Raw genomic sequence first — 121,896 nt, forward strand, 5'->3', positions numbered from 1 at the left:
CTGCTTGGCAGTCGGAGGTGAACAATCCCAGTGAGGGTAGAGGGACCATGGCCAGGCTCGCAGTGGGACCAATGGATTGTATTTGTGGGTACAGGAGGTACAAATCTGGCTGGGCCTGTACAAATGGGTGGAGTGTGCACAACACACACACTCCATACATTTGTGACTCAAAATGACAGTGGAAGAAAGCATTCCAATTTTCACATTACAAGTGGGATCCCAACGGAAAGAAGCCACCATCCACATTTCCATCTCAGGACTCTAGCGCAGAGAGAGATAATTTTAATTAATAATCTTTATTGTCACAAAGTAGGCTTACATTAACGCTGCAATAACGTTACTGTGAAAAGCCCCTTGTCACCACACTTCGGCGCCTGTTGGGGTACACTGAGGGAGAATTCAGAATGTCCAATTCACCTAACAGCACGTCTTTTGAGACTTGTGAGTGGAAACCGGAGCACCCGGAGGAAACCCACGCAGACACAGGGTGAACGAGCAGATTCTGCACAGACAGTGACCTAAGCTGGGAATCGAACCTGGGACCCTGGAGCTGTGAAGCAACAGTGCTAACCACTGTTCTACTGTGCTGACCACACCGCCAAGGTAAATGGGGCAATGGGAGCCAAAGTGATTTTTGGGACTTTACAACCAGCATACTCCAGGCATGAGGGAGTTAGAATTGGCCGTCATGTTACACGTATTATTCTACACTTGCACCCCTGATTTAATGATGTGCATCCCAGGGACATCACAAAGTTATACATGCGGCCACTACAGTCAAGGAAAAAATAGAATTAGAGTTCATGGAAATTAGTCAAAGCAGATCAAATATTCTTCCTCATTCATGTACAATTTCAAAACAATAATACAATCAAGATTAATTAGAAAGAATTCCAGTAATATTTTAATTTCAAAGTGTAGCCACCTGGGTTGGCCACTTCCCGACTTAAAATGGAGAACCGCAAAGACTAAAGGGAAATTCAGCCAACGCAGGCAAAAACGAGCAAGTGCAGAAATCCTGTGTATTGGAACCTGCAAAAACCAGACAGCACTGAAACCAGCAGCCATCCGCATCGTCATGAGTGATTCCCAGGCACAATTGATACACTTCAGGTGAATAAAGCCAAGCCAGACTCCTCGGCGCCAGCAGGATCCAAGACAAAGGAAGGCCGACGAACATTTAGGGACCACCCAGCGATCAGGGAACAACTCCAGTATTGGTGAAATCGATCCAAGTGGTCGGAACGCAGTCCAATCACTTGGAACCAGGTACAGGGTCCACCCCGAAGGGCGGGAAGCCCCTGGGGACTATAAAGTAAAGCCCCCAAGTTCAAATCGGTCTTCTTGGCAGGGTCACTCAACAACGCGAATCAACCCCTGAGAGTGAACTGCCCAAGCTGCCGTATCAACCAAGTAAGTCTCCAGTCAACGCACGCTACGAGATAGGCGCTCCTAGCTACAAGTCCATACCAGCTTTTGAATCCTGCAGACTCAGGACCTGAACGAAAGGCCATTTGTTCCCCTGACCTGGTGGGCCAATTCCGAAGCTAAGTATAGGCCTTTTATTGATAGAAATAGCCTACAAAGTAGAGTTATATGCATAAGTAGTGACTTACTGTATATAATAAATGTGTTTTGATTTGAATCTTACTAATTGGTGTGTTGAGTTATTGATCAGTACTTGAACTTGAACCTCATGGCAGTATCATAAAGGTACCTGGCGACTCTAGAGCAAAGGTTATAGAAACAGAGCAAATTAAGTAAAGATACAATGGGCAACATTTAAGAGCCAACCAAAAGTTAGCAACAAAGGAAAAAAAATGTTAACTAAACGAGAGACAGCTTGGCTTGGACCAAACTTTTTCTACATCCCAACACCCAACTTTGCACTGTTTAGTCGCCTCCAATGGGATTTCAACATTTATCTCATTAGGAGTAGAATGTCACCTCGTGGTCTCTGGTAAATAAAAGTTCTGAGTTTTTTTGTAGAACTCTTCAGCCATCCTGTCAGTAACCAGGTGGGAGCTTATGCTTTATCTGTGCTATGTTGTATAGCTCTCACATCACCATTTTTGCCAAACCTCAGGGTTACTGAGTTACGGGGTTACGGGGATAGGGTGGAGGCATGGGCTTAAGTGGGGTGCTCTTTCCAAGGGCCGGTGCAGATTCGCTGGGCCGAATGGTCTCCTTCTGCCTGTAAATTCTATGATTCTATGATTATACTTACAGTGAGGGAAAAGGCTTGTCAACGTTGTCATGATCTGTAGACAGGCTGAAGTCAATGATGGACAACAGAACATTTAGTTTAAATAATTTATTGTAAAACAACTGCGTGATAAGATAACTAGGATGAATAAAATAATAAATTACTAACGCTAATCAACTATTGTGAAACTACTGCAAAATACATCTATCCTCCAGCACGACCTACTCCCAACTCCCAGACCACAGGGTTATGTGATGGGTTTACACTGCCACCTAGTGGTCAGAGGTCATGCATAACTTTTTGTACAAATTTGCCTTATGTATATCATCACAAACGTGTTTATGAGGCTTATTTTCAGCCCCTGGCCACACCAGACTTCAAATGTTATTAATCCTGTGGTGCAGCATGGCTGCACGAGCAAGGCATCGATAGTGGAATAGAGCAGGACACATGTTTTTGATGTTTGGACTCGCGCCTCGATAGTTGTTTCTTCTTCAATTAGGGTGTAATAACCTGCATGGGATATACGGTGCGGGGGTGACTGTTTTCCCCATGCTCCTTGAGGAATATGAGCTCCCCCAGTAGGAGCGGGGTAGCTTACCCATATTTGTAAAAGGTCGGCCAATCTGGAACCGACCGACAAGAGAGAGAGTATCTGGTGAGGTTCTGCTGGTACTCATGTATATAATTGTCATAAAATAGCTGTTGTTTACTTTTATTTACTTTGGACTCCCCGAGCCTTAATAAATAGGGAATGTTACTCCAATGGCTGGGTAAGGTCCATATAGATCATTGAGAGAGCCGCACTGTCTGTGCAACATACTGAGTACTCAACCTGCCTACAATCTGGTACTGTGTATGGCAATAATTAATAGCTGATCTGGCACCACAGGAGTGTGAGTGAACTATCCCCTCACATCAACCTCAAAATTTCAGGAGACAAAGCATCAGTTATTATCTGCAAAGCACTATTGTCAAAGACTGCTTGTTAATGGTAGTAGCACTGAAAAATAAATATATTAATTAAGTCATTTTCTTTTGTGGTTTTAGATATAGAAAGGGGGCTGGATTCTCCGATTTTGATTCTCCGATATCTGGAGGAAGTGTCTCGTCCTACGACAGGACAAATCGGCGAGGCCCTAGCACCGACCCTCCGACCGGTGAGGGGCTAGCAGCCACGCCACGTAAAACACACGACCTTCATGAAACAAACAGCCGGAGAATTGCCGGGTCCGTGGCCATCTGCAGGGTCGCGCCGTACAACATGGTGCCGGCCGGGCGCGGACCCGACCTGTCAGACAGTGCCTCCCTCGACTCCCCCTCGCTACCCCCGGCCCACCCCCCACCAGTCCCCCCAGCCCTCGCCAAAGCCTGTCTGGCCAGCGGCATGGTGCCCTCCCCAATTGTGGCGGCGCTGGACACAGTCCCCAGCCGCCAAGCCGGGTTCACAAAAACTGAGGCCCGGCCCATCGGGGGCCGAGCATCGGGGGAGGGCCTTCAGGTAACATCCTGAGGCTGTCCCAACGGCGTGCGGCATACTCCTTGATGATGCCGTTTTGGAGGGGGAAGAGCATCCAAATACAGGCACCACCCCCGATTTGGTCGTAAACAGGAATTCTACGCCCGATCGCTGATTACGATATCGGCGTCGTACAATGGAGAATCCCACCCAGGATCTTTGTAGAAGTTCAACAGTACTCAGTTTACACTGGATACAGTTTAGATCCTGTCACAAACTCATTTTTACCAGCTCTGAAGAGTAATGTTTACTCCTGTGGAAAAGTTGTTTTGCCGCACTTTTTGCTTCCCAGAGTTATACAAAACCTCAGGAGTTCCCCATGTTTTCAATTTGCGTCTTTTCTGGATATTCATTGAATATTTTACTTCTCATTTAGCAGGTTATAATCCAGTGAAAGCCAACATTTTTCCTAACAATCTGCCCAAACTTTTAAATAGATTCTTCTTAATTGTAACTGAAAAAACTTTCATTGAACATTGTTTTGATTTGGAGATTATATTAATAGGAAGCATGTCTGTTGGAAAATATTGGAAATTACACAAATATTTTGAAATGCTAAGTAGAGGTTGTTCAAAGCATCGAGTTTATCTTTAACGAGTCAATCTCCCGTATCGCTGCACATGGCAAGACAGGGCAGGTGCAGTATTCAGGTCAAGCAGCACTGAAGGGCATGAGGGAATTAGGTGAAGGTTGGGCAAGGGGGAGGGAAGGAGAAAGGAAAGGAATAGAAGTGCAGAAGGATATAGGAAAGAAGGGGAGAAACTGAAAGAGGAGAGAGGAAAAAGGAGATGGGATGAAAAGTGGGAGGGCACGGATGGGTAAATGCTGGGAAAGTATGATAGCTGGGAGTGGAGGTTGGCAAACAATTGCGAGACTGGGAGGAAAAGCCATAAACAATCCAAAAGGGAGAGGCCAAGAAACTGGTGTGCTGAGGTTGTGCTGGCAAGCAATGTCAACAGTAAGAACAGGCCAACCCTGGTAAACTCTGTGAGCAGGAAGAGGGGAGAGGGCAACAACCTTCAGGGGAGGTCTACTCTCTCAGGGGCAAACTTTCTCAGCAAATTGGGGATGTCAGCAGTGAGGGTGCAGCCGTGATGACAGACTCAATTAATCATTTATAAATGAAGGTAATATTGTGCCGATTAAGTAATGTTGCAGTATGCACACTTGTTTATCCAATTTATTATTTTCATTGTTTAATGGTTATTTGTTCTTTCCTGGTTGGTAGAGCACAATGGCTCAATGGCTGAAATCCTCTGCCTTCATTCGCCGCTGGGATTTTCCGTGGCCGCTGAGAGCAAATGGGGTTTTGGCTGTAAAGCCAAATTTTCCGTTCTCGCTGACAATGGGTCCGGAGAATCTTACCCACTATGTGGAAAAATACCTGAGTCCATAATATTCCTGACGTCAAACTCTGCCTGGTCTGGCGTTGCACATATTTTCTCTTCTTCAAACTGTAAGTGCGCTTGCTAAGAGAGGTACGGTTGAAGACTTCTCTTTAAAGTTTTCTCCAATTACTCATAATTTACATCTGTTTCAAGTCCAACTGCAACAATTGAATTTGATTTGGAACTAAAATTCCGATCTGCTGCTTCCCGGCTCCGAGGACCCAGGTTCGATCCTGGCCCTGTGTCACTGTCCATGTGGAGTTTAAAAAAAATATTTTTATTGCCATTTTCAAAGTTATGTATATTTCCGTTTCTCTTTGTCCCTCTCAGGCTCTCAGACTTCCCCCCCCCCCCCCCCCCCCACTCCCCCCCGCCCACTCCCCCCTGGGTTGTGAGTCCCTGACATTCCTCCTTGTCTTCTTTTCCTTTCCCTTTCTACTCCTTCCTGTTTCCCTCTCTATTGGCTGTTGTTGGCCTCGAACAGGTTTTGGAAATTGCCCCCATGCAGTTAGGAAGCCTTCCTCTGACCCTCAGATGGCGTATTTGATCTTCTCCAATGGAGATATTCCGAAAGGTCAGCTAGCCAGTCTGCAGCTGTGGGTGGTCCTGCCGATCGCCAGCCGAGCAGGATTCTCCAGTGTGCAATTAGGGAAGCGAAAGCACGGGCGTTGGCCCCCTTCCCATGTGTAGCTCTGGCTGCTCTGATACCTCGAAGATTGCCACTATTGGGCATGGCTTCACCCTCACCCCCACTACGTTGGGGATTGTCCCGGAGAAGGCTGTCCAGACCCCAGCAAGTTTGGGACATGCCCAGAACATGTGGGAGTGGGTTGGCCGGGCCCCTCTGGCATAGTTCAGCACTGAAACCAGCAACCAACGGACACCTAGGGACGGCCCAGTGATCAGGGAATGGCTCCGGTATTGGAGAAATCAATCCAAGTGATCGGAACGCAGTCCAATCACTTGGAACCAGATACGGGGTCCGCCCCGAACGGCGGGAAGCCCCTGGGGACGATAAAGTAGAATCCCCAAGTTCAAATCGTCCTTCTTGGCAGGGTCACTCAGCAGCGCGAACCAACCCTTGACAGTGAACTGCCTAGCTGCCGCAACAACCAAGTAAGTCTACAGTCAACGCACGCTACGAGATCGGCGCTCCGAGCTACCAGTCCATACCAGCTTTTGAATCCTGCAGACTCAGAATTGAACGAAAGGCCATTTGTTCCCCTGACCTGGTAGGCCAGTCCCAAAGCTAAGTATAGGCCTTTTAGTGTTAGAGATAGTCTAGTAAGTAGAGTTTAATGCATGAGTAGCGATTGACTGTGTATAATAAATGCGTTTGGATCTGAATCTTACTAATTGGTGTGTCGAGTTATTGATCAGTACTTGAGCTTGAACCTCGTGGCGACTCTAGAGCAAAGGTTATGGAAACAGAGCAAATTAAGTAAAGACACAACGAGCAACATTTAAGAGCCAACCAAAAGTTAGCAACATTTACTGGCGACTCTGACGGGACCCGACTTAGACGTGGCCTAACCACTCCGGGAGAACCCAAAATTTGAATTGAGAATCCAATTGGGAACAGAAAAACCACAAGTGTTCAAGGAGTTCTGATCAATCCTCATAATTCGGAAGCGTGTTAATGCATGCGTAACTAACAGGGCTATAAGGTAAAACTGATAGATTTTTTTGTTGCGAAAAACTGTCGGGAGTTTGTAATCCGGAAATTAGCGAACACTGTACCCCTGTTTACAGCATCGCCTTAGTACCCCTCGAAGGCAATCGAATGCCTTATGAACCCCCAGAAATTTGTGGTCGCAGCGGCCACAGAGTAGGACAGTGTCCCGTTTGAGAAGAAGAGATCAGGAAATATCTCAAAGGGAAAGGATGGCCCCTTTGGAGTGAATTCTGTGATAATGAGGAAACAGGTCCCGGGAGTATAGGACATACTTGGGGGGAGAACCTGTCAGAGATCCATAAGAAAAGCTTAGGGAAAGCTCGCAAGCCGATGGCAATCGTGTCCTGTTTGGCACAATTGCGAGGCACAGAGGAGGTCGTTCGGATGCTCCGCAAAGAGATAGAAGAGAGACATCGAATGAGCAAGGTCGATGTTAGTGAGATCGAGAGAGAGAACATAGATTTTAGAAGGAAGTTGGCAGCAAAGGACGGAGAGATGGACGATGCCAAGTGGGCACACCAGTCTTGTCTAGCGCATCTGAGCAGCTTCCAAACCCAATATGAGAAGGCCTATCGTGACACGCAAAGTGCAGTCCTGGTAAGAGAAGAGACAGAGAAACAGGTAAAGGCATTGCAAAGGCAGTGCAGCGATCTAAAAGCAGCGTTAAGAGCACTCCATGCTGCCACCACGGAGCACAGACAAAGCTCAGTGGATCATGCGAAATGCAGGAAGCAGATTGCGGAACTGCAGTCTTTGCTTTCAGTACAAAATGGGTTTCAGAGCACCTTTGGATCCCAATTAGATGAGGAAGACGGCCCTGATTGGCTAGAATTAAATGAAACCGCGCAGCGGTATGTTCAGGGAACATGTGCGCAAGGAAAGCCCCAAAAGAGAAAAGCACCCCAACCCCCCACAGAGCAGATAGATCAGGCACCCATGAATCCAGTAACCACCCACCGCACAGTCACATAGGAAGGAGACGCAGAATTTCTTTACACTACCCCCTTAACCGTGACCCAATTACGGGACACGTGCAAAAAGATCACACCGTTCCTCCCCACCTCAGACCCCCACTACTTCTTTGCTAGAGTAAAGCAGCAGGCGACCATGTACGGCCTGGATGAGCGTGAACAAGTGAAGCTCACAGTTTTAAGCTTAGACCCTTCGGTTGTAGCAGCCCTTCCCGACCCACAGAATGTAGGAGGAGGCACCCTTGCAGAGATGCACACGGCAATCCTAGACGCGATCGGTTATAACAGAGGTGATCCAGTAGAAGGCCTGAATAAGTGCAGGCAGAAGAAAGCAGAACACCCCACAGCGTTTGCTGGACGCCTGTGGATCCATTTTACTGCCGTTTTTGGAAACTTAGACCGCGCCCATTTGTCCCCAGACAACATGGCCAAATGGACCCGTACCCTTATCCCCCATGCCACAGAGGCAGGACAAAAAGCCTGTACCAATTATGATCCCTCGGAAGAAGCGCACAACAAAAAATGGGTTTTTTAAAGATTGTCCTGCACCTGGGAGCAATCTGTCCACAACAAACCCGCAATTAGGAAACCCGAAGAACAGCAGGCAGAGGCAGATATCCAAGCAGTTAAAGCACACCAGAACCCTGCATGGGTGAACGAAGGCAGGAACAGCCCCCCACAGAAACCACAGGAGTGTTACAACTGTGGACAGTTAGGACACTTTGCACGAGAATGCAATGCCCCACGGAAGCCACAGAGAGCCCAGCAGGCAGGCACTCTGAAGAAGAATAGGACAGAGCCCATACATAGTGTGAGGACCCATTCAGACCAGACAGACCTGAACGGAACAGACTGACGGTGTTCGAGCTCCCCCAGTTGGGTCTGCGACACCCTTTGGGAGAGGTCCGGCCGAACAGTCGTTGCAGCGAAAATACGGGGACAGCCCATCGAATTTCTCTGGGGCACAGAAGGGTCCCTCACCACAATTAATTCCTCCACCATATTCCAGAAAGACACGTGGCCCACTACAGCCACAATCACCCTCAGCGGCTTCACAGGCCACTCACAGCAGGGACACATCACAGCCCCTGCACCCATTCAAATTGGCAACATTACGACAAAACACCCCATAGTTTTGGTCGATCTGGACCACACAGCAGGACACATTTTGGGCATTGATTTCATGAACTCCCAAAATCTATCATTTCACCCAGTAAATCAATGTGTCTGGAAAATGACAAAGTCAGCAAGAGCCCCCGCAACGCTCACAGTAGGTGAGTATGCAAACAAGATTAGCGCCGTCGGCAAATTTTGGTTGGACCCGACCACGATTAGCGCAGACAAACAGGTTAGGGCAGTTCTTCAGAAGAACAGGACCGCATTTACAAGTCATAAACACGACTGTGGCAGGATGGCTGGTTCGGTTCAAATAATAGGACCTGACCTTAGACCCCAGAAGCAATACGGATTTCCCCAAGAGGCAGAGGGAGAAATCTCAAAGGTTATTGACAGCTTATTAGAACAAGGCATACTTAGATCGGTAGCCTCTACTAATAATGCCCCGATTTGGCCAGTGAGAAAGCCCGATGGATCATGGCGACTGATCATCGATTACCGGGAACTCAACAAAGTCACCCCCGCAGCAGCACCCACGGTAGCCACAAGTCCCGAGACCATGCTCAAACAGGGACTCAACTCACGATATTTTACGGTTTTGGACATCAGTAACGGATTCTGGTCCAGTCCATTGGCAAAAGCATGCCAATACAAATTTGCCTTCACTTTTAAAGGTCAGCAGTACACGTGGACATGCCTGCCGCAAGGATTCCACAACTCCCCCTCCATTTTCCACCAGCTGGCAAATGGTTTATCGACATTTTCTCGCCCCGAATGTCTGGTCCAGTATGTGGACGACCTATTACTGCAGACAGACACCAAGGCAGAGCACATCGAGCTTCTGTCCGAACTCCTGGAACTCCTACAGCGAATTGGATGCAAAGTAAACCCCAAAGAAGCCCAAATTTTGGAAAACAAAGTGGTATATTTGGGAACGATTATCACGCATGGTAAACGCGAGATTGAGCATAAAAGAATAGACTCGATTGTCAAATTGCCCCTTGCCCAGAATGTTTCAGCCCTCCGGTCGTTGTTAGGACTGGTTGGCTACTGCCGAAACCATATTGACGGTTTCGCCACCAAGGCAGCACCTCTCTCGGAACTCCTAAAGAAAGGAGCCCCTTGGGAATGGCTTCCGCAGCACACGGATGCTGTAGATGTTTTAAAGCGCGCACTCATTGCAGCCCCCACATTACAGGTTCCAGACCTCTTTCCCCCTATGCTATAGAGATAGCTAGCACAGACCGCACCCTTTCAGCCGTGCTCCTCCAGGAACGGCACGAACAGTTAAGACCCGTGGCTTACGCCTCCAGAGTTTTAGACCCTGTGAAGCAGGTATTTTTGGCCTGTGAAAGGCACCTGCTCGCAGTTTTCTGGGCAGTTCAGTCCTTTTCGTACATCACTGGACTAAACCCCATCACAACCCTCACGGAACACACCCCCACCCAACCTTTACTAGATGGACGACTTAAGGACGATACAGTAAGCCAGATTAGAGCAGCCAGATGGATCCTTCTTTTGCAGGGACGGGACATCACTGTTAAAAGGACCAAAACCCACACTTTCCTAGCCGACAACCTTCAGTACCCAGGCACCCCCCACGAATGTGAAATCATCTCACCGCACCACAACACAGGCCCCTTTATCACAAAAACACGCCCCAGAAAGATAGGTAGTTCACCCCAGAGCCCCCAGCACACAGACACGTGCGCACCTTTGAAGATATATGTGGATGGTTCTTCCACTGTATTAGACGGGAAGCGCATTACAGGATTCGGCATCTATGTTGAGGATAGAAGAAATCTCATTAAAACTACCAGGACACTTAGGCACGCAGGCGGCAGAACTAGCAGCCATCGCGTACATTATAGATCACCCAGATTCCTCCCCCAGCCCAGCAGACATATACTCGGACAGCCTCTATGTCTGTAACAGCCTCACAGAATTCCTACCCCTGTGGAAAACAAGAGGATTTGTTTCCGCGGACGGAAAACCCCTCCCTTCAGCCCCATTGCTCCGGCATATTTTGGACAAAGCACAGGACAGGATTTTTGGCATCATTAAAGTCCGAAGTCACCACCGTTCCTCCCCATCTGGAAATGTAAAAGCCGACGCACTGGCTAAAGCAGATTCCAGACATGGACATTTTTGGACACCCCCCGAAAGCGCCCCAGTGAATGCAGTTCAGGTCTCACAGACTAATATCGAGGAATTAGTGCAGGCCCAGAAGCAAGATAGGAATCTCAGGGAGATTTTAAAAGGAAGCTTTCCAGCCCCATATGATACATTTAAAAATGCACTGCCCACACATGACGGTGTGATCCTAAAAGACACCCTTTATGTGGTTCCTGGACAGGAATCAGCTTATTTGTTTGTTCCATGACAGTCATGGGCATCAGGGAATTGACCCCACTACAGCCCACCTCAGGCAGCTCTGTTGGTGGCCGAATTTAAAGGAAGACGTCACGCACTATGTGGAAAATTGCCTTATCTGTGCCCAAAACAATCCGGACAGAAATGCAAAGAAAGCTCAGCTTAGCCACACCTGCCCCGTTAATGGCCCCTGGACTAACCACCAGATTGATTTTATAGGACCATTGCCCCCTTGCAGGAATGGTTACAAGTATGTCTTAGTCGTTATAGACACGTTTACAAAATGGGTAGAAGCATTCCCAACTAGAACAAACACGGCAAAGACTACCGCAAAGATTTTAACCCACCACATCTTTACGAGATGGGAACTCCCACGCAGCATTGAATCCAACCAAGGTTCCCATTTTACAGGACGTGTCATGAAGAACGACCTCACGATATTTGGCATTACCCCAAAATTCGACATCGCATACCACCCCCAGTCAAGTGGTATCGTGGAGCACGTGAATCGGACTCTAAAGCCAACCCTCAGGAAAATAGTCCAACAAAACAGCATCACTTGGGATTCAGTCCTCCCTTTTGCATTAATGTTTTTACGTAACACTGTTTCGACATTCTCAGGATACACCCCACAAACTCTCATGACCGGACGCCCCATGAATGGCACAGAATTTTTATTAGAACTTGACTTGACCAGCCCTGAAGTGACGGCCCTCACACACGAGAACACAGTCAAACAATTAGTGGAAAATGTAAAAACGGCTCAGCTAGCAGCCACAGTAAAATTAGGCACCAGGAAGAAACAGAGCAAGGCCTGTTTCAACAAGACAGTGCATGTGACTGAGTTTGAGGTAGGACAGCAGGTCATGCTCTCCATTTACAACCCCAGCACATTCCTGTCACTGAAGTATTCGGGTCCGTACTCCATTGCGGACAAAGTAAGCCCCTCCGTGAATAAAATTAAGTACCCCAACGGGAAGACCGCGTGGTTCCATATTAACCAGCTCAAGGCATATGGCTCGCAGTCTAACCACTCACACCATGTCATGCTCGACGCAGCAGACCACGCCCCGTCCACAGCCAACGTATCCCTACCCTCCCCCAACACGTCTACCCCACCCACGGACTCACCCTCGACTCCACCCCCGACCTCTAGACTCCGCCTCGGGACGCCCACAGACAGCAGCAGCAGAGACAGCGACTGTGACACAGACAATAACCACAGCACGCCTCCCTACTATCCCCATGCAACAGGACCCAAACACAGCGAATCTGAACACGATTCGAGTGATCCCTTCCTGATCACATTCCTCAACAAACCTCAGCAAAGACCACCGCGCTAAGATGACGACCCCGACTCCGTCCCCACAGAATTAGATACAACTTTTTGGCACCGTGACAATTCGTACAGGCTCGTCCGAAACGACGAGATGGACCCTAAGTCACACCATGCAGCTTTATCACCCCTCATCCATTCCAGAGTATGACATCCGAGAGAAGAGGATGACTTTGAGTCTGACTCCCAAAACGAGAACCCCTTTGCGACCCTGGTCGCAACTGGTAACTGAGGTGTCCAGATGTTTTAAAAAGGAATCGCTTGGGAGAAACGGTGTCCTTTCTGATGGAACCTGCACGATATTCATTGCATGTTTGTTTGTTTGTGTTTGCCTAATGTTCTTTGTTTCAGTTTAAACCGCTTCCACGGCCACCGCCATATTTGTCGGCAGAAACCTGTGAAAACTTGCCAGCACGCTTATCGGCAGAAACCGCTGAGAGCTTGCCAGACCACCGTTCTGGTTTGACGGTAGATCCTTTACAGCAACCCCCCACGATGACTACATTTTTGCCCGTTCTTGCTGGTTGCTCGGGAATTCCATCCAAATCTTACCCACCGCGGCCCATACGCACCCCATTTTTGGCTCATTATGTTCAAAATTCTTTTGTTTGGTTTTGGCAACCTATGGTTACTTCCCTCTGCTATTTACATCCTCAAACACTGGGATGGTAAATCACACAGGCTGCGAGACGGCTCGCAGCAAGGCAGTATTTTCTTAGATGTCTAGTCCAAATTTTCGGTTTTAAAAAAAATGAGGGAGTCACACATGGTGACACATTATAAAGGGAAATTGGCGTTAAAAGACAGACATGCTAACATTCAAGATATTACACAAGATAGTAACAGATATTACGCTTGTGTCCATAGAACTCCGGAACCTCAGGAATTCCAGAGGAAGAAAAAGAAGACAGAAAGACGGAAAGATGAAGACAACCTTCATGTTCACCTGGATCCTAGCGGGATCCCTTCAGTTGCACGCGGATGCTACCCTCCTGACCCCTACCACACAGGCCGTGAATGATTCCCACCCCTACCATACACTACACCCTGAAATAGTTAACCCGAGACAGTTACCGACACCCCGACCTGGTGTGACAAGTTTCTAACCTGGTACTCACTGTCGTACATTGTAGAATCACTCTTAGTACTGGCGTTACTCTGCAGTGTCGTGCAGACACTTCGACTCAGAAAATGGCGAAGGAGAGCCTACCGCTCTCGCACCCCGGTATACACGTTTAGGTCCCCTATTTTCGGACTTCATCAAACCCCCCAACCCCTCGAGTGAATTAAAGTGCATCCACTTTTCTTTATGGGTGTTTTGTTCAATAAAGAAATGTAAACCTCTGTGCTTGACTGCCAAGCCAGACAAACTTGTGTTGCTGCTATTTGTACATTTAAAGTGTTGTAGATTATTTTTGATTGTTTGAGTGAGGATAGATTATTGAGGATAGTTAGAGGTACCGTTTTTTTATGTTGTAATGCATGTCCCTGTTGTGACATAGCGCCACTTAGAATTGTTAGTTAAAAATTTTCATACATAGTTATGGTCAGTGTAGAGGCCATGGAAGAGTGCTCGCTGGGTCAGGGAGTGAAGACAACGCAGTTATGTGATCCTTCACGCTTCGTGTTAGGGATCACAAGGAGGGAGTGTAGCCACCTGGGTTGGCCACTTCCCGACTTAAAATGGAGATCCGCAAAGACTACAGAGAAATTCAGCCAACACAGGCAAAAACTAGCAAGTGCAAAGTCTCCTGTGTATTAGACTTTGCAAAAACCCAGACAGCACTGAAACCAGCAGCCATCTGCATATTAATGAGCGATCCCCGGGAACAATTGAAACATTTAAGGTGAATAAGGCTAAGCCAGACTCCTCGGCGCCAGCAGAAGCCAAGACAAAGGAAGGCCAACGAACACCTAGGGACCGCCCAGCGATCAGGGAATGGCTCCAGTATTGGAGAAATCGATCCAAGTGATCGGAACGCAGTCCAATCACTTGGAACCAGATACGGGGTCCGCCCCGAACGGCGTGAAGCCCCTGGGGACTATAAAGTAGAGTTCCCAAGTTCAAATCGTCCTTCTTGACAGGGTCACTCAGCAGTGCAAACCAACCCTTGACAGTGAACTGCCCAAGCTGCCGCATCAACCAAGTACGTTTACAGTCAACACACGCTACGAGATAGGCGCCCCTAGCTACCAGTCCATACCAGCTTTTGAATCCTGCAGACTCAGAATTGAACGAAAGGCCATTTGTTCCCCTGACCTGGTGGGCCAGTCCCAAAGCTAAGTATAGGCCTTTTAGTGTTAGAGATAGTCTAGTAAGTAGAGTTTTATGGATGAGTAGCGATTGACTGTGTATAATAAATGTGTTTTGATTTGAATCTTACTAATTGGTGTGTCGAGTTATTGATCAGTACTTGAACTTGAACCTCGTGGCGGTACCATAAAGATACCTGGCGACTCTAGAGCAAAGGTTATAGAAACAGAGCAAATTAAGTAAAGACACAACGAGCAACATTTCAGAGCCAACCAAAAGTTAGCAACATTTACTGGCGACTCTGACGGGACCCGACTTAGACGTGGCCTAACCACTCCGGGAGAACCCAAAATTTGAATTGAGAATCCAATTGGGAACAGAAAAACCACAAGTGTTCAAGGAGTTCTGATCAATCCTCATAATTCGGAAGCGTGTTAATGCATGCGTAACTAACAGGGCTATAAGGTAAAACTGATAGATTTTTTTGTTGCGAAAAACTGTCGGGAGTTTGTATTCCGGAAATTAGCGAACACCGTACCCGTGTTTACAGCATCGCCTTAGTACCCCTCGTTCCAAATTTTAAAAGAGAGCATTCATACAGGAAAAATGGCAATGAAGGCAATTGAACGCCTTATGAACCCCCAGAAATTTGTGGTCGCAGCGGCCACAGAGTAGGACAGTGTCCTGTTTGAGAAGAAGAGATCACCCCCACAACCCAATGATGTGCAGGGTAGATGGATTGGACACACTAAATTATCCTTTAATTGGAAAAAAATGTTTAAAGAAAATAATTTTTTTTTTTTTAAATTCTTATTTTCCATGCTGAGCAGTTTGGTAGCTCCAACAATAATGCAGTTCCAATTCTTGCTGTAACAAAGCCAAGGATTTGAGCAGGACAGCAAACCCTGGAGCCTTCATCCCAATTTTTGATCCTAACAACAATCATTCAATGAGAGTGGGTGACAGGAAAATATTGATATCATTCAAATATCAGGGAAGTACAAGAAATTTGAATTTTTTTGTGGTAATGTTCTAGTTGTATATTTTAAACTGTGGGATTATGTGAAATAACTAAGGCAGGGGCGGAGTGGCTGGATAAATGGAACTAATGCATTTGATATGTTGATTAGCAACACTGCAAACAGATGTTTACCTAAGGCAAGTTAGTCACAATGGGGAAATGGTTTGAATATGTTGCTAAGGATTCAAATGAAGAGATACAAGATGTGCAGAAGAGGTGTCATAGAAAAGTTCATAAAGTAAGTTTATTTTGCTTCTAAATTCTAAAAACCAAAATCGAGAGTTTATGGTCATTCAATCTGATGGACTGCAGTTTGAAATAAGTTAAGTCAGGTAAGGGAAAGATCAACAGGGAAAAACATATTTAAGAAGACATTGAAACACGTGTAGAGAGCTGTTTTGTAGATCTCAGCCAACAGCAAGAATAGTTCTTTAACTCCCAACAAGCGATGTCTGTGAAGAAAGCCTGATTGAGAAGAAAGCTGCTGGTTTACCTCTGAAACAACTCCAAAGAGACATAACTGCATTGTGTCGTAACAGGTACTGGATTTCCAAAGGTAGTTAAGTAAAGATCATTTGGAATTCTTTAAAGTAGGTTTGTGCCTTGCGCTAACTGGAGGATGCAAATGGATCAAATTGACCCATTTGTATCTTATCAGAGCCTGGGCACCGGATGCTCCAAGCCCTCTGGGCCAGGGTTCACGTGGGCGAGAATTAGAGCACACATTTTCCAGCATGGCCCTGACACGCTGGATCTTGCGGTGGGCCAAGGGATAACTGTTTTAGGGAGCTGCCTCAAAGTCCATTGGAAGGCCAGCCTCCGCCACAATGCAGATCTTGCTTCCCCACCCCCACCAGACATCCGCACCTCCCCCTACCAGAGACCATCATTACAGAGACCCCCACGAGAAACCCCCTATAAGAGAGACCCCCACCAGAGATCCCCATTACAGAGACCCCTACCAGAGACATCTCCAAAAGAGAGACCCCCCATAAGGAAAACGCATGCCTCAAAGTCCCCCTATAAGAGAAGCAGCTGCTTGGAAGCCCCCATTACAGAGACCCCTGCAGATCCGGGTGCAATGGATGAATCAGGCTCGAGCTCCAAATCGGGCTCTGCGCTGGGCTGATCGCGTGTCAGCCAACTTGCTCTGGCAAGAACCAGATTTGAATATTTAAATGAGTCTTCCCAGCAGGAAATCCCTCTAAATGCGGTCTCAGTGGGTAGAAACTCCCCGAGGTCAAACAAAGTGGCACTGGATAGCGGGGTGTTTGTCAGCGCTGCAGCCACCAAGAAACACCTCGCTAAACGTGTCATTCACCGGTCTTTAACTTTGGTCAGCTGAATCGCAGCCTTAATCTTTAACATTTGTAGGACCACGATCATGAGAACCAGAGACTAATTAATTATTTTACCTCAATCACCATTGAAACTTTCAACTGAAACAACTTTAGGGTTGCATAATCTATCTTCGCTGCTATTATTAACTGACCAAAATGCCTCAGCTATCTCCAGCCAAGTCCAATCCAATCTCTTGATGAGCGGGTACGTGTGGCATTTTGTATTCATTCACACAGGGATATTAGTGCTGACTGCAATAATTCACCTTCTTTGCTGTGATGGTCAGGAAGTTGCACCTGCTGTGATGGGGCAGGTGGGCTGGTTGGTCCTTCCCTAGCCTCTTTCCTATGCTGCTCTGTTGGCGTTCTTTTTCCATTTGTTCTCACATTAACTAGGTTCTGTTTATTGAATAAGGCACAAGCAGTCACCATTGACCAGAATCTGAACTGGACTAGCCACATAAATACTGCTACAAGAACAGGCCAGAGGCTAGGAACCCTGTGGAGGGTAACTCGCCACCTGACTCCCCAAAGCCTGTCCACCATCTACAAGGCAAAAGTCAAGAGGGTGATGGAATACTCTCCACTTACCTGGATTAGTGCAGCTCCAACAACACTCAAAAAGCTCAACCCTAACCATCCAGGACAATACAACCTGTTTGATTGGCACCCCTTCCACAAACATTCTCTCCTCTACCACCGATGCACAGTAGCAGCAGTGTGTACCATCTACAAGATGCATTGCACAAACTCACCCTAGCTCCTTAGGCAGCACCTTCCAATCCCAGGATGCCACCGTCGAGAAGAACAAGGACAGCAGATGCATGGGAACACCACCACCTGCAGGGTCCTCTCCAAGTTATTCACCATCCTGACTTCGAAATATACCACCGTTCTTTCACCGTTGCTGGATCAAAATCCTGGAATTTCCTCCCTCACAGCATGTATGTATCTGAACCACACAGACTGCAGCAGTTCAAGAAGGCAGCTCACCACCATCTTCTCATGGGCAGTTAGGGTGGACAATATATGCTGGCCTAGCCAGCGACACCCAGATTCCATGAATAAATAATTTTAAAAGATTGAGTTATACATGACTTCAGCTATTCAAACGTGGAAATTATTGGCTACATTGTCCGCCATTGAATGTAATCTAGTGGTAGTCACACGGTGACACACCCAGATATTGTGGTCACATTGTGACTGAATGCCTTGACCCAATCGTACGGCACAGAAGCTGTCAGCCACTTTGCAGTCATCTCTGATTTGAGGCTTGCTGCCTGTGCTAAGAGCTGCCTAGTTGACAAAGAGAGTAACTGGCCAGCGGTCTAAGATGTCCAACCGACATCAAACAGTGCAAGTGGATAGCAAAGAACAGGGTGAAGTATAATCAGGGCCAGGTACTGAATAAAACTCCTACTCTCAATCCCAACAATGTGCCATAACTCTGTGCTCGGAAAAGCAGCTCCTTCTGCCCTAAGTGAATTCATATGCCAGCCATTTTAATGTAACAGCGACAGAAATAGAACACTTTGCTTCTACAATTTCAGATATAATAGGGCTGGAACCTTTAAAAATGTCAGCAAAAGTAAACTTTTATCCCATCATTCTGGCTGTATTATTTTTGGCTGTTCTGACATTTTAGCAACCAATGATTTGTTGTTTGTCTTGCCGTTTACGTGACATGGATTTTTGAATTTGTTAAACACAGAGAATACACCCCCAAGATAACCATGAAATAATCAACCTACAGACATGTTCAGTGTGTAATTTTCAGTACCTTCTCCTCCCCTTTCTATTTTAAGCTTGTGCTGTGGAAGGTTCTCAGGCACGGACAAAACCTATTATACATGTGATGCACAATCAATTACTCGTGAGACAAGGAGCGTCATACTAATCGGCTTTGATCAGCTAGAACTGTACCCAGCAGCTTCGGTACAAAAAGTGAAGGCTGCTGGGACGGCATTGGTTCTTATACCCCGCCTCTCAAGGGCGGAGCTACGTACGTTGGCCAATGGTAGACTCCTAGGTCTAGCCAATGGGCATCCACCTCTGAGGTACTGCAATACCTGGTATTACCACATTCACCCCCTGTTAAAAAGAGCCCAGCGGGGTGTTGGCCAGCGTTACTGTCGCCTTTTGCATGGTAGGACCAGGTATTGAGGTACCGTGATGTCGAGAGTAACAGAGATAGTTTTTAGTGTTTTAAGGTGCAGCAATCAGACGATCGGGTGGCCTGGTCGTCCTTCTGGAGCGTCTGGGCTTTGGCGATGATCCTGGTGGGGGCCCCGGCGGTTGTGGCTCCGGGAACATAGTGTCTTCCTCCCTGGCAGCTTCGTCACCCCTAGGCGGCGCTGTTGGGGCGAAAAGTGGGCAGAGGGAGGGGCGCCTGTAGGGGGCGTCCGTGCTTGTTCGGCGCCGGGTAGGGGCGGCGGCAGTACTGACCCTCCGGTCAGGTGCTGCGGGGAGGGTGGGGGTGGGGGCAATGGTGCGGGTGCGCGTGGGGCTCCTGCGGGCGCCAGGTCCCGAAGGGAGACCGTGTCTTGGCGGCCGTTGGGAAACGCCACGTAGGCGTACTGGGGATTGGCATGCAGCAGGTGGATCCGCTCGACCAATGGGTCCGACTTGTGCGCCCTCACATATTTTCGCATCAGGACGGGTCCGGGTGTCGCTAGCCAGGTTGGGAGCGAGGTCCTGGAGGAGGACTTCCTGGGGAAAACGAGGAGACGTTCGTGAGGTGTCTGGTTTGTGGTAGTACATAGCAGCGACCGAATGGAGTGAAGGGCCACTGGGAGAAATTCTTGACAGCGGGAGACTGAGAGATTCCTGGACCGAAGGGCCAGCAGGATGGTCTTCCAGACCGTTCCGCTCTCCCTCTCTACCTGCCCGTTTCCCTGGGGCTTGTAACTGGTCGTCCTGCTGGAGGCGATGCCTTTGCTGAGCAGGAATTGACGCAGTTCGTCGCTCATAAAGGAGGACCCACTATCACTGTGAATGTATGCGGGGAAACCGATCAGTGTAAAAATACCCTGGAGGGCCTTGGTGACGGTGGTCGTGGTCATGTCCGGGCAGGGGATGGCGAATGGGAACCAGGAGTGTTCGTCAATCACGTTCAGGAAATATGTGTTGCGGTCAGTGGAGGGGAGGGGGCCCTTGAAATCCATGCTGAGGCGTTCAAAGGGGCGGGAAGCCTTTATCAGATGCGCTCTCTGGCTGGTAAAAATGTGGTTTGCACTCCGCGCAGATTCGGCAGTCCCTGGTGACTGTCCTGACCTCCTCGATGGAGTAGGGCAGGTTGCGGGTCTTAACGAAATGAAAGAAAATGAGTGACCCCCGGGTGGCAGAGGTCCTCGTGGAGGGCTCGGAGGCGGTCTACTTGTGCGGTGGCACAAGTGCCGCGGGACAGGCCATCAGGAGGCTCGTTCAGCTTCCCGGGACGGTACATGATTTCGTAATTGTAGGTGGAGAGTTCTATCCTCCACCACAAGATCTTGTCGTTCTTAATCTTGCCCCGCTGTGCATTATCGAACATGAAGGCTACCGACCGTTGGTCCATGAGGAGAGTGAATCTCCTGCCGGTCAGGTAATGCCTCCAGTGTCGCACAGCTTCTACTATGGCCTGGGCCTCCTTTTCGACCGAGGAGTGGCGAATTTCGGAAGCATGGAGAGTGCGAGAGAAGAAAGCCACGGGCCTGCCCGCTTGGTTGAGGGTGGCCGCCAGAGCTACGTCGGACACATCGCTCTCGACCTGGAAGGGGAGGGAGTCGCCGATGGCGCGCATCGTGGCTTTTGCGATGTCTGCTTTGATGCGGCAGAAGGCCTGGCGGCCCTCCGTCGACAGGGGGAAGGTTGTGGACTGGATCAGGGGTCGAGCCTTGTCTGCGTAATTAGGGACCCATTGTGCATAACAGCTAAAGAAGCCGAGGCAGCGCTTTAGGGCCTTGGGGCAGTGAGGGAGGGGAACTCCATGCGTGCATTCAGGGTCGGGGCCTATGACTTCATTTCGCACTACGTAGCCTAGGATGGCTAGACGGTCGGTGCTAAACACGCATTTCTCCTTATTGTAGGTCAGGTTAAGGAGATTTGCGGTCTGGAGAAATTTTCGGAGGTTGGTGTCGTGGTCCTGCTGGTCATGACCGCAGATGGTGACGTTATCAAGATATGGGAACGTTGCGCGTAAGCCGTACTGGTCAACCATTCGGTCCATCTCACGCTGGAAGACCGAGACCCCGTTCGTGACACCGAAGGGAACCCTTAAAAAGTGATAGAGCCGCCCATCTGCTTCGAAGGCAGTGTACTGGCGGTCACCATGACGGAGGGGCAGCTGGTGGTAGGCAGACTTGATATCCACCGTGGAGAAGACCTTGTACTGCGCAATCCTGTTTACCAGGTCAACTATACGGGGGAGAGGGTACGCGTCCAGCTGCGTAAACCGATTGATGGTCTGGCTATAGTCGATGACCATCCTATGTTTCTCCCTGGTCTTTACCACCACTACTTGAGCCCTCCAGGGGCTGTTGCTCGCTTTGATGACCCCTTCCTTCAGCAGCCTTTGGACCTCTGACCTGGTGAAGATCCGGTCCTGGGCACTGTACCGTCTACTCCTGGTGGCGACGGGTTTGCAATCCGGGGTGAGGTTCGCAAACAGGGAAGGCGGGTCGACCTTAAGGGTCGCGAGGCCGCAGACAGTAAGGGGGGTATAGGCCCGCCAAATTTAAAGGTCAGGCTTTGTAGGTGGCACTGGGAATCCAGCCCAAGAAGGGTGGCTGCGCAGAGGTGCGGTAGAACGTACAGGTGGAAATTGCGGAATTCCCTGCCTTGGACAGTGAGGTTCGCTAGGCAGAACCCCTTTTTCTCCACTGCGTATGACCCGGAGGCCAGGGAGATCCATTGGTTTACGGGATGGGTGACAAGAGAACAGCGCCTTACCGTATCGGGGTGGACGAAGCATTCCGTGCTCCCGGAGTCGATCAGGCACGACGTCACATGGCCGTTGATGGCGATCGTTGTGGTGGCTTTCGCTAGCGTCCGGGGCCGACTCTGGTCCAGGGTCACGGAGGCCAGCTGCAGCAAGTGGAAGGTCTGGTCAGGCAGTGTGGAGTCGGCAGTGCTGGGGGCCTGAGGCCGGTCCCGCGGAACGGAGGCCAGCTGTAGCAAGGGGGGGTTCTGGTCAGGCAGCGTGGAGTCGGCAGTGCTGGGGGCTTCAGGCCCCATCCAAGATGGTGTCAGCCACGGGTCGCACATGGATTCCGGGGATGCAGAAGATGGCATCGGCGAGGGACAAAATGCCGGTGCCCACACATCCAGCGTGGTGGCCGGGGGGCAAAATGGCCACGCCCGTGGGTCGCACGTTGCCTGGGGATAGGAGGGCGGCGGTGGACCTTGGACGGCCGGGACCTGGAACAAAGGCTGCTGATAGTCGCTGGCGACCACTGCCACGGCGCGGGCCTGGCAGACCGCGACATAGTGGCCTTTCTTGCCTCACCCTTTGCAGGTGGCAGTGCGGGCCGGGCAGCGCGCGCGGGGATGATTCGCTTGGTCACAGAAGAAGCAGCGTTGGCCGGCGGTGAAAATGGGCCATCTAGCAGCGCAGGCCTGCGGGGTTAACGGGAAAGTCTGGGGGCTGCCGCAACGGGGTGCCACGCAGCCCAGGGGGGCGCCATGCGCCCGGGTGCAAAAGCCAGTGCGTTTTTGTACGCAACGTCCATAGACCCTGTGCCTCAGTGAGGCCCAGCGTGTCCAATTCAAGGAGCCTTCTGCGGATGTCGGGGGAAGACATATCTGCCACGAAAGCGTTCCGAATTAAAAGTTCCGTGTGCTCGTTCCCCGTGACTGGTGGGCAGCCGCAGTTCCGGCCCAGCACTATTAGTGCCCGATAGAAGTCTTCCAGTGTTTCTTCAGGGCTCTGCCTTCTAGTTGCCAACAGGTGACGGGCGTAGACCTGGTTCAGAGGACGGATGTAATGTCCTTCTAGCAGCTCGATTGCTGCAGCATAATTCTCCGCCTCCTCGATCAGAGGGTAGATTGCAGGGCTGACTCGGGAGCGTAGAAGGTGCATTGTCTGCCTTTCCGTGGGGGTGTCGGCGGCCGTGTCGACGAAGTTCTTAAAACACGCCAGCCAGTGCTTGAAGATAGCAGCGGAGTTGTCTGCGTGCGGACTGAGCTGAAGGCACTCCGGCTTGATGCGGAGGTCCATCCTTTCAGAAGTAATAGCTGATTAAATTGATGCACAATCAATTACTCGTGAGACAAGGAGAGTCAGACTAATCGGCTTTAATCAGCTAGAACTGTACCCAGCAGCTTCGATACAGAAAGTGAAGGCTGCTGGGACGGCATTGGTTCTTATACCCCGCCTCACAGGGCGGAGCTACGTACGTTGGCCAATGGTAGACTCCTAGGTCTAGCCAATGGGCATCCACCTCTCAGGTACTGCAATACCTGGTATTACCACAACTTGTTTGTAGAAAATCGCCACGGCAGTTCAATCCCGAGCATTTGTTGGTGATCCAAATGAGATCAGAAGCTTTGCACATGGGGTGTGATGGGCAGAGATCTGTTTGGCTCCAAATTATTTTCTTTATACTTTTGGTTGCCGGTTTTAGAAGGCTCATAGAATCTCATAGAATCCCAACAGTGCAGAAAGAGGTCATTCGGCCTATCGAGTCTGCACCAACCCTCTGAAAGAGCACCCTACCCTGTTCCCACCTATGCCTGTAACCCCACCTAACGTTTTGGACAGCAAGGGCTATTGATCATGGCCAATCCAGCTAACCTGCACATCTTTGGACTGTGGTAGGAAACCAGAGCACCCGGAGGAAACACACGCAGACACTGGGAGAAAATGCAAACTCCACATAGGCAGACAACCAAGTCGGAATTGACCCCGGGCCCCTGGCACTGTTAGGCAGCAGTACTAACCACTGTGCTGCCATGCCACCCATTTTGAGTTCACCCATGCTGTCAGAAGATTGATATTATGCAATGTATCCAAGAGATAGTGTTCCATTCATTGGAATTCATTGAGATTGCAATTCAGGAACTCCAATGCATGCAACATCAGCCAAAAACTCTGCTTCTTGATTGACTGTGGACGGTTCATTTTCTACATACCTCACAACATCTCACAGGGTATTTTACAGGTCCACACTGGAGGCAAGGAAACCTCACTCTCCCACAACACATATTGAAAACTCGATCACCCAATTTATTAATTGTTGAATCGAATGGGTACAAAATTGAGAGAGGCATGATCATGAAATTCTAATAAAAGTTGCTCGCAAGGAAGTTTCTCTTTGTAACATGAAGATGGAAACTCAGGTCTCTGACCCCAGCATCTGTCTTGACTGAAATGCCGTGCCTGTACTTTGGGTTCATTCACTGGCAAAACAATATTGTTTCTAACAATTACTGAACTCATTTGATTTAGGTGAGGTGCAACTTGGGTAGGGAACAAGCCAAAGCATCCACCACGGTTGGATACCTTAAATTAAGCAATTTAGCCAGATTTTGAATAAATCAACTTTTGCACTTTTATTAAATTCCAGAAATGGTAATAAAATGAATGTGGCAGAATCTTCTCTTTATTGCTACATATAATTCCAACTGATCCCACAAACATTAAGCTATGTTTCTGGCATGTGAAAAGTAGCCAAGAGCTTAACAGAGTCCAAATACATATTTTAAACCTTACATATAAACCCCAAAATAGCACACAGGATTGTATGCTAAACTTTAATATCACTGTTCAAGCAAAGATTATTTTAGTTCTTTTCAATGTCATTTACTTACATGTGTTCATTCACTTCACTTGCTGTTTTACTGCCTTTGACATCGTTTCCAACACCTTTGCTTTCAAAACCTTTCACACAAGATTTTTTGTAAAATGTTGCTCATATTTGGAGCTTTTTTGAAAGAAATGGGGTAGATTTTGGCTTTTTGTGGTGGTGCAAAATATCCAATAGCGAATCGGCATTCGATGGAAATAAATATATGGAGCAATGTAAATCCTGCTGCCCAATTGTCATCACTCATTGAACATTATTGCCCAAAATTGAATGTGCCCGCAGTGAATCCAGGAATTCAGATGTCATACCGTGGTCCCACACTAGGAGAGGTATCTTAGTTCATTCAGAGCAACGGCAATATTGTCAGCACTTTCTACTTGGAGACAATGGATCTGATTTACACAAATACCACCTTTACTTGAAATTCTTTGAAATACAAGTAGTGTTTTCAGCGCATGTTGGAAATAGAATTCAATTATCTATGACACATGCTGTATCGTGTAAGTGATTAGATGTCTGCTTTCTGTCTCCAGCTCATGAAGCCTCTATGGTTACAGAGAACACAAAGTGAAGACCAGTATTAGGAGGTCTAGGCACCAAAGTAATAACTGAATACGCCATTTAGGACTGTCGCCAGATTTTAAAAATAATTTGCTGCACTTCTACAGTAATGATCTTAATATGAAACAGCAACCATTGGAATGTGGTACATGTTTGCCATCTGCAGGTAAAACAGGTTAGAACAGAAATGGCTTATTACAGATGATTGCATTTTTAATTATTGTTGCCAAATGTAAATACTTTTACTTTTAAAAATAATCAGTTAATTGTAATTTTGCATTAAAATACAATTTTGTATTTCATAAAAGTTGTTTCTACCTGAAAATATTGACACTAATTGAATAAAAATCATAAATTAAACTTCCTTTATATTCATGCCCATTAACAGGATTGCAGCTGTGACGTGAACATGGTTACTGATGTGTTTAATCATTTTACCTGACAACTTCTATTTCCACTGTTAATCAAACTGAATTGGAAATGTAGCTGGTGTGAAACTTCTCATATGCTCCCAAGTGTGTGTAAATTCAACTCCAATATTTTGATGCACATTTCTGATAAACTAATAACATTCTTAATGACCACTGGCGGCACGGTGGTGCAGTTGTTAGCACTGCTCCCTCCCAACGTCGAGGTCCCAAGTTCGATCCCGGCCCTGGGTCACTGTCCGTGTGGAGTTTGCACATTCTCCCCGTGTTTGCGTGGGTCTCATCCCACAATCCAAAAGATGTGCAGGGTAGGTGGATTGGCCATGCTGAATTGCCCCATAATGGGGGAAAAAATTATTGGATACTCTAAGTTTAAAAAAAATACATTCCTAAAAAACAGTTTATTTACATAACAGGGTATTTATTTGAGTTGAAATTGGTATGAGGCTTTCTGGTTCCAAATCTGGTACCATAATGTTCAATCCCGCAGCAAAAGCATCCATGTCAGAATTACGCTCAACGTCCTGTTGTATGAGGGCCTGACTTCACTCGGCATCACTGAGGTAGAAGAAAATAAACCTGGAAGCATTTAATTATGTTAATAGAGGCCCTATGCCTGAATCAGGAGCCTTTTGTAAAAATGTTGTTTTCGATCGAAGAAAGACAAATTGGAATCTTTTCTTAATGCAAGAGACAAGGGTATACAGGGAACAAAGTGATTTTGGTCCACAGAAACACTATAATCGTCTACAAAATTAGCACACATGTCAGAATGTTATCATAAGCAATGGGATGCTGGTCTTTATCTCAACCAGGTTGGAACCCGATGGGGAGGAAGTTATGCTTTAGTTTTCTGGAGACATGGTCAGGCCCCATCTGAAGAGCCACATGTAGTGATCTTTATATGGATATTTACATAAGGGGTTAATGGGAAATCGGAAGATCACTAGAGGGCAGCAATGGCGGGTATAAAAGCCAGACGCAAGCAGCTCTCTCCCTCCCTTGGTGATTAGACTGTGACGAGAGCAGGAGCAGTGATCTAGCTTAGGGCAACTAGTGTGGTCAGACATAGCTACTGTATATAAGCTTTAAAACCTTTCTATTTGTATTGATCTTAAAGTAAGAACTCACGTAGTTGTTAATTCTGTTACTCAATAAACCTTTCAATACCTCTGGATGACTTTGAGCCTTCTTCATCCAGGCACAGAAAGCCTCTTCAACAACTGGATTGAGTAACGCATGTTACGCACAGTAGTGCTACCAAACACACTACAGTAAGGTAACAAAAGATGATACCAGTCTGGCTTTAAACAAACAATACTAGCTAGATTTAGGTTAGAGAAAGAAAAAAACAGAAACTAAAGTACCGAATGCTCGACTGTGGAAGACTTCGCAGCATTTGGATCCTCGACAACCAACCGACTCGATGGAACACGTTCAAGCTCCACGCCAGCTGAAAACTATCGGTAATTTAAATCGTAACTGGACAATGTTTAAACAACAGTTCCAAATATACATGGCAGCTACTGACTTAAACACAGCCTCCGACAAGAGAAAGATTGCGCTGCTACTAGCAATGGTAGGTCAGCAAGCTGTAGACATTTATAACTCTTTCAATTACATTGAAAATGAAGACAAAACTAAATTTAAAGTGATACTTGCAAAATTTGAAGAACACTGTAAAATGCAGTCCAATGAAATCCTGGAGAGATTTAACTTACGCAACAGGTTCCAGAGAAACGGCGAGACAATCTCTAATTTTGCTACAGATCTCAGATTAATAGCACAAGGCTGTAATTATGCTGACTTAACAGACTCTATCATCAGAGATCAATTAATCTATGGACTCTCCGATGAACACTTAAGGGAATCACTAATTCAACAAAATGATTTAACTCTAAAAACCACCATAGCAAAGTGCACAGCGCAAGAACAAAACAAACAGCAGTACCTTGAGTTCCTTCAGAAAACAAACGGGGAGAAATTCCTCCATGAGGTGGAAGAAGTTAAAATGGTGTCCACTCCTCACAGGCATCTTCTTCCCGGTGCCGGCTCCAGTTCAAATATGTCCGCGCATGCGCACAGTCAAGAGAGACGCGACCCGGCAAAATACCGAACTCAGCCAGAGGAGTGATTCATGCATGCGCAATTGCTACCTACGCATGACGTCACGAACGTCATGAGATGCTACCGCTGTGGCAATGCCCACTTAAAAGGGAAATGTCCTGCACAAGGGGAAATATGCTTAAAGTGTTCCAAACTGAATCATTTCGCCTCCCAGTGTAAGTCAACAGCAAAATATCACTCCCCAACACAGAAACATGCAAACTTCAAGGTTCGCACAGTGGACACAATGGAAAACCGAACACCCAAAGAAAATCTTTCCGGCCACAAAGAATCCCACTCCCAGGAGAACACATACTTCGTCGGATTAATAGATTCGGCAGAGGAACTTCAAGCGCCGACCACGAATCCTCAACACATTAATGCCATTGACTCTTGCAGTGAATGGAATGCCACGGTGCAAGTGAACAACTTCCCAATTACGTTCAAGCTTGACACGGGAGCGTCCGCAAACTTGATGATAAGCAAAGATCTCGCATCCATCCCAGGGAGACATGAGATGATACCTGCTGCTTGCAAGTTAAAAGACTACAATGGGAACCAGATCACCTCAAGAGGATCATGTCATCTACGAGTAGTCAATAAGAGGGTCATGAAAGGACTACAGTTCGAGATCGTGGACGACAAAAAGACATCGCTGTTAGGTGCTGAAGCCTGCAAGGACTTGTGGCTGGTCCAGAGAATCTTCATAAACACGAATTACACATCACGACTAGACGATGACATCCAGCTGCTGCTCAGCGAGTATCCTGACGTCTTTCGTGGCATGGGTACGCTACCTTACATATACAAAATCCTGCTCAAGGAAGATGCAGAACCTGTCATTCATCCACCTAGGTGGGTACCATCTCCCTTGCGGGAAAGGCTAAAATCGGAGCTCCTACGCCTACAATCTCAAGGCAAAATATCAAAGGTCACACAGCCAACTGACTGGGTCAGCTCGTTGGTGTGTGTCAAGAAGCCATCAGGTGACCTCAGAAACTGTTTAGATCCCAAAGATCTGAACAAAAACATTTTCAGGGAACACTACCCCATCCCCAAGCGAGAGGAGATAACGTGTGAAATGGCAAACGCTGGCATCGTCACCAAACTTGATGCTTCTCAAGGCTTCTGGCAGATGCAGCTCGATGCTTCCAGCCGACTGTTATGTACGTTCAACACGCCGTTTGGACGATACTGCTATAACCGCATGCCTTTCGGGATCATCTCCGCCTCCGAAATCTTTCACAGAGTCATGGAGCAGATGACGGAGGGCATTGAAGGTGTCACAGTACATGTCGATGACATTATCATCTGGTCAATGACAGAAGAAGACCACATTGCTCGACTAAGACAAGTCTTCAAAAGAATTCACCAATTTGGGTTGAAACTCAACCAATCCATGTGCACCTTCGCACACTCATCTCTGACCTTCCTGGGTGACACTATATCAGCGCAAGGGTTGAGGCCGGATAATGAAAAGATCCCGGCAATCCAGAAACCTGCCTCCCATCCATTGACTCCATCTACACCTCCCGTTGCCTGGGGAAAGCGGGCAGTATAATCAAAGATCCCTCCCACCCGGCTTACTCACTCTTCCAACTTCTTCCACCGGGCAGGAGATGCAGAAGTCTGAGAACACGCACGAACAGACTCAAAAACAGCTTCTTCCCCACTGTCACCAGACTCCTAAATGACCCTCTTATGGACTGACTTCATTAACACTACACCCTGTATGCTTCATCCGATGCCAGTGCTTATGTAGTTACATTGTATATGTTGTGTTGCCCTATTATGTATTTTCTTTTATTCCCTTTTCTTCTCATGTACTTAATGATCTGTTGAGCTGCTCGCAGAAAAATACTTTTCACTGTACCTTGATACACGTGACAATAAACAAATCAAATCCATCCAAAATGCAGCAGCCAAGAGACAAGAAAGCTGTGCTCAGATTTCTTGGATTCATTAACTTCCTAGGCAAGTTTATACCAAACTTATCGTCAAGGACGCCAGCATTACGAAACGTGATAAGGAAGGACACAGAGCATGACTGGACTCCACACCACCAAGAAGAGTGGGTGGATCTAAAGCACCAATTGATGACAGCTCCAACTCTGACGTTCTTCGACCGAACAAAACCCACAAAGATCTCCACCACCGCCAGTCAAGATAGAATTGGTGCGGTACTCCGCCAACAGGATGACCAATCAGACTGGGTCCCAATTGCAGACGTGTCTAGAGTGATGACTGCCGCAGAGTGCAGGTATGCACAGATAGAGAAGGACTGCCTGGGGCTGATCACAGGTATAACAACATTTCACCACTATGTGTACTGCCTTCCCACGTTCCTCGTTGTGACTGATCATAGACCGCTGGTCAACATAATTGAAAGAAATCTCAATGATATGATGCCTCTCCTACAACGCATGATGATGAAGCTGAGGAGTATGACTTCACACTGGTCTACACTCCTGGAAACGATCTCATCATAGCCGACACACTATCCCGATCCATTGACACTGACAGCTCACCTCCTGTGTCCATTGACGATGTAGAAGCTCAAGTACAGTTGTGCAGAGAGACTCTCCCGGCATCTGACGAGAAGCTGCAGTAAATTTGTCTGACGACACAAAAAGATGCGACCTTGCCCCAGGTCATGCATAAACTTCAGCATGGCTGACTAAAAGGACGGTGCCCGCAGTTCCAAAACATCAAAACTGAACTGTCAGTAGTGGATGGATTAATATTGAGAAATGACAGAATCGTCATTCCACTAACGCTCAGGTCAGATATGCTCCGCAGGATTCACGAGGGACATCTCGGAATTGAAAAATGCAAAAGACGATCAAGGCAATCTGTGGCCTAGGATCAATGATGACATTACAAACATGATACTCACATGTGACACTTGTCAAAAGCATCAACCGGCGCAATGTAAGAAGCCACTCCAGCAGCATGAGATGGCTACGTCACCGTGGACAAAAGTTGGCATAGATTTGATTCATTCCATGGGTCGAAACTATGTTCTTATCGTAGACTATTACTCCAACTTTCCGGAAGTAATGAAACTCCCGGATCTCACTTCTGCATCAGTTATCAAAGCCTGCAAGGAAACATTCTCGAGGCATGGTGTTCCACAAACAGTCATGTCCAATAACTGCCCTTGCTTTGCGAGCTGGGAGTGGACGGAATTCTCCAATAAATACAACTTTAATCACGTGACATTGAGTCCACACTTAAAACCTCAGTGCCTCCATGCCCACTCAGGAGATCAACTCGAATCAGACCAAACCCAACCGTCTGAACCTGTGAACTTTGGACTGATGCACTCATTGATTTCTGTAATACATTTGCACACAACATCAACTATGTTTGTTCCATTTTATTAATACATTGAAACTATGTAACAAAAAGAAAAGGGGGGATGTAGTGATCTTTATATGGGTATGTACATAAGGGGTTAATGGGAAATCGGAAGATCACTAGAGGGCAGCACTGGCGGGTATAAAAGCCAGATGCAAGCAGCATTCTCCTTCTCTTGGTGATTAGACTGTGACGAGAGTAGGAGCATTGATTTAGCTCAGGGTGACTAGTGTGGTGAGACATAGCTACTGTATATAAACTTTGTAACCTTTCTACTGGTATTGATCTTAAAGTAAGATCTCACGCAGTTGTTAATTCTGTTACTCAATAAACCTTTCAATACCTCTGGACGACTTTCATCAAGGTACAGAAAGCCTCTTCAACAACTGGATTGAGTAACACATGTTACGCACAGTGGTGCTACCAAATATACTTCAGTAAGGTAACAAAAGACCACATTCAATTTTGGGCACCATGCATGAGAAATGATGCATTGGCCTTGAAGTGGGTACAACACAGATTTATCAAGTCTTAAAGGGTTCAATTATGAGGAAACTTGCAATACCACTGCTGCATTTGCTTGTGTTTAAAGATTTATGGAGTGATGTAATTAAATGTTAAACATATTCAGTAAGCTACATATTGGACCAAATCTTTCCGGTCTCTAGGTGGTCAGAGACGAGACTTACGACTGAAGTTGCACATCGGGATTCTCCTGACGCGAGAACCTACATTGGAATTGCCCAGGTTTCAACTCTGATGAGTAATTCTCCTGCTCCATAGGGCCTTCTGCGAATGTCTCCAACTCTGACCTAGAGTCAGAGACTTTAGACTGTTCCATGCTGCTAACCTGGATAGTAACCCAGGAAATGTTAGACAAAACTAAACCTAGTCTAACATCTGATTAACTAAACAAATGATCCTCCATTCATCCTCTTCAACCCAATTAACCTCCTGACATGATCTGACTACCCATGACCACCTGACTACCTCCCCCAGACCAGAGTAAACTACCACTGAATTATCCACCATTTCACCCTCCTACCCACTTCACCCTCCTAACCCACATCACCCACCTTACCCAACTTACCTACCTTACGCGCCTCAACCATTCACCCACACATTCACTCACTCACCCACTCATCCATTCACTAACATTCTTGAACTTGCCAGGTGGAAGCTTGTGGTGTAAAAAGGGGGCATTGTGCTAATATCATAACTGTAAGAACTGCAAGGGTTAATGAAGTGTCTAGAGTATCCACGAGAGGGAGCTACAGTTGTAAGAATATAAGGCAGCTGATGTAGCACCAACTGGATTGTGACTGCGCGCGGCATACGTCTCGACAATGTTGATTTGGAACGGGCGGAGCATAGCGAACTGACATCAAACCAGCGCCTGCCCCGATTTTGGCATTGGGAGCCATTCTCTGCTACAGAGAATCTACTCTTTCTTGTCCTTGTGTTCCTCTGCAAAATCATGTGGGGGCGGTGCATAGGTCAGGGATTGTCTTTCAATGGGGCAAAATGAGGGCTGCAACATCTTGTACCAAAAGGATAAACCTGCAAGGTGAAAAGGGGGAGACAGAATCTAAATGTTCTTGGTGGGAAACTTTCATACAGTGACTGGGAAACTACTTAGGGAGACAGCTTGGTGCAGTGCAACCAGCGAGAAATCAAGTAACTCTTATCGTCAGTGTGCGCTGCAACAACTGGTAGACTGTTGGCTCGTCAAACTTCAAAAACAATTAGCATGTTGACTTTCAAAAGACATGAAAAGAAAATGAAGGATGCAAGACCAGACCAGTGGGTCTCAGAACCCTGTTATGAGAGGCAGTACATGCTTAATGACAATCAACCTAAATTACTACTTCCCATAGATTATCCATTTAATGTAACATAAATTGGACTTTGTCTTCAAAATTGTCTATTCTTTTCAAATTGGATATTGGGGATTCTTTGTAGGTCATCATGGATTCTGTGTTGAAGTCTTTGGAGATTTCTCAGGCCCCGGAGGTGACTGGGGTGGCCGAGGACATATCGGTCACCCACGCAGAGGCTGGTGGATGCCGTAGAAGTGAAGAACCACCGGGCTCCACTTGGGGGACCTGTCAAACATGAGTCGTGATTGTCTTATAGAATGGCCCATCCCTCCCACTGATCACATGTCCATTCTCCTGCAGGTCCTCCAGCCAACGGCGTCGGCCCATCCCGGGAGGTCCCTCTCCTGGCTCTGGGGAGAACCTCTGAGGAGATCTCCGAGGGTGCCACCATGGTCGCGGCACAGCAGTCATCCCCACCCCCCACCAGTGTAGACACATACACCTCGGTGGGAAATGTTAATGGGCATGCTTCTGGGGTACAATCTGTGAGCACCACACTGCTGATGATGTACATCAGGTAGAGGCAGGACCCCTGAGGCGAGGCAGCAGTCGGAGGGTTGCTGGATCCCAGGACCCAGGAGTCGCAGCCTGATGCTGAGCCTTTGGAAGTGGGCTACCTGGAGCAGATGGAGACGCTAGAGAGTGGCCGGGATGTTCAGAGGGAGATGTTAGCGTCACTCCAGCAGATTATTGTCGCGAGGAGGAGTCCCAGAGGCAACGGGCGCAGGGGATGGCCACGGCAATGAGTGGCATCAAGGCCAACACTGCTAGGGTGGCGACCGCAGTGGAGGGCCTGGTGCACGTCGGCACCATGACTGATGGTGTCCCAGGCGTTGCACAGTTGGTGATGCTCATGGCTGAGGGTCTCAGCAGAATGTCTGCCTCACTGTGGGATGTCACCCAGCACCAGGCTAACTTTGATGAGGTTCTGCGGGACATGTCCCACTCTCAGGTGGGCATTGCCGATGCACTGCAGATCATGTCCCAGTCATTGAGGAGGGCATCTTTGAGGGCATTGACACAATGATGCAGACCATGGGGAACTGCCAGGCTGGCAGAGCCAGATGATGCAAGGGCAGCCGGGGCTCAAATCAGCTGCTCCTCCGTCCCAAGGTGACTTCCAGGGCGCTATGGGCACGGACCGGGAGAAGGGGGAGGGTGAGCTGGAGCCCGCCGGCCCCAGAGCCCTCAGAGGACGCCCGCCAGGGGCATCGGAGGCAATGGGACGAGGTAAGCAGCTGGCTGACTCCACCTCTGATGTGCACTCTGGGGACACACCAAGACGTAGTGGTAGAGCTAGGAGGGCCAGGCACGTTGAGGATCATTGAGGGCAATGGCGTAGGCGGGAGGGAGTGGGGTATTACGTAGCATATTAAACACCTTTATGCACAACCATTATGATGACTCTATCACTTTCTTCCGCAATGGGGGCTGACCCCCAGACCCTTTGCCCATCTCTCCAGGCATCCCCGCTCCCCATGGCGATCACCCACCCTCTGGCCGTGGAGATGTCCCTGGAGCTGTGTCCCATCCCCTGGGTGCTCGGATGTTGACTGCTGCGTGTGTAGTGTTGCCTCCCGCAGTGTTCAAGCAGAGTCCAGGCATCAAGGTGTGATTGGGATGCTAGGCAAGTACTCCCATATGCTAGATGGCCCACCCACCCATGGGAATCCACTTGGCATGTGTCAAGTGCTCACTTACCCACGATTGCCAGTTCCCTATTAGTTATACCCTTCAGCCACGCAGCCAGAGGCCTCGGCAGTTGGTGTGAGTTATGGGTGATCGGTGGAGCAGACAGGCAGGACAAGGGTTGCCCCCGTAATGGGTACACATGGGTTGGCATGGTGGTGAGATTGCCTCCCCCCCCCCCAGCGCTTCCACCCCGACTCCCCATGGCGGCCCATCCCTGCAGATGGTTCCCTGCACCCCCTGAGCACTGGGGTCGCATTCCCAGCACCCCCGAGCTCTTTGCCTGTGAACAAAGATGGCTACTCACCTCCTTGCCTTGGATCCCCACAGAGGCCCTTTTGCCAGGGTCACATTTTTCAAAACTGGGCGGCACAGTACCACAGTGGTTAGCACAATTGCTTCACAGCTCCAGGGTCCCAGGTTCGATTCCCGGCTTGGGTCACTGTCTGTGCGGAGTCTGCATGTTCTCCCCGTATCTGCGTTGGTTTCCACCAGGTGCTCCGGTTTCCTCCCACAGTCCAAATATGTGCACGTTAGGTGGATTAGCCATGCTAAATTGCCCTTAGTGTCCAAAAAGGTTAGACGGGGTTACTGGGTTTTGGGGATAGAGTGGAGGAGTAGGGTGCCCTTTCTAAGGGCCGGTACAGACTCGATGGGCCGAATGGCCTCCTTCTGCACTGTAAATTCTATGATTCTATGATCTTTGTGTTGGGGTGAAACCCACGCAGACACGGGGAGATGTGCAAACTCCACACGAACAGTGACCCAGGGCCGGGATTCGAACCCGGAATCCTCAGCGCCGTAGTCCCAGTGCTAATCACTGCGCCACGTGCCACCCTCCTTCGCAACATTAATCTGTTGAGTTATATCATGGTCCCCCTCGCTGCTTTCTATACCTACACCATACTTCTCCATAGTGAACACAGATGCAAAATATTAATTTAATACCTCACGTACGTCTTTCAGCTCCACATACAGGTTGCTGCTTTGGTCCCTAATGGACCATACTCTTTCCCTGGTTACCCTCTTGTCCTTAATATACATATAAAACACCTTGGTATTTTCCTTTACTTTGCTCGCCAGTGTTTTCTCATGCCCCACTTTGCACTCCTAATTTCTCATGCCCCTGCATTTCTCTACAGCATCCATTATTTTGAGCCCTCTGAATCTGTCATAAGCCTCCCTTTTTTCCATTATCCAATGTTGGCATTGTACTCTCTCCATTTCTTTTTTGAATTACTCCCACTGCTCTAATGTGGATCTTCCTAAAAGTAACTGTTCCCAGTTCACATTGGCTAGATCCTGTCGTATCCTATTGTGATGAATGATATCTGTATACACATGTACCTTTAATGCGTCGGCCCCTTTAAGACCGGGGTTGGAACCCTGGGGGACTCCGCCTCCGGCTCCGCCCCCAGGAAGCTGTATATAAGGTTACTTTCGGTAGGCAGCGTGCAGTGAGCACACGTCTCGGCAGCTGTCTGGTTCTCTGGTAATTAAAGCCTTTGTATTATCAATCTCCTCTCCTGAGTCGTAATTGAGGGTATCTCAATTTAATTACCAGACTACATCAAGATGGACAGCGATCTAAAGCCGGAGAAGCTCAATTTGGACGCTCGGTTGCCGGAGGCCACTGAAATTTTTTAATACTGGCTCCGGTGCTTTGAGGCCTATCTGAATTCCTCAGAGACTGAAGTTGACGGACGTCGCAAGCTGAGCTTACTACATGCCCGGGTGGGCCACCGACTATCCTCCTTGATCGGGAAAGCTACGACGTACGAAACGGCGGTCAAAATCCTACAGAAGCGCTTCGTAAAGCCGATAAACGAGGTACACGCCAGACATTTGCTCTCGACCTGCCGCCAGCGCTCCGGGGAAACGCTAGATGAATACTTGGAGAGACTCACCGCGCTCGCCAGGAACTGCGACCATAAAGAGGTGACGGCAGAAGTCCACATGAACTTACATATACGTGATGCTTTCGTATCCGGTATCCAATCCACGTACATCTGGCCATCTGGCAGCGGCTCCTAGAAGACGGAGCGAAGGACCTCCAAGGCACAGTAACGCTCGCCCCTTCCCTGGAAGCGGCCTACCATAACCTCCGCATGTACTCCGTGGACCTTGCTAACCCCTCTCGATCCCCTCCAGACTCGGCCACGCTTCAGGCCTGCGCCGCGCTGCGACCCGCTCACACCGGGGGCCCCCAATGCTATTTCTGTGGGCAAGGCCAGCACTCATGCAAGCGTTGCCCAGCTCGCTCCGCTATCTGCGGCAAATACGGAAAGAAGGTGCACTTCGTGAAGGTCTGCCTGGCTGGGCCCAAAGGCCAGAAACAAAAGTCTCATCGGGTCCAGAAATCGAACTCTCGGGACCACAGGCACCGCAACGCGGTTGCGCGGCGGCCGGACACGCCTACGTCCGAAGCGTCATCGTCCTCGTGTGAGTCATAGGGGCAGCCATCTTGGCGGCGGCCATCTTCAAAACCCAAAACGTGCGACTGACGGCGGCGGCCATTTTGCGAGTCCGATTCACCGAGGACTCTGACTGCCCGCAACTAAGAGTGATCACGCTCGATCAATCTCGGCCAAAGCACTTGCGAAACTCAATGATCCAGATTCAAATCAACGGCTGTGACGCCCCCTGCCTTTTTGACTGCAGGAGCACGGTGAGTTTTATCCATCCAGACACGGTAACAACGCTGCACCCTGCGCACCTATCCCGCCTCCCAAACTATCGCCCTCGCATCTGGGTCTCATTCGGTCCAAATGACGGGGTATTGTGTCGCGAACCTCGCTATCCGAGGTGCCAAATACGCCCGTTTTAAACTTTATGTCCTCCCTCACCTCTGCGCCCCCCTGCTGCTCGGTCTGGACTTTCAGTGCAGTCACCGAAGCCTGACCCTGAAGTTCGGCGGACCCCTGCCCAAGCTCACGGTATGTAGCCTGGCGACACTCAAAGTTGCACCACCCCCCTCTTCGTGAACCTCACTCCCGACTGTAAGCCCGTCGCCACCAGGAGTCGGCGGTACAATGCCCAAGACTTGACTTTCATCAAGTCAAAGGTTCAGCGGCTACTAAAAGAAGGGGTCATAGAGGCTAGCAACAGCCCTTGGAGAGCACAAGTACTGGTAGTCCGCTCCGGAGAAAAACAACGTATGGTGGTGGACTATAGCCAGACCATAAACCGCTTTACGCAACTCGATGCGTACCCACTTCCTCGCATAGCAGAAATGGTGAACCAAATCGCCCAGTATCGAGTATTCTCCACGGTCGACCTGAAATCGGCCTATCATCAACTCCCTATCCGCCCAGAGGACTGCCCCTATACAGCCTTCGAAGCAGCCGGTTGGCTCTTCCACTTCCTCAGGGTCCCTTTCGGTGTCACAAACGGAGTCTCCGTTTTCCAAAAGGCAATGGATCAAATGGTGGACAAGTATGGCTTATGGGCTACATACCCATACTTGGACAACGTCACCATCTGCAGCCATGACCAGCAGGACCATGACGAAAACCTGAGGAAGTTCCTCCAGACTGCCCGGGCCCTCAATCTGACATACAACAAAGAGAAATGCGTGTTCCACACAATCCGGCTAGCCATCCTCGGCTACGTCGTGGAAAACGGGGCCCTAGGGCCAGACCCCGACCGCATGCACCCCCTTAAGGAACTTCCCCTCCCCCGTAGCCTCAAGGCACTCAAACGGTGCCTGGGACTCTTTTCCTATTATGCCCAGTGGGTTCCCAGATAGGCGGACAAAGCCCATCCACTCATTAAGACCACGATTTTTCCTCTGACGGCTGAGGCTCAGTCGGCCTTCAGTCGTATCAAGGCCAATATCATCAAGGCCGCCATGCACGTGGTGGACGAAACCATTCCCTTCCAGGTAGAAAACGACGCATCAGACGTCGCCCTGGCTGCTACCCTCAACCAGGCAGGCAGACCTGTAGCGTTCTTCTCCCAAACCCTCACCGCCTCGGAAATTCGACACCCTGCAGTCGATAAGGAGGCACAAGCCATAGTGGAGGCCGTGCGGCACTGGAGGCACTACCTAGCCGGTAGGAGGTTCGCCCTCGTCACCGACCAACGGTCGGTCGCCTTTATGTTCGATAACGCACAATGGGGCAAAATAAAGAATGATAAAATTCTGAGGTGGAGGATCGAACTCTCCACTTACACGTACGATATTACATATCGTCTGGGAAAGCTCAACGAGTCCCCAGATGCCCTGTCCCACGGCACGTGCGCCAACGCGCAGAAAGACAGCCTGAGGGCCATCCACGATGACCACTGCCACCCGGGGGTCACCCGGCTTGCCCAGTTCATCAAATCCCGCAACCTACCTTACTCCACCGAGGAGGTCAAGGGCATGACCAAGGCTTGCCAGATCTTTGCGGAGTGCAAACCGCACTTCTATCGACCAGACAAGGCTCGCCTGGTAAAGGCCTCTGGGCTCTTTGAGCGACCAAGCGTGGACTTCAAAGAGCCCCTCCCGTCCACCATCCGCAACAGTTATTTCCTCACTGTCATCGATGAATTCTCCCGCTTCCCCTCCGCTGTCCCCTGTCCCGATATGACCTTGGCCTCCGTAATCAAGGCACTGCACAGCATCTTCACGCTGTTTGGTTTCCCCGCTTATATCCACAGCGACCGGCGTACATCGTTCATGAGCGAGGAGCTGCGTTGATATCTGCTCAACATAGGCATCACCTTGAGCAGAACGACCAGCAATAACCCACGGGGAAATGGGCAGGTGGAGAGGGAGAATGCAACAGTTTGGAAGGCTGTTCTTCTAGCCCTACGGTCAAGAAGTCTCCCAATCGCCCGCTGGCAGGAGGTCCTACCCGATGCCCTACATTCCATTAGATCGCTCCTCTGTACGGCCAAGAACGAGACCCCTCACAACCGTTTGTTTGTCTTCCCCAGGAAGTCCATCTCTGGGGTCTCGCTTCCACGTTGGCTGGCAACTCCGAGACCAGTTCTACACCGGAGCCACGTGTGGAGCCATAAGACAGATCCACTGGTCAAGAGGGTCCAGCTATTACATGCAAACCCTCAAACGCCTACGTCGAGCACCCCGGCGGCAGGCAGGACACCGTTTCCCTGCGAGACCTGGCACGCGCTGGCTTGCCCACCGACCGACACTCCCTTCCACCGACACTCCCCTCCCCGCACCGGCTGTCGACTCTGACAGCGCCCCCCTCCCCCCAGCCGGCGCCGGCACCAATCACCCTAGTCACCCCGGATACCCCCCTGCTCCAACGCGGACAGAGGCTCAGACAAGCGTGCGCTCGGATATACCACCACCGAGGACGACCGTATCCGCCGCACCACCACCGGAGCTGAGAAGATCGACACGGGCAATCAGACTACCCAAAAGACTGAACTTGTAATTCCACTTCACCCCCGATGGACTATGCGGTTTTTTTTTAAACAGGGGGTGAATGTGATGAATGATATCTGTATACACATGTACCTTTAATGCGTAGGCCCCTTTAAGACTGGGTTTGGAACCCTGGGGACTCCGCCTCCTGCTCTGCTCCCAGGAAGCTGTATATAAGGTTACGTTCAGTAGGCAGCGAGTGTGCAGTGAGCACACTTCTCAGCAGCTGTCTGGTTCTCTGGTAATTAAAGCCTTTGTATTATCAATCTCCTCTCCTGAGTCGTAATTGAGGGTATCTCACCTATTAAAATTGGCCTTCTCCCAATTCAGAAACCTTATTTCCTGTTCATCTTTTTCCTTTTCCATAACTACCTTAAATCTTACTGAGTTATGGTCACTATCACCGAAATGCTCCCCTACTGACACCTCTAACCTGTCATTATTCCCTAAAATTAGGTCAAATACCACCCCCTCTCTTGTAGGACTTTCTACCTGCTGGCTCAAAAAGCTTTTCAGGATGCACGTTAAGAATTCCACCCCCTCTAATCCTTTGTCTATCCCAATTAATATTTGGGAAGTTGAAATCTCCTACTATTATTACCCTATTATTTTTACACTTCTTTGGGAATTGTCTACATATCTGCTCTTCTATCTCTCCTTTTGCTAACTTTTGTTTGGCTCTTAAATCGTAATTTGTTCTGTTTGTTTAACCTTTGCTCTAGAGTCGCCAGGTATCTTTATGATACCGCCATGAGGTTCAAGTTCAAGTAATGATCAATAACTCAACACACCAATTAGTAAGATTCAAATCAAAACACATTTATTATACACATTAAATCACTACTCATGCATAAACTCTACTTTCTAGACTATTCCTATGACTAAAAGGCCAATACTTAGCTTCGGACTGGCCCACCAGGTCAGGGAAACAAATGGCCTTTCGTTCAGGTCCTGAGTCTGCAGGATTCAAAAGCTGGTATGGACTTGTAGCTAGGAGCGCCTATCTTGTAGCGAGCGTTGACTGGAGGCTTACTTGGTTGATGCGGCAGCTTAGACAGGTCACTCTCAGGGGTTGCTTCGCGTTACTGAGTGACCCTGTCAAGAAGGTCGATTTGAACTTGGGGGCTTTACTTTATAGTCCCCAGGGGCTTCCTGCCCTTCGTGGTGGACCCAGTACCTGGTTCCAAGTGATTGGACTGCGTTCCGATCACTTGGATCGATTTCTCCAATACTGGAGTTGTTCCCTGATTGTTGGGCGGTCCCTAAATGTCCGTTGCCCTTCCTTTGTCTTGGCTCCTGCTGGCGCTGAGGAGTCTGGCTTGGCTTTATTCACCTTAACTGTTGCAATTGTGCCTTGGAATCGCTCATTACTATGCAGATGGCTGCTGGTTTCAGTGCTGTCTGGTTGTTTTGCAGGTTTCAATATACATGATTTCTGCACTTGCTAGTTTTTGCCTGTGTTGGCTGAATTTACCTTCAGCCTTTGCGGTTCTCCATTTTAAGTCGGGAGGTGGCCAACCCAGGTGGCTACACGCCCTCCTTGTGATCCCTAACGCGAAGCGTGAAGGATCACATAACTGCGTTGTCTTCATTCCCTGACCCGGCGAGCACTCTTCTATGGCCTCTACGGTACCTCTAACTGTCCTTGATAAACTACACTCATTAAACGTTCAGTCATATTAACTTCCTAAACAATACAAAATAATAGCAGCATTAAAATTTTTCCTGGCTTGGCAGTCAAGCACAGGGGTGTACAACATTTCCATTTCTTTATTTACAGAAGAACGCATACGAATGTCCTTTATTATAGATCGAGGGGTTCGGGGTCCTGGGGATAACTGAACATAGGCGATCTTATCCTGTATACCGGGGTGCGAGTGCGGTAGGCTCTCCTTCGCCATTTCCTCATGCGGATAGTCTGCACGATGCTGCAGAGTATTGCCAACACTAATAGGGATTCGAGTACGTAGGAAAGGGAGTACCATGTTATGAGCTTATCACACCATGGTGTGGTGTTGCCTGTTACTGGGCTCTGGGTGCTATGGGGAAGTGAATCATTAACGGCTGGGGGGGGGGGGGGTTGGGGTCAGGGGGTTCGCATTCGCACGCAACTGGGTACAAATTGCAATAACGACTAAATACACGTATGACGTCTTCATTGTTGTCTTCTTTCCTTTTTGTCTCTTCCTTTCCGTTTCGTCTCTTTTCCTGGCGCTTCTGGGGTTCTGTGGGCTGAAGCATAGTGTGTTACTATCTTGGTTAATATCTCGTGCGTTAGTGTGTCTGTCCTTCAGTGCCAATTCTCCCTTTACAATTTGTCACCATGTGTGACTCCCTCATTTTAAAAAAAAAACAGAATATTCAGGACAAGACACACTTAAAAATACTGAAACAGTGCGAGCCGTCTCGCAGGCTGTGCGATTTACCATCCAAATGTTTGAGGATGTAAATAGCATAGGGATGGCAACCTAAGGGTTGCCCGAAAACAAAACAAAACTTTTTGAACCAAGAAGTGCCGAAATGAGGTGCGTATGGGCTATGACTGGTATGAATTGGATGGAATCCCCGGGTAGGGTGGCGACCAATGTCGTGTGTGCTCTACCCGAGTGTAGCTGACCAGAGGGGGGGTTCCCAGGCAGGGAGGAGACCAATGCCCTTTCTCCACTGCCTGAGCAACCGGCAAGAACGGGCAAAAGTGTAGTCATCGTGGGGTTGTTGCCGTATTGGTTCTTCCTTCGAACCAGAGGAGCAGTTATGAATGGGGGCTTGGCAAGCTCTCAGCGGTTTCGGCCGATGAGTGTGCTGGCACGTTCTCAAAGGTTTCTGCAGACAAATAAGGCGTGGGGCCGTTGAAATAATGTCCGATCTTACAAACAACATTTAACAATAACAGTAACAAACAACATTAAACAACATGCTGCAGGTTCCATCAGAAAGGTCACCGTTTTCTCCCAAGCGGTTCCTTTTTAAAACATCATCTGGATACCTCAGTTATCAGTTGCGAACAGGGTCACAAAGGGGTTCTCGCTTTGGGAGTCAGACTCACAGTCGTCATCTTCTCCCGGATGCCATACTCTCGAATGTATAAGGGCTGATAGGGCTGCATGGTGCGATTTGGGGTCCATCTCGTCGTTCCGGACGAGCCTGTATGAGTTGTCGCGGTGCCAAAAGGTGGTGTCTAGTTCTGTGGGGACGGAATCGTCATCGTAGGGCGGTGGTGTTTGGTGGGGTTTGTTGAGGAATGTGATGAGGAAGGGATCACTCGAATCATGGTCAGATTCGCTGGGTGTGGGTCCTGTTGTCTGGGGATAGTAGGGAGGCGTGCTGTGGCTATTGTCTGAGTCACTGTCGCTGCTGCTGCTGTCTGTGGGCGTTCCTGGGTGGAGTCTAGAGGTCGGGGGTGGAGTCGAGGGCGAGTCCGTGGATGTGGTGGGCGTGTTGGGGGAGGGTAGGGATACGTTGGCTGTGGGCAGGGTGTGGTCTGCTGCGTCGAGCATGATGTGGTGTGCGCGGTTGGACTGTGGGCCATATGCCTTAAGCTGGTTAATATGGAACCACGCAGTCTTTCCATTGGGGTACTTAATTTTATAGACGGAGGGGCTTACTTTGTCCGCAATGGAGTACGGACCCGAATATTTCGGTGACAGGAATGTGCTGGGGTTTTAAACTGGGAGAATGACTTGCTGTCCTACCTCAAACTCAGCTGCATGCACTGTCTTGTCGAAACAGGCCTTGCTCTGTTTCTTCCTTGTGCCTAATCTTACTGCGGCTGCTAGCTGAGCCGTTTTTACATTCTCAATTAATTGTTTTACTGCGTTCTCGTGTGTGAGGGCCGTCACTTCGGGGCTGGTCAAGTCCAATCCTAATAAAAATTCTGTGCCTTTCATGGGGCGCGGGTCAAGAGAGTATGTGGGGTGTAACCTGTGGAAGTTGAGACAGTATTTCTTAAAAACATCAACACAAAAGGGAGGACTGAATCCCAAGTGGTGTTGTTCTGTTGGACCGTTTTTCTGAGGGTGGATTTTAGGGTCCGAGTCATGCGCTCCACGATACCACTTGACTGGGGGTGGTATGCGATGTCGAATTTTTGGGTCATGCCAAATATCGTGAGGTCGTTCTTCATGACACGTCCTGTAAAATGGGAACCTTGGTCGGATTCAATGCTGCGGGGGAGTCCCCATCTCGTAAAGATGTGGTGGGTTAAGATCTTTGCGGTGGTCTTTGCCGTGTTAGTTCTGGATGGGAATGCCTCTACCCATTTCGTAAAAGTGTCTATGACGACTAATACGTATTTGTAACCATTACCTAGAAGGGGGCAATGGTCCTATAAAATCGATATGGAGGTTAGTCCAGGAGCCATTAACGGGGTGGGTGTGACTAAGCTGAGCTTTCTTTGCGTATCTGTCCGGATTGTTCTGGGCACAGATAAGGCAATTTTCAACGTAGTGCGTTACGTCTTCTTTTAAACTTGGCCACCAACAGAGCTGCCTGAGGTGGGCTGTAGTGGGAGCAATTCCCTGATGCCCATGACTGTCATGGAACAAACAAATGAGCTGATTCCTGTCCTGTTCAGGAACCACATAAAGGGTGTCTTTTAACACCACACCATTATGTGTGGTTAGTGCATGTTTAAACCTATCATAGGGTGCTGGAAATTGTCCTTTGAAAATCTCCCTGAGATTGCTATCCTGCTTGTTGGCCTGCACTAAATCCTCAATATTAGTCTGCGAGACCTGAACTGCATTCACTGGTGCGCTTTCGGGGGGTGTCCAAAAATATCCATGCCTGGAACCTGCTTTTGCCAGTGCGTCGGCTTTTACATTTCCAGGGGGGGAGGAGCAGTGGTGACTTCGAACTTTAACGATTCCGAATGTCCTGTTCTGTGCTTTTTCTAAGATGTGGCGGAGCAATGGGGCTGAAGTGAGGGGTTTTCCGTCTGCGGAAACAAATCCTCTTGCTTTCCACAGGGGTAGGAATTCTCTAAGGCTATTGCAGACATAGAGGCTGTCCGAGTATATGTCTGCTGGGCTGGGGAAGGAATCTGGGTGATCTATAATATACGCAACGGCTGCTAGTTCTGCCGCCTGCGCGCCTAAGTGGCCTGGTAGCTTTAAGGAGATTTCTTCTAGGGCGCGTCCTCGACATATATGCTGCATCCTGTAATGTGCTTCCCTTCTAATATAGTGTAAGATCCATCCACATATATCCTTAAAGGTGCGCACGTGTCTGTGTGCGGGGGGCTCTGGGGTGAACTACCTATTTTTCTGGGCCGTGTTTTCGCAATAAAGGGGCCTGTGTTGTGGTGCGGTGAGATGATTTCACATTCATGGGGGGTGCCTGGGTTATCGGCTAAGAAAGTGTGGGCCTTGGTCCTTTTAACAGTGATGTCCCATCCCTGCAAAAGAAGGGTCCATCTAGCTGCTCTAATTTGGCTGACTGTACCGTCCTTAAGTCGTCGTCCAGTAAAGGTTGGGTTTTCTGTGAGGATTGTGATGAGGTTTAGTCCGGTTATGTAGGAAAAATACTGAACTGCCCAGAAAGCTGCGAGCAGGTGCCTTTCACTGGCCGAAAATCCCTCCGCCACAGGATCTAAAAGTCTGGAGGCGTAAGCCACGGGTCTTAATTGTTCATGCCGTTCCTGGAAGAGCACGGCCGAAAGGGTGCGGTCTGTGCTAGCTATCTCTATAGTGTAAGAGGAAAGCGGGTCTGGAACCTGTAGTGTGGGGGCTGCAATGAGGGCTCTTTTCAAAACATCTACAGCATCCGTATGCTGCGGAAGCCATTTCCAAGGGGCTCCTTTCTTTAGGAGGTCTGAGAGTGGTGCTGCCTTGCTGGCGAAACCGTCAATATGGTTTCGGCAGTAGCCAACCAGTCCTAAAAACGACCGGAGGGCTGAAACATTCTGGGGAAGGGGCAATTTGGCAATCGAGTCAATTCTTTTGTGCTCAATCTCGCGTTTACCATGCGTGATAATCGTACCCAAATATATCACTTTGTTTTCCAAAATCTGGGCCTTTTTGGGGTTTACTTTGCAACCAATTTTCTGTAGGTGTTCCAGGAGTTCAGCCAGAAGTTCGATGTGCTCTGCCTTGGTATCTGTCTGTAGTAATAGGTCGTCCACATACTGGACCAGACATTCGGGGCGAGGAAATTTTGACAAACCATTTGCCAGCTGTCGGTGGAAAATGGAGGGGGAGTTTTGGAATCCTTGTGGAAGGCATGTCCATGTGTACTGCTGATTTTTAAAAGTGAAGGCAAATTTGTATTGGCACGCTTTTGCAAATGGAATGGACCAGAATCCATTACTGATGTCCAAAACTGTAAAATATCGTGAGTTGAGTCCCTGTTTGAGCATGGTCTCGGGACTTGTGGCTACCATGGGGGCTGCTGCGGGGGTGACTTTGTTGAGTTCCCGGTAATCGATGGTCAGTCGCCATGATCCATCGGGCTTTCTCACTGGCCAAATCGGGGCATTACTAGTGGAGGCTACTGATCTGAGTATGCCCTGCTCTAATAAGCTGTCGATCACTTTTGCGATTTCTCCCTCTGCCTCTTGGGGAAATCCGTATTGCTTTTGGGGTCTAGGGTCAGGTCCTGTGATTTGAACGGAACCAGTCATCCGGCCACAGTCGTGTTTGTGGGTCGCGAATGTTGTCCTGTGCTTCTGCAGAACTGCCCTAACCTGCTTGTCTGTGCTAATTGTGGTCGGGTCAAACCAGAATTTGCCGATTGTGCTAATCTTGTTGGCGTATTCACCTATTGTGAGCGTTGTGGGGGCTCTTGCGGATTTTGCCATTTTCCAGACACATTGGTTGACTGGATCAAAGGACAGGTTGTGGGACTTCATACAATCGATGCCCAAAATGTGTTCTGCTGTGTGGGGCAGGTTGACTAAGACTATGGGGTGCTTGGTAGTGATGTTGCCGATTTGAATGGATACAGAGGCGGTGATGTGTCCCTGTTGTGAGTGGCCTGTGAAACCGCTGAGGCTGATGGTGGCTGTAGTGGGCCACGTGTCTTTCTGGAATATGGTGGAGGAATTGATTGTGGTGCAGGACCCTCCTGTGTCCCAGAGAAATTCGATGGGCTGTCCCCGTATCTTTGCTGCAACTACTGGTCGGCCGGACCTATCCCAAAGGGTGTCGCAGACCCAACTGGGGGAGCCTGAACACCGTCAGTCCATTCCGTTCAGGTCCGTCTGGTCTGAACGCGTGCTCACACTATGTATGGGCTCTGTCCTATTCTTATTCAGAGTGCCTGCCTGCTGGGCTCTCTGTGGCTTTCGTGGGGCATTGCATTCTCTTGCAAAGTGTCCTAACTGTCCACAGTTGTAACACTCCTGTGGCTTTTGTGGGGGGCTGTTCCTGTCTTTGTTCACCCATGCGGGGTTCTGGTGCGTTTTCACCGCTTGGATGTATGCTTCTGCCTGCTGTTCCTCGGGTTTCCTAACAGCGGGTTTGTTTTGTACAGACTGCTCCCTGGCACGGGACAATCTTTTAAAAACCCATTTCTCATTGTGGGCTTCCTCTGGGGGGGTCATAATTCGTACAGGCTTTTTGTCCTGCCTCTGTGGCATGGGAGATAAGGGTGCGGGTCCATTTGACCATACCGTCTTGGGACAAATGGGCGCGGTCTAAATTGCCGAAAACTGCTGTGAAATGAATCCACAGGTGTCCAGCAAACGCTGTGGGGTGTTCTGTCTTTTTCTGCCTGCACTTATTCAGGCCTTCTACGGGGTCACCTCTGTTGTAGCCGATCGCGTCTAGGATCGCTGCGTGCATTTCTGCAAGGGTGCGTCCTCCTACATTCTGTGGGTCGGGAAGGGCTGCTACGACCGAAGGGTCTAAGCTCAAAAGTGTGAGCTTCACGTGCTCACGCTCATCCAGGCCGTACATGGTCGCCTGCTCCTTTACTCTACCAAATAAGTGGTGGGGGTCTGAGGTGGGGAGGAACAGCGTGATTTTCTTGCACGAGTCCCGTAATTGGGTCACGGTTAAGGGGGTGGTGTCCAGGAATTCCGTGTCTCCGTCCAATGTGACTGTGCGGTGGGTGGTTACTGGATTCATTGGTGCCTGAACTATTTGCTCGGTGGGGGGTTGGGGCGCTTTCCTCTTCTGGAGCTTTCCTTGTGCACATATTCCCTGAACATATCTATGCTCGGTTTCATTTAACTCTTGCCAATCAGGACCGTCTTCCTCGTCTAATTGGGATCCAAAGGTGCTCTGGAACCCATTTTGCACCGAAAGCAAAGACTGCAGCTCTGCAATCTGCTTCCGGCACTTTGCGCGTTCTAGTGAGCTTTGTCTGTGCTCCGTGGTGGTAGCATGGAGTGCTCTTAATGCTGCTTTCAGGTCGCTACACTGCCTTGGCAATGCCTCTACCTCTTTCTCTGTTTCCTCTCTTACCAGGCCTGCACGTTGCGTATCCTGATAGGCCTTTTCGTATTGTGTCTGGAAGCTGCTTGGGTGCGCCATACAAGACTGGTGTGCCGTCTTGGTATCATCCACCTCTCCGTCCTTTGCTGCTAACTTCCTTCTTAATTCTAGGTTCTCTTTCTCTATCTCGCTCACATCGACCTTACTCATTCGATGTGTCTCCTCTATCTCTTTACGGAGCATCCGAACGATCTCCTCTGTGCCTCGCAATTGTGCCAGCAGGACACGATTGCCATCGGCTTGCGAGCTTTTCCCAAGCTTTTCTTATGAATTTCGCTCAGGTTCTCCCACCAAGTATGTCCTATACTCCCGGGTCCTGTTTCCTCATTTTCATAGAATTCGCTCCCTTTGAGGTACTTTCTGATTTCCTCTTCCCAAATGGGACACTGTCCTACTCTACTGCTGGTCGCTGCGACCACAAATTCTTCGGGGTTCATGAGGCATTGCATTGCCTGCATTGCCATCTTTCCTGTCTGAATACTTCTCTTAAAATTTGGAACAAGGGGTATTAAGGCGGTGCTGTAATTACGGGTACAGCTTTCGCTATTTTCCGGAATACAAACCCCCGACAGTTTTTTCGCGACAAAAATCTATCAGTTTACCTTATAGCCCTGTTAGTTACGCATGCATTAACACACTTCCGAATTATGAGGATTGATCAGAACTACTTGAACACTTGTGGTTTTCTGTTCCCAATTGGATTTCTAATTCAAATTTTTGGATTCTCCCAGAGTGGTTAAGCCACTTCTAGATCGGATCCCACCAGAGTCGCCAGTAATATGATGCTAACTTTCGGTTGGCTCTTAATTCGTAATTTGCTCTGTTTGTTTAACCTTTGCTCTAGAGTCGGCAGGTATCTTTATGATACCGCCACGAGGTTCAAGTTCAAGTAATGATCAGTAACCCAACACACCAATTAGTAAGATTCAAATCAAAACACATTTATTATACACAGTAAATCACTACTCACGCATAAACTCTACTTTCTAGACTATTCCTATGACTAAAAGGCCAATACTTATCTTCGGACTGGCCCACCATGTCAGGGGAACAAATGGCCTTTCGTTCAGGTCCTGAGTCTGCAGGATTCAAAAGCTGGTATGGACTTGTAGCTAGGAGCGCCTATCTTGTAGCGAGCGTTGACTGGAGACTTACTTGGTTAATGCGGCAGCTTAGACAGGTCACTCACAGGGGTTGCTTCGCGTTGCTGAGTGACCCTGTCAAGAAGGACGATTTGAACTTGGGGGCTTTACTTTATAGTCCCCAGGGGCTTCCCGCCCTTCGGGGCGGACCCCGTACCTGGTTCCAAGTGATTGGACTGCGTTCCGATCACTTGGATCGATTTCTCCAATGCTGGAGCGATTCCCTGATCGCTGGGCGGTCCCTGAGTGTCCGTTGGCCTTCCTTTGTCTTGGCTCCTGCTGGCGCCGAGGAGTCTGGCTTGGCTTTATTCACCTTAACTGTTGCAATTGTGCCTTGGAATTGCTCATTACTATGCAGATGGCTGCTGGTTTCAGTGCTGTCTGGTTGTTTTGCAGGTTTCAATATACATGATTTCTGCACTTGCTAGTCTTTGCCTGTGTTGGCTGAATTTCCCTTCAGCCTTTGCGGTTCTCCATTTTAAGTCGGGAAGTGGCCAACCCAGGTGGCTACACTCCCTGACTGTTTCGGGCCTATAGTACACTCCCAGCAATTTCAACGCCTCCTTTTTGTTTTTGAATTCTATCCATATGGTCCCAATTGAGGAGCCTGCTGAGATATTATCCCTCCTCAGTAATTGCCTCCTTGGTCAATATTGTAACACCATTTCCTCTCTTACCCCCACCCCCCCTTCTCCATCAAGGAATATTGAGCTGCCACTTCTGCCCCTCCCTCTACCATGTCTTTCTGATAGCAATATCATACTCCCATGTATTAGTACCAATGTGAATCGCGATCTCTGACTGTTCACCTTTGCCTTCAGAATGCCCTTCAGCCGTTCAGAGAGCAACACACCATCCTGGAATCACATCTATGGCTGCAGAAATGCCTGTCTGCATCCATCACTATTGTATCTCCTACCACCTTTGCTCTTCCATCTTACTGCCCCCCCCCCACACCATGCAGCTGAGCCACCTACAGTGCTGTGAACTTGGCTCGGGCTGCACTCTCCAGAGGATCCATCACTCTCACCATTTTCCAACATGAAAAAACGATTCTTGAGTGAGATGTTTTCCTGATGACTTGCCTGCGCCTCTTCTTCTGACTGGTGGCCACCCATTCCCTCTCTGACTGCATTTCCTTAAGCTGTAGGTGACCACTTCTAAAACATGCTATCAACGAACCTCTCACCCTTGAGCATGCACTGCTGGGTCTCTAGCTGACGTGGTCGAACAGGTGGCACTTCCTACAAATGTGGTCATTCAGGCTGCGTAAACCATCTAGAAATTCCCACATATTGCAGGCTGTGCAAAACCAAGGGACTGAGTTCCACAGTCATACTTTTAGTTAAAAAACACTTAGGTTAAATTTATGCCAATTAGAACATTATTTAAGGTGTCTTTTTTAAAGGCTAGAACTCTTTTTTGATTTAAAAAAACAACGTACCACTACTAACCAATCAGCTCTTCCCCTTGTAGTAGGGCAACACCCTTCTGTGAAAGGACAAAAGCACCTCTTTTCCTTTTGCACTGATTTCCCACTGTGCTCCAAATACACACACTCACTCTGGCTAAGTCTCACTCAGCTCTCTCCTAGCTGCTCGTAAGCGAATCTTGCAGGTTCTTACAGGTTGCTACTTTTTGTTGTAGGTTTAGCACACTGGGCGAAATCAATGGCTTTTAAAGCAGACCAAGGCAGGCCAGCAGCACGGTTTGATCCCCGAACAGGCGCTGGAATGTGGCGACTAGGGGCTTTTCACAGTAACTTCATTTGAAGCCTACTTGTGATAATAAGCGATTTTCATTTTTTCATTTTCAGCATCAGAGTAAACATCTATTAACGATTAGCGATTAATTATTAAAGACTGAGGGCGGGGCCGTGGAGGGGGCGGGGCCGTGGAGGGGGCGGAACTAGTGACATGAACAAGGGGCGGGATACGGATGACACAATAGGCGGGGCCTGCGAGGGGCGGTGCCGGTGCTATAGGGGGCGAGACGTCAAAGGTGACGCAGTAAGGGGGCGGCACGGGACAGTGACACGGACTGGCGGCCAGACACACGACACAGAGGGGCGGGGCCCCCGTTGACACAGTAAGGGGGTGGGGCGGATGACGCAAGATGAGCGGTGACGTCAGAGGGGTCCCGGGCATGCGCACTTCCCTCTGCAGGCCAATGGAGTGAGAGCGGAAGTGAGGCGTGGGCCGGAAGTGGTGATGTTTGCTGGGCTGAGCCGGCTTGAGGGGGCAGTGAGGATGATGGTGACGGTGAGGAGCGGGTAGCGGCGACAGGAGCGGTTTCGGGTCGGCAATGTGTAGGTAGGAGCCGGTTCACTACCCCTGCCCTCCCCGTCTCTGATTGAACCCGGAGTTGCTTTCGCTGCCTGGAGCTGCCACGTCCGCCTGCTGTCAGCCGCTGGCGCCTTGTCCTCGACTCCCGGCCTTCACCCGGGGCCCTGGAGCCCTCCCGCAGCTGGGAACTGGGGAGGATGGAGACCTGGGGCGGGGTTCCCCGCCGGCGGATGCTCCGTTTTGCCGACAGCCCGGGGGTTTCCCGGCGGCGTGGGGCCGCCACACAATGGGAAGCCCCATTGACTGGCCGGCGTAACGGAGCATCCCGTCGGCGGGGTGAGGCAGAACTGTGGCGCGGCGGGGCAGAGAATCCCGCCGCAGGGCTGGCCTTTCCAGCCGGCCCGGGGGATGGGGGGTAAAACAGCCTGACACTGACGGCACCGATCCTCTCCTGATTAGCTGTCATCGGAGTGGGTTTATTCTAGACCCAGGGGAAATGGGACGGAGAGGCAGACGTAGGTGGGGGGACACCCAGGGGGAATGGGACAGACACAGCTACTGGGCGAGGACAGGTCCAGGGGAATTTGACAGCCCTGTGTGGGGACAGTCCCAGGGAGAATGGGACAGTCAGACAGTGCTGTGTGGGACAGACCCAGGGAGAATGGGATAGACAGACAGTGCTGTGTGGGACAGACCCAGGGAGAATGGGACAGTCAGACAGTGCTGTGTGGGACAGACCCAGGGAGAATAGGATAGACAGACAGTGCTGTGTGGGACAGACCCAGGGAGAATGGGACAGTCAGAGAGTGCTGTGTGGGACAGACCCAGGGAGAATGTGACAGTCAGACAGTGCTGTGTGGGACAGACCCAGGGAGAATGGGACAGTCAGACAGTGCTGTGTGGGACAGACCCAGGGAGAATGGGACAGTCAGACAGTGCTGTGTGAGACAGACCCAGGGAGAATGGGACAGTCAGACAGTGCTGTGTGGGACAGACCCAGGGAGAATGGGACAGTCAGACAGTGCTGTGTGAGACAGACCCAGGGAGAATAGGATAGACAGACAGCTCCTGGGGGGAATAGGACAGACAGACAACACTTTGGTGGTGGCAGTACCAGGAAGTATGAGGTGATTCATTTTGGCAGGCAGATTATGGAAAGGCAGTATATAATAAAAGTGGGAGCACAGGTATTAAGGTTTATATGTACACAAGTGATTGAACAGGCACAACATGTCGAGAGCAGTTAATGAAGCGTATAGTATCATTGGCTTGTTTAATAGGGGTATTCCATTAAGAATCTAAAATGTTTTATTTCAGTTATGGGCAGCACGGTAGTATTGTGGATAGCACAATTGCTTCACAGCTCCAGGGTCCCAGGTTCGATTCCCGGCTTGGGTCACTGTCTGTGTGGAGTCTGCACGTTCTCCCCGTGTGTGTGTGGGTTTCCTCCGGGTGCTCCGGTTTCCTCCCACAGTCCAGAGATGTGCGGGTTAGGTTGATTGGCCATGCTAAATTGCCCATAGTATCCAAAATTGCCCTTAGTGTTGGGTGGAGTTACTGGGTAATGGGGATAGGTGGGGTTACTGGGTTATGGGGATAGGGTGGAGGTGTGGGCTTGGGTAGGGTGCTCTTTCTAAGAGCCAGTGCAGACTCGATGGGCCGAATGGCCTCCTGCACTGTAAATTCTATGAAAGAAAATAGCATACTGTTTTAAAGTCGTTTTTTTTAAAGTAAAGAATTGGTCATTGTATAGTTCAATAATCACTGAAGCACTTCTGCACACAAAGGGTAGTAGAGATTTGGAAATGGCAATTGATGTCAGTTAATTAAAATCTGAGGCAGATAATTTTTTGTTAAGCAATGGTATTAGGGTATATGGGCCAAAGGCAGGTTATTGGAAGCAGGTGTATTCCACAGACAGCCATGATCTCATTGAATGACCGAGCAGGCATGAGGGGCATATGTTCCTATTGCGTACGAGAGTAAGGAGATTATAGAATCCTTACAGTGCAGAAGCAGGTCATTCAGCCCGTTGAGTCTGCACAGGCCCTCTAAAAGAGCACCCTACTTAGTACCACTCCGCCCCTTAACGCCATCTAACCTGCGCATCTTTGGTCACTAAGGGGCAATTTAGCATGGCCAATCCATCTAACCACATCATTGGACTGTTGGGGGAGAACTGGAGCACCCGGAGAAAACCAACGCAGACACTGGGATAACATGCAAACTCCACACTGACAGTCACCCAAGGCAAGAATTGAATCCGGCTCCCTTGTTAGACTTCATCTGGAGACAGCGTACAGTTCTGAGTGCCATACTTGAGAAGGGATGTGAAGGCAATGAAGAGAGTACAGAGGAGATTGACAAGAATGATTCCAGGAATAAAGAACTGTAGTTGTGAGGCGACTTGATAGAGGTAGTCAAGATACTGAGGGGCATGAACAGGGTAAATAGTGAAAAATAGTTCCCACTCAAGAGCATCATGAACAGGGTACAGATTAAAAATAATTGCCATAAGTGATGAGGAAAATAAATTTCACCCAGAGGGTGGTTGGAGTCTGGAACAAACTTCCTGAGAGAGTGGTGGAGGCAAGTTTGATTGATGTATTCAAGGGGGAATTGGATTGGTATTTGAAAAGGATGTGCAAATTCACAGTGATAAGGCAGGGGAGCGGGAATGCTCTTTCAGAGAGCCAGTGCGGACTTGATGGGCTGAATGGCCTCCTGCATTGTAAAGATGTTTTGAAATGGGACAGACGATTAGCGCCCAAGTGAGGACAGACCCAGGGTGGTGGAGGCAGACAGTCAGTCCCTGGGTGGGGACTAACCCAGGGGGAATGCAGCATTCTGCCTAGTTTGGAGAAAATTCTGTTCCCACTCCGAGTGTCAGCTGCACTAATGCTTGTCATGACCGTTAGGTACTATATGAACTTTGCAAATAAAGGTGTAAACACTGCTACTTGCTGGCTTATTTTTGGCGGAGGCACTCGTGCGTTGATCTATTTACAGTTGGAGTATCCTCTTTCCTGGGTCGTTTGGCTTTTGGTGTGATTTATAGAGCAGTAGGAGTATGGAAAGTTATATTGATATTTGATAGCGTTGAGTTGTCGTGAACTTCCTGAAGTTGGCTATAGGAACTTATTCTCGAGCATTACGTAACTCCATTGGAAACCACCACAAACAGATGTTTGTCATGTTATAGCTCCAATTTGTTGGTGACCAAAACCAAAATATTGGAACATAAATTCCAATGTACAAAATAATTTCCTGTTGACGCCCATCACATGTGGCCAGTTTTTCTGTCAGTTTTTCATTGATGGTTTGTTCTTGAGCCTTTGCTGTATGTGGTTAAATGAACAGAAGCACAAGTATTACAGAAAGGTATACAGGTGTACAGACACATTCTCCCTGTGTCTGTGTGAGTTTCCTCCGGGTGCTTCGGTTTCCTCCCACAGTCCAAAGATGTACAGGTTAGCTGGATTGGCCATGATAAATTGCCCTTAGTGACCAAAATGGTTAGGAGGGGTTATTGGGTTACGGGGATAGGGTGGAAGTGAGGGCTTAAGTGGGTCGGTGCAGACTCGATCGGCCGAATGGTCTCCTTCTGCACTGTATGTTCTATGTAGTGGGAGTTATCCAGGGCTGCTATGAGAGCACTGCTTTTCTTGATATATGTTAGTGACCTAGACTTTGCTGTACAGGGCATGAAAGTTGGAGATGACACGAGACTTTGAAATATTGTGAACAGTAATCAGGATAGTGATAGATTCCAGAGAATACAGACAGGCTTATGGAATGGGCAGGTACATGACAGATTAACTTCAATGCAGAGAAGTGCAAGGGCACGCGTGTTCGCGCATTTGAGCGGACTGAAGACTGACGTAATAATGCTGCAGGAGCCCCACCTTAGAGTAGCTGACCAGATTAGGTTAAGGAAAGGTTTGGTCGGACAGGTTTTTCACTCGGGACTGGACTCGAAGACCAGGGGGGGTCGCGATCCTGATCAATAAGCGAGTGGTGTTTGAGGTGGGAAGAATAGTTTCGGATGTGGGAGGCCGGTACATTATGGTCAGTGGGAAATTGGAGGGAGTGCAGGTGGTACTAGTAAATGTATACATGTCAAACTGGGGCGATGTGGAGTTTATAAAGAGGATGCTGGGGAAGATACCGGACCTGGATTCGCATAAATTGGCCATGGGAGGGGACTTCAACAGTTATTGACCCTGGTTTAGCCCCGGCAAGCTCAAAAACGTGCAGCGTGCCAGCAATGGCTAGCAGCTAAAAGGGTTCATGGAGCAGATGGGGGGGTGGACGCATTGAGATTTGGGCAACCAAAAGTAAAGGAGTTCTCCTTCTACTCACATGTACATAAAGCTTACTCCCGGATCGATTTATTTATTCTGAGCAGAACTCTACTGACACGGGGTACTCGGAGATCACAATCTCATACCATGCCCCGCACTGGGTTGACCTACAGGTTAGTAAAGACAGTAATCAGCGCCCGCACTGGAGGTTAGACGTGGGGCTTTTAGCAGACGAGGAGGTGTGCCGGCGGTTGAGGAAATGTATTCAGAATTACCTGGTGGTCAACGACACGGGGGAAATTTCAGCAGCAGTGGTCTGGGAGGCATCGAAGGCGGTGGTTAGAGGGGGGCTGATCTCGATACAGGCCCACAGGGAGAAGGTAGACAGGACAGAGACGGACCGACTGGTAAAGGCGATACTACAGGTCGACAAGAGGTATGCGGAGACCCCTGAGGCAGGCCTTTTAAGAGAACGGCGGAGGCTACAGGCAGAGTTCGGCTTGTTAACCACAGGGAGGGCAGTAGAGCAGCTGAGAAAGGCGAGGGGGGCGATTTATGAGCATGGAGGGAAGGCCAGCAGAATGCTTGCACAGCAGGTTAGAAAGCGGGAGGCAGCCAGGGAGATAGGGAAAGTAAAGGATGGAGACGGGAACCTGGTGGGAGACTCAGCAGAGGTGAATATGGCATTTAAGGCGTTTTATAGTAGGCTGCATGGGTCGGAACCCCCACCGGGGCCAGAGGGAATGAGGCACTTCCAAGGGGGGCTGAATTTCCCGAAGGTGGACGGGGAGTTGGTAGAAGAGATAGCGGAGGGGCTGAAGGCCATGCAGTGGGGTAAAGCCCTGGGGCCGGATGGGTACCCAGCGGAGTTCTATAAAAAGTTCACTGGGATATTGGGGCCGCTGTTGATGAGGACATTCAATGAGGCAAGGGAGAGAGGGGTGCTTCCCCCGATGATGTCACTGGCCACGATCTCGCTGATTCTGAAGGATCCGGAGCTGTGTGGGTCCTACAGGTCGATATCCCTATTGAATGTGGATGGCAAACTTGGCCAAAATTTTGTCCTCTAGGATTGAAGACTGTGTTCCGGACGTGATTGGGGAGGACCAGACGGGGTTCGTTAAGGGAAGGCAGTTGGTGTCCAATGTAAGAAGGTTGCTAAATACGATCATGATGCCTCCAGAAGGTAGGAAGGTGGAGGTAGTGGTCTCAATGGACACAGAGAAGGCTTTTGATCGAGTAGAATGGGAATATCTGTGGGAGGTACTGGGAAGGTTCGGATTTGGGCGGGGCTTTATTGACTGGGTTAGGTTGCTGTGGCGAGCGTAAGGATGAATAGGACAACATTGTGACTAATTTAGGCTACATCGGGGGACGAGACACGGGTGCCCCCTCTCCCCACTGTTGTTCGCGCTGGCTATAGAGCCGCCGGCAATTGCGCTTTACGCCAACGACGTGCTCCCGTATGTATCGGACCCAGTGGAGGGGATGGAAGAAATCATGAGGATTCTGGGGGAATTTGGCCGGTTTTCGGGGTACAAACTAAATATGGGGAAAAGTGAGATGTTTGCGATCCAGGCGGAAGTTTTAGGTATCTAGGCATCCAAGTGGCGCGGGGATGGGAACGGTTGCACAAACTTAATCTGGCCCATCTGGTGGAGCAAATAAAGGACGATTTTCGGAGGTGGGACGCGCTCCCGTTGTCACTAGCTGGGAGGGTCCAGACGGTGAAGATGACGGTCCATCCGAGACTCTGTTTGTGTTCCAGTGTCTCCCCATCTTTATTCCACGGACCTTTTTTAAATGGGTTAACAAAGTTATCACGGACTTTGTATGGGTGGGCAAGATCCTGCGAGTAAAAAAGGGGATGATTGAGCGAAGACGGGGAGAGGGCAGGCTGGCACTGCCAAACTTCAGTAACTACTATTGGGCGGCGAATATAGCCATGATCAGGAAGTGGGGGGGTGGGGGGAGGGTTGGCATGGGAGCGTATGGAAGCAGCCTCATGTAAGGGCACCGGTTTGGGGGCGTTGATAACGGCACCTGTGCCGTTCCTGCTGGCACACTACTCCACCAGCCCAGTGGTGGTGGCAGCCCCTGAGAGTCTGGGGGCAATGGAGGAAGCATATGGGAGCAGATGGAGCATCGGTCTGGTCTCCAATCTGTAATAATCACCGGTTTGCCCTGGGAAGGATGGACGGGGGGATTTGGAGATGGCAGGAATTGAGAGGATGGGGGATATGTTTATAGAAAGGAGCTTTCTTAGCTTGAGGGAGCTGGAGGAGAAATTTGGTTGGCGAGGGAAAAATAATTTGGGTATCTGCAGGTGCGGGACTTCATATGTAGACAGGTCTCAACCTTCCTGCTCCTACCAGCAAGGGAGATTCAGGATATGGTCATTTCCAGAGTGTGGGTGGGAGAAGGGAAGGTCTCAGACATCTATAAGGAGCTCGTGGGGTCAGTGGACACGCAGACTGAGGAGCTGAAGCGCAAGTAGGAGGAGAGATAGAGGATGGTCTCTGGGCGGAGGTGTTGAGTAGCGTCAACGCGTCCACAACATGCGCCAGCAGTTTAAGGTTGTTCACCGGGCTCACATGACAGTGGCCCGGATGAGCAGGTTCTTTGGGGTGGAAGATATGTGCGCAAGGTATGCGGGGGAGGGGGGGGGGGCAGCGAACCATGTCCACATGTTTTGGACATGCCCAAAGCTCAGGGGAATCTGGCAGGGTTTTGCAGATGTCATGTCCACGGTATTTAAAAACAAAGGTGGCACCGAGTCCGGAGGTGGCGATTTTCGGGGTGTCGGAAGATCCGGGAATCCAGGAGGAGAAAGAGGCAGGCGTTCTGGCCTTTGCTTCCCTGGCAGCCCGGAGACGGATATTATTAGCTTGGAGAGACTCAAAGCCCCCGAAGTCGGAGACCTGGCTATCGGACATGGCTAGCTTTCTCCGTTTGGAGAAAATCAAATTTGCCTTGAGAGGGTCACTGTTAGGGTTCGCCCGGAGGTGGCAACCGTTCGTTGACTTCTTTGCAGAAAATTAAACGTCAGCAGAAGGGGGGGGGGGGGGGGGGGTTTGGTTTAGTTTAGAGTAGGGGGTTAATAAAGGTGGGACCTGTAAGGGAGGAAGCTGGCTTTTTGCATTATGTTTATAGACTTATGTATGTTGTTTATTTTGTCGTTGTAAAACCAAAAATACCTCAATGAAATGTTTATTTAAAAAAAATGCAGAGAAATGTAAATGACTAAAGAGACTAAAAGTGATTGAAAACGAGAGGTGAGTGTTTTGGGGGATATATTTGCATAAATCATTGAGGATGGCAGGACAGGTTGAGAAAGCGGTTAAAGGCATATGGGATACTGAGCTTTATAAATAATATAAATAGAGGCACGAAGGAGAAAAGAAAGGAGGTTATGGTAAACATGTACAAAACATTGGTGCAACCTCCTTGGGTATTATGTGTAATTCTGGACACCACAAAAGGAATGTGAAGGGTTTTGAGAGGGTGCAGAAAACATTGATGAGAATGGTAGCAGGAATGAGGAACTTTGGTTACTTGGATTAGCTGGGGCTGTTTTCCTTGGAGAAGTGAGGGTTAGAATCCTTATCGTGCAGAAGGAGGCCATTCAACCCATCGAGTCTTCACCGAACCTTTTAATGAGCACGCCACCCAAGCCCACTTCCCTGTCCACCCTATAACCCTATAACTAACCTGCACATCCTTGGACTGTGGGAGGAAACTGGAGCACCCGGAGGAAACTCATGCAGATATAGGGAGAACGTGCAAACTCCACACAGACGGTGACCCAAGACTGAAATTGAACCCGGGTCCCTGGCACTGAGGCAGCAGTGCTAACCACTGTGCCACCCCTTGAGAGGAGGTTGATGGAGGGCACTAGACAGATTAGATAGAGATAAACTATTCCCATAGGTAGCAGGGTCAAGAGCCAGAGGGACACTGATCTAAGCTTAATGACAAAAGGAACAATGGTCTCGTGAGGAAACTAAATTATGCAGCAAGTGATTAAGATCTGGAATGCACTGTCTGAGTGGGTAGTGGAGGCAGATTCAATTGTGCTTTTAAAAAGGGAATTGTTTAAGTGTCTGAACAGAGGGGATTTGCTGGGGTAGAGGGAAAAGGTGAGAGTGGGACTAACTGAGACTGGCAATCAACTTACTGAATGGCCTCCCTCTCTGCTGTAACCATTCTGTGATTCTATTCTATGAATACAGATGTTTTCTATTGTATTTAAATTTGCCTTTTTTTGTACCTTGCAGGAGAGTTCGATACTTTTTTGACTTTAGTTCAGGACTTTTCCATGAATTACTTGGAATTTGTGTCTAGTTCATTCTCTGTTCATTTTACATTTTGAAAGCAGCAGATTGTGTCACCATTTCAATTTTCTAAATCTGTTCCTGTATCAACTGCTTGATATACACGAATAAACACACTGCTTTATTAATTAATGCAAAATGCAGCACAAGTAAGTAAAGCAATAATATGATGAGTGTTAGGGTGGCTCCTCACGCCAGACTGTATTCTGTAAAAGTTCTGATGTTCTTGGAAAGGCAAATAAATGAAGTGTGAACAATGTATTTAATTTGTCTTCCTGCTTGAAACTGGAATTGGGACTTCCCAGCAGCTGTCCTAAACATACTTCTGTTGAAATGCAGTGAAACTGGACCTGGCATTGAGATATTTGTCATACTTGTGTCATGTCTTACCTGTGCAAGGTTGTACTTATAAACTGGCACATCATATGAAGCATGTTGTGATATCATTGGTATTTTAAGTAGAAGCATCAATTTTCTATCAGGAAAGTGAACTGCCTCCTACTGAAGAAACTGAATGCCTTGTTTTTTTCTCTGTTAGTAAGGTACATTGTTAATATCCTCCATTCTATTGCTAAGAACACTACTGAGTCAGCAGCATGTAGATCCTTTGACTAGGTTCTGTAGGTGTTCAGTTGTGATCCAGAAAGAACACGTCACCTAATGTATCTTCCATTCGATCTGCACCTTTTTTTAAGATTGGGAGCTGAGTACAGAAGTTACCCTCCTGCTCCAGAGCTGTCTTGATGTTCCAAAACAAATTGCAAATTTGGAAAACTTTCGGGGGTTTTTTTACATTATGAAGATGAAGTTCCAATTTTGGAACTCAAGTCCCAGGCTTCGATGATTTTATGTGGGATACTATTGGCAAGTTTAAGGTAAAAGCTGTATCCCAACATTACCCAATCATATCCAAGTATAATGTAAATGTACATTGCTCCAGCCCTAGATGACCATAGGCTGCTCTCCTGGTTGAGAGCTGACTGGCGGTGATTTAACCTGAGGATCAACCACACCTTAGACGAGGGGCAAAGTTATAGAAGACAGGCCTTCTTGAATAATCTCAGACCGTACCTAATCTCAGGCCGTACCTCAGGGAATTGAACCCGCGCTGTTGGCGTCGCTCCGTATCACGAACAAACCGCCCAGCCAACTGAGCTAACCGTCACTATATGAACTCACTAAAAATAATATTAAGTAAATATGAGCACTGAGAATTGAAAAGATTCTAAATAATATATTTTCAGTGAATCTTATTTAGTTTATTGATTGTGGACATAGTTTTGTTTTCGATAGGTTTCATTTTTCAGGTTGTTGTAATTAACAGCAATAGCCTGTATTTATATTGCAGCCTTATTGTAATAAAACATCTCAATGTGATTCACAGAAGCATTATAAAACAAAATTTGACACCAAGCCACATATGGTGATATATGAGCTCATGGCCAAAAGCTTGTACTTAAGGCACATCTTCGAGGGATAAACAGGTAGAGAGGGAAAAAGGTTCAGGGAGGGAATTCTGGAGTTTAGGATTTTGGCAGCTAAAGGCACAGCCATCAGTAGTGTAGCAATGAAAAGTGGGGATGCTCAAGAGACCAGAATCAGATGCACACGGATATCTGGGGCTTGGGTTTGATATTGCAGAGTTAGGGAGACATGAGACTGAGGAGAGATTTGAAAACAAGGGCGAGAACTTTAAAATTAAACCAGCAAAGGTTAGTGAGCACAGGAATGACTGGTGAATAGATTTAGAGTGAGGAAGGTTGCAGGTAGATGAGCTTTTGATAATGTCAAGTTTAAGGAGGGTAAAAATGCGAGGCCGCACAGAAATGTGTTGTGAATAGTCAAGTCTGGAGGTAACAAAAGGTTCGGATGAGAGTCAGGAGGAGCCAAACTGAGACCACAAATAATCAGGTGATGTTATGGAGGTGAAAATAATTTGTCTTGCTGATGATATGGATATATGGCCAAAAGCTCATCTCGAAAATACATTTTTCAGCAAAGTTTTGTATGGTCTGCTTTAATCTTAGGCAGTTAGCAGGAAAAGGGATGTATTCAGTGGTTAGAGAATGGGGGCAGGGATCGAAGACAATAGTTTCTTCCCAGTATTCAGTTGGAGAACATTTCTGCTCATCGAGTGCTTGATGGCAGGTAAACAGTCTGACAATTCAGCAACAGTGATGGAATTGAGAGGCGGCAGTGAGGTGGAACTGGGTGTCATCGGTGTACATGTGGAAACATATGCTGTGTTTCAGGGTGGCGTTGCAGAGACATTGAGATGAAAACTAGGAGGGAGCCAAGGATAGATCCTTGGGGACAAGAGAGGTAATGGTGAGTTGCAAGAAGGGAAGCCGTTGCAAATGATACTTTGACTGTGATTAGACAGATAAAGATTACCACCTGATGGATGACAGTGGAGAGGTGCTAGGGGAGGGTGGTGTGGTCAACTCTGACAAAAGCTCATAGGATGAGGGGAGAAAGTTTATCCTTCGATAATTTGACAGGGACAGAAATCAGATTTGAGGCTTCCAAGAGTTCCAGGAAAGATGGGCATGGATTTAGCAGATGCCAAAATGTTCAAAGAGTCTGGAGAGGAAAGGGAGGTTAGAGGTGGGATGATAGTTTGCAAGGACGATGAGGTCAAGGATTGTGTTCTTTTTGAGGAGGGGGTGATGATGGCCGATTGAAAGGATATGAGGGACAGTACCTGAAGAGTGAAAACTATTACCAATATGAGCTAACATGGGAGCCAGGAAGAGAAATTGTGTGGTCAGCAGTTTAGTGGCAATAGCGTCAATATGGACATGGTCAGCATGAAGACCTTCGGGACCCGCGCCGGCCGACCTTCGGGACCCGCGCCGGCCGACCTTCGGGACCCGCGCCGGCCGACCTTCGGGACCCGCGCCGGCCGACCTTCGGGACCCGCGCCGGCCGACCTTCGGGACCCGCGCCGGCCGACCTTCGGGACCCGCGCCGGCCGACCTTCGGGACCCGCGCCGGCCGACCTTCGGGACCCGCGCCGGCCGACCTTCGGGACCCGCGCCGGCCGACCTTCGGGACCCGCGCCGGCCGACCTTCGGGACCCGCGCCGGCCGACCTTCGGGACCCGCGCCGGCCGACCTTCGGGACCCGCGCCGGCCGACCTTCGGGACCCGCGCCGGCCGACCTTCGGGACCCGCGCCGGCCGACCTTCGGGACCCGCGCCGGCCGACCTTCGGGACCCACCATTTTCTCTTACCTTGTTTGTTGCTGACAAAAATGGAGGAAATGATCTTGGGTCCCTTTAACCCCAATGGTCCCTTTGGCCCCCCGAACTTGTAAAAAAAAAGGCTGCGACCGTATTAAAATAAAAATACGGCCGCATTGTGCATGCATGCCCGATGGCCGTTTGCAGCTGGCAGAGTTAAAAGTCGGCTGTTGCGCGCGGATTTGCGCGACCCGTAGCGCCGCGACAGACGGCTCTACGACCTTCCCGCCCGCGACCCACCCATGGTTCGTGTCCCCGAGTTTGACAATGCCTGCTTTACAGTACGTTGTGTTAATACAGGTGCAATGTTTCAAATGCGGCTATCCGAAAACCGGACATTTTTATAAGCTGCCATGCAGAAATTTTAATTGTTAACGGAGTAAAATACCGTGCCAGCTTGTTTGGCCAAGTGCTTCATTGGTGCAGACTAGTTATCAGCTTCACTGTCAGTCCTTTCTTACCCTCCAAATAGTCCGAACAATCCTTGACCCCAGCCTGTTCTGCCCGATCCGGCCTGGACCACATGACCTAACCCATCCTGCCAGTATAATATCCAAACTCTATCAACAAACCTAACTATCAAAAAAAGTGAAGGAATGGCCTCCAAACACTTGTTTTAACTGTCTGCAATTCAGAAGCTCCCCGCTCCATAAAACCAGGATACCATTTGGAATTTCTCACTGCTATCCTACCAAAGGTATGTTATAGTAAAATTAGCAACAAGAACCTGGAGTGAACGCGGGCATTCTCGGTGATCTAGTAGCACCTGAAGATCTAGGGTAAAACAACAAGTTCACTACACCCAACCTGAAATGCCCAATTGGAAAACCGGCAGCAACTCGGTCCAGAGGTTGCTGGTGTCGAAGTACCCTACTTGTGGTAAATTAATAAGTTATTTTAGAAGTGATTTACGTATGGTCGATCCTTTAAATAAAGCATGACCAACCAAGACTTGTATAAATCTACAAATTCAGAGCAAAATGTTTCTCCCATAGATGCATTATATTTGGCAGTTTGCTTTTACCTGATCACAATACAGTTAGCAGAGCAGGCGAGAACAATTAAAGGGTATAATTGGAGGTAGTCTTCTAATTTCTTTTTCTTCTATTGAAGCAAGCGCTTGTAGTTACATAATGCCTTTCATGTCCTCAGGACATCTCCAAGAGTTTTATAGACGACAAAGTATGTTTGAAATGTAGACGCTGTAATATAAGGAAACACAGCAGCTAAATTGCTTAGAGTCCTTCATACGGCAGTGAATTGAAGGACAAATATTGACCGAGAAACTTGGAAAGCTCCCTGCCCATCTTCAGTTAGTGCCATGTGATCATTCATATCCATCTGAGAAGACGGATGGGGCCTCGGTTTAACATTTTATCTAAAAGATAGCCCTGGAAAAATTTAACACTCCCTTCCTGCTCTACTGAAGTATCAGACTCTATTATGTGACAATGTCTCTGGAGTAGGCTTTGTCTTTCTGACCGAAACGAGAATGCGTGACATAGACCCAAGATCGTACTTTGTCAATCCTCCTATGCCTTCTTTCCAACCAAAGGGATTAACAGATGATGGTGTAAATATATATTTTGTTTAATTATGTAAGGACGGTAAACTGATCATTCTTGATAATATTTCCCATTTTAACAGATTGAACATATTAACATGAACTAATTGAGCAGAATGAAACCTGGACACCAAGGAGAGATTACATCATGTTGTATTCCCTGGGATTTGGAAGAGTAAGGGACGGTTTGATCAAAGTTTTCAAGATGGTATGGAGCAGAGATAGGGTCAATAGAAACTCTCTCTAGTGGGGATTCTAGTACTAGAAGGCACAGCATTAAGGAGTAACGTTAGAAAATACACATGCACACAAATACAGAGGGCGAGATTGCAGCTCTGCTCCAAATGGCAATTAATACTTGGCGAGTTGCTAATATTAAATCCAAGATTAATAGATTTTTGTTGACCAATAGTATTAAGGGATATGGGGCAAAAAAACAGATCTATGGAGTTTGATCATAGATCAACCACGATCTCACTGGGTGGCGCATGGGTTAGCGCCAGGGTCCCAGGTTTGATTCCCTGCTGGGTCACTGTCTGTGCGGGGTCTGCATGTTCTCCGGGTGCTCCGGTCTCCTCCCACAGTCCAAAGACGTGTGGGTTAGGTGGGTTGACCATGCTAAATTGCCCTTGGTGTCCAAAAAGGTTAGATGGAGGTATTGGGTTACGGGAATAGGGTGGAAGTGAGGACTAACGTGGGCCAAATGGCCTCCTTCTGCACTGTATGTTCTATATGCAGGGTAGGTGGAATTGGCTATGCTAAATTGCCCCTTAATGGAAAAGAAAGAATTGGGAACTCTAAATTTTTGTTGGGGGGAAAAAACACTATCTTACTGGATGGTGTTTGAGAGTTAAGGAGTTGAAAGATCTATTTATGTTCTTATGACAGTCATTTCATACATATTGGCACTAATATTTAGCAATGCTTTAGTTCCTGTTTTACTGAACATAAGACTTTAATGATGTTGTATTAAAACTTGACTGTACATATCAAGATTTATTTTTTACTATTATTGAAAGTTTATAATGTAACTCACAGTATTGTACTTTTTATAGAATCTCAAATTATACAGAACAGAAGAACTTCATTTAGCCCATCTAGCCTGTTGACTCTTTAGTGGAGCTGTTCAATATATATTCAAATTAGGATGGCAGGAAGTCAGGTGGCATTCTCAATCCCTGCCTTACAGTGCACCAGGGCAGAGAGTGAAATACTAAGGTGGTGGGTGATGTGTTGGGTGCTCTGGATCCGTGGAACACATACAGGCCACCAACACTTAAAATAGTACAACACTATTTTATTAAGCTAGAAACTGTTGATCATACTTTTCACTGTGGGTTAACATGATGTTAGATTAAACTAAAGACCTATGCCTGTCCTAACCCGTCTATGCACTCAGCACATGGTGAAGATCTGTGCTGTAAGCTCTGTCCTTCTGAGGGCTGCATCCCGAATGAGTGGGAAAACTGATGCCCTCTGTCTTTATAGTGAGTGTGTTCTAACTGGTGATTGGCTGCGGTGTTGTGTATGTTGATTGGTCTTGCTGTGTGTCCATCAGTGTGTGTCTGCACCATGATATACTGGTGTATATGTGTGGCAATAAACAATGTTCCTAACTACGTGTGGGGTGCGAAGACATACTTACAGGACTATGTACATGAGAACTAAGCTATTTACATGGGAAGATGCCTGGTACACAGAAGCAGTATGCAAGAGTAACGAGATCAACACTATATACAAACCAGGGAAATGGTCAAACAAAGCAACGGAACAATTCAGAGAGTCCCTAAATTCGAAAAGTTCATAAATTTAGTCTCTGGGGTGGGCGATGAATTCTGGCTGACCGTAAGGGTGGCACACCACTCTTCGTCCGGATCGATGCTGTATACCGTTAGAAGCTGGATTCTTTGCTTCGGGGACACCCTGTTTTTTGTAATGATACCGACTCAAAAAGGCGCCTTCGGGTCCTCGGTGTCAATGTCGGGTAGCAGGTCCGAATCGGGCTCGGTGACCGTGGGTTGAATGGCCCGGACATTCCTGCGAGGCTGGCTGGAGCGACGAGAGTTGGCAGGCTGAGCTGATCTGCATAACGCAGCAAGTGGCCAAGTTTGCCACATCACAGGCATCGTCGGGATTTGGCAGGACATTGACGCTTTAAATGGGCGGAGCCACAGTTGCCGCATGTTGTAGTGTCAGTACGCTCACTGCGCCACCGTGCTGCGTGGCGCGGCCGTATGTGGTGCGCGCCTGCGTAGTACATTCGTCGCCGTCCCCTCGTTCGGTGCACACAAGCACGGGGAGTCCGCGAAAAGCGCGTGAAATGGACGCCCTCATCCAGGCTGAGGCCCTGGAGTTGCTCGATTGCTTGGACCCGTTCTGCCTCGTGGGGACCTTGCCGCGCCGTATCAACCGCTTGGATGTGGGAATACCGACTAGTGGCGTGTTCATGTAGCACGCAGGTCTCGATGGCAATCGTTAGGGTGAGCTGCTGGCGTAGGAGGTCCGACTGAATAACAAAAACGATCTGGTCGCGTATCATGGAGTCGGAGGTGGACCCGTAATTACAGGACTGCGCAAGGATGCGGAGGTGGGTGAGAAAGAACTGGAAAGGTTCATCCTTACCCTGCAAAAGCTGTTAGAATACATAGCGCTCGAAACTTTCGTTCACCTCGATGTCTCAGTGACTGTCAAACTTAAGGAGGACCATCTTGAATTTTGATTTGTCTTCACCATCAGCAAAGGTGAGAGAATTGAAAATGTGGATGGCATGGTCCCCAGCCCTGGATAGTAAGAGAGTGATTTTCCTGGTCTGTGGCTTCAAGGTAGAGCTGGAAGCGTTGTTTGAATATCTTCCAGTTGGCCCCTCGGTTACTGGTGATGCGGAGCGGCGGCGGCGGGCGGACGCTGTCCATTTTGCAGGATGGCTGTATGCTGGTGGAAGGCAGATCACTTGCAGGTAGGTCTAAGAAGTTCTAACATCCCTCAACTACTGGTACCATGGGTGCTCTGGATCCGTGGAATACATACAGACCACCAACACTTAAAATAGTGCAACACTATTTTATTAAGCTAGAAACTGTTGAACATACTTTCACTGTGAGTTAACTCAATGTTAGATTAAACTAAAGACCTATGCCTGTCCTAACCACTCTATGCACTCAGCACATGGTGAAGATCTGTGCTGTAAGCTCTGTCCTTCTGAGAGGCTGCATCCTGAATGAGCGGGAAAACTGATGCCCTCTGTCTTTATAGTGAGTGTGCTCTAACTGGTGATTGGCTGCGGTGTTGATTGGTCTTGCTGTGTGTCCATCAGTGTGTGTGTCTGCACCATGATATACTGGTGTATATTATGACAGTGGGTAGGGTGCATATCAAGTGGGAACCTTTGTCGTGGATGGTGTTGAGGTTCTCCAGTATTACTCCAGGCAATTGGAGAGTGTTCCTGACTTGTGCCTTGTAGATAGTGTGCCTTGTAGATAGTGATGATGTGGAGATGCCGGCGTTGGACTGGGGTGAGCACAGTACGAAGTTTTACAACACCAGGTTAAAGTCCAACAGGTTTGTTTCGATGTCACTAGCTTTCGGAGCGCTGCTCCTTCCTCAGGTGAATCTGAGGAAGGAGCAGCGCTCCGAAAGCTAGTGACATCGAAACAAACCTGTTGGACTTTAACCTGGTGTTGTAAGACTTCGTATTGTAGATAGTGGAAAGGCTTTGGGGAGTCAGGAAGTGAGGTATTCATCAACCTCTTATCTGCCTTTGTAGCCACAGTATTTATGTGGCTGGTCAAGTTAAGACTCTGCCGATGGTGACCACCCCCCCCCCCCCCCCCCCCCCCCCCCCCCCCCCATTTGCATTAGAAAAGCAGAATACTGCAGATGCTGGATATCTGAAATAAAAACAGAAAATGCTGGAAATACTCAGGAAATCTGGCAGTAGCTGTGGAGCGAGAAACAGAGTTCTAGTTTTGGGACAATGACCTTTCACCAGAACTGGGGAAAGTTAGAAATGTAATAGAGCACAGTACATCTCTAACTTTCCCCAGTTTTGATGAAGGGTCATTGACCTGAAACGTTAACCATTATGCCAGTATTGTTAGCTTGGAATGAAAGCTGTGGTTCTTTTAGATCCAGCAATGAGAAAATCATCTTTATGATTTAATACGTAATTACAATGAATTAGACATTTAATCTTGTACGGTCCATTTTAACAAGTGTGAATTAGGGCAATCAGCATTCTGCCTGTTATAAGCTTTAACCTGTTGTAATCAGTCAATTATAGTTTAAGTACAGAGTGTTTTGACATAACCGTTAAGTTGGCTGCACTAGAATGATGGTATACTATTTCATATTGGTTATGATTGTATTTACATTAAACACGGATTACGAATTGAGCAAGCCACTTGAATTGTTCAATGTACTGCACCTGAGGATTAGAACTGTAGGATAGGACAAATGCATAGCAATCGAGCATGCTCTCATTACAATTTCAGTTAAACTGCTAAGAAGAGTTTGTTGTATAGAGTGAAACCAGGCAAATTGTGACTGCATTACATGCGAGCAAACAATGACAATGAGATGGTGCAGCCTGATGAAATCTGACTTGAGAAGAATGTTGCACAGTTTGGAAAGCTGACGTTGTGGATTTATTTAACAAAATGATGGTGAAGAAAGAAGATGCAGCATCACAGATTTTCCTCCCTTGGCGTCAATCCAAATGGTCAGATGATGTGTACTTCTCTCTACCAGACATCGAATGATGACATCAACAGCCAAGATCTCATCACCTGACTTTTCTTCTAATTTATCCTCCACAGCACTGAAACCTTCAATAAATATATCAACAAAATTATGTAGAAATGTTGAAGTATATGAAGCTTGAAAACTCCAAACCCCTAGTTAGTATATAATAATTCGGAATGCACTTTCCCATGAGGCACGTTTTCCCTTTTTTATTTTTCTATGAGTGGAGGGTAGGGTTTGTGGTGGCACAGCAATGGAACATATAAATTTACTCCTTTTAACTTCTAACTCATGCTGGCAGTAATTAAAAACTATAAATAATGGCATGGGCGTTCCCCTTTTCTGTCTCCAATTTTCAGCATATTCACATTAATGAATCCCACAGCACTTACTGGCTGGTGAGCACAGAAGCAAAAACAATGACCAGCGTCCTTCAATGCAGTTTTGTCAACTCTTCTCATGTTACATTTTTCAGTTTATTGTGCAATCTGCTTTTGTACCGTGGCAAATTCTTAGTTGCTTCTGTTTGTGACTTTAATAATAGTTAATAACAGCTGCCACTCACCAAAAACCTTTTCCTGCCGATTTAATGATAAATTGGTGTTATGTACTAAATACTAAGTACTAGATAGGATCAGAATAGAGAATCAAGTTAAAACAGAATTAAAGGCACTCAATCTGGATGCACGTAGCATTCGTAAGAACGTTGGTGATTTGAATGCATAAATTGAGGTAAATCGGTATGGTTTAATTGCCATTACGGGGTTTTGGCTGCAAGGTGACATTGGGAGGTAACTATCCAAGGATATGCAGCAGTGAAAAGGAGGTGGGGTAGCACTCTTGAAAGGCGAGAACAGTACATTGGTAAGCGACAAAGTTCAATTGAATGATCAACTTGTCGAATCGGTTTGGGTGGAGCTAAGAAACAACAAGGAGAACAAACATTGGTGGGAGTTGTTTATAGGCCATCAAACTGCAGTGATAATGTTAAGCGTGCTATAAATTGGGAAATTAGATATGCATGTAACATGGTAATACCATAATAATGGGCAACTTCAATTTACAGACAGACTGGGTTAACCAAATCAGCATTAATTCCTGAAGTATATATGAGATGGGCTTCTGGAGTGGTATTTTGAGCCAACTAGGGATTGGGATATTTTGGATTTAATGTTGTGAAATGAGAAAAGCTCATTAGTAACTTTGCTGTAAATAAGCCTTTGGGAAATAGTGACCATAATATGACAGAATTTCCTGTTAACTTTGGATGTGATCTAGTCCATTCTGAAACTAGAGTCTTAAATCTGAAGAAAGGAAATTGGGAAGGTTTGAGGGGCAAGTTGACTATGGTGGATTGGGAAAATACACTAAAAGATTTGACGGTAACCAGACAATAGCTAGGGACAGTACGGAGGCACAGTGGTTAGCACTTCTACTTCACAGTGTCAGGGACCAGGTTTGATTCCGACCTTGGTTGACTGTGGAGTTTGCACATTCTCCCCGTGTATGCGTGGGTTTCTTTCGGGTACTCCAGTTTCATTCCACAGTCCAAAGATGTGCAGGTTAGGTGGATTGGCCATTCTAGATTGCCCCTTAGTGTGCGAAAGATTAGATGGGAATACTTGGTTAGGGTGGGGGCATAGGCCTAGGTAGAGTGCTCTTTCAGGGGGAACGGTGCAGATGTGATTGGCCGAATGGTCTACTCCACTGAAGTGATTCTATTTAAAGTATTACAACACGGTCTGGGAAGGCACCTGTGGAATGGAAAGTAGTAAATCTTACCCCACTATTTAAGAAGAGGGGAAGATGGAGGGCTAAAAACCTGTTAGTTTGACATCAAAAGTTAGGAAAATATTAGGATCTAGTATAAAGGATGTGATAACTAGACATTTAGAAAGGAATGGTAAAATGGGGCAGAGATGACATGGATTTATGAAACGTAAATTATGTTTGACAAACTTGCTGGGAGTTTTTTGAGGATGTTACTTGTAGCATCGATGAAGGAAAACCATTTGGATTTTCAGAAGGCTTTTGATAAGGTTTCACACAAGCGATTAGTGAATAAAATTCGAATGCATGGGGAAACCTAATATGGATTGAGAATTGGTTATCAGACAAAGCAAAAAGTAGGAATAAATGGATCTTTAGGCAGCACCTTCCAAACAGATGACCACTACACTCTAGAAGGACAAGGCCACCTGGAAGTTCCCCTCCAAGCCACTCAGCATCCCAACTTGGAAATATATTGCCGTTCCTTCTCTGTTGCTGGGTCAATATCCTCGAGCTCCCGAACAGCACTGTAAGTGTACCTACACCACATGGATTGCAGCGGTTCAAGAAGGCAGCTCACCACCACATCCTCAGGTAATTAGAGATGGGCAATAAATGCTGGCCTAGCCAGCAATGCCCACATCATATGAATGAATTTTAAAAATTCTCAGCATGGCAGACTGTTACGAATGGGGTACCGTTGGGATCAGGCTGGGTCTACAGCTGTTCACAATCTATATAAATGATTTGGATGTGGGGACCAGTTGTAAAATTTCCAAATTTGCTGATGACACCAAACTGGATGAGAAGTAAATTGTGAGTCGGATGCAAGGAAGTTTCAAGAAGACTTGGGACAAGTGAAGTGAATGGGCTGGAACATGGTAGATGGAATATAATGTAAATAAGTGTGAAGTTATGCACTTTGTTAGAAAAAACAAGGCAGAGTATTTCTTAAATGGTGAGGGGTTGGGAAGTGCGGATGTCCAAAGGGATGTGGGTGTCCTTGTTCGTGAGTCACCGAACGCGAGCATACAGGTACAGCAAGCAATTAGGAAGGCAAATGGTATGTTGACCTTCATTGTGAGGGGGTTTGAGTCCAGGAGTGAGGATGTCTTACTGCAGTTATATAGAGCCTTGGAGTACTGTGCACAGTTTTGTCCCCTTATCCAAGGATGGATATACTTGCCATAGAAGGAGTGCAACAGGTGTTCACTAGATTTATCTATGGAATGGGAGGATTGTCTTACGAGGAGAGATTGAGGAGACTGGGTCTCTATTCCCTAGGATTTTGAAGAATGAGGGATGACCTCATTGAAACTTTAAAAATTCTTACAGAGCGTGATAGGATAGATTTAGATCAGATGTTTCCCCTGGCTGGTGAGTCGAAAACAAGGTGGCCTAATCTCAGGAGAAGTAGTCCGTTTCAGACTCGGGTGAGGCAGAACTTCTTCACTCAGAAGGTGGTGAAGGTTTGGAATTCTCCACCCAAAATAACTGTGGAAGCTCAACCATTGAGTGTGTTCAAGAGAGAACTCAATTTCTGAAGACGAATGGCATGAAGTGCCACCCATATTATCTTCCACGTGAGTTCACTTCAGCCATTATCACAGCGGTCTACATCCCACCCCAGGCAGTAGTGAGGAAGGCGCTGGACGAACTATACACAATAATAAACAACTACGAAACAGAACACCCGGAGGCCTTGTTCATCGTGGCCAGAGACTTCAACAAGGCCAACTTCAAGAGTGTACTGCTAAAATTCCACCAGCATATCTCCTGTCCCACCAGGGGCGACAACACTTTTTTTTTTTCCCCCACTCTGCAACTGGATCCTCTATTTTCTGACCAACAGACCACAATCAGTAAGAATGAACAACAACACAATAGTCCTCAACACCGGCGCCCCGCAAGGCTGCGTACTTAGCCCCCTACTCTACTCCCTGTACACACACGACTGCGTGGCAAAACTTGGTTCCAACTCCATCTACAAGTTTGCTGACGATATGACCATAGTGGGCCAGATCTCGAATAACGATGAGTCCGAATACAGGAGAGAGATAGAGAACCTAGTGGAGTGGTGTAGCGACAACAATCTCTCCCTCAATGCCAGCAAAACTAAAGAGCTGGTAATTGACTTCCGGAAGCAAAGTACTGTACACACCCCTGTCAGCATCAACGGTGCCGAGGTGGAGATGGTTAGCAGTTTCAAATTCCTAGGGGTGCACATCTCCAAAAATCTGTCCTGGTCCACCCACGTCGACGCTACCACCAAGAAAGCACAACAGCTTCCTCAGGAAACTAAGGAAATTCGGCATGTCCACATTGACTCTTACCAACTTTTACAGATGCACCATAGAAAGCATCCTATCGGGCTGCATCACAGCCTGGTATGGCAACAGCTCGGCCCAGGACCGTAAGAAACTTCAGAGAGTTGTGAACACCGCCCAGTCCATCACACGAACCTGCCTCCCATCCATTGACTCCATCTACACCTCCCGCTGCCTGGGGAAAGCGGGCAGTATAATCAAAGATCCCTCCCACCTGGCTTACTCACACTTCCAACTTCTTCCATCGGGCAGGAGATACAGAAGTCTGAGAACACGCACGAACAGACTCAAAAACAGCTTCTTCCCCACTGTCACCAGACTCCTAAATGACCCTCTTATGGACTGACCTCATTAACACTACACCCTGTATGCTTCATCCGATGCCAGTGCTTATGTAGTTACATTGTATATGTTGTGTTGCCCTATTATGTATTTTTTATTCCCTTTTCTTCTCATGTACTTAATGATCTGTTGAGCTGCTCGCAGAAAAATACTTTTCACTGTACCTCGGTACACGTGACGATAAACAAATCCAATCAAGGGATATGCAGATTGTGTAGGAAAGTGGCATTGAGGTAGTTAATCGGCCATGATCGAATTGAATGGTGGAACAGGGTTGATGGGCCGAATAGCCTACTCTTGTCCCTATGTTTCTGGGGAGGGGCTGAAATGAAGACCTTATCATCATTGTGCTTAGTTGGAGGAAATTCTGGCTCCTTGACATTTTGGATGTCATAGAAGTAGTCTCTCACCACAGGTGTGCTGGTGTGGCTAAGAGAAATAGGAATGATGAGCTGGGTATCATCAGTTTGCATATAGTAGCCGACTCCACGTCCAAATTGCTGCATTTGGAGGAGAAGGTTCAGATAATCTAGGGAGATTGTGTGGGTTGCTATTGGTTGATTCTGTGGGAGACCTGAAGAGATGTTATTGCTGTACTAAATGGTTCTTCTAGAAAGTGACAACTCCTTGCCCTGTTCAATGCTTATTCGCCAGTTAGTATCATAAGCTGAATTAGAAGTTCAATTGCTGAAATTAACTTTTGTCCGATATTGGACTACATGATGTACCTAATGTATCACTTTTTTGGACTAAGGTCATTTATGGCATTTGGTTTATTTTTGGTTAAACTGCTAATGTCGTCTTGGCAATATCCTCTCCTCTGATACAATATTTGTAGTTTCAAACCCAGCTCCAGAACTTGGGCATATGAATTAGACCCACATTGGCACGCTTATAAGAAACCTTCAGTCTATTCCACTTGACATTCTCTGACATCACAAAAATGGTTTTATCAGGGCACTATCACATTGCAGTTTCTGGGAGTTTACTGTGCACAAATTGGCTACCACATTGCCTACATTACAACAATGACTACTACACTTCCAATATGTTTTGGCTGTAAGGTGCTTTGAAAGGTGCCATATAAATGTGAGTCTTTAATTGCAGGGTTTTCTGAACTTTCTCACTTTATGAATGTGGTAATATATTAGCAACTTGGAGTGACGTTTTCACATGTTCAGCAGCATTTGGGGAATGGAGTTAACAAAGACACTGAAATTTGGTCAGAATTTGTCATTTAAAGCTGGGGAACCAAGATATAAGGTAGGAATGTTAAACCGTGACTATTTCAATTTATTAGGAAACCTATGTTACTCCAATTAAAAATGAAGTCTAACAGCAGATCACCCTTTCTTCCACCCTTTTGTGCATAGCTTAGTTTTACCACTGTGAAAAAGCTGCTCTTGTATCTAAAACCCCAGTATACCACATTAATGGGGGGTTGGTTAGCTCAGTTGGTTGTACAGCTGGTCTGTGATGCGGAGCAACGCCAACAGCGTGGGTTCAATTTTTGTACCGGCTGAGGTTATTTATGAAGGCCCGCCTTCTCAACCTTGCCCCTCAAGTTAAATCAGCACCAGTGAGCGCGCTCTCAAAACAGGGAAGCAGCCTATCATCATAAAAGTTACAGTGCAGAAGGAGGCCATTCGGCCCATCAAGTCTGCATCAGCTCTTGGAAAGAGCACTCTACCAAAGCCCACAGCTCCACCCTATCCCCATAACCCAGTAACCCCACCCAACACTAAGCGCAATTTTGGACACTAAGGGCAATTTAGCATGGCCAATCCACCTAACCTGCACATCTTTGGACTGTGGGAGGAAACCGGAGAACCCAGAGGAAACCCACGTACACACTGGGAGAACGTGCAGACTCCGCACAGACAGTGACCCAAGCTGGGAATCGAACCTAGGACCCTGAAGCTGTGAAGCAATTGTGCTAACCACTATGCTACCGTGCTGCCCTAATGATCAAAGATAGTACTGCTGAAATGAATGGTACAAAATTATTAGAAATACTTTTGTCTGATGTGAATGCAGTTTCTGCAGCATTTTTGGGTCTCAAAGAAATGGGGGAAGATAGGCAGGCACAATTATCCATCAGAGGGGAAGGTTCTATTTTCCAAGTAAATACATTGCTTGTCCTGTTACAAAAAAGGAGTGGGGGGCTAATAGCTATATGCAAATACCTCCAAACTCCATTTCAATCAATCTTGTGTCTCACATAATTCAGAAAATCTATCATGCATAAGGATAAACTGTAATATGATTGAAAATATCTGTTGTTCACTGTTCAATCCAGCCAAGAAAGAAATCCAATGAACTATGCACCAATGTGTCAGTTTCACATCACCCTGATGGGGTTAATGTGATTAAGTACTGCCTTACTATTGACATAACAGACTACCTATGGTACCTACCTCTCTGTTCAAATGCACACTTGTATATAGGCCTCTTGATAGTTGGTGAGGCTATCTGGACTTTTGTTTTACCTAGCCTGTATCTTTAGGGACTGTGGGGTGTCGCTGAACCCCAAACTGTTAGGATACAGTACAAAGTCTTACAACACCAGATTAAAGTCCAACAGGTTTGTTTCGGTGTCACTAGCTTTCGGAGCGCTGCTCCTTCCTCAGGTGAATGAAGAGGTCTGTTCCAGAAACATATATATAGACAAATTCAAAGATGCCAAACAATGCTTGGAATGCGACCATTAGCAGGTGATTAAATATTTAATCACCTGTAAATATTTAATCACCTGCTAATGGTCGCATTCCAAGCATTGTTTGGCATCTTTGAATTTGTCTATATATATGTTTCTGGAACAGACCTCTTCATTCACCTGAGGAAGGAGCAGCGCTCCGAAAGCTAGTGACATCGAAACAAACCTGTTGGACTTTAACCTGGTGTTGTAAGATTTCGTACTGTGCTCACCCCAGTCCAACGCCGGCATCTCCACATCATGTTAGGATGCAGGCAGAGTTTTGGATGAGCTCAATTTTATATAGGGTGAGCTGGTCCTCATTAAAAGACTGATTTATCCAAGCTTGGTGACTTGATTTTATTTTGTAACCTTTTGAAGAGCAGTTGAATATACAAAGGAGGTTCTTGCTGAATTTTGAGAGTCTGGGCTTTTTCATGTGCAACTTGTCCATGTGTAACAACTTGAACATTAATTCAGATCCCTATCTTATTACAGCATATACAAACTGTTTTGTCTTTGTTTCGTGATCCGCTGTAAGTCATTGGCTAATTGAAATGTGTTGCTGCATAAATAGTGTTCCAAAATCCTACTGGTTTGAAACCAATTGATAATACAGGATTTTATTTGTGTAATTTTTAAGTTAACTTTTGTGTTTACAAAATGATGTTCCTTCAAAACTAGTTTTATCCAATCTGATGCTAGGATCTTGTGTGGCTGCCTGGGTTCAAACACCTTTGTAAGTGGAACCATTTTTCACGGGGTGGGAGTGGAAATGTGACCTTTCTCAAAAATAAAAGTCATTTAAGTTCCACTTTTGAAAACACAAAAATATAATTTTAAATCTGCCAGTGGAATCCAACCTGTGACACAATGTCAGTTTCATAATTGATCAGCGCTTCTGCATTGAATAACATTACCTGGCAACGCATGCTGATGTGAGTGTCGACTTTGGTGAGGCAAAGGATGTGTCCTTAGAAGTGTGGTGTCAAACTGAACCGAAACAGTTTGTTTTTAAGTATTAATGCATGGTAAGCAATATTGCAGCAGCAAAAATGACCTAGGAAAATACCTGAGTTAATAATACCACAAAGGAAGGCAAAATTTTATTTTAAATTTTAAGTGTTTTTGCAAGAGCCAAGGTTCAGCCCACTGAAGGTGGATACGGCATTGCTCTATATGCTAACTGCTGAATGTAGTGATGTCTATTATTGTTAAACATTTCTGAATTTTGAGAATAAAATCTTTCCTTGCTTGACTTTATTGTTAGCTTTTTCTGGTTAATGCCGTGTGAGCCGTTGCTCTCTTAATCTTTGCACTAGCAACTACTATAAGCTGTTAATAATTATGTTGTCTTGCCCTTTTTAGGTTCATTTCATCATGGATAGTGAGGAAAGCCCAGAACCAGCAGTTGCGGAAGAAAAAGTTGTGTATTGGAAAGAACTGGCTCTGAAATATAAGAAAAGGTTGGTGCTGTTTGCATGTATTAGATTTCATCTAATTTTATATCTGTCTTGATTGTTGCACTGTACAGTGAAATGATGCTTCTTGCCTGGCTTGTAACTTCTCAAGTGCACAATAGGTAAGCAGTGGTGCATCTTTTGTGCAGAGTTGGCTGTTTTCTGGACTCTCTTAACTGTTCCAGAGACTTGAAATGTCTCATTCAGTACTTTAGCAACAATTACTGAGGAAAATGTTGAAGAACTTTATAAGCTCTGTGACCAAAACAATTGATTGTTATTTGTGAAAGAGTTATATGGAGACAGTGGTCCATTTTACTGAATTTAGTATTATATTGCCTCTGGGCTAATTATGCCCATTAGCCTGTTTTTGAGAAAGGAAATCTTTTTGACTTTGGTTTGGTGTTTTCTTTTAGTATCTAGATATTTTTCTGGCCATCATTTTGACACTCTACATTGGAGGTTCAGTGGAGGTTCACTAAATTGATCCTGGACGGAGCAGGTTCTCTTCTGAGGATAGGTTGGAAAGGCTGGGCTTATTTCCACTCGAGTTTAGAAAAATGAAGGGTGACTTGATTGAAGTATATGAGATCCTGAATGGTATTGGCAAGATGGACAGTGAAAGGGTGTTTCCTCTTGTGGATGAATCATGAATAGGGGGGCACTATTTTAAAATTAGACTTTTGCCTTATTAGACAGATGAAAGGAATCTTTTGTCTGAGGGTTGTGCGACTTTGGAACTCTTGTCTCAGAAGGTGGTGGAAGTGAGATCACTGAGTAATAAAGGTGGATAGATTCTTGTTGAGCATGAAAATCAAAGGTTCACGCGGACAAATGGGGAATATGGAACTCAACACTAACAGATCTGCCATGATCTTATTGAATGGTGGAGAAGGCTTGAGGGGCTGAATGCCCTACTTCTCCTATTTTGTATGTTCGTATGATTGCCTACTGTTTTATTATTCCCCACTTCACATTCACCACTAACAGCTGATATTGAATCAAGAAGGAAAATATTTGCACATGTAAGACCATAAAACATAGGCCCCATCGAGTCTGCTCTGCCATTCAATCATGGCTGATATTTTTCTCATCCCCATTCTGCCTTCTCCCTATGACCCCTGATCCCCTTATTAATCAAGAACCTATCTATCTCAGTCTTAAAGACACTGATTTGGCCTCCACAGCCTTCTGCGGCAAAGAGTTCCACAGATTCATCATCCTCTGGCTGAAGAAATTCCTCCTCATCTCGGTTTTAAAGGATCGTCCCTTTCATCTGAGATGTGTCCTCTGCTTCTAGTTTTTCCTACAAGTGGAAACATCCTCTCCACGTCCACTCTATCCAGGCCTCGCAGTATCCTGTAAGCTTCAATATCCCAGGGAAAATGAATATCAAATGTAATATTTATAGGTTTCTAATTTCTGTCTACAGTAGTACATTGTTAAACCACATTTGCAGCAGACATCAGCTTTGAGCCACATCTATGCAGTTTGTTTGGGTAGGTGGAAAACATTTTGGGGATGGTTCAAATCTGGTTGGCTGATTTACAGAGTGTGGCATGATTCAGCCTAGGACTGAAAACTAGATAGAAATCAAGGTTGAAGGAAAGTAGTTGGGATACCCATTGGGAGACCTGGCGTTGCACATTTAAGTGAAGAGCAGGCATGTGTTTGAAATTATTATATTCATGAGAAAAATGGCAAAAAGGTGTGTAGGATCTCTGTTGAAATTGCAGACTGGAAGAGTTGGAACCTTACTTCTGAGACTTGAATCTTGCAGAGTAAGTAGGTAGAATGAGCATCAAAGACTGAAGTGCAATCTTTACTTGGGGATTAGGTGTACGGTCGCTTCACAACCTGTTTCATCAGTAGGTGCATCGTTGCCTGGGACATCTGGAGGTGAAAGTTGAATTTTTGTATCTGGTTTACTCAGTATATTATGTCCCTTGATGGAACAGTTATACAAATTACATGGGAGTCACAATACTGCTGTATGATTTGTTGTGTAAGTGGTACATGGAGTTTAAATATGTATGAAAACATCCCTTGTTGCTTTCATGGCAAGATTCACCCGAGTTTGGTTCTTGGAGGAACTTTCTTTTTACACTGCCTTCAGGATCATGTTAAGTTATGTGGCTATGGCACGTCAATGCGTTTTTGGAACACCCGAGTTATCAGTTTATGTTGCACGGCTGCTATTGAATTTGAATGGATTCTTCTGAATACTTATTGCTGCTTATTGGGAACTCATCGCATCCAGAATTTATTTTTCTCTCTTCGTGAGTTTTGAAACTTTATTTAACAAGTGTAACGATTTCAATGTTATTTAAAGAATAACAAATTGAATTATGATTGTTAATTTAAAAACTGATCATAAAAGCCAATGGTAAATAAATAAATGTAACTTCATTGACTTGATGAAGCAGCCTTTGCCACAGGCTAGTTTTCAATGTATTCAGTTATACAGTTGTGCCTGTTTTGTTACAACTCATTTCATTGCAATTCCTTTTTTTTTCATAAGTAACCAATTCAAATTTAGAGTACCCAATTCTTTTTTTCCCAATTAAGGGGCAATTTAGCGTGGCCAATTCACCCACCCGTTTTGGGTTGTGGGGATGAGACCCATGTAGACATGGGGAGAATGAGCAAACTACATTATTTGAGAAAGGATGTGGTGGCATTGGAAGCAGTTCAGAGGAGGTTTACCAGATTGATTCCGGGGATGTTGATTTGTTTGATTGATTTTCCACCTGAAAGTGTAAGGTGCGCTATGAAATTTAGGCAAATAAAGGTTGCTAAACATCAGATCTACTTTGACTTTTGCTCCTTCTACTTTTTAGAAATTCCCAATTGATCGCAATTTGTGAATTTGCCCCAAGTGGTTGCAGTTAAGTGGGTTCTATAGTACGTTCAGTGACTTAGTAGTACAGAACCTGAGTATCGCTGAAAATAGACATATTGCTAAAGCTTTTCTGCTTGCACTCATCAGGACAAACGCAAGAATGTCATTTAAAACAAACACAACAATGTATGGTACAGAGGAAAAGGGCGCTGGTTGGTTGGCGCACTGACTCTGGCTGAAGAGTTGCCATGGAGTAAACAATGGGGAACTATGGGTCCCCAAGCTATTTGTTAATTCAAACAGATGCAAGGCTTGAACATATTCCTTTTCCTTGCAGAGAACAGATCCCTGCTTATGAATGGATGTCATTTCGACAAGCCTAAATGAGCTATGTGACAAACTTGATTGATTATCTCAACTGGCTGTTAGCATAGCTATTAACGCACTCCAGATTGTTCAAGTGCTGTTCAGTTGCAGAATCCCATCTAACAGTAGATGTTTTATTTTGCCTTTTGCAAGCACAGGCTGGTTGAGTACAGTCTATTGCAACCGAAGAAACATGCTGTTTGATTTGATCAGTCATTGGGACATACGCCTACTTACCTGACATCACACTGGCACTGAAATTCATGTTCAACAGAACATATTTTTGGACTGATGGCAGCACCTATTTGTGGAATGTACTACTTGAGTAGCCACTGCATAGTGGCAGTGTGAAATGACTTGCTTAACCTTCAAATTTTTCAGATGCCTTTCCTTTCCAGTGTAATTTGAGGTAGACCGGACACATTTCAGGCTCATGTATCAGCCTTGGGCCCATTTTTGAGTTTGTGTAATACACAGCAGACAGTGATCTGATCAGGATAGCCACTGCCCCACAACACGTCTTTGGGCTCTATTCCTGCATCAAGCTTGCAAGTTGAGCAAATGGCTGGGATTGATTTACAGGATTGCTGATATGACCGAAAGGTAGGTAGGAAAGTAAGTTGTGAGGAGGACATGAGGCTACAAAAGGATATGGATGGGTCAGATAAATGGGAAAAGATCTGGCAAATGGGAGTATAATGTGGGGAAAATGTGAGGTTGTCCATTTTGAGAGGACGAATAAAAAAACATTCTCTAAATGGTGAGGGATTGCAGAGCTCTGAGATGCAGAGGGATCTAGGTGTCCTTGTGCATGAATTGCAAAAGATTAGTCTGCAGGTTCAGTAAGTAACTAGCAAAGCTAATAGAATATTATCGTAGATTGAAAGTGGAATTAAATACAAAAGTAGTGAGGTTATGCTTCAGATAGGGCATTGGTGAGACCACATCTGGAGTACTGTGTCTGGTATTAGTCTCTTTATTTAAGGGAAGCTATAAATGCATTGGAAGCAGTTTGCAGAAGATTTACTCGATTAGTATCTGGAATGGGTGGGTTATTTTATGAGGAAAGGCTGGACAGGTTAGGCTTGTATCTGCTGGAGTTTAGAACAATTCAAGGTGACTTGATTCAAGCATACAAGATCCTGAGGGGACTTGACAAGATGGAGGTGGAAATGTTTCTTCTTGTGGGAGAATCTAAAACAAGGGACCACTGTTAAAATATAAAGGATCGTCCGTTTAAGACAATGAGGAAAAATAATTTCTGAGGGTTGAGACTGGAAATTCCTTTCCTCAAAAGGGGTTAAGACAGAGAGAGTCTTTGAATATCAAGGCAGAAGTAGATAGATTCTTAATAAGCAAGAGGGTAAAAGATTATCAGGGGTAGGCAGGAATGTGAATTTGAGGTTAAAATTAGATCAGCCATGATCTTATTGAATGGCGTAGCAGGCTTGAGGTGCCAAGTGGCCTATGCCTGCTCCTAATTCAATATGTCCATATATAGTGCATGGAAACATATGAATCTCAATGTGTATATTACCCAGTTACAGTAGACTTCCAGTATACAGTAGTGGAAAACCCATTAGTGGCTTTCTCAGGGGATGCATAAATCTGCTAATTTCAAAAGTGAATTTGAGCATGTATGTATCATCTACGTATTTGAAATGTGCATGGGGTAGAAGGTTGGGGCTCATTCCATCAAAAACGTGTTTCTCACGGAAACTGACACAGATGTTAGCAAATGTTGGACCTAGAGGGGATCCTGTGATTACACCATCCGTTTGGACATGCCATCGTATCATTAAAACTGAACTCTAGCCATTTGCTCACTGCGCATAGAAGTAAAGCACAAACTCATGAATAGGCCATAGGCTTTTGGACCTGATAAATGCTCAGTTGACCTCAAATTACCCTGGAAAGACAAAGTATCTCAAAACTTTAAATGAAGGTCAAGGCTGCCATTTTATGCTGCCACTGCAGTGCCTACTTAAGTGGTATGTTCTACTAACAGGATGATGCATCAGTCCAAAGCTATGTTCACACAATTGAGCAACATGGTGTATGAATTTTGGTGCCTATACAATGCCAGGTGCATAGGCCATGTGTCCCAGTGATATGTTGGTTGAATCAAACAGCATATTCCTTTGGTTGTTCAAAATAGGAATTTACACTAGCAGTCCACGCTTGCAAAACCCAAACCAGAACATCTACCATCAGATGTGATTTAATGATTGGGCAATACTTGCTGAACAATCCTCAATGCACTAATAACTACACTGACAACCAATTCAGTATAATCAGTCGAGCTCATAATGTGGATCATTACACTTGCTGGAAGTGACATTCATCATACGCAGAGACCTGTTCTCTACAAACAATAGGAATATGTTCAAACCCTGTGTAAATTAGACAGGAGCTTGGGGAGCCCATAGTTCATTGTTGCTTTCTCCATGGCAATGTCATGGAGCAAAGTTTTTACAGTACTGAAAGAGGCCCATCATGTCTGCACCAGCCATCAAGCACCTATTTACTCTAATTCCATTTTCCAGCACTTGGCCTATAGCCTTGTATGCAATGGCATTTCAAGTGCTCATCTAAGTACTACTTAAATATTCCCACCTCTCCCACCCTTTAAGGCTGAGAGTTCCAGATTCCCACCATCCTCTGGATCAAACTTGACGTGCCAACCAACCAGCACGCTTTTCTCTTGTAGTATAAATTGTTGTGATAGTTTGAAATTTGGCATTCTTCCGATTGTCCTGTTGAGTTCAAGGCAAAAATCGTCAGTGTCTTATCGTTTTTATTTGACAATGCCCTACTGAATTTTTTTTTTTTTTGATTTGTCAGATTTTTATTCAAGCTGTGTCAACTCTTGAGTTTTCTAGGTTGACATTTTTGAGTATATTTGCAAGACACAAATGAGATAACTGGTTTGCCTAGTATCGTTGTCTCCTTATTTATTTTATCTGTGAGCCACACCAACCTACATCGTTCCACAGAATATGTACTGGTGGAGTTTGGCTTTTGATTCTATTTCTGGAAAGGTGTGACTGTTCTTTGTTCTGCTTACTGGCGCATGGAACCCGCTGTGATCAAATCACATGATTTGGATAGGAACTATATCAGATTTTATTTTACTGCACAGTATGTGGAAATGCTGTATTTTGTCAGTATTGAACCAAAGTGCATTTAGAAAAAAAGTTCAAAATTCTAATGCTGCTTTTTCTGAATGTAAGATATTTGCTATTAAACTGACAAAATTGTGATACAACACAATTTGCTTCCAAGAGTATTCTATTTTTAACTAAGAGTGCCAGAAGCTCGACTGTTGCTAAGTATGGTTGAGCTATTGTTTGGTTAATTGTGAATGTTTCCTGACTGTTTCTACATCATCCGGGCTTTGACCCATTTTGTGGCTTCCTTTTAGTTTGAAAGAACTCAATTAATTTATTGCTGAAATGGTGACCAGGGCCTTGCTGCCATTGTAATTGATATCAAGCTAATTTTACACTCTGAGAGACCTAGTTAATGCCTCTAAAATCTGAAACTTGGAGCTGTCAGCCAGTTTTAGGCAAAGTGTGAAGTTGTTGTACCCTTAAGACCAGGTTCCAGAAAGATCTATTTTTAGCCTATTGCTGTTTCTTCAGACACAATAGACCGACAACCTAAAAATGAGTCCCACAGAAGTTCAAATTAAACAGCCAGAAAATGGTTACAGCACCAAAAGAGTCATTTGATTCATGGAGCCCATGTCCTGTACAAGCTCAATCCAGCTGGTCTGCAATAAGACTAGAGATCCACGGTGTTGCTGAAGCATTTTTATAGACCTGGGTTATAAGTGATTCTACTGTGTGTTCTCTTCAAGTCAACACAAACTGAAAGATAGTATAACCTGTCCGTAAGAACTTTGTAGTGTTCAATGTAAGAAGCCATGTGTGAGGTAAACAATTAGATCTTTCTGTGTAGCTCTTCCTCTTTGTTTAAGATCTGAATGCTTTATTAGTGGCTGCAAAACTGATCCATGTAACTAATTGTTGCATTTCAAGAGGTGGGTTGAAGAGGTGGGTGTGTGAAACAATCATAGGGCATATACTATCATGTCAAAATATTCCACTTCAGCGTTGTATGATAAACTTCCTGGTTCCACCTGCAAAGTTGTCACAGCAATGCTAATTAAGTTGGTTTATTTTCTAAAAATTAACAGTTAACATTATTGTCTAATTAAGCAATTTTTCTAATGGCCCAGCTCCCACCCTACCTCTGCAGCGCCTGTGTCAAATGGCATACTACAGCTGCTGTATTGGTGGAAGATCCTTCAGCCTTAATTTACAAAACTCTTCTTAAATTTAATCACCTTACTACCTGTTTTTAAAAGTTTACTCCAAATCTTTTTAACTTTGCTTACAGTCATTTCTCTTGTATCTTCTGTTGCTGCTTGACATCATACCCTCTTTTAGGAACATAGCGTTTAAGAGAAGGAGAAAGGATTCAGCCCTTCGAGCCTGCTCCACCAAAAAATAAGATCAATGTTGATCTGGCTGTGCGTCCGCTCCATTTTGCTGTCTTCCTCCCCCACCCACCCCTCTCTTGCCTATTAAGCATCTGTCTAACTGCCTCCACTGCTTTCTGTGGAAGAGAATTCTACATACTAACGACCCTATGAGAAAAAGATTCTCCTCCGTCTTTAATAGTAGACCTCTTCTCCTTTAACTGTATCCTCTGTAATGCATGAGATATTTTTCAACATTAAATGACAATCCAAGAAACATTGAGTGCTAATTTATAATAATTATTCAACCAATGAAATTGGTCCAAGAATTTGCATCTTCGAGACCGATGCCGTCTCATTTTAATTTTAGCTGAAAATCTATTCCTGCAAAGTTGTACAATGCTTCAGCTGAAGGCCATGTTTTCACCTCAAATTAGCATAAAGCAAATTCCAGGTGGAAAATTTATATTATGGGTCATTTTTAAAGCATATTTATTTTTATTAATAATTGCAGTTAAACATTATCTGGACTAGTATATTTCATAACTTAGTCTGTTGTCTTTACTGCTCATTTTGAATATATTTTTACATTTTAAATTAACATTAGGTGCAGTTCCTTATTTTCTATCCTTTGTTCAAATTGCTTGAAGTGACACATTTTTGTGGCTTTAGCTGTAATGTAGTCACATGAACCATGTGATAACATGCATGATTTGTGCAATCAACTTGGGTAACATTTTGTTTAACTGACCTCAGCTAGCTAACACAGCGAAGTTCAGTTTATGCACTAATGACACAAGTTTTTCTTTCCCACTTCTGCTGTGTATAATGAGCTCTTATACTACAAATTCCAGAATTTCAGCAAACTACAAATGATGATTACTTGGCTCTGATGCAACTACATAGCCAGCGGCAAAAAACGTTTAATTTTGAATTGCTCATTACCCAGCACCGCACCCCCCCAACCACAAGATCTCCCCTCACTGAAAATTCAAACCTCGCAATATGATGTCACGTTGAGATTTACAACTGCTTGTTAAAAACGTGATTCAGTCAAGGAGATCTCTTTGGTGGCACAAAGGTAAGTATAGCCCACTGGGGGGAGGGACATGTCCGGGCAGTGCTGTATGGCACTTCCCTGCAGCAGCCCCTTGGCACATGTTGGCACTGCCATGTTGGCGCAGTTCCAGGAGCAGGCCTTGTGGGAGCCCTATTGGTGGGGGGGGGGGGGAATCTTGTAGGTACAGTAAGGGGAAGTGGTTGCGGTGGGGAGAACGCCAGCGATATTTTTTTCTTTAAAGAGGCTCAAGATCTGGAGCGAAAACTGGTCTGTGCAGCTGGAGAGCGAGATGCTGGTTTTCAAATATGGAAAGATTCCGCTTAGTGTCAAATATATCTTTATTAATATTGCTCTTGTTATGCCACGTGGGATGTTTTGCTTCAGCGAAGATCGTATAGAAATAGATTATTGCTATGGTTTCAGAGTTTGGTGCAGAATGTTTGCACAGACGTTTTTTAGATCTGAAAGTTGGTTGACTGGTTACCATTTCTTTTTCAGAATGGTATATTAGATGAAAATGAGGGGAGTGCCAGCCAAGAGAACATGGTTCAGAATTAATCTTCCAGATTATGCTGGATAAATTTGAAATATTAATTAATGGATGCCAATTTTTTTCCCCCCATTTTCAAATCTATTTTTGTTAGAATATCACCAAGAGATGCATTTTTCTTGGTGTGCATGATTAACTAGCTGTAGACGGCGTTCAAACCAATGGTGTAATTTACTGCCAGAATAATATAGAAAATGGTGTTGATTTGCCATTCCTTCCATTTTTTATCTTTTTGATTGAGGGATTCAGGAGTTATTGGCTAGCAACGCTTCCTTTCATTTTCAAACTGAACTGTTTTTTTGTGTAACATAGAAAATAGGAACTAGAGTGGGCCAATCGTCCCTTCGAGCCTGCTCCACCATTCAACACCAAACAACAGCGCTCTCCCCATAGCCCTTGACATCACATATGGATCATATGGATAATAAAAGTTTGCCAGACTTTTATTTAATGACCGGGTGGATGATTCCAGTGTATGGCAAGATAATCTAGAGCTAAGGTAGAAAGACGGAGGGTGGGGTAAAATCTACCTCTGCTTTGATCTACAGTAGCAGATTAATGCTGGCTACTGGCGTTCACTTCCCTCAAGATATCTGTGAGAAGCCAGCAGGCATAGTTAGATCATTAGATATCATCTAAAAGCTTCGCCACATAAGGCTGCAAAACGGGCAGTTATGGTATTTGTAGAATGCTGTTTCTAAGTCACTTAATTGTTGATATTCCAGCTGTCTGCTTCTGCCAACTGGACTGTCAGACATGCTGACACCGCTGATGTGTTTACACTGGGAACAGTCTGTGTGACGTAGGTACACCCACAGTCCTCTTGGGAAGTGCCAGGATTTGTCCCAGTTACAGTGAAGGAACAGCGATATAGTTTCAGGTCAGGGTTGTGTGCGAGTTGAAGGTGAACTTGCAGGCGCTGGTGCTCGTGTTCGCCTGCTGCCTTTGTTCTTGTGGGCGATAGAAGCTGCGGGTTTGAAGAAGTCCTGTCACGTTGCTGCAGTACATCTTGTAGAATAAATAATGCCTAACTGCTATCCTTCTTCACATCACTCAGCTTGGACACCGTTGGGAATTGCATCTAAAATGTTATTGTTTTATGGCTAGATCCATGCCAGCACCGTCAGGAGTAAATTGTCCAGTCTGCTACCATTTCTGTATTAACTGACTAGCACAATATTGCATTTGAAAATGTTTTTAATCTATGCTGCTAAAAATGAAACTGCAGAAACTCTTTTGTGACCTGTTTGAACCTCTTATTCAGCTTTCAGGAAACCCGTGAAGAGCTGGAAGAATTCCAGGAGGGAAGCAGGGAGCTTGAAGCCGAGTTGGAAGCACAGTTGGAGCAGGCCGAACACCGAAACAGAGATTTAGTATCTGACAACCAAAGACTAAAATTGGATTTGGAGTTATTAAAGGTACATGATTGCTGAATATCTGATTTCTTTTTTCAACAGCTTAATGTTAGGATGGCCTCTAGATTATCACTTGTACAAACATTTAAAATGAAGCTGGGTTGTAATATTTGCCATTCCATAGAGTGATTATAAAACACCAATAAATACTTTTTTAGGTCTACTTTTGAACATAAGAACCAAGTGTGCCCAGTCAGTGTTGTGCAAAGCATTGTACTTGCAAAGCATTGTGCTTGATCTCCCTGTGACATGATGCACAAAATTACTTTCTTGTTTTTCAGTCTTTCCTTTTATTATTTTCTGCACTCAACACCACCGGTTACACGGATTCTCTCCTCACCGAAAAATGTATTTTTTGAGCGATTTCCTTTCACCTTTTGTTCACCTCTTCTCCTGTTTTATGTGGTTTTACCAAACTTTGTCTAAACATATGATGGCAGCTGCTGGCACTTGAGCTGTGATTCCTTTCTGCTTCTTATCCAGTCATGCTGTTTGCTCGATCACACTCCTTATTAATATCACTTCCCACTCCATACCTTTGTGAAAAATGTGGTCCTGTTGAAGCTGTGGAGTCAGCAAAGCCCACTGCAGGCCATGCTAGTGATAGTTGGTCCAATGTTGGAGGTGATAAAAGAAAGAGCTACACCACAGATAATCGGATTGAAAAAGAAAGAGCAACTTGTTCTCTGTGTATGCAAGCTGACTACCAAAAAACGTTGCCCTCTCGCCACTCTTTGCACTGTATTTTTTTAGGACCAGTTGGCTTGTTCATTCAATTTTATTAATCACATTGCTGTTGAAAATAGTTACATCTGCTGGAAGAAGATGCAACTGTTTAGTGGGCGACACGGTAGCACGGTGGTTAGCAGTGTTGCTTCACAGCGCCAGGGTCCCAAGTTCGATTCCTGGCTTGGGCCACTGTCTGTGCGGGGTCTGCATGTTCCCCCTGTGTCTGCGTGGGTTTCCTCCGGGTGCTCCAGTTTCCTCCCACATATCCCGAAAGATATGCTGTTAGGTAATTCTAAATTCTCCCTGCGTGTACCCGAATAGGCACCGGAATGTGGCGACTAGGGGCTTTTCACGGTAACCTCATTGCAGTGTTAATGTAAGCCTACTTGTGACAATAAAGGTTATTAAATTAGTAGGGTGTCTCTTAACAGCAATGCGGGGCAGGAAAGTTGAAGTTCTCACTCATTTCAATGATTTCCGGCTCTGGGGTAGTCAGTTTCAGAGAGGCGGTGACGGCAAACATTGACAACTCTCTGTCAGGATTATACTTACAAATACTGAAAATCAAAATTATGATATTTTGAAAATTTGTAGCTTACTCGATTTAAGTTTATTGTACTAAAATGTGCAAACAGTTTGGAATGTGCCTGTTCTAATGAAATGTTTCATGTTAAAATTCATGTAGGTATGTGTTTCTGCATGCTTGTAAAGCAACTTCATGTGTTCTTCTGAGTGGACAATACTAGACTAAAAAGTTGTTTTCTGTAACATATTTTCTAAACAACTGCCGAAAGCCACAATTCAAGCCTTTGAGTTACATTTTGAAATGCACAATCACAGGTCAAAATAATTAAGAAATCTCGTTTCATGATGGGTTAGATTTTCCAGGGCACCACTACCTCTCTGAAACTGACTGTCCCAGAGTCGGAAATCATTGAAATTAGTGAAAATTTCAACTTTCCTGTTCCCGCATTGCTGTTAGAGACACCCCATTAAACAGTTGCATCTTCAAGCAGCTGTAACAGTTTTCAACAGCAATGTGATGAATAACATTTCATGAGTAAGCCTAAAAAAATACATTGCAGAGTCCTTTTGTTAAATGATCAATTAGTGGATTTTTGTATCTAATTCTTTTTAATTAAAAATAAATAAATTCAGAATATTTTACCATCGACCTTCACCTTCTCTGCATGTCCTAATCTTATTCTATAAAAAAGGAAGAAAGAATGATTTTATTTTACTGTTCCCTGTTTGGGTGTTGGTGAAAATCCTTTAATGAAATTGGCTGCTTGGACAACCCAATGACATCACTGCATCTCCATACTGGGAATTCCCCAATAATAATTGCTGTAATCCGTTATTGTACCATTGTATGGCTACAGAAGGATTTTTGAACCTCCTGGCAAAACTTAATACGAGTGTTTTTCTTCCTGCTGAGTATAGAATTTTGCGAATGGTACAATTTTATACACTGACTGCATTGAATGCTGTGGAAAAAATTACTGTCAATAATCACACAATTCTCTTGTCCCGTTTTAATCAGCAAATGTAATTGGAATCATAAAGTGCTGCAACACAAAAGGAGGCTATTCAGCCCCTCATGCCTGGACCAGCCCTTTCTAGAACTATCCATCCACCCCACTGCCCTGTCTGTTGTTCTTAAGTTTTTAAGTATTTTTTTCTACTTCAAGTACATATCAAATTCATTTTTGAATGACACTCTTCAATCAGCTTCCATCACTCGGATAGTGCATTCCAGATCACAGCAGCTCATTGTCTAACCAAAAACATTTACTGATGTCACATCAACATTCGATTTAGGAGCAGGGTAGTTCATTCAGCCCCTCGGGCCTGTTCTGCCGCTCCATAAGATTGTTGCTGATCAGATTGTGGTATCAACTCCACATTCTGCCAACACTCAGTCACCTCTAGTTCTTTCACCAATCACCTTAAATTTGACCTCTGGTTACTGCCCCACTTGCTGCTGGAAAACAGTTTCTCTTTATTTCTCCATCAGAACTATTCATGATTTTGAACACCTCAGACACACCACCTCTTGACCTTATTTGCTCTAAGGCGAATAACCCCAGATTTTCCAGCCTCTCCAAGTAGCTGAAGTTCCTCAACCATGCGCCCAGTCTAGTAAATCTCTTCACCATCTCCAAGGCCTTGACCCCTTTTTTAAAGTGTGAGGCCTCTGGGGTTTTTCCACACTTATCACAAGAATGTTACTTTATCTCCCCGCATCTGTTCTATGCAAGACAATTTAAATTAAGTTCTGACTATATGTCATGAATTGAATTTTATAAAGTTGCAATATTCACCATGAAATGCTGAACAAAGTCCTAAGTCCAACACAGCCAAACTTCATGTGCAATGTGTTTGTCGATTTCACCAGTCCGCCCCCTCCCCCCTGAAGCTATGTTATTATCTCTCTCATAAGAACTAGGAGCAGGAGTAGGCCATCTGGCCCCTCGAGCCTGCTCTGCCATTCAATGAGATCATGGCTGATCTTTTGTGGACTCAGCTCCACTTTCCTGCCTGAACACCATAACCCTTTATTCCTTTATTCTTCAAAAAAACTATCGTTATCTTGAAAACATTTAATGAAGGAGCCTCAACTACTTCACTGGGCAGGGAATTCCGTAGATTCACAACCCTTTGGGTGAAGATTAGCTGATCATTACAATGAAAGGTTAGCACTGCTGCCTCACAGTGTCAGATACCTGGGTTCAATGCTGACCTTGGGTATCTGTGTGGGGTTCACGCTTTCTCCCCATGTCGGTGTCGGTTTCCGCCAGTTGCTCCGGTTTCCTCCCACATTCCGAAGACGTACAGGTTAGGTGGATTGGCCATGCAAAATTGCCCCTTAGTGTCCAAAAGGTTAGATGGGGTTAAGGGGACATGGTAGAGGCATGGGCCTAGGTCGGATGCTCTTTCCAAGGGTGTCGGTGAAGACTCAATGGGCCGAATGGCCTCCTTCAGCACTGTAGGGATTCTATCCTAAGTTATTCAATCATTTAGAATTTGAACTTGCTTGCATGGTGACCAAGGTTTTGGAGATATTTCCAGCAATTTCCAGTAATCCACATTTTGGAATCCCAATTACTTACATAGGTTTAAGACCTTATTGATTATTTAATTGTGAATGCTGTAACCTAATGAAATTCAATTACTGATGCACAAACAGGACTTAATTTAAATTGTTTTACACAGACGTGATATGGGAGATAGTACAATATTCTCATGGAAATCACACATTGTGGGATTAAAATGCAAAATGGCAATAAATCAAATCTTGGGATTTTCTTCTTTGCTATTTACTTTCAGGACAAACTCGAACAACAATATGCACAGAGTTATAAACAGATATCTATGCTAGAAGATGACTTGGGTCAAACAAGAGGTATCAAAGATCAACTGCATAAATATGTAAGAGAATTGGAGCAGGCAAACGATGATTTAGAAAGAGCTAAAAGGTAAGGATTTAGATTCCTTTCTGTAAAATAACGGCATATGAAACGCATATTTGTTTACTTTCGATAATTGGATTATGGTACGTATAATCATAGAATTTACGGTGCAGAAGGAGGCCATTTGTCCATCAAGTCTGCAAGGGCCCTTGGAAAGAGCACCCTACCTAAGCCTACACCTCCACCCCCGTAACCCAGTAACCCCACTCAACTTTTTTTTTTTTTTTTTTGACACTAAGGGCAATTTAGCTTGGCCAATACACCTAACCTGCACATCTTTGGACTGTGGGAGGAAACCGGAGCACCCGGAGGAAACCCACGCAGACGCAGGGAGAACGTGCAAACTCCGCACAGACAGCGACCCAAGCCGGGAATCAAACCTGGGACCCTGGACCTGTGAGGCAACTGTGCTAACGTGCCCCAATACTATTGAAACTCCATGAATGTCTAGTAATACATTCAAATCTATGATTCTGGATGTGCGCCAGGGGAAAATTTTTTGAGGATTAGAGAAACATTGTTGTGTTACGTTCTGGAACTGATGCCAAACATTGCCTTTTATATATCATCTGCCTCTTTACCTCCTCCCTGCTCACCATCCCAAGGTCTAAACACACCTTTCAGGTGAGGCAGTGCTTCACGTGCACCTCCTTCAATCTGGTCTACAAATTCCTGCTGCCAATGCGGTCTACTCTACATTGGAAAGACTAAACGTATACAAGGTGACTGCTTTGCAGAACACCTTTGATCCGTCCGCAAGTAGGACCCAGACCTTCCAGTCGCTTGCCATTTCAACCCACCAACCTGCTCTCAAGTAAACATGTCTGCCCTTGGCCTGCTGCAACATTCCAGTGAAGCCCAGTGCAAATTGGAGGAACAGCATCTCATCTTCTGATTAAGCACGTTTAAGCCTTCCGGACTTAACATTGAATTCAACAACTTCAGAGTGTGAACTCTCCTGCACCTTCACCCCATTTTTATTTCGATCAATTTATTTTCATTTCTTCCATTGATCTGTTTCTCCCTCATCATTGTTCCCCATTTCCAGTTGCCCTTTGACACGCTGCTCACCTTTGTTCTGCCAAACTAGTCTCTTTATATGCCACTATCAGCACCCTTCTTTGCCCATTTACATTCCTTTTGTCTTTCTGTCCACTAAAGTTTTGTCAATCTCCACCTATCACTGGCCCCCTAACCAGCCCCACCACTCCACGCCCCACCGCTCCATGCCCCCCCCCCCCCCCCCCCCCCCGCCACACACACACACACACACACACACACACACAACAGTATACATCTGACCCTATTTCCAATTCTCTCTAGCTTTGACAGACTCATCCAGACTTGACGTTAGCTCCCTTCTCTCCCCACAGATGCTGTCAGACCTGCTGAGATTGTCCAGTAATTTCTGTTTTGGTTTCAAATTCCAGCATCTGCAGTAATTTGCTTTTATATTATTGCCTTTTATTTGATTACATTAAAAGATATTAGACCTCATCTTGCTGCAGTGTTGGACTTTTTCTTTGTCATTCAGATTGCATGTAAATTGCAGGCGTGACTATTTATTCCAATCCTTTCTTAGCCAGCCTCCCATATTCCACACTTCATAAACTTGGATTCGTCCAAAGCTGTTTTCCTGTATCCTAACTTACACCAAGACAACTCTCACATCATTGCTCTGTCCGTTGACCTACAGAGATTCCCAATTCACCAGTGGCTTCTTTTATAACATTCTCATTGTTGTATTCAAAGCCCTCCATGACCTAACTCCTTGCTATCTCTTTAATCCCATCCAGCCTGACAACCCTCAAAAGTTTCACACACTCAATTCTGCCCTTATGCATTTCCCCACACCCTTTTCCGCGTCATTTGGGTCATGTCTTGACTACCTCAGCCCTAAGCTCCTGAATTCACTCACTAAACATTGCTATTTTTATCTTCCTCCACTCCTTTAAAAGCTGACTCTTGAACCTGCTCTAATGTCTCTCCATTGTCTCGGTGTCAATTTTTGATTTATTATGTTCCTGTTAAGTGCCTTGAAACAATTTCCCACATTAAAGATGCTACTGCAATGCAAACTGTGATAAACTAAACTTTTGTTAAATCTAGTTGAAAATTAAATTAAATTATTAAAATTAGCTACAATTTGATCATTGTATTAAAGCAAAATTGACTAAATTAAGAGGTGCTTGAAATTAAGCTTCATAATTTGCTATTTGTTAAATACAAGGTTAATATATCTCCCAAATATGCTTTTAGTTTTCAAGAGATTGGTTCTAGTAACTTGTACCTCCCATTACTATTACTAATGTTGAACGCGCTATTTATTTAAGGAAATAATCACCACATAGTCATGTGTTAGTTCAATAAGTCCTTTTTTAATATCTATTTAGGGCTACTATTGTATCACTAGAAGACTTTGAACAACGGCTGAATCAAGCAATTGAAAGAAATGCCTTTTTAGAAAGTGAACTTGATGAGAAGGAATCGCTCCTTGTTTCTGCTCAGCGGTTAAAAGATGAAGCTCGAGGTGCGTTTAATTTGAGAGTTTCTTTTTAAGGACAGCATTGCAGTAACGAATTGGATGCATACAAACTTTAAATAATAGAACTGATAAGCTCATGGTCAGGAAGCCTTTCTCACTATTGGTGTTCTTGCAAAGGGGTGAGGTCGAGTACATTATCTGAATTTATTGCGATTGCAATGTTGTAGTTTTCCTACTTTTTCATACCGCCATTGCAAAATTGCTTTTTATTTTGTCACAACTGTCTTATGTTACAAAAATGGCTACACTTTTATTGGCTGCGTAAGATGCTTCAAGGCATCCGGTGGTCAGCTCTATTACAAATTCCAGTCTTTTTTCTGTAGTTCAACATGTTGATTTTTCACTCTATAGTGATTTCTGGAAATGTTCTGCATAATTACTTCTTTCAGTAATGTGATGAGGCAACTGTAAAAGCAAATGTACCTTTGTTTCCTGGCTGCTGCATTGTTCCTTGAGTTACTTACCAACACAGTTAATGAGTACCCATGTTAAAATAAAATCAAATTTCTCACTCTAGGAGCTGTAGCGACTTGAGGTAAATTTGATGTCTATGCAGTAACATTGTGAAACACCAGCACATGGCAAGTCAGAAATGAAAGATATGGTTGAAGAGTCCAGGAAAGATAGGTTAGTGGGACCAAACCAAAAGCAAATAAGTGTGCTTCCCCCAGGATTCTCTGCATGCTTGGCAATAGTGCATATAAGGCATCATCACTACCTGCACTCGATCACTCAACAGTATATTTCTGGCATTATATGGAAATATTTAGATTTACAGCATTTTGAGATTAGAGGTCTCATTATGTTCAGGCCATTTGGGAGTTTCACTGGCAGCAGTGCAGATGAGTTGATTATTAGGTTCTTGTAGCCTAATCGTAACATTATTATAAGCAGTGTACATAGCTACTAAATTGATTTTTTTTTTAATTAAAATCCGTAACCTTCATTCTGTAGCATAGCACTGAAGTCTTGTTCAGCCGCAATCTTGTGAATATTTTTGCAGATCTCCGCCAAGAGTTAGCAGTAAGGGAAAGACAGGAAGTAACAAGAAAGTCTGCCCCGAGTTCACCAACGCTGGAGTGTGAGAAGATGGATTCAGCTGTTCAAACATCCCTTTCTCTACCAGCCACACCTGTCGGACGAACTGCAGGCAATGGGTTTGCTTCGCCCAAAGGTATGTGGTGTAGGTTTTCCAAGCACTGCCATAACATTGATTCAGACTTTGTTCATGTAAATGCAAAAGTATGGACTGCATTTATTTCTAGTAAGCTGGCATATTAACTGCAATGGCTACCACCTTGATTCAGTCAGAGTTTGGAAAAATCCAGTCAGCCATCCAGTTGGTACAGAACCTAAAACCCTTCCAAGTTTGACTGTTGAAGTCTGTGGAAATCCTACAGTGCAGAAGGAAGCTATTCGGCCCATCAAGTCGCCACTGACCCTCCAAAAGAGCACTCTACCTAGGTCCACTGCCCCGCCCTGTCCCCCTAACCCTGCGCATTGATTATGGCCAATCCGTCTAACCTGCTTGCATGGCTGTCAGATGGCTATGTTAAAGATCGAATGTGTGCATTAATGAGATGTGTTAAATTATTTGGCTGGGTTCCACAAACCAAGTGCCCCTACTTTCATTTTATTTTAATCTTGAAGTTTGCCATTGTGCACAGGTAAGTATAATAATAATAATCTTTGTTGTTACAAGTTGGCTTACATTAACACTGCAGTGAAGTTACTGTGAAAAGCCCCTAGTCACCACATTCTGGCGCCTATTCAAGTACACGGAGGGAGAATATAAATGCAGCTAGGCCCCTGTGTGTACAGCCATACTCCATGCTATTCAGAATTTTCTAAGAAACCACAATGTTTATCATGTGCATCTTGCTTCATTTGACCAAACACATTTTAATCCACCTGACAGTGATAGAGGTTGAACTAATTTTGATTATAATTGAATAGTTTGACAGGCACACAGCACTAATGCTCTAATGAGCTTCAGCGCCACATTTTAAATGGATCTCTTGGATTTGGCAATATTAAAAGTACAAATTTAGTGCCTTAACTGTGTTCAAGAACCAACCCATTTAGTGCAAATCCATAACATTAACATTGTGAGAGTCCAAAATATGTACTCCGCGTTTAGTAATCAAAAGTAGCAAAAAGTGATGGTTAGATAAGCATTTAATATTTATTCAAGATATTAAAATTGCATTAGGTAAACAGCACAACCGAGTGGAAACTTTAGAACTCATTGTTATTTTAGATAACACTTTGACGTATTATTGTTCAATAGCAAAACATGGAACAATTTGAAAGACTGACCAACAGATTTGGTTGGAACATAGGATTTATTTTCTGCTGTATGTATTGAGGATGTAGGGGATGTGAAACAGACCTCTCACTGTCACAATTGGTGGGAGCGTCTGCTTAGTACCAAGTTTCTTCAATACACATATGGACTTATAATATTTTAATATATTATGTAATAGTCCCTCCCTCAAATAAAAGTTATGGAAGCAAAACATTTATAAAATGCCATAGTAGGGTAATCACATTGAAATAGAGTTTAAAGATCGAAAGCTGAAAAATTATGTAGAAATGGACTCCCCAATAATTATAATTGTAGATTACTCTTCTACTTCTAAGACATTTTCAGTGCATTACAATCCTGGGCCTAAGATGAACAAATGAAAACTGGGAGCCAAGGTTTTAAGATTTGAATGAACCACTGAATTAGTGGAAAGAGGCAAGCGGGTCCTCTGAAAAGCAAAGAATGAAAAAGTAGCAGGTTGTCTTCAGTATGCATCAAGGGGGAAAAGTTCCAATAAAATGCATCTCGAATGTTAGTTGTGCAAAAATACTGCTCTGTTGATGACATCCATTTGGTGCTGAATAGCCTTTTGCTCTGTTTCATTCTGAAACTGGAGGGAAAGGAGGAGGAAAGCATTTGCTCAGCTGTTTAAAGTGCCTGTCAGCACTCACCCCTCTAGCTGAAGGAAAGCCATCCATGGCTCAAATAGCTTTGGCAGCCAGAACTCGATACTTGTGCCCAAATTGATTGCATATAATTCGTATCAACGTCCAAACATCTTGTATTGACGCACTTTAATTTTCTGTGAGATCACTGAGGAGTGAGGGCATGGACATATAATAATCCATTTCAAAAAAGGCTTCAGCCTGTTTGAACACTGGGAGTGAGTCATAACTTAGGATCAGAGTTAGAAATTAGGGTCAAACTATCTCCCACAAGATCAGATATAGCACTAGTCATATGAAGTCTGGAGTATTTTTGTGTAAACTTTATTTCTTTGTTATCTTGCTTTTGAAAATTGACATTGTAAAACACCTTGTATTGGAGTGTGCTAATGCAATATTTGGAATGGGCACCGAGTCCAAAATGGTGTCTGTGTCACATCCACGCAGCTTTTGGGTACCATGTTGATCAGGGCAAAGCAGTGGTGCCATTATGAAGGTCAACACCGTAGACTATGCTTTCTTTCAGCAGATGGTGGGAAAAACCCACTTGATTTAGTTCACTGCGGATGTCAGACATCTCTCCTACTTTGTGCCTGCTCCACCAGGGAATGCCATGTCTGGAAAAACTTGGAGACCACTCTCATATACGGCTCCCATATGACTGCCAATGCCTGCTCCAAACTCCATGCCCTTTAGGAGGTGCATGCTAACTTTAAGTGATGCCAGACATTCATGATATTTGCTCCATGCTCAGTAGCATGGTTGACACTGGTAAATGAAATCATTTGAAATAGCAGGCAAATCAAAAGTTCACATGTTTTCTGCATTATAATCGATTAATGTAAGTTAATTAATTACTTGTGCAGTTTCGGGGCTATCAAAATTAGCCATTTATATGTGTGTATGCGAGTGTGTGTACTTGTATGTGATCATATATATACATGTGTGAAAACTGTAATTCTTATTGTTTTGCAGCTATACCAAATGGCTATGGAACTACACCATTAACTCCATCAGCAAGAATATCTGCACTAAATATCGTTGGTGATCTTTTAAGAAAAGTAGGGGTAAGTCAGCTCTAATTAACATGCCTTTAAAATTAGAAATCTGTCTATTTGCCAGAAGGTACAATGTTTGCAATTTTATGCTCAACCTTTATTTCTGTAAATTCTATTTAACATTTCTCTGATATTAGTTATTTGCTGAAATTTGACCTTGGAATGATACCTGTTCAGGAAACATTTCACTCCATACCAGTATTTAAGGAAGATGTTCCAGAAAACATTCCTTCCTCAGCTAATACCCAAATTGGCTAGATCATCATCTGTTTTTGGATGATATTGGTGTAATGTCACTGCTCCATTTGTCTACACAACATTTTCTATACTGTTTGGTGTCGGCCATGCCTTGATCATAGCCTCCTGCCTTGGACTCTCGCAGCCACAGGTTCAGTCCTCATTCCAGAGACAACCCTGTCAGATGACCAATATTTATCCCATAACCAACATCACTCAAAGCAGATTATTTAGGCATTTATTTTATTGCTGGTTTCATTATATTGCTGTTCACAAATTAGCGACAGTGTTTTTTTGTGTCACAGCAGTGATTAAACTTCAAATTGATTGCCTATAGGGCAAATTGTCCTCCGAATCTGAAGGTGTTTATTTATTTATACATATTATATATGCTGGTAAAGAGCTCTATCTAGTTAATTATTTTTAAGATTTTAAGCTGCTTGGTAAAGTGCGGTACAAACACAAACATTTTTTCTTGTTGAAACCATGGCTTAACGACCGTGTGAAATATTATATGCATTTTTCATTAAAAGTATGCAAAGACTTCAATGTTTAGGAATGTATATATTTTGATTGGGGAGAAAGCACTGCAGTAGCCAGGATTGGGGAAAGAGAAAGCTAAAGGGTTCCTGCGTACTGTGGATGTAAGGGATATTGATGACCGCCGTGTCAGACAGCCTGTCATCATTCAATGCTCAGATTCACAGCTGGTAAAGGGTGACTTCAATGAAATTGTCCTGGGGTGCTACCACCCATGGAACCAAACCACAGAATGGATCGTCATTAGGAGAAGGGATAAGGGGAGGATAAGGCACCTTGTAATTTGTGGGAAAGAAAGGACTGTGTGCACATTCAGAACATCTTAAAATCAACCTTGGGATATCCAGCCTCCTCCCCTCATAGTAGGAGACATAAAATGACAAAGATAGATGAATTGAGTTTACAGAACTATGGCATATGGACATCTACTTTGGATTGAAAAAGGATCAATCGGTGTCCTTTCTAAAAATTGAACAGTAGTGGAGATCCAAAATTAGGAGTCCATGAAGGTAGATAATTAAAGTGTGATTAATCACAAAGCCTAATGGAATTATGGAGTTTATATCTGGAAGATTAGAAAGACTTGCATTTATATAGTGCTTTACATGACCACCGTCTCAAAGTGCTTTGTAGCCAATGGAAGTATGTCTGAAGTATAGCCTCAATTGCAATGTAGGAAATAATCTAGAATACATGAGTTTGGAGCTAATCAGGCCCTGATTAGGTCACACCTTGCACTCCAGGTCCAGGGACAGATTCAAGAATGTAGAGCCACTTCCAGGATAGAAGCTAAGGGAGGTAAATCCACAAATTGGAAAATATATGTATTCCTAAATGGCAATCGATGCTGGGACAATTGTTAATTTAAATTTGAGGTTAATAGATTCCTTGTAGTCAAAGGTATTAAATGATGGGGGGCACAGGGGGGTATATGGAGTTGGGTTGTAGGTTAACCTTGATCTCATTGAATGGCAGAACAGGCTCAAAGAACTAAATGGCACAATCATATACTCTTACTCCTACAGTTGTGATTTAGGCTGATTTTTGCATATCTGTCAAATGCTTTGATTTGAAGACTTACTTCATTTGAAAACCCTTACAGATCAGGCATTGTATCTTTTACTAGCTTTTGTTTTGTTCATAAGTTTGAAATTGTTTACTCATTCAAAAATATCAATGCTGCTGCTTTTTTGATGGGGTGGGAGGGAAAAGGTTACGAGTTCCCTTTGTTTGAACAGTATAATGGAAAATAAGAATTCCTTTATGCAGTGTGTCGAACTGTTGTGCAGAATTTTTGGAGTTAATTATTTCCTGCTAACACTTGAATCTTTTCAGGCCTTAGAATCAAAGTTAGCAGCATGCAGAAATTTTGCAAAGGATCAAGCATCACGAAAAAGTTACAGTTCAGGGAATGGCAATGGCACCTCTGCTATGGTCAACAGCTCAAAGTTTTCTAATTCAGGTCTTACAACATATTTTGACAAAGGGTAAGCATTCAATACACAAACAAAAAAAGTCAATCATTCTTGGAAAAATCTGCTGTTATTTAAACTTTTCATGAACTGGGACACCCTTTGATATATTTACTAGTATGGAGTCATAGAAGTTTGCAGCACACTATTGGCAAAAATAATTAGAGATAAAATGAGAAGACATTTTCTTCTGCAGCATGTTGTTAGAATCTGGAAGGCACAGACTGAAAGGATTGTAGAAATAGATTCAATAGTAACTTTCAAATGTGAATTCAATATGTACGTGAAGAAAACATTGTATAGACTGTGGCAAAGGAGCAGGGAGTGGAATTAGTTGAATAGCTGTTTCAAAGACCTGCTATGAGAGACAATGAGCTGAATAGCCCCTTGGGTGCAGTATACCTTGTGGATTCCTCTCTCCTGGATTTGGATCTTTTCCTAATCCTGTGTCCTTTTCATTTTTACCCCTTTCCCATTCCTTTCTGAAATTTATTCCTGTAGGCCTACAGCACAATGACACAGTGCTGTTAGGTATGGCATTCCAGAATTTTGTATTTTGACCAAGCGACAATGAATGAATGGCAATATAGTTCCGAGTCAAGATAATGTATGACTTGGAGGTGAACTTGGTGGTGATGTCCTTTGCACCTGCTGCCCTTGTCCTTCTAGAGGTTTGGAAGGTGCTGTCGAATTGAACATGGAGCTACGATTTCTCCTTGAAGGCTTAGATATGAAATAATGGGTGATTGCTGAAATGTTGTTCTGCAGATTCATGTGCTGCAGATTCATGTGCTACCCCTTTGCCAATTTGTTTTAGAGCATAACTTAGTTTCGAGAATTGCTTCATGAGGTGGCTCCCCAGTATTTACTGGCTTCCCCAGTATTTACTGGCACCCCCATTTCAGAAAATCAATCCCTATATATTGTAGAATGGTTTGTCTAATAGGAAATCTATTTTTAAACAGTTATTTTAAGGTTGCAAACGACCACTACTTTGCTCAACCTGCCGGCACTTCCCCTTTTTATGGTTGCCTTTGTTTCTGATGGCAAGATGCCTGGACATCTGAAGGCCACTCACTTTGCTTTGTGCTGCTCCTGGTGGCCAATTTAATTGCAGCCTTTTTACACCTGCTAATTTAACTGAGGTGGGTACTGGATTTTGATCGGCTAAGCAAAAGGTTTAATAATTTAAGCAAATCAGAGGGAAAACTATCCCAAATTGAAAATTTGTTGTGGAAGTACAGTTGAATAACCAGCTGCATATTACTTGAATACCAGTTGATTTAAATATCAATTCTGTGGTTTATGTTTAAAATTCATTTATCTTTAGCTAATTTCTAATTTGCCATATTAATGTAGCACCACTATCGCGTAAAAAAATATTTATTTTAAGTTTTGTTAAACGTTATTTAGCCCTCCTAATGACGGGATATGGCATGCCCATATGTAATGCTGTGCTGGGATCTGGTATTGGTGGGGAAAAATGGCACAGATGTCGATGATCAACCATGACCTGTTTGATGAGTGGAGCAGGCTCGACGGACCAAGTAGCCTCCTCCTCCTATGTTCCTGTGCTATTTGGACAGGAAAATCTGAGTTTAATTCTCCAATTGTGTGGTGTGAGTTGATCTGAGTGGGGCTTTTAAAATTGTTAGTATTGTTCCTGAGCTAGGAAGTGAAAAAGCTCCTAGTATTCCACTCCTGATTCCTATCTAATGATTCATGCTTGAATTCAATGTGTAGATGTGATGAGTAGCAACTTAGTTTAGTATGTACGTTGCATGAGCAAATATCCAGTCCATACTTGGCATCTGTGCTCAAACATAATCAATCTTTTAGAGAAGTAAAAGCTGTCAACTCGTGTGAAACTTTATTTCAACCAAAGTCTTTAAGAGGGAGAAAACTGCAAAAGAGCAACTCAACCTTCCCAGTACAGAGATAAAATCAAAGGTTTAGATTTTGAAGGAAAAGTTAGTAAGCTCGTATTAATTCTTACCATGCTGTAATTTTGGTGCACTGTGACATTATTTAACTATTTATTTGCTGTATTAAGTTTCTGACACAAGACTGCTGCTGTTTCCTATAGTGTTGAAACACGGTTAATACAGCATTTTGGATTGCTCCAAGTTCCTTGATAATTTTCAACATATCCCAGAACTGATCATAACTTAGTTGGAGTCAATTGAACCAAAATAATTTAATTTTAGCTATAAATTACGATTTAAGTATTTCAACCACCTTAAACTGGTTTAGGTTTCAACATGTGACTGACCCCATTTGAAGCAGTTTTGGGCCCTGGATCTAAGGAAGGACGTGCTGGCCTCGGAGAGGATCCAGAGGAGGCTCACAAGAATGATGCCCGGAATGAAGGACTTGTCATATGAGGAACGGTTGAGGACTCTGGGTCGGTACTCGATGAAGTTTAGAAGGATGAAGGGGGATCTCATTGAAACTTACAGAATATGAAAGAGGCCTAGATAGAGTGGGCGTGGAGAGGATGTTTCCACGAGGAGGAGAAACTAGAACCCGAGGTCACAGCCTCAGACTGAAGGGCCGATCCTTTAAAATAGAGAAGAGGAGGAATTTTTTCAACCAGAGGGTGATGAATCTGTGGAACTCATTGCTGCAGAAGGCTGTGGATGCTAAATCACTGAGTGTCTTTAAGACCGAGATAGATAGGTTCTTGATTAATAAGGAGGTCAGGGGTTATGGGAAGAAGGCAGGAGAATGGGAATGAGAACATATCAGCTCCTGTGTCTTATGGTTTTATGGTCTTAAGTTTGATTCAGTATGTGTTTTCTTTTATCAGAAAAGAGAGAGTCTTTTTCACCGAGTATATCATGGGTAATTCACTTTATTGTATTCCTTTGAAATAATCACCTGCATGCAAGCACAGGGGTGATGTAAATGAATCTAGGATTAACAGCTAGATTTAGGCTGAAATTTTACTAACTGCACGGGGATTTTGGTGTTCTGTGTCAAATTGTAAGAACCTATAGTATAGTTGCTCAAAATACAGCTATTGGTGGCTCGTCTAAAATTTTACTCCACAATTTTATAATCAGCTTTCCACAGGCAATGGGATACATTAACTTTTAGCTAAGATAAAATGTTCCCCATGGGTGACAATGTGTCATTTTTGCTATTGCAGATCAAATATTTAAAATGCCGTTTGTGTAGTACTAAACTGCATTAAGTATTGCTTCTTTTCATAAGCAAAATGAGGCACCATATTGTAGCTGTGCCTGAATTGTATTTTAGGATTCCTTATTTTAGAGGTCCCACATTATTGCCCAACTTCTGACTCCGTTATGATCATTTAATTTTTTTTTTTCAACCACAAGTTCCACACGGGTGACAGCATTTTCCAAGTGTTTGCATATACTCTGTGAGTTCCTTTTCAAGGAATGCAGGGACAAATGTGCCGAAACAAATTTAGATTGAGTAGGATTTCTTTCCAAATTATTTTTTCTCATCTGCATGACAGGACACACTGTATTCTGACGCATGGCCTGTTTGGCTCAATGTTATATTGAATAATAAAATGGAGATTACATTTTCCCTAAGATGTATGTGGAAATACTCCAGCCAAAACCTTGTGCTCTGGGCTCAAGTCTAAAACACTTGAACGAAGTGGAAATTTTACGTTAGATCTGAATAAGATTGAATGATCTTTAAATAAAGACCATTTAAACTCGAGATACAACAGTGAACTTAAAAATGATTCTTAGGGCACAATGTTTTAAAAATATGACCATTTACTGGTTGTGTTTTGTCTCTTGTATATTAAAAGCTGAGGCATGGCTGTTCTTAAAACCAATACTAACAAGTGCACGTGAAAAATACATCAAGATATGCATTTGCTACTAAAGTCTTCTGCACTGCACATGTTAACTTTTTGAAAAAGGAAAATATTGAATACCATTCTGCCTAGAAGTAACTAATGTGTGGTGGGTTTTGTAATTGTACATGGGGGCAATTGCATTTGGAAAAAATATCATTAATGATTCATTGTAATGCTAATATTAAAATCAATGGTTTAATATGAATATTACTATCTTTTTTCCAAATTTTATATCAAAACCAAACTCTTAATCAACCCTTTAACTGCAGGCAACATAAAGGAATTTCAGCCTTCTTGCGTTGACTTTCTTTGTAGAAATAATTTCAAATTGCACTTTATGGCATTGAGACAAATCATAATATGTTTCACACAGTAATTACGTACATCTAAATGTTGATCTCCAATGTAATTGAAACTATATAAACAAGAAAATGTTCTCAATTGTGCCATACTATTTTGGGCGGCACGGTAGCACAGTGGTTAGCACTGTTGCTTCACAGTGCCAGGGTCACTGTCTGTGCATAGTCTGCACATTCTCCCCATGTCTGCATGGGTTTCCTCCGGGTGCTCCGGTATCCTCCCACAAGTCCCAAAAGACATGCTTGTTAGGTGAATTGGACATTCTGAATTCTCCCTCCGTGTACCTGAACAGGCGCCGGGGTGTGGCGACAAGGGGATTTTCACAGTAACTTCATTGCAGTGATAATGTAAGCCTACTTGTGACAATAATAAAGATTATTATTATATTGTGGCAGAGTAGGTAATGCAGATCTTTAAGTTTTAAGGCCAGGTATTACCAAAGGAAGCAGAAACAGCATTGAATGAAGTTAAATCTTCAGAAATGGATCCAGCAAGAAACCCAAGCAAGTGACCTGATTAGACTATATAATTAAAATGTTATCCTGAATCCAGAGCTAAGAATGGACTTGATAATTCTCTTGAAGTTTTTCTCAATCTGATAATTAATGATTCTGTCATGAATGTTGTCAGACTTGTACGATATCTATACATTACCTGCTGTTGTTGCACCTTGCACCCAATATTTGAATGTAATCCTGTTTTCTATTAAATTTAGGGTAGTAAATGGTCTAGACCAAGGATCTGCTGGAATTGGATCAGCACCGCCTGCTTCACCACCAGGCATGCTGCCGCTCAGTGTCTGAACAGCTATACTGCATATTTTATTTTTAAACACCTACTTCAAATAACAGAATACCTATTCTACCCTGACTACACTTTGGTTTGGAGGAATTTCTGAATTTTTATCTTGCTCGTTCTGCATAAAATTTTCAGATTAAACAGTCTGCCTCTTAATCTCTGGTATACCATCACGGCAGTGGAGTTAATGTCCCATTACTTTACCATTCATGAGAGTTTTAATGCTTTTTCAGTTATACATTACAACAACAACAGATTTGTATATTGAGAGTTTAAAAATTGAAATCCGAAGCAGTGTTGGAAAAGTCTACATATTTAAAGCTCACGATGATGTATATGGTTTTTGTTCAAGCCACTTGTACAATGTGTGACTCCAGAATGTTGGTCTGGGTTTCTCGGTTTTGTGCCTGGATTTGGTGGTATTTTAAAACACCAATTCCTGTAATTTTTATGTTGTACTGTACAATTTCTGCTTGGTTTTTAATGTCAGATTTATTAGGATATATTTAAACATTGTTTAAGTGTAAATTGGTTTGTTTTTTTTAAAAACAAGTTGCATAACAAACGTACACACTTTAATTTTTTTTAGCTATTTACAGCATCAATTCAATCACTTTCACATTTTATTTTGTTCCACAATTCAGATAATTACGTTGGCTGTTTGTTTCTTGTTCCTGTATATAAGTTTGTAAACATAACTTTGCCCAAGATATTTGTACATAGCTTGGGCTTTGTAGCATTATTTATTCAGATTCTATATGGCATGTTTAATAAATGAGTACGTTTACCATACACAGTTGTAACAAATCATATGATATCATTATGTAGAACCTGCTGCCTAATCTTCCAGAAATAAATTTGTTCTTTAAACAGTCGCAGTGTGCATAGTCTATTATAGAAAAGAAAATCATAGAATCTCTACAGTGCAGATGGAGGCCATTCGGCCCATTGACTCTGCACCGACCCTTGAAGAGTACCCTACCTAAGCCACGACCCAACCTTTTCCACATAACCTAGTAACCCCACTAACCTTTTAGACACTAAGGGGCAATTTAGCATGACCAATCCACCTAACCTGCGCATCTTTGGACTGTGGGAAGAAACCGAAGCACCCGGAGGAAACTCACGCAGACACGGAGAAAATGTGCAAACTCCATACAGACACCATGGCCGGAATTGAACCCAAGTCCCTGGTGCTGTGAGGCAGCAGTGCTAGCCACTGTGCTGCCCTAACAAGGGCGCCTTAACAATTGTTAACTGGAGTAGCCCTTGGAAAGACTGAAAAGTGTATCACTGCATTTTTCATTATATTTTAGCAATTACATCTTACTGAGCTTTGGTAAATATCGCACAAATTGCATGATGTTTACCAGTTTGTGTGAAGCAAAAATATCGAAAGAAGGACATGGAGAAGTTTTGTTCATTTCTGCAGTGCCTTTTCCCATGTTGGGTTTAGGATGATATCTCACTGAATGAGGATTTGGGCATTTTTATGGTGAAATGTCAACATTAAGTCTGCCACACTACTGGGTAACACTCTAATCATGGACTACATTGAAAAATTAATTTTTGTCTTATGAATATTTAAATCGCTGCTTCCAGCAATATGGGAGAAAAGATGGGAAACGTAATGGTGACAACGTTTTCAAAGGGGGAAACTGCAAGCTCAGGTGGCAGACAGGCTGCAATACCCACACCGTGTGAATTGATGGTGGAAACATAATAACATTTGGTGTTAATTGGATTAAATAACCACAGATTTCACATTGACAACTTGCATTTATGGTGTCTTTAAAGTAGTAAACTGCCCCATGGGGCTGCTTGCATCCTTTTCCAGTCATCCATCCCTCCTGTCCTCACTGGCCGAAGTTCATTCCTAGTCTTCCAATGTAACAAATTTAACCTCGTCCCAGTGTTTAAAGTATGTTCATGGCCGCGATCCTTTCCATCTGTATAACCTCTCCCAGCCATCCTAAACCTGCTCTCCTTTAATCTTTCGATTCACTTCAACCAAGCTTTTGGTTAGCCTTCTCAATATCGCCTCCTTTGGCTTGACATCCTCTTTTTCCTTATGTCTCTGAAGTGACACGAGATATTTTGTTATCCATATTAAGGGTACTATCTGTGTTCCAAGTTGTTGGTAGCATTTGTATTCAGTCAGTTTTCCAATAGAGATTAATAACTCTGAAATATCTGATCTGTTCCAGTAGGTCATATAACAAAAGTATGAGCTCTCTGGTGTGACCTCTTGGTCTCGCTATCATTTACTTAGATATTGTGCAGATAAAAGTATACTGCAGATCATCGGAGATGTGAGACCTGTGTATGGAACCAGTTGTGACGCTGACATGACATGGGAATACCAATGTTGAAGAACAGTTGATAATTGGGATTGTTAATGCTTTTCTGTGTTGTCTTCAGGTGAGTTTGCCTCACAAATCACTTAAAATGCTGCCTATAAAGAAATTACTTCCATTTTGAAAGAAAACAAGTTTTAATTATTATCTTTATTTTATGGATAGGAAACATGTTATACTTACAGCTATGAAACAGTGACAAACTGAGATACCCAACTCTCAATTCATCTTTTTATTTTTCCGTTGTCTCTTTGCTATCTATGGATTGGCAGTGTAACTGCTCTTAGTCTGTCTTTTCCATTTGCTGCCCCAAATGATGGCTATTCCCCTGTCCCGTTACAGCTCGTAATCTTTATTCTCCCTTTTTTGACCCTTGCCTATTTTTCCCCCAGTTTAACCCCTTTGGATCTTTTGTACATATCTCAGCGTTACTTAAACTTATCTATGTATGCATCTATTAAGATTATTGTAACACTTATTCTTTATCCTCTCTGCTTTTCTGTCATATCCACTTCCTATCCAGCCTACCCTCCAACTTGCTCTAGACAACGTGAGGGATATCCATTACTGTCTACGTGAAAACATTGTTTACTTTTGGTTTGTCACAATGTATGGCACCAGTTTACTGAAATGGATGAGTAATGGTAAAATCCTGCTATTCCTGTTTGTCCAGAGGATGGCGGTGTAACTACTAAAAACAGGAACTCCTGTTCTTTGCTCCAAATTGGTGGTGTAATCTCTCAACCTATGACTCCGTATTGCTGTTAACTGAACAGTGATATTGGGGGATTGTTTTGGGTTGATTTTATTTTGTAAATATGTATTTTGTGTGTTTACTTGTTAACATTTGAATACAGATTTTTAAAAATTAATCCATTGGATAGACATCTGTTGAAGACAGAAGTCTGTTTTCTGGATTGTAAACCCCTATGCTTGTGGGAACTTAATTTTTTTAATAACATTTTTGGTTGCTGCATGGCATCTTGAGGACCTACAAATATCTGAAATGAGAGATTTCCATGCCCAATTTCTGGCAATATTTTCAAGGCCTCCATGTTTTCTCACTTAAATCTGAACATTCTTGAGGCCCCATTGACATAGCCAATCATTACCAGGCCTTGAGTGGCCATTGCAAGTGCTATTATCCCTTATCATCCTTCGCTAAAATCAGCTAAGTTTATCCTGGATAGCAGGGATAACCCCAGGCTCATTTTCCCCCTAAAAAATCTCCCCTGCCTCTTTCTTTTTTCCTCAAGCACCAAATGCAAGGAGCCGGTGTATTTCTTCATCCTGATGATTTAGTCGATGTCTTCTGTTCTTATGTCACCAACCCTGCTTTAAGTGTCACCTTCCGTCCATAAAAATGCCCGCAATGTTTTCATCCTTGCCAGTCATTGTGCTACATTCAACAGCTTGCTTCATTCTTAAGCTCCTTCCATATATTATCTCCCAACTCTGTCCCGCTTGCCCATAATTGTTTTAATCTCTTCAGTTTCTACCTGTCTCACAAAGGTGTTAATGTTCTCTGTGGTGCTTCATCCTTCCTTGACCCCTCTACAGTCCTTAAAGCAGTGACCAACACCATCCTCTTCCAACACCTGTCCTTGTCATTCAGCTTTTTGGGCTTGCCCTGGCACAGTTTCACTCATACCTTCCCAGATGCAGCCTGAGCATCTTCACACACTCATGGTCACCTGCAGAGATTCCAAGAGAGTCAGTAACCAGGGGCATAATTTTAAGGTGAGGGGCAGGAGGTTTAGAGCGGATTTAAGGAAACGTTCTTTTCACCCAGAGGGTGGTGGGAGTCTGGAATGCACTGTCTGGGGGGCGGGGAACCGGACAACCTTTTTATAAAGTACATGGATGAGCACTTGAAATGTCATAACATTCAAGGCCATGGGCCAAGTGCTGGAAAGTGGGAGTAGTGTAGGTTTAGTGCAGTTTAGTCGGTGCAGATTCAAAGGGCTTCTGTACTGTATGACTTTATAATATATATTCTTAAGAATTTAGACTATTAAATTTGTACCAATATGGACCTGTCAAAATAATGCTGTGAGCTTAGTGTAATTAGATAGCACTCACTGGCATGTTTTAAAAAAAAAAAGCCATGCCCACGCTGAACGGTGATACCACAAATATGAATTTGTATGTCTGTGAAATGGATTATGAATCATTTTCAGATTTTTAAAAAACTTACATTTCTGAATGGTGAGCATGCGTTCAGACATTACTCATACAAGAAGGGCCCATTGTCATAAGCTGTTTTGTGTTCGGCATGTTTAACATGCTCGCCAGCAGGGTTGTGTACTAATATTGCAACTAAATTTTCACGGCACACGAAAGATGGAGCACGCTGTTCAATATTCTGTGCTGGAAACAAAAGCACATCGCAAGATCAAAAACAGTAAACACCATCTCCGATTTCTTTTCTTTGGATGTAAAAATAGAAAGGCAATGCATATGCACAATTATTTTGTGATAACTGAAGAACAGGAAATGAACAAAGTAACAAGAAGCAGCTGGACTGCTAGGACCCCCTGCAATAATTCGGCTCTTTTGCAGTATTATTTGTGGACCCTAGTCAACACTTTTTGAAATGGAGATTTTGGGAAAAGTAAATTCATGAGCTTGGTTTAAAGGAAAAATATACTTTGGAGCAGGTTTACCAGGAAGCTAGCTGTCTTTTGAAGGTACAAAGAACAAAGAAATGTACAGCACAGGAACAGGCCCTTCGGCCCTCCAAGCCCGTGCCGACCATGCTACCCGACTAAACTACAATCTTCTACACTTCCTGGGTCCGTATCCTTCTATTCCCATCCTATTCATATATTTGTCAAGATGCCCCTTAAATGTCCCTATCGTCCCTGCTTCCACTACCTCCTCCGGTAGCGAGTTCCAGGCACCCACTACCCTCTGCGTAAAAAACTTGCCTCGTACATCTACTCTAAACCTTGCCCCTCTCGCCTTAAACCTATGCCCCCTAGTAATTGACCCCTCTACCCTGGGGAAAAGCCTCTGACTATCCACTCTGTCTATGCCCCTCATAATTTTGAAGACCTCTATCAGGTCTGCCCTCAACCTCCTTCGTTCCAGTGAGAACAAACCGAGTTTATTCAATCGCTCCTCATAGCTAATGCCCTCCATACCAGGCAACATTCTGGTAAATCTCTTCTGCACCTTCTCTAAAGCCTCCACATCCTTCTGGTAGTGTGGCGACCAGAATTGAACACTATACTCCAAGTGTGGCCTAACTAAGGTTCTATACAGCTGCAACATGACTTGCCAATTCTTATACTCAATGGCCCGGCCAATGAAGGCAAGCATGCCGTATGCCTTCTTGACTACCTTCTCCACCTGTGTTGCCCCTTTCAATGACCAGTGGACCTGTACTCCTAGATCTCTTTGACTTTCAATACACTTGAGGGTTCTACCATTCACTATATATTCCCTACCTGCATTAGACCTTCCAAAATGCATTACCTCACATTTGTCCAGATTAAACTCCATCTGCCATCTCTCCGCCCAAGTCTCCAGACAATCTAAATCCTGCTGTATCCTCCGACAGTCCTCATCGCTATCCGCAATTCCACCAACCTTTGTGTCGTCTGCAAACTTACTAATCAGACCAGTTACATTTTCCTCCAAATCATTTATATATACTACAAAGAGCAAAGGTCCCAGCACTGATCCCTGTGGAACACCACTGGTCACAGCCCTCCAATTAGAAAAGCATCCCTCCATTGCTCCTCTCTGCCTTCTATGGCCTAGCCAGTTCTGTATCCACCTTGCCAGCTCACCCCTGATCCCGTGTGACTTCACCTTTTGTACTAGTCTACCACGAGGGACCTTGTCAAAGGCCTTATTGAAGTCCATATAGACAACATCTACTGCCCTACCTGCATCAATCATCTTAGTGACCTCCTCGAAAAACTCTATCAAGTTAGTGAGACACGACCTCCCCTTCACAAAACCGTGCTGCCTCTCACTAATACGTCCATTTGCTTCCAAATGGGAGTAGATCCTGTCTCGAAGAATTCTCTCCAGTAATTTCCCTACCACTGAAGTAAGGCTCACCGGCCTGTAGTTCCCGGGATTATCCTTGCTACCCTTCTTAAACAGAGGAACAACATTGGCTATTCTCCAGTCCTCCGGGACATCCCCTGAAGACAGCGAGGATCCAAAGATTTCTGTCAAGGCCTCAGCAATTTCCTCTCCAGCCTCCTTCAGTATTCTGGGGTAGATCCCATCAGGCCCTGGGGACTTATCTACCTTAATATTTTTTAAGACACCCAACACCTCGTCTTTTTGGATCACAATGTGACCCAGGCTATCTACACCCCCTTCTCCAGACTCAACATCTACCAATTCCTTCTCTTTGGTGAATACTGATGCAAAGTATTCATTTAGTACCTCGCCCATTTCCTCTGGCTCCACACATAGATTCCCTTGCCTATCCTTCAGTGGGCCAACCCTTTCCCTGGCTACCCTCTTGCTTTTTATGTACGTGTAAAAAGCCTTGGGATTTTCCTTAACCCTATTCTGTTTCTGTACTCATTCTGTTAATCTTTACAAGCATGACAGGCTGCATAAAATTATGAAAGTTCAATAAAATAGAAAATGCAACCTCTTTTAATGAGGAAAGAAAACAAACATTTTTAAATGCAGGTGATTGAACTGGCTTCCAAAGTTGATCTTGATGCATTTGGCTATTATGTGAAAGGATCATCTGCACGATTATGAATATGATGGTCTAATTTTAGCATGATTCATATGTCATGCTCTTCCACATAAATCTCCAGTCCCACTGTTTTTAATTGAGATGAAGTTTTTTTAGCATTTTTTTGATTGGAACCGTTGCTACATGCCTTGGACTAGAGAATGCTCAGATTGAAAAGAATAACAAACATTTGGGTGTGGGATTTTTATGCAGCAAGACACATTACTAAAGTTGCCTAATAAAATAGGGAAATGCTGTCATAGAAATTCTCTTCCAACCCAAATATTTGTTTAAATAGTGCATTTAGAACTGTTATTATTTATAAAACGAAGTTCTCTACAGTAGTAAATGATCCTTTTCCATGTTTTGCAATTAATTATAGCGGTTGAAATGTCGAGTAGATAGCACAATAAAAACTGTTGTGAAGCAATCATCTTTATTTGTGGAATTATCTACTTAGTAACTATACAGGGTTGTCGCTTAAACAGTGTTTGTTGTGATGTGCTCCAGATGAACAATAAATAGTCAAGATTCCATCAGTCGCATCATGAAGGACTTCTCATCCTTGCACAAGCTCACACATGTGTGCTCCTGCCTACATTTCAATATTGTTTCACTAAGAATTAACAGTGTAAGGGATAATGTCCATAGAATTAAAGGACTTCATACTTACATTCAAATCTTTGAACCAGTTACTGCAGCTTAAGCAATTCTTGAAATTGTGGTGTTTTAATTTCTTGTATTAACAGTTATCTATTTAGCTTGCCAGTAATTTTGTTGAGACCTTTGTAGTCAGAAAGAGCACCCCATTGTCTGGGTGCGAAAAAGTTTATTTGAAAATTATGAACCTCTGAATAATAGTGCAAAAGGGGACTCTTTCATTACATTCATGGTGGGCATGGATCTTGGGGGTCCAGACAACTGATGGCCTGGCCACCAATGGTGACAAGTAAAACTGGTGATGTACAAGAGACCAGAATTAGAGGAACTCCGAGATCTGTAGGGGGTTGTGGGGCTGGAGGAGATAACCGAGATATGGACCAGCAAACAAGACCATAAGACATAGGAGCAGAATTAGGCCATTTGGCCCATCGAGTCTGCTCCGCAATTCAATCATGGCTGATATGTTTCTCATCCACGTTTGCCTGCCTTCTCCCCATAACCACGGAACCTCAGCAAGTTTTATGATGCTGTGTTTCAGATCCTGTGTGAATATGCTAGACACTGTAGTCCTGGGCAAAAGACTCTGCAGTGAATATTGATGAGGAAACTTGGAGCAATATATGGGAAATTGCTAATAGTCTGGAATAGAATAAGGAGATTCAGTTTAAAATATGGAGGGATTTAAAAAGCGAATGAGAGTTCTGATATTGAGCTATGTCTGTCAGGGAGCACAGGGGTGATGGGGGGATGAGAATTGCTGCAAGTTAAGACACGGGAAGCAGAGTTTTAGATGACTTTGAGTTTACAGAGATGAAATGGGAAGGGGGGGATTTCAGCCAGGAATGCATTGGAATAGTTGAGCATGGAGATAACGAAAGTAGGGATGAAGGCTTCAGTAGCAGTTAAGCTGAAACCGGAGGAGGGGTTGGTGAAGTCGAGTGATGTTTCAGAGGTGAGAATGGGTGAGCTTAGGTTGTCATTGGGATCTCACTGTGCGCCTGCAATAACCACAACACAGGATTTCATTAGTCATGAAGAACTTTGGGACATTATATAAATTCAAGTCAGTTGTAGCCTTGTGACTCTCAAGATGGCGGCCACGGTGGGAGTGGACATTAGGTGGCTCCTGCTCAAAGTGGAATTGTTTTGGGTCTTTTCGCCCATTCCAGGAGTTCTGCAGTGGAAAGTGTTTTAAGTATAAGGGACTAAGCATTCTCCTTTGGGAGGGCATGTTTGGGGCTTATAAATTGAAGAGGGCAACAAGTAAGGGGCAACAGTCAGACCAAGAGATCTCTCGAACTGTGACAGGGAATCTGCCATCCTTACCTGATCTGGCCTACATGTGACTCCAGACCCACAGCAATGTGGTTGACGCTTAATGGCCCCCTTGAGCAATTAGGGTTGGGCAATAAATGCTGGCACAGCCCACGACACCCACATCCCATGAACAAATTTTTTTAAAACTTGGAGAATCGCTCGAGGAGGCAGAATCTTTAGATTGTGGGTCTGCCTGAAGGGATTGAGGGAATATGTAGTGAAGATGATCACGAGGTTGGTGGGAGAGGGGTCTTTGACCAGCCTCCTGAGGTGGATGGAGCGAACAGATCACTGAAGAGGAAGCTGAAAGCAGCTGAGCTGCCGAGGGCGATCGTGGTTCATCGTTATTTGGACAAAGATAAGATCCTGTGGTAGGCGAAGGAAATGAGAGAGTGCACTAAGGCCACGCAGTGCGTATTTATCAGGACTTGGGAGCGGAGTTGGCCAAGCTCTAGGTTGGGTTTAATAGGGTCAAAGTGGCCCTATTCAGGAGAGATGTCAGTTTGGTGTTCTGTATCCTGCTCGTTTGTGAGTCACGTTCCGGAATCAGGAATTCTATTTCGATACACCGGAGGAGAGTACATTTATGAGAGACCATGGACTGGGGGACTTTGAGTACATTGGACTTGGGAGATACCTGTGAGGGAAGGAGTTGCGTTTATGTGGGGTTGTTTGATTGTTATTGCTGTTTTTCCCACCGTGTTCAATTGATTATTGGTGTATGTGGTAAATTGATTATGATGTGTCATCTCAGTTTACCTGCCCACAGCTGGGATTTACGATCAGTATGTTTGTGGTGGGGGGGATGGGCAGTGGATGCGGTAGGTGGGGGAGAGGGAGAGGATGGGACAGGGGAGCCAGGGAGGGCAGGAGATTGGATATGGGTCGGGGGAGGGGTGCAAAAGGATGTTATGAGAGGAGAAGGCAGTTACTTCGGGTGGGGGGGGGGCCATTAGCGAGCTGGTAGGCTAGATAATGGGAGTGAAGTTAGGGGGTAGATGTGTGGAGGGAGAGAGGGAGGGGAGTTGGGTGGAGGTGGTTTTCTTTGTTTATGGATGGGGAGGATTAGGAGGGTAGGGGTGTGGGGTGGCGGGGAGGGGAGCTTTGCTGATGTGGGTGGAGTTTTGGTGCAGTTGGTCAAGGAGGGATGGCGGAGGCCACCTTGGGGGAGGGTCCTGGGGGTGAGCGAGACATGAGCCTAGAGGAACCCATTAAAGGGGGGATATGGTTGATCAGAGAGGAGGGGCTTGGAGGCCTCTTCCCCCCCCCCCCCCCCCCCCCCCCCCCCCTCACCCCGAACCGGCTGACCTCTTGGAATGTTCGAGGATTAACTGGGGTGATTAAGAGGTCACGCGCCTTTGAGGAGTTTGAAAGCGGACATTGTTTTTCCACAAGAGACTCATTTGAAGGTAGCGGATTAGATGAGGCTGAGGAAGGGCTGGGTGGGGCAGGTTTTCCACTCGGAGTTGGAGGTGAAGACGAGTGGGGTGTGGTGGTGTTGGTGAACAAAGAGGGCGGGCGTACGGCGGGGAATACAGTGGCAGACCCTGCAGGCAGGTTTGTGATGGTAAGCGGGAGGCTGGAGGGGGCGCCAATAGTGTTGGTGAACTTGTATGCCCCAAACTGGGATGATGTAGAATTCATGAAGCGGATTTTGGCAAAGGTTCCGGACTTGGACACACACCAGCTGATTATGGAGGGTGGTGGGGCGGCGGGGGCAACTTTAATACAGTGTTCGATCCTAGGCTAAACCGGTGATGTCACAGGTCTTTGAAGGTGTCAGTGATGGCGAGGGAGTTGAGGGGGCTTATGGAGCAGATGGGTGCGGTGGACCCGTGGAGGTTTGAGAAGCTGGGGGCGAAGAAATATTCATTCTTTTTGCATGTCCACTGGATGTATTCCCGGATTGATTTTTTTTTTGTACTGGACAAGACATCGTTAGCGGGGGTGGTTGGGTCGGAATATTCGGCGATCTTCGTGTCTGATCACACGCCGTACAGGGTGGACTTGCGGGTGGAAAGGGGGCGCCCAGTGGCTGCAGTGGAGATTAGATGTGGGGCTGTTGGCAAATAAGGAGATCTGTGAAAAGGTAAATTTGGCTATCTGGGATTATGTGGAGCATAACATGACAGGTGAGGTCTCTGCCTCCACGTTGTGGGAGATGCAGAAGGCGGTGACTAGGGGGAGTTTATTTTGATTCACAAGGAGAGGGTGGAGAAGTTGGAGAGGCAGAGGTTGACGGTGGCCATCCAGGTGGAGGACCAGAAGTACTCGGCCGCACCGGAGGAGGTGCTGTGAAAGGAAAGGCAAAGGCTCCAAATGGAGTTTGGGTTTCTGTCTACAGGAAAGGTGGTGGGACAATTGTGCAGGGCCAGGGGGCTGACGTATAATTATGGAGAAAAAGTCAGCATCATGTTGAGGAGGCAGGCGGTGGCAAGGGAGATTGGGCAGAGAAGGACAGTGCGGGTGTGGTGGTTACGGAGTTGGGGGGGGGGTTGATGGGGTATTTGAGGCTTTTTATCAGAAGCTAATAAATTAAATATGCATCTTTAACTCAATTAACCTTATTTACAACACTCTGTGCATTCACACATGCACAGTAATCCTGATTTTGATCTCATTACTTTCTCCATTACTCTGACCTCCCCACATATTATCTATTCCGTATTCTGGTGCTATCCATCTCTCCCAGTATTCTGTGCACCTTGGTATCCCTCACTGATATTATCTCCCCAAAAAGTTAGTTTAAACCCTCCCCAACAGCACTAGCAAAATACCCAACATGAAACTCTGTCCCAGCTCGATTTAGGTGCAACCCATCTAGCCTGTACAGGTCCCATCTACCCCAGAGCTGGTCGCAACATCCCAAGAATCTAAAGCTCTCCTTCCTGCAACATCTTTCCAGCCAAGCATTCATCTTCTTTATCCTACTATTTTTATACTCACTTACACAGGGCTCTGGGAGTAATCTAGAGATTACTATGCTTCTGACTGTCAGCTGTTCATCCTCCCACTGAGAGCGCTCTGCAGCCGTTCAATTAAACCATTGCCCCTGGCACCAGGGAGGCAACACACCATCCTGTATTCACATCTGTGGCCGGAGAAACACCTATCTGTTCCCCTAACTATTGAATTACCTACCACTATTGCTTTTCCAGTCTTCCTCGTACCCCTCTTGCTCTATTTGCCTGTTGCTACTTGATTGTCTGATGGCCATCTATTCTCTCTGTCCTTGAAAACACCTAAACTCCAGGGTGATCACATCTATGGATATGAGATCCATGCAGCTGTCAACCTCACAGATTCACTAGTGACACCAGCTGATGCTCAAGTTCTGGAGCTGAAGCTGCTGTAACTGATGACATTTCCTGCACAACTGGTGATCTAGGACACGGGAAGCAGCCTGGAGTTCCCACAGACCGCAAGATCTGCATGATTAAAGTTAATGGCCTCAGAATTGAACGAGGTAAACTGTTGATACTTTCCAGCATCAACCATGTCGATATGATGTTACCTTGTCTTCTTTAATAATCTTTATTATTGTCACAAGTAGGCTTACATTAACCGAGGGAGAATTCAGAATGTCCAATTCACCTAACAGCACGCCTTTCGGGACTTGTGCGAGGAAACCGGAGCACCCGGAGCAAACCCAATCAGACACAGGAGAATGTGCAGATTCCGCACAGACAGTGACCCAAGCCGGGAATTGAACCTGGGACCCTGGCGGTGAAGCAACAGTGCTAACCACCATGCTACTGTGCTGCCCATTCTTGATAGTTTTTGTCCTCCCTCTGCCCTGGCGCCAGTAGATGGCAACCTGGCCTCAGGTAATATGCTGCAACAACCACTAAAAAGTGTAGAGACCACAATATTTGGATTCTTCTGCCAATCTAATCAAGAGTCATTTGGAAACCAAACTCTAAAATACTGAATGTGCTTCCATCAAGTATTTGGTTGCCATGAACTTCCTTGACTAAGTAATGGCAGATGAGATTGAATGTTTATTACTCACACAGCCAAAAACATCAAACATTTTGCAAGGAACCATAGAATGAACAAAGCACAGTAACTTCAGGCATCAGATTGAACTGACTAACAAATCATGTACAATTAATATTTTTGTTGTGACTACATATACCATCCAACCACGAATTAAAACAGCATTTGTTCTTGTACTGAGCTCCACACGAACACACAAACATGGAGATTGCATGCATTTAACTTTAGTAAATAAATATCTACAAAACATCATTGGAGCTGATCAATTCTGCGCAGAGTATTTGCGATTTATAATCAAAGTTTTTGAGTTTAATTACTGATTATAATGATGGAGCCTAAACAAAAGTCAAAGCGTTTCTTCAGAACCAGCACTTTCTGGTTTTACTGCAGGGGTTAGTGCTTGAGGGGCCAATCATTAAAGACATGGATGCAGTGAGCAATTCCAAGCAGCCAACAAAACCATGAGGGGAGTAATGAGAATTCATAATCTGGAGAAAGGGAGACGGACCAAATATGAAACTGCACCACCAAAATCAATTAACTTCAAACCTGGCAAATGCAAAGTATTTTAGGCACAAGGGCACTATAAGCAGATTTTTATTCTTTTTCAAATATAAAAAAAAAATTCAATTAAAGAAACTGACTGCACATCAATAAAAGTTGCAGATAGTTCTGTACAGTTCAAGATGTTTTTAGTGATTTAAAATCAGGTTACTCACATATGGTGGACTGAACACGCAAGAATGTTTGTGATTACCCTAATTTCGGCAGTATTAATAAAACCACACCAGGTTACCATGTAAATAAAAACAAAGGACATTTTTAATACAAGCAGGAAAACAAACAGTTGCTGTAGAAGCACGTTCGGTGTTGGATTGCACTGACTCATGGAAGATTTTGTGTCTGCAATTGTTCAACTCAGTTTCTAAAATCAATTCTGAAAAATAGTGCAACTTCAAGCAAAATTTATAAGAACATAAGCAGAAGTAGGCCATTCGGCCCATCGAGTTTGTTCTGCTATCAATCCTCAACTCCACTTTCCCGCCTTATCCCCACAACCCTCACT

The 121,896-nt window shown here is 45.2% G+C and overlaps 1 protein-coding gene across 4 annotated transcripts; it reads left to right on the top strand.

Annotated features, from left to right (window-relative positions):
• Nucleotides 1–52,128: 52,128 nt before the first annotated feature.
• Nucleotides 52,129–108,652, top strand: LOC140395440 (nuclear distribution protein nudE-like 1). Of its 4 annotated transcripts, XM_072483191.1 has the most exons (10): nucleotides 52,199–52,225; nucleotides 78,938–79,035; nucleotides 89,598–89,751; nucleotides 93,808–93,956; nucleotides 96,344–96,480; nucleotides 97,499–97,669; nucleotides 100,444–100,535; nucleotides 102,639–102,790; nucleotides 105,585–105,619; nucleotides 107,695–108,652. In XM_072483191.1, the coding sequence occupies exons 1-10, from the start codon at nucleotides 52,214–52,216 to the stop codon at nucleotides 107,697–107,699; spliced, it is 1,005 nt and encodes a 334-aa protein (XP_072339292.1). In that variant the 5' UTR covers nucleotides 52,199–52,213; the 3' UTR covers nucleotides 107,700–108,652. The 4 variants fall into 4 exon arrangements, with proteins under 4 accessions (XP_072339293.1, XP_072339294.1, XP_072339292.1 ...); XM_072483192.1 differs by lacking the exon at nucleotides 105,585–105,619 and having other exon boundaries at nucleotides 52,129–52,276; XM_072483193.1 differs by lacking the exon at nucleotides 105,585–105,619 and having other exon boundaries at nucleotides 52,169–52,272.
• The last annotated feature ends 13,244 nt before the right edge of the window (nucleotides 108,653–121,896 follow it).

This window comes from Scyliorhinus torazame, chromosome 18, assembly GCF_047496885.1.
Source record: "Scyliorhinus torazame isolate Kashiwa2021f chromosome 18, sScyTor2.1, whole genome shotgun sequence".
NCBI lineage: Eukaryota > Metazoa > Chordata > Chondrichthyes > Carcharhiniformes > Scyliorhinidae > Scyliorhinus > Scyliorhinus torazame.

Coding starts and splice junctions, on each gene's coding strand:
- LOC140395440 (XM_072483190.1), top strand. Junction 79,036..89,597: donor GCTCTGAAATATAAGAAAAG/GTTGGTGCTGTT, acceptor CCTCTTATTCAG/CTTTCAGGAAACCCGTGAAG. Junction 96,481..97,498: donor GTTAAAAGATGAAGCTCGAG/GTGCGTTTAATT, acceptor ATATTTTTGCAG/ATCTCCGCCAAGAGTTAGCA.